Source organism: Macaca thibetana, chromosome 7 (assembly GCF_024542745.1).
Source record: "Macaca thibetana thibetana isolate TM-01 chromosome 7, ASM2454274v1, whole genome shotgun sequence".
In the NCBI taxonomy this organism is placed as follows: Eukaryota; Metazoa; Chordata; class Mammalia; order Primates; family Cercopithecidae; genus Macaca; species Macaca thibetana.
In genome coordinates this window covers 163,712,074-163,851,154 of record NC_065584.1, presented here as the reverse complement: position 1 = coordinate 163,851,154, position 139,081 = coordinate 163,712,074, and the positions used below count along the sequence as shown (strand labels likewise).

At 51.5% G+C, this 139,081-nt stretch overlaps 2 protein-coding genes and 1 pseudogene across 2 annotated transcripts; 2 read left to right on the top strand and 1 right to left on the bottom strand.

Moving 5' to 3' along the window:
* The first annotated feature begins 47,537 nt into the window (after positions 1 to 47,537).
* ADAMTS7 (ADAM metallopeptidase with thrombospondin type 1 motif 7) lies at positions 47,538 to 101,410 on the top strand. The gene is made up of 24 exons (XM_050800037.1): positions 47,538 to 47,849; positions 58,984 to 59,339; positions 61,408 to 61,573; positions 62,712 to 62,908; positions 69,186 to 69,269; positions 69,615 to 69,739; positions 70,587 to 70,736; positions 72,052 to 72,195; positions 83,231 to 83,375; positions 83,968 to 84,060; positions 84,473 to 84,618; positions 85,996 to 86,165; positions 86,489 to 86,622; positions 87,540 to 87,660; positions 88,899 to 89,143; positions 89,425 to 89,566; positions 92,418 to 92,544; positions 93,070 to 93,283; positions 93,574 to 94,995; positions 95,934 to 96,086; positions 96,534 to 96,707; positions 96,788 to 96,934; positions 98,095 to 98,257; positions 101,037 to 101,410. Exons 1-24 carry the CDS (start codon positions 47,750 to 47,752, stop codon positions 101,192 to 101,194), a joined length of 5,076 nt encoding a protein of 1,691 aa, XP_050655994.1. The 5' UTR covers positions 47,538 to 47,749; the 3' UTR covers positions 101,195 to 101,410.
* A 10,149-nt stretch (positions 101,411 to 111,559) lies between these two features.
* LOC126960075 (golgin subfamily A member 6C-like) lies at positions 111,560 to 125,943 on the bottom strand. Its single transcript, XM_050800038.1, is given in 19 exon segments — positions 111,560 to 114,445; positions 114,532 to 114,687; positions 114,771 to 114,872; positions 114,956 to 115,058; positions 115,620 to 115,711; positions 116,141 to 116,216; positions 117,536 to 117,579; positions 117,582 to 117,603; positions 117,880 to 118,388; positions 118,775 to 118,862; positions 119,055 to 119,162; positions 119,270 to 119,356; positions 120,400 to 120,506; positions 120,603 to 120,684; positions 120,785 to 120,835; positions 121,100 to 121,138; positions 121,996 to 122,076; positions 124,042 to 124,161; positions 125,769 to 125,943. Coding segments are annotated over 19 exon segments (2,166 nt in total). The 5' UTR covers positions 125,853 to 125,943; the 3' UTR covers positions 111,560 to 114,230.
* Positions 125,944 to 131,617: 5,674 nt separating this feature from the next.
* LOC126960073 (MKI67 FHA domain-interacting nucleolar phosphoprotein-like) lies at positions 131,618 to 132,377 on the top strand (annotated as a pseudogene).
* Positions 132,378 to 139,081: the final 6,704 nt, after the last annotated feature.

The window sequence follows — 139,081 nt, the reverse complement described above, 5'->3', positions numbered from 1 at the left end:
TCTCAGCCTCCCGAGTAGCTGAGATTACAGGTGTGCACCACCACGCCAGGCTAATTTTTGTATTTGTAGTAGAGATGTAGTTTCACCATGTTGGCCAGACTGGCCTCAAACTCCTGACCTCAGGTGATCCACCCGCCTTGGCCTCCCAAAATGCTGGGATTACAGGAGTGAGCCACCACACCCAGCAGTGGCAAATCCTTTTAAACAAGGGTTATCAATTGTGGCCAAACCATTATGTTAATTTTATATGTTAATAGTTGGTGGAGAACTGGATATTTACAGGGTCAAAGTAACACCACACAGGTTAATAGATGCAAGGACAATCTCATTGTATGATGGTGGGTTCAGGTTGTTATTACCTTAATCCAGAAATTAATCTGAGTTTTGCTAGTGCTTTACTAATCCTCAACGAGATAGTGTATCTTTAGCAGTGATACAACACAAAATCAATGGTAATTATTTATTCTAGTCAAAAAATGTTTTTGATTAATTAGTATCTAAATGTCAATAGGCCTTTAGATATTAATTCCAGTGTACAGGAAATACAAAGGAAAGAGGAACAAGATGAATGACACCATAAGGAACCAATAACACAAAGTCAGAGGGTGGGAAATTCTCCAGGACAATTAACCTTCAACAAGTATATATATATTTTTAACGACTTTTGCTAGTTTTTCTTTTTTTTTTTTTTTTTTTTTTCTGAGACGGAGTTTTGCTCTTGTGGCCCAGGCTAGAGTGCAGTTGTACAATCTCGGCTCACTGCAACCTCTGCCTCCTGGGTTCAAGTGATTCTCCTGCCTCAGCCTCTTGAGTAGCTGCCATTACAGGTGTGTGCCACCACACCCAGCTACTTTTTGTATTTTTAGTGGAGATAGGATTTCACCGTGTTGGGCAGGGTTTCACCATGTTTGCCAGGCTGCTCTCGAACTCCTGACCTCAGGTGATCCACCTGCCTTAGCCTCCTAAAGTACTGGGATTACATGTTTGAGCCACCAAACCTGGCCAACTTTTGCTAGATTAAAAGAGACAAAAGGGCCATAATAATCAGATGCAACAGGTGATCCTAGATTGGATACTGTTCTGGAAAAACTAGTTACAAAGAGATTTTGGAGTCAACTGGAGAAACTTGAATATAGTTTAAATATTGGATGAGATGAAAATTTACTGTAATGGAAAGTGGAGATGTTTCGCTGAAAAAAGCAAGTTACAGAATAAATGTAATCACTCATTTTGGTAAAAAGAAGGCCATTTACTAATATATTAATAATTGTTATTTGGGTAGTGGGAATCTGAACATTTTACTTTTTAAATTTTTTGCTTGTCTTTGTTTTCAACTTTTCTAAAATGCATATGTATACTTCTGTAATATTAAAAGGGTTATTTCTTAAAAGTACATGAGAAAGAAGAAATAAAGTAAAGCAAAGATAAAACTTTAAAATGTGGCCAACAATTAGTCTTACTCTGTCACCCAGACTGGAGTGCAGTGGTGTGATCTTGGCTTACTGCAGTCTCCGCCTCCTAGGTTCAAGCAATTCTCCTGTCTTAGCCTCCTGAGTAGCTGGGACTAGAGGCACCCGCCAGCATGCCCAGCTAACTTTTGTATGTTTTTAGTAGAGACGGAGTTTCACCATATTGGCCAGGCTGGTCTCGAACTCCTGACCTTCTAATCCTCCCCCCTCAGCCTCCCAAAGTGCTGGGATTACAGGCATGAGCCACCAAGCCCAGTCTCTTTTTTTTTCCTTTTATTGTGGCAAAATATACATTACATAAAATTTACCATCTTAACCATTTTTAAGTGCAAAGTTCAATGGCATTAGGTACATTCACATTATTATGTGACCATCACCACCATCCATCACTAGAACTGTTTCATCACCCCAAACTGAAACTCCATGCTTAGCAAACTGTAACTTTACACTGCCCTCTCCCCTCATCAGCTCCTGCAACCACCATTTTTTTTTTTTTTTTTGAGATGTACTGTTGCCCAAGCTGGAGCCCAGTGGCGCAATCTCGGCTCACTGCAAGCTCCGCCTCCCGGAATCATGCCATTCTCCTGCCCCAGCCTCCCAAGTACCTGGGACTACAGGCACCTGCCACCACGCCTGACTAATTTTTTTGCATTTTTAGTACAGACAGGGTTTCACTGTGTTAGCCAGGAAGGTCTCGATCTCCTGACCTCATGATCCGCCTCCCTCGGCCTCCCAAAGTGCTGGGATTACAGGTGTGAGCCACCGCGCCTGGCCGACGCCCTGCTAATTTTTGTATTTAACCACCATTCTACTGTCTCTATGAATTTGAGTATTCTAGGTACTTATATAAATGGACTCATATAATTTTTGTTTTTTTGTGTCAGGCTTATTTCACATAGTGTCTTCAAGGTCCATCCGTATGGTAGCATGTATCAGAGTTTCATTTCTTATGCTGAATAACATTCCCTTATATGTATATACCAGGGAATTTTTGTTTACCCATTCATCGGTTGATGAACATTTGGGTTGCTTCCACCTTTTGGCTATTGTGACTAATGTTGTTATGAACATTGGTATGGGGAATATCCGTTTGAGCTCGTGCTTTCAATTCTTTCGGGTATATACTCAGAAGTGGAATTGTTGAATCATGTAATTCTATTTATAATTTTTTGAGCGTTCCTCTGGAATTTTTTTTTTTTTTTTTTTTCCGAGATGGAGTCTTGCTCTGCTACCCAGGCTGGAGTACAGTGGTGCGATCTTGGCTCACCGCAGCCTCCGCCTCCTGGGTTCAAGCAATTCTTCTGCCTCAGCCTCCTGAGTAGCTGGGATTACAGACACACACCACCATGCCTGGCTATTTCTTCTTCTTCTTTTTTTTTTTTTTAGTAGAGTTGGGGTTTAACCATGTTGGCCAGGCTGGTCTCAAACTCCTGACCTCAAGCGATCTGCCTGCCTCAGCCTTACAAAGTGCTGGGATTACAGGCGGGAGCCACCGCGCCTGGCCTCTTTGGAATTTTAACCTTTATGAAAGTCGCTTCCATAATGCAGGCCTCTGTTTCTTCATCTACAAATAAAAAGGCGGAGTAAGAGACAGAGGGAGGGCTAAGTAAGGGAGGGCTTTAGGAGATATCTAAAGAGCCTCCCAGCCTTACAGCTCATGAATTGATGATCACTCAGAACCCTGGACAAAAGTGCTGGTCCCCTATTTAGAGCCTGTGTGAGTAAGTACAAGAAGAAAGGCTCTTCTTCCCGAGAGGCACAACTTGATTTTTACTTGGTGCTGGTTCTGGAGGGGCCTGGGGCTGGAGAACGGAGGATGGGTGGCCAAGGTTGCACAGGCTGGTGGCACTACGGGGCCCCTCTGCTTCTCCCCATCTCATCCCAGTATTTCTTTCCCCATCCCCTCACTTACTCAGTTTGCCTCTGTGTGTCAGAGAGAAGGGGGTGAAGCCAAGGTCTAGTCCAGCATGAAACAAAACACTTGAAATTTCAGCAAGGAAATTTCATCAGAAGGAACTGTACCATCTTCCAGTGTCACCATGGAGACGGCTGAGATGAGACTCACGAAAACCCTTGGACTCCAGTCTCCTTCCCTTCTCCCCCTGTATATCAACCGCAGCTAAACCAGACTCCTCAGTGATTTGTGGAGACCTCTGTAGCCAGCACAATCATTCTGATATTTCCCTAAAACTCTGCAAAATTACCCACTGCTTCAGGATGAAGTCCAAAGTCCAAACTCCTGAACAAGGCCTACCACATCTTGCTTATGGTCTAGCTTCAGCTTACCTCTTGGGCCTAATTGATTGGCAACCCATACCGGATGTTCCAGCCATGCAGAGCTGCTGGAAAGGGCAAAGCCAGGCACTTTCTTTTCTTTTTTTTGAGACGGAGTCATGCTTTGTTGTCCAGGCTGGAGTGCAATGGCACGATCTTGGCTCACTGCAACAACCTCTGCCTCCCAGCTTCATTCGATTCTCCCAGCCTTCCAAGTAGCTGGGATTACCGGCCTTCACCACCATGCCCGACTAATTTTTTTGTATTTTTAGTAGAGATGGGGTTTCACCATATTGACCAGGTTGGTCTGGAACTCTTGACCTTGTGATCCGCCCGCCTCAGCCTCCCAAAGTGCTGGGATTACAGGCGTGAGACACTGCAACAGCCCTTTTTTTTTTTTTAATTAATTAAAAAAATTTGTCCGGGAGCAGTGGCTCACGCCTGTAAGCCCAGCACTTTGGGAGGCTGAGGCAGGCGGATCACGAGTCCAAGAGATCAAGACCATCTTGGCCAACATGGTGAAACCCAGTCTCTACTAAAAATACAAAATTAGCTGGGCGTGTTGGCGCACGTCTGTAGTCCCAGCTACTCAGAAGGCTGAGGCAGCAGAATCGCTTGAACCCAGGAGGCGGAGGTTGCAGTGAGCGGAGATCACAACACTGCACTCCAGCCTGGCAACAGAGCGAGACTCTGTCTAAAAAAAAAAATTTGGCTGGGCGCGGTTGCTCACATCTGTAATCTTAGCACTTTCGGAGGCCAACCAAGGTGGGCGGATCACTTGAGGTCAGGAGTTCGAGACCAGCCTGGCCAAAATGGAGAAACCTTGTCTCTACTAAAAATACAAAAATTAGCCGTGCGTGGTGGCACATGTCTGTAGTGCCAGCTACTTGGGAGGCTGAGGCACAAGAATTGCTTGAACCAGAGGTGGACGCTGCAGTGAGCCAAGATCGCACCACTGCATTCCAGCCTGGGTGACAGAGTGAGACTCTGTCTCCTCCTGCCAAAAAAAAAAAAAAAAAATTATAGAGAAGGGGTCTTGCTATGCTGCCCAGGCTGGTCTCAAACTCCTGGCCTCAAGCCATCCTCCCACCTCAGGTTCCCAAAGTGCTAGAATTACAGACATGAGCCACTGTGCCTGGCCAAGTCATGCACTTTCAAGCTTCCAGGATGCCAAGTGCACTCCTCCCTTACCTTGGAATACTTGCTCCCCACTCTCCTTTCTCAACTCTATCCTGGAAGACCTGTATCAGGAAGCACCTCCTCCAGGAAGGCCTTACAGCTTACCAGGAAGGCAAATGTGCTCTCTCGTACACCCACACTTGACTGTACTCCCTTTTGACTCAACAAAGTCCCTCTGCCATGGCTAGTGCGGAGAGGAAGCACCCAGTGATACCACCTAGGTTCAAATCCTGACCAGGCCACTCATAAAACCACAGGACATTAAAAATTGCCTACCTACTTCTTAGGAGCATTGTGAGGACTGCGTGAATGAATATGTGTGGTACGTGCTGCCTGGCACATAGAACACTTGGCTTCCTCCTAGCAATCTGTGAACTCAGCTGCACTTGTGTTCTACCCTTAATGGGTGCCCTTTTTTTCTTTCTTTCATTTATTTATTTATTTTTATTTTAGTGGCAGCGTCTCACTCTATCACCCAGGTTGGAGTGCAGTAGCGCAATAATAGCTCACTGAAGCCTTGAACTCCTGGGCTCAAGAGATCCTTCCTCCTCAGCCTCCCTAGTAGCTGGAATTACAAAGTGACTGGGGCTACAGGCCCCCACCACCACACCTGGCTAATTCTTATTTTTTATTTACTTGTTTATTTCAGTAGAGATGGGGTCTCCCTATGTTGTCCAAGCTGGTCTGGAACTCTTGGTCTCAAGAGATCCTTCTGCCTTGGTCTCCCAAAGTCCTGGGATTACAGGCATGAGCCACTGTGCCTGGGATGCCGGTTAAATTAGGGGCTTGGTGTCATGAGCTCTCCAGTTGTCTCATTTACATCGAGGAGATGGTATTGTAGATCACGTAAGGTTGGATTGTAAGGGAGGGGGCAACCAAGGCAGATTCAGGGGCATTGTGGGGATGACAAGGGAGCAGCCTGAAAGTCAAGGAAAGGCCACACTGCTGCCAAGCTGCTAGCATGAAAAAGACAGATCATAACGAGTGTTGGAGAGATGGGGAGAAATTGGAACCTTCATACATTGTTGGTAGGAATGTTAAACGGTGCAGTTGGCAAATTGTATGGCAGTTCCTTAAAAGGTTATGCATAGAGTTACCATATGACCCAGCAACTCCACTCCTAGGTAGAGATTCAAGAGAAATGAAAACGTGTCCACACTAAAACCTGTACACAAATGTTCATAGGAGCATTACTCAAAATTGCCAAAAAGTGAAAACAAACCATATGTCCATCAATTGATGAATAGAGACATAAAATCTTCTGTAATATTATATTCTATATAATGGAATGTTATTCAACCACAAAGTAAATGAAGTACTAATACATGCTACAGCATGGCTGAACCTTGAAAACATTCTACTCTGTGAAGAAAAGCCAATCACGAAAGACTACATATTGTATGATTCCATGTAGGAGGCAGATCCACAGAGACAGAAAGTAGATTAATGGTTGCCAGGGGCTGGGAGGAAGGATAAAGAAAATGGTATAAAATTAGATAATGATGATGATTGCACACATATATACACTAAAAACCATTGAATTGTACAATTTAACAGGGTGAACTTTGTGGTATGTAAATTATATCTTAATAAGCTGTTATTTTAAAAGGAAGGGAAAACATGACAAAACAAGATGATCAGGGTTTAGGTATTTTCTAAATATTTATTTAAGTTGCAAGATAAATGTTTTGCTGCATCTTGTCAGTGTGTTTAATGATAGAATAGACAACTCCATAAGGAGAAAAGGTCAAATGTCTGGAGTCAAAATGTCTCAAATGTCCTCTGGGAAGGTATGGCCTGGAGCAGTGGGGCCCCCTGCTGCCCCCCATGTGAGGCTCTGTTTCCAGCACCAAGTCCGCTGCTGATTTGCCCTGTGGTGCCAGGCAAGTCTCCATCCCACTGGAGTTCCAGGCTCTCCATTTACATAACAAGGAGACTACTGCACAGGATCCTGCAGGCTGTCCCTCCTCTGGCATCCTGCACAACTTTGACCCTCCCTGAAGTCGGCTGGTGGAATTCTGTATGGGCCCCCATGCATTCCCACCCAGGCCCCAAATGGCATCCCTTCAGGTTGAAAGGACAGAAAGGAAATTGTGAGCCCTGTGAGCTCACAATGGTGCCATTGTGCCCAGCAAAGCCTCTTTGTTCTTTTCAGCCCTCTTTCAGATCAGTATCCAGTCCCCAGCTCTGGAAGGGGTGGGAAGCAGGGCTACTGAACGCTACGGAATGAAGCCAAGAGGTTAGCAGGCACTTAATGAACATAGTAGCCATCTGTGGAGTCGCCACTCTGGGGAGGCCCTTCAAGTACTAAAAGGACCTCAGCAAGGCTAAATGACTTGTCCAATACCGCACAGCTAACTAGTGGCAGTGCTGGGCTTCACACACACTCCTGGACACCTTCAAAGCCTCCAGTTACCAATGCCACGGTCAACTTCCTTCTGTAACTCTTCTCATTTTGCATGTCCCAGAGACTTTCCTAAGACTTCATGTATGTTAACTCGTGTAAGTCTCATAACAATCCTGGAAGGAGGGAGTGTTGTCATCATCACAAGGATAAGGAAACTGAGGCACAGAGTGGTTAGGTAACTTGCTCAAGGTCACACAGCTAATAAATGGCAGAGCTTGAACTTGGATAAAGCTGTCAGGCTCCAAGGTCCACGCTCTTACCATTATGTACCAGACAGTTGAATGTGACCTTTCACTTTGATAGACTTATGAAGAATTTCTTGATTGGCTGAATAGAGGTTCAAGTATAGTTGTAAGAGCTCTGGTGCCCAGGTCTGCCATTGACTGGATGAGTGAAGGGCCAGAGGTGCCTGTGAGACTGGTTTTTTTAAATGTCTGATCTAAAGGGGCAGCCACTGCTGGACGTGCAGGCCCAAGATCACTGGTTCTGCTGACTTGATTTAGAAAGGAACCGGTATCTGGATTTTAAGTGAAAATTTCTGAATTTTTTTTTCTTTTCAGTTGGAGTTTCACTCTTGTTCCCCAGGCTGGAGTGCAATTGCGCGATCTCTGCCCACTGCAACCTCCGCCTCCTGGGTTCAAGCGATTCTCCTGCCTCAGCCTCCCAAGTAGCTGGGAGTACAAGCATGTACCACCACGCCCGGGGAATTTTGTATTTTTAGTAGAGATGGGGTTTCTTCATGTTGGTCAGGCTGGTCTTGAACTCCTAACCTTAGGTGATCCACCAGCCTCAGCCTCCCAAAGTGCTGGGATTACAGGCATGAGCCACCATGCCCGGCTAACTCCTGATTTTTAAATGTTGGCAACTAACTTTTTTTTGGGTGGGATGGGGGATAGGGTCTCACTCTTTTGCCCAGGCTAGAGTACAGTGGTGTGATCTCAGCTTACTGCAATCTCTGCCTCCCAGGTTCAAGCGATCCTCCCAATGTCAGCCTCCTGAGTAGTTGGGACTACAGGTGCGCACCACCACACCCAGCTAATTTTTCGTAATTTTTATAGAGACAGGGTTTCCCCATGTTGTCAAGGCTGATCTCGAACTCCTGGACTCAAGCGATCCACCTGCCAAGATCATACCACTGCACTCCAGCTTGGGTGACAAAGCGAGACCCTGTCTTAAAAAAAAAAAAAAAAGGCCAGGCACGGTGGCTTATGCCTGTAATTCCAGCACTTTGGGAGGCCAAGACAGTGTCGAGGATTAGATTCAATAAATTGTTTGGCCGGGCGCGGTGGCTCAAGCCTGTAATCCCAGCACTTTGGGAGGCCGAGACGGGTGGATCACGAGGTCAGGAGATCAAGACCATCCTGGCTAACACAGTGAAACCCCGTCTCTACTAAAAAATACAAAAAACTAGCCGGGCGACGTGGCGGGCGCCTGTAGTCCCAGCTACTTGGGAGGCTGAGGCAGGAGAATGGCGTAAACCCAGGAGGTGGAGCTTGCAGTGAGCTGAGATCCGGCCACTGCACTCCAGCCTGGGCAGCAGAGCGAGACTCCGTCTCAAAATAAATAAATAAATAAATTGTTTAATTAAATTGTACAATTCAATGGTTTTTCATGTGTGTGTGTGTGTGTGTGTGTGTGTGTGTGTAATTATCACCACTATCTAATTTTATACCATTTTCTTCATCCTTCCTCCCAACCCCTGGCAACCAGGGCAAAAAAGTCTCCTGTTGAGAATTCATAACTATAGTGTGGCTTTGGCTTATAGTTTTAGGGCCTAAAGCATATACTTCATGTGCTAAGATGTGGTCCAAAACAATACAAGCTGTTTTTGGGGTTTTTTTTTTTTTGAGACAGAGTCTCGTTCTGTCATCCAGACTGGAGTGCAATGGCATGATCTTGGCCCCCTGCAACCTCTGCCTCCCAGGTTCAAGCAATTCTCCTGCCTCGGCCTCCTGAGTAGCTGGGACTGCAGGTGCCCACCACCACGCCTGGCTAATTTTTGTATTTTTAATAGAGACAGTGTTTCATTCACCATGTTGGGCAGGCTGGTCTTGAACTCTTTTTTTGTTTTTTTTTGAGATGGAGTCTTGCTCTGTCACCCAGGCTGGAGTGCAGTGGCCGCATCTCAGCTCACTGCAAGCTCCGCCTCCCGGGTTCACACCATTCTCCTGCCTCAGCCTCCCGAGTAGCTGGGACTACAGGCGCGCGCCACCTCGCCCGACTCGTTTTTTGTATTTTTTTAGTAGAGATGGGGTTTAACTGTGTTAGCCAGGATGGTCTCGATCTCGTGACCTCGTGATCCGCCCGTCTCGGCCTCCCAAAGTGCTGGGATTACAGGCTTGAGCCACCGCGCCTGGCTTGAACTCTTGACCTCAAGTAATCTGCCCGCCTCTGCCTTCCAAAGTGCTAGGATTACAGGCGTGAGTCACTGTGCCCTGCCCAAGCTGTATCTTAATTAAAAGTGGCAGAAGCAAATGCAAATCTCTCCGGTGAAGACTGCCCTCAATCCAGATGGCAAAGAATTCCTAGATATAAAGTGTATGTAAACATGACCTCACAATCAGAAGTGACATCAACAGACATGATTGACAGCATAATTATGCCCATAAAAACTTAAGCTACTATGATTAGACTATAATAACATTTAGTTTAAAGAAATAAAAGATCTACTTGAAAACATAAGTAAGAAACAAAAGGCTAACAAAAATGGGAAGGAGCCAGGTGCTGTGGCTCACACTTGCAATCCCAGTACTTTGGGAGGTCAAGGCAAGAGGAGTGCTTGAGCCCAGAAGTTCAAGGCCAACATAAGCAACAAAGCAAGGCTCTGTTTCTATAAAATAAAATAAATACAATAAAATAAATTAGCCAGATGAGGTTGTGTGCACTCATAGTCCCAGCTCTTCGAGAGGCTAAAATGAGAGGATCACTTCAGCTCAGGAGTTCGAAGCTGCAGTGAGCTATGATCTATGATTGGGCCACGGTACTCCGCTTGGATGACAGAGCAAGACCATGTCTCTTAAAAAACAAACAAACAAACAAAAACTTAAAGCAGCCAGAGGGAAAAGACAGATTACTTAAAATCAATCAACAATTAAATCAGCTGGGCGCGGTGGCTCACGCCTGTAATCCCAGCACTTTGGGAGGCCAAGGTGGGTGGATCACCTGAGGTCAGGAGTTTGAGACCAGCCTGACCAACCTGGTGAAACCCCGTCTCTACTAAAAATACAAAAATTAGCCAGGCATGGTGGCGTATGCCTGTTATCCCAGCTACTTGGGAGGCTGAGACAGAACTGCTTGAACCCGGTGGAGCGTGCAGTGAGTGGAGACCATACCATTACATTCCAGCCTGAGCAACAAGAGTGAAACGCTGTCTCAAAACAAAACAAAACAAAACAAAACAAAACAAAACAATTAAATTGATAGCAGACTTCTCAAAAGCAAGGATGGAAAACCAGAAGACAGTAGAATAATGTCTTCAAAGAGCTGGAATAAAAAGAACAATCAACTTACAATTAAACTAATGAAGCTATATTTCAAGAATGATAAGAAAATCAGATCATTTTCAGACAAAGGAAAATTAAGTTTATCAACAAACCTTCACTAAAGGAATGTTTAAAGGAAATAGTTCAGAAAAAGAGAAAATGAGCCTCAGATAAGCTTGAGATACAAGAACAAATGTTGAACATTATAGGATAGTTATTAAAAGACTAAATGTAGAGTATACTACTCTCCAACTACTAGAGGGAAAAAAAGGAATGAGAAAAATAATTAAATCCAAATGAAAAGAGAGGAAATTAAAACATAGAAAAACAAAGATAATGATAAAGTATCAAATACGATAGAAACATATCTAGCCACTACAGTAAAAACCATAATAAATGTGAATGAACTAAATTAGGAAGGCAAAAAAATTGTCAGGCTGGATTAAAAGTAAAACAAAACCAAGTTTATAAGAGAAACACCTAAAATAGACGCAGATAAAAATATGCCTCATAACAACTAACTAAAATAAAGCGGGCTGGTTAGCTTGGGCAACATAATGAGACCCAGCATCTACAAAAAAAATTAAAATAAAAAAATTAAATACAAAATTAGCCAGGCATGGTGGTGTGCACCTGTAATCCCAGTTACTCAGGAGGCTGAGGCAGGAGAATCTCTTGAATCCGGAAGGTGAGAAGTTGCAGTGAGCCAAGACTGTGATTGTGCCATTGCACTCCTGCCTGGGCAACAGAGCAAGACTCCATCTCAGAAAAAAAAAAAAAAAAAAAAAAGCCGGGTGCGGTGGCTCATTCCTGTAATCCCAGGACTTTGGAACGCCAAGGAGGGTGGATCACAAGATCAGGAGTTCAAGAACAGCCTGAACAATGTGGTGAAACTCCCTGTCTACTAAAAATACAAAAATTAGCCAGGCGTGGTGGTGGGCACCTGTAATCCCAGCTACTTGGGAGGCTGAGGCAGGAGAATTGCTTGAACCCAGGAGGCGGAGCTTGCAGTGAGTTGAGATCTCGCTATTGCACTCCAGCCTAGGTGACAGAGTGAGATCGTGTCTCAAAAAAAAAAAAAAAAAAAAAAAAAAAAAAGAAAAGAAAAGAAAAGAAAATTATCTGGGTATGGTGGCATGTACCTGTAGTCCCAGCTACTGGGAAGGCTGGGGTGGGAGGATTGTTTTGAGCCCAGGAGTTTGAGGCGCCTATGATCACACCACTGCAGCCTGAGCAACAGAGCAAGACCTGGTCTCAAAAAAAAAAAAAAAAAAAAAAAAAGAAAAGAAAACTGGTGAGACTATATTAATTCAAAAAAGGGGAAAAAAGAGATTATAAGAAATGAAAAGATGACCAGATATTAGGGATAGACTGATGAAAAAGACAAGGCATCGCCCCATAAGCGTTAACTGTAGTAGGGGAAACTTGGAATAGGCATACATAAACAAAAAAAGAAACACCAATGCCAGTGAGTATTATTTTGGAAAAGAACAGAGAACTCAAACAAAAACTGTGGTAGAGACACCTATTTTAGATTAGAGGTCAGCGAAGACCTTTTTGAAGAAGTGCCATTTCAGCTGAGCCCCGAGGGCTGTCACCTGAGGCAGGAGATGAGGGGCAGAATGTCCTGGAGAGATAGAACCAATTTCAAGAGTGAAAGCCCCAAATGGGGAAGAACTGCTCATAACAGGAGAAAGAGAAAGAAGACTGGCTGTGGCCAGTGAATGAGGATGGATAATCCCTTTTCTTCCCAATGGAAACACTGATGGCCATCATCTAACTTTTGCTGTATAAATTGAGAGCCTCGCCTTTTGATTTGGAACAGTTGCAAAGAGTTTAAGTGCAGTGAGTTTAGGTGAGAGCTCCCACAGGGAAGCCTGAGCTGGAAAGCGAGCCCACCCCATCTGTTCTAAGAACAGCAGAGCTCCTGAACTGCTCTTTTGTCAAGGTCATTCTTGCCATCAGGGCCCTGAGCATCCTGGGCTAACCAGAGTCACTCTTGCAGGTACCCTAGAAATCAGGTAGGGCAGCCTTGGTCTACAGGCCAGTTTATTTGAATAAAAGGAGTTGAGGTTTCTTGGTTGCTTTCCAGAGGAGCTCAGTTGGAAGAGAGGTTTCCTCCCCTGGAAGGAGAAAGTCAGGGTTGGGACCCCAGGGAGGGGAGACAGATATCCCGGCCCTCAACACTTCTCTTCAGGACCGTGCTGCCAGGGATGGATAGCAAATAAGTGCATACGGCAGGGCATGGTGGCTCACGCCTATAATCCCAACACTTTGGGAGGCCAAGGCAGGCGGATCATCTGAGGTCAGGAGTTCGGGACCAGCCTGGCCAACATGATGAAACCCTGTCTCTACTAAAAAATACAAAAATTAGCTGGGCGTGGTGATGGGCACCTATAATACCAGCTACTAGGGAGGCTGAGGCAGGAGAATCACTGGAACCCAGGACGTGGGGGTTGTAGTGAGCCAAGATTGCTCCACTGCATTCCAGCCTGGGTGACAGAGTAAGAATCTGTCTCAAAAAAAAAAAAAAAAAAAAAAAAAAAAAAAAAAAAGTGAATGTCACACCAGGGCCAGACCCTTCCCATGGAAGAGAAAGGGAAGGGTCAAAGTCCCCATGAGTGTTAGCAACGTCCCCTGCCCCATATATCAATTCATTAAACAATCATTAGATGTCATCTTTATCAATGCCTACTGTGTATGTAGCACAGGGCTGGATATAGGAGCCTAGAGTCAAAGAATCAAGACCTAGATAGGGCCTTGGAGATCACTGACTCTGACCTACTTATCTCACAGAGGGGAAGCAGAGACCCAGAGAGGAAAGGGCTTTGCTTACATCTCTCACATGTGGGGTGGACTTGGGACAAGCCCTGCCTCCTGGTGCCCAGACCAGTGTCCTGCCCCACAGCCCTGCTCTCCTCCATTGACTCCACCTCCACCTGCCCACGTCCAGTCTCCCTTACTGTTGGATTACGGCAGCTCTGTATACAGAAGACATGAGCCTCCTTCAGAATCCAGCTCTGTTCTGAGAATTTAAGAAGAAAAGAAGCTCTGGTGAAAAGCCTATTAGTTTCCTCTGCATGGAAACTAATACATATTTAACAGCGGAGTTAAGTTCTGAACCTGCAGGAGCCAGGAGGAGAAATCTGAAATTTCCATCCACAGAGGATCCCAGTGCTTTCACTAAGCCCTGGCTGACTCCTCCAAACCTCAGAGGTAGGGACCAACTGGACCTAGAGCCACCAGGGAGTCGAGATAAGAACAACTACATTTTGGCCAGATGTAGTGGCTCATGCCTACAATCCCAGCACTTTGGGAGGCCGAGGTGGGCAGATCACTTGAGGACAGGAGTTCAAGACCAGCCTGGCCAACATGGTGAAACCCTGTCTCTACAAAAAATACAAAAATTAGCTGAGTGTGATGAGATCCACCTGTAATCCCAACTACTCGAGAAGCTGAGGCAGGAGAATCACTTGAACCCAGGAGGCGGAGATTGCCGTGAATAGAGATCACACCACTGCACTCCAGTCTGGACATCAAAGCAAGACTCAAAAAACCAAAAAAGTCTCAAAAAAACAAAAACAAAAACAAAAAAAAACACTACCTTTTACTGAGTGCTTACTAGGTGCCAGGCAATTTGCAATTGTTTCTTCTTTACTTCTCAGAGCAACTCAACAAGGTAGATACTAGCACTTCTCACTTCATACATGGGGAAACCAAGACTCAGAGAGATGTGGGATTTACTCAGGGTCACACAGAGAGCAAGGAACAGAGCTAGCTGGATTTCCCTAAATTGCAGAACATCAGAAAGACTTGCCAGCACATTGCTAAACAGAGCCTCTCAAAATACATACCATGTGGATGTACATTTATTGAAAGAAATGTTTACAGAGATCAAAGTTAAATAGCCCAAGAGAGATTTTAAAAATCATGTCTTTTGTACAGATAGAGCACAACAGTCAAAGACAGGCAGAGCTGGAGGCCCAGGGGGAAGTGCCCAGCAAGGCAGACACTGGGACTTTAGAGCCTCAGCCACCTTAGGCCTGGCGGCCCACCTCACTGCGAGCTGGACCATTGGTCCTGCTGGGTCCAAGTGACAGACTGGGCCTCAGATACCTCTGCTTTTTCACTCTTTTCTAGAACTTGTCTGGAAGGCTGTACAGCCAGAGAAAGAAACCATGACCCATGACCCATAGGGGTAGGATGACCACCACTGGTGTTTGCCTGAGGCTGTATCAGTGTTAGCAATGCCACGTGCCAGGAATTCCCTCAGTCCCAAGCAAACCGGATGCTTGGTCACCCTGTCTGGGGTGGCCTGGCTTCCTCCTGGGACTCTGTCAGACTTAGAGAGGCAGGCTGTGACATCTCTTCCTGGTGTATCCTCAGACAGCAGCCTCCCTCCCTGGACCTCAATTTCCCCATCTCTAAAATAGGGGTATTTAGGCCGGGCATGGTGGCTCATGCCTGTAACCCCAGCACTGCCAAGGCAGGCGGATTGCCTGGGCATGGTGGCTCATGCCTGTAACCCCAGCACTGCCAAGGCAGGCGGATTGCCTGAGGTCAGGAGTTCGAGACCAGCCTAGCCAACATGGTGAAACCTCATCTCTAAAAATACAAAAATTAGCTGGGCATGGTGGTACACACCTGTAGTTCCAGCTACTCGGGATGCTGAGGCAGGAGAATCATTTGAACTGGGAGGCAGAGGTTGCAGTGAGCCGAGATCGCACCACTGCACTCCAGCCTGGGTGACAGAACAAGACTCCATTTCAAAAAAACAAACAAACAAAAAGTTGGGGGGACATTCAATAGCACCTCTGAGGATGCTTCTAGCTTACATGTTCCACAGTTTCTGAACCAATGTTTTGTTGATTAATGGCATGTTTTGGTCCCTTGCCTAAATTGCCAACTCCCCTGGGGCAGTGCTGAAAAAACAGTGACTACTAGATCCCTGCAGGGGTGGCCTCCTCCACTCCCTGCACACAGAGTCTTACTTTTTCCATTCTCTAAGCGTGTCATTTAAGAGATGATTATTCATGCCAGCCACAGCAAAAGGGCATTTAAAATGGAGCCCTGTTCCACTCCCCATGGAATTAAAAATGGGTTTACAGATCCCTGCTTACTTGACATTTTAATCAAGGAGTTAAGAGCAGAGAAACTTAAAGGGGAAAGGTCAAGAGCCAGGGTCACACACATTTCCATTTCAGCAAGGAATATTCCACTGCCCACTCCAGGCCAGAGGCTGTTGTGGGGGAGACACACACAGACAGGAGAAGCATGGTCCCAGCTTCCAGAAGCTCCTGCTCAGCCCAGGAAGGGGGTGCCATGCCCACAATGGATGGAACCAGAAGCACCCTGTGGCAGGTGCTCTTCAGGGCCCCCAGGAACCAGAGGAAACCTGAACAAGTGCATGACTTATCAAACAAACCTGCCATATCTGGCGGTCTAAAACATTATTTCCGCCATATCTGGGGATCTAAAACATTATTTCCATCAGGCCCAAACCACTGTCTGTGGAACCTGAGTGCTTTAAAAGAGGTGGTAGCCGGGCGCGGTGGCTCAAGCCTGTAATCCCAGCACTTTGGGAGGCCGAGACGGGCGGATCACGAGGTCGGGAGATCGAGACCATCCTGGTTAACACGGTGAAACCCCGTCTCTACTAAAAAATACAAAAAACTAGCCGGGCGAGGTGGCGGGCGCCTGTAGTCCCAGCTACTCGGGAGGCTGAGGCAGGAGAATGGCGTGAACCCGGGAGGTGGAGTTTGCAGTGAGCTGAGATCCGGCCACTGCACTCCAGCCTGGGCAACAGAGTGAGACTCCGTCTCAAAAAAAAAAAAAAAAAAAAAAAAAAAAAAAAAAAAGAGGTGGTAAAAAATGCTTTGAGAGGCAAGAAGGCCAAAAAGGGAAGTGGGTTCTGACTCAGGGTGCTGAGTCTAGGGATCAGCAGCCGGGACAACAGAGCACCACAGTACCAGATACACAAGGGACTTTGGGAACAAAAGAAAACCTCCCACCCAGCAGGGCAGGGCAAGACTGGCATTCCAGGCAGAAGGAACAGCGGGAAGTGGATTTGCTCAGGGCACAGGCATGAGGGGTGTGGCCAGAGAAGACTGGAGAGGGAGTCTGGGCCATGCCAAGGCCATGGGGGAGACAAAGGATTCTGGGCTTTACCTTGCTTCTCAAAGTTCATGCTTCTCAGAATGGGGCTCTCCACAGTACTACTCAGGATATAGCTGGAATATCTTCCAAGAGCATCAGTCACTCGAGGATGGGGGAAGGGGATCATTCTTTTTTATTGTAAAATAAACTTGTGAACAGTAGGCAGCAGACAACCAACTAGACTACTTTTGAAGACAAAACTCAAGATTTTGCCTGGGCATGATGGCGCATGCCTGTAATCCCAGCATGCTGGGAGGCCAAGGTGGGCGGATCACTTGAGATCAGGAGTTCAAGACCAGTCTGGCCAACATGGTGAAATCCCACACCTACTAAAACTATAAAAATTAGCTGGGCGTGGTGGTGCTCACCCATAATCCCACCTACTCAGGAGGCTGAGGCAGGAGAATCGCTTGAGCCCGGAAGGCAGAGGTTGCAGTGAGCTGAGATTGTGCCATTGCACCCCAGTCTGGGCAACAGACCAAGACTCCGTCTCAAAAAAAAGGAAAAAAAAATTTTTTTAAGGCATGCTTCACTCACAACCGAAGGCACAGCCCAGAAGTGACTGTGCTCATGCTTTCTCCTCTGTGCCACACTACCTCTACTGCAACCAGAGCCACTTTCACCTTCACGCTGTCTGTCCTTCCCACTCAACTAGCCTCCATGAGCCCAAAACCTCTGCTGTGGCTCCCTGTTAGACCATGTGGGGCCACTCCCATACTTCTAATCTTGGGCTGGACTTCAATATATTTTTTTGGAGGTGGGGGGACACAATTCAATGCACAATAGCATCTTCTTTCAAATATGGTTGTCAATCTTGGGGTTCATGTTATCTACAACTACCTCCCCAGCCCCCTTAATAACTCTAGGTATTCTCATCCCTCGTAAGTGCTCACTCTTCCATGGTTTCTTCTCTCTTCTGTCTTCAGCCTCTTCTGTTCTACTGGCTCATTCCCACAAGTACCTAAAGAGCCACCTGCTTCTCTTACAACCCTACGGCAACTTCCCATTGTCTCTCTCTATCCCAGGTCATGTTGAAAGGGCTGTCTGCATTTGCAGTCCCAGCTCCTCGGCTCCCATGTGCGGACATTGCAGACTCCTCTCCTCACCTCCCACCTATTCCGCCAGCTGCTGTGATCTGGTTTTCCCTGCCCTGCCTCTCCCATCCTGTCCTGGGAGGTTGGAATTCAGCCAGGAGTGGCCTTATATCAGTCAGTGGTCAAGACTCCGTTTCTCAGAGAGTATCTTGAAGCTTTTGCTGCAAACCCAAGTCCACCCTCCTCAAGCAACCCCCACAAATCCAAAAGTCTCTAGGACAACCTCTATTAAGATAAAACAACTGTTGACCGGACATGGTGGCTCACACCTGTAATCTTAGCACTTAGGGAGGCTGAGGCACGTGGATCTCCTGAAATCAGGAGTTTAAGACCAGCCTGGCCAACATGGTGAAACCCCATCTATACTAAAAATACAAAAATTAGCCAAGTGTGCCTGTAGTCCCAGCTACTCGGGAGGCAGGAGAATCGCTTGAGCCCAGGAGGCGGAGGTTGCAGTGAGCCAAGATAGCACCACTGCTCTCCAGCCTGGGTGACAGAGTGAGACTCCATCTCAAAAATAAATAAATAAATAAATAAAATAAAACAACTATAGAAAGTAGCAAGCCATCAGTAATCTCCACATTTACTTGAATCATTTCTGTCTTGATTAACTCCAGTCTGACAACTCTTATTAAAGGCAAAGCAGGGTGGGAGACCTGGGATTGTCTCTCAGCTCTGTTGTTGATTGACTGTATGCCACTCCTCTGCTTGAAGCCTCAGTTTGCTCCTGCAGGAGGTGGGAACAATAATGAGATCCAGCTCCCAAAGATGCTATGAGGAGAACTGAGGTGATGATATAAAGGGGAATGTGGCAGGCTAAACAAATGTGAGTGCCAGAGAAGACTCAGGCCAGCTGGCCCATTCCTCAAGAGCTTGGATTTTAGGAGCAACCTTCTGGAATCTAGGCGAGGCTTTGGCAGACCCTGCTCAGGCTAAGGGAATGAGGAAAGAGACCGAAGACAGCATCATACACAGGCGAACTGGAGAATGAGAATGTACCTTGCAGAGTGCACTCACATATTGGTTATTTATTGAGAACCTACTGTATAAGCAATTCAAGCAAAAGTCAGACACACGTTGACAGTTCATAATTGAAGAGAAGACATGAAAACATACTTAGCATTCAGGTTGCTATACCTCACAGGCAAAGCACTGTGCTGGGGGAGCCAGGTAGGCCAGAGGAAGTGCAGGGTCCCCGGGAGTGGAGAGTGAGAGCCACAAACAGACAGAGAAAGGGCACAGGGCACACGGGAGTAGAGCAGTGGGCACAAAGTGGGAATACAAGGGCCCCCAAGAGAGTAGGCTGGGGCTAAGGAAAGGACTAGAACATTTTTTTCTTTTCTTCTTTTTGAGACAGAGTCTCTCCCCGTCGCCCAGGCTGGAGTGCCGATCTCAGCTCACTGCAGCCTCCACCTCCTGGGTTCAAGTGATTCTCGTATCTCAGCCTCCGGTGTATCTGGGGTTACAGGCACCTGCCACCATTCTCAGCTAATTTTTATATTTTTAGTAGAGATGGGGTTTCACCATGTTGGCCAGGTTGGTCTCGAATTCCTGACCTCAGGTGATCCACCTGCCTTGGCCTCCCAAAGTGCTGGGATTACAGGCGTGAGCCACCGCGCCTGGCCAGGACTAGAACATTTCATCCTGAGGTTCCAACACCTGGAAGAGTCCACGGAGGGGGAGGAGTGAGGTGGAATAGAAGAAAAAGAAAGGCTCAGCGGCTGTCCTGTCTGAAGGGCAAAAGACAAAGGTGGTCAGAGTCAGGAGGGGCTCTGCGCTAGCGAGGCTGTGTGACTTAGGGTGGGGAGCTCAGAGAAGCAGCCTGCCCTCTTTGGGAGAGAATTCAGCACAGAAAGCTTGACAGGGCCTAGCCTGCAGAAGCCTGGCTGCTGTGAGAGGTGGGGGACACCTTTGTGAGCTGAAGATGCTCTTTCAGATACCCACCCACCTTTGCCCTCCTGGAGGGGCTGCAGGAGTCCGAGGGCTGCCCCTCACACCCCTCCCCCATTTGCCACTGAGGGGACTGGGATGTGCTGGGATGAATGACAATATCAGACACGCTTACGATTTACTCAGGACATCGCTTCTCACCCTCCTTCCCTCCTCTGCAGCATCTGACACCAACACCAACCCAGCTGCCATTCATTCATTCACCCAGAGCATCTATTCTTTTCCCAGGTGCCTGGCTCCTTTGTGGCCTCTGTGCACCAGGATATAAGTTCTTATTTGGCCTTTTAGAGCACTTTGCTCCCCTTCTTGGCACTTGGCAGATGAGCCATTAGTGATGATGAGTTTGGAGCCAGGCACAGTGGCTCATACCTGTAATCTAAACACTTTTTGAGGCCAAGGTGGGAGGATTGCTCGAGCCCAGAAGTTCAAGACAAGTCTGGGCACCATAGTGAGACTCTGTCTAAATACAAAATAAAATAAAATAAGGTAAAATAAGGCAGGAGGCAGTGGCTCACCCCTGTAATCTCAGCACTTTGGGAGACCGAGGAGGATGGATCACCTGAGGTCAGGAGTTCAAGACCAGCCTGACTAACATGGTGAAACCTTGTCTCTACCAAAAATACAAAATTAGTTGGACGTGGTGGTGCATGCCTGTAATCCCAGCTACTAGGGAGGCTGAGGCAAGGGAATCACTTGAACCTGGGAGACAGAGGTTGCCGTGAGCCAATATCACACTGTTGCATTCCAGCCTGGGCAACAAGAGTGAAATTCTGTCTCAAAAATAAATAAATAAAATACAAATAAAGAAAATAAAAGCTGGGCATGGTGTTGTGTGCCTGTGGTCCCAGCTACTAGGGAAGCTGAGGTGGAAGGATCACTTGAGCCCGGAAGGTCTAGGTTGCAGTGAGTTGTCATTGTGCCACTATATCCAATCTGGGCAACAGAGACCCTGCCTCAAGGATGAAAGCAAAAACAAAACAAAACAAATGAAAAACTCCAAGAGTTTGGACTTCAGAATCAGGGAGCTGTGAATTGAAACACTTGCTATGCCATCTTATAAGCTGTGTGACCATGGGCAATTTCATAACCTCTCTGAGTCTCAGTTTCTTCCATACAGCATAAATAATATGATGCACTAAAAACACTTGTGAAGATTAAACATACATGAAGTGCTGCACCTGCCTCATTGTCAAGTGCTCAATAAATGCCAGCCCATGGCTCTTTTACAAACTTTGGGGGGTTTTTTTTGTTTTTTTTTTTTTTGAGACAGAGTCTCACTCTGTTGCCCAGGCTGGAGTGCAGTGGCATGATCTTGGCTCACTATAAGCTCTGCCTCCCGGGTTCACACCATTCTCCTGCCTCAGCCTCCCAACTAGCTGGGACTACAGATGCCTGCCACCACGCCCGGCTAATTTTTTTTTTTGTATTTTTAGTAGGGACGGAGTTTCACTGTGTTAGCCAGGATGGTCTCTATCTCCTGACCTCGTGATCTGCCTGCCTTGGCCTCCCAAAGTGTTGAGATTACAGATGTGAGCCACTGTGCCCGGCCCTGGGGTTTGTTCTTTCCTTCAGAAACCTCATGTACTCTGCATTTTTCTGCATGCATTTCCTTTGTGTCTCTCTTCTCTGTATTCATTGACTACTCACTCTTCCAGCCACCCTATCCAGACCATCTTCTCCGTGTAACCCTATGCCTTCCTTTAGAGGCACACCAGAGACCCATGTCCACACTGTAGAACAGTTCCCAGAGGACTCAAGAGCACCAGCTCAGAGCTGGGCGCACAGTCCAGTACTAGCAATATGTGTATTTATTTGATCTTCCCCTCTTAAGAGCCAGTCCTCTTCTGGGTGAACAACCTGATGCTTTTATAACAAAAGCCAGTAAAATTTCACCCTGGCCTTGATAATAGAAAACATTCAGAAACTAAAAGTTCAATATTTTCTAGGATCTCAACTTTGTGGCAAGAAATGACCCAAAAACAATTTGTGCGTAAAGAGTAATTAGAAAAGAATACAGAGTGGGTAAAAACCACTGATCTGAAAAATGCACAAGGAACTCAACTTTTCTCATTTTATAGATGAGGAAACTGGGGCTCAGAGAGGCAAAGTTACCTGCTTAAGGTCACAGGACAAGGCAGAGCAGGGGCTTCTGACCAGGCTGACTCCAAGTTGAATGCCTTTGCCTCCAGACCCTGCTGTCCACTATATGGTGTTTATGGAGTAACTGGTGTAGCTTTCTGCAATATACTTCAAAGAGAATGGTTTTAGAAGTGACTGTTGGCCGGGATCAGTGGCTCACCCTGTAATCCCAGCACTTTGGGAGGCTGAGGTGGGTGGATTACTTGAGGTCAGGAGTTTGAGACCAGCCTGGGCAACATGGTAAAACCCCATGCCTACTAAAAATACAAAAATTAGCTGGGCGTAGGCCAGGAGCAGTGGCTCACGCCTGTAATCCCAGCACTTTGGGAGGCCGAGACGGGCAGTTCACGAGGTCAGGAGATCAAGACCATCCTGGCTAACATGGTGAAACCTTGTCTCTACTAAAAATACAAAAATTAGCCAGTCGTAGTGGTAGGCGCTTGTAGTCCCAGCCACTTGGGAGGCTGAGGCAGGAGAATTGCTTGAACCCGGGAGGCGGACGGAGGTTGCGGTGAGCCAAGATTTCGACCCTGCATTCCAACCTGGCGACAGAGCAAGGCTCCATCAAAAAAAAAAAAAAAAAAAAAAAAAATAGCTGGATGTGGCGGGCACTTGCAATCCCAGCTACTCACTCAGGAGGCTGAGGCAGGAGAATCGCTTGAACCTGGGAGGTGGAGGTTGCAGATTGTGCCATTGCACCCCTGCTTGGGAAATAAGAGTGAAACTCCTTCTCAAAAAAAAAAAAAAAAAAAAAGTGACTTTTGCCCTGGGCTTCTATTTAATAAGGTATTCTTTCTTTCTTTTTTGGGGGGTGGGGGACAGCTTATCACTTTGTCACCCAGCCTGGAATGCAGTGACATGATCTTGGCTCACTAAAACCTCTGCTCCCAGGTTCAAGTGATTCTCCTGCCTCAGCCTCCCTAGTAGCTGGCATTACAGGCAGGTGCTGCCATGCCTGGCTAAGTTTTGTAATTTTTTTTTTTTTTTTTTCAGTAGAGATGGAGTTTCACCATGTTGGCCAGGCTGATCTGGAACTTCTGGCCTCAAGTGATCGGCTCGCCTTGGCCTCCCAAAGTGCTGGGATTACAGGCAGTGAGCCACCGCGCCTGGCCTCCACCCTTTTAATTCTTTTTTTTTTTTTTTTTTGAGTCTCGCTCTGTCTCTTAGGCTAGAGTGCAGTGGCAGGATCTTGGCTCACTGCAACCTCTGACTCCCGGGTTCAAGCGATTCTCCTGCCTCAGCACTCTTTTCATTCTTTGGACTGGTTCTAACTCAGCAGATGGGCTGCAGGAAGATAGGAGAAAGCATTAGTAGGGGACTCTTCTCCCTTCTATTGCTCCCACGAAACACGTGCCTCTGCACTTGAGGGAGAAATGAGCTACAAATGACTCACTTCCTTTTTTTTTTTTTTTTTTGAGACAGAGTTTTGCTCTTGTTGCCCAGGCTGGAGTGCAATGGTGCGATCTTGGCTCACTGCAACCTCCACCTCCTGTGTTCAAGCAATTCTCTTGCCTCAGCCTCCCGAAGAGCTGGGATTACAGGCATGCACCACCATGCCCGGCTAATTTTTGTATTTTTAGTAGAAACGGGATTTCACCATGTTGGCCAGGCTGGTCTTGAACTCCTGACCTCAGGTGATCCACAGGCCTTGGTCTCCCAAACGGCTGGAATTACAGGTGTGAGCCACCGTGCCCGGCCATGACTCACTTTAAAAAGAACACCAAGAAAGGCCAGGCATGGTGGCTCAGACGCCTGTAATCCCAGCACTTTGGGAGGCCGAGGCTGGTGGATCATGAGGTCAAGAGATCGAGACTATCCTAGCCAACATGGTGAAACCTGTCTCTACTAAAAATACAAAAATTAGCTGGGCATGGTGGCATGCACCTGTAGTATAGTCCCAGCTACTCAGGAGGCTGAGGCAGGAGAATTGCTTCAATCCAGGAGGTGGAGGTTGCGGTAAGCCGAGATTGTGCCACTGCACTCCAGCCTGGCAACAAAGTGAGACTCAGTCTCAGAAAAAAAAAAAAAACACCAAGAAAAATAATCAAGGTTTAGAGCTACCTGTGAACCACTGCATTCTCTTCTTTCTTTATCTTTTAAATGTTTCCTGACTCCTAGAACTGACACTGTGTTTTATTCTTTCCAAAAATGTAACTTTCCTTTTAAGTAGACAACCACTATGATAGGAGCTAAGATTCTTCAGTCTGGAGTACTTTGAAGGAATAATAGTATCGCCCACACCAAGCGGTTCAGGCACTCTTATTCCATCAGGCACTAGCTATGGGTATTGCCCCCAATTCAGGCTGCTCTGGGATGATACATCTGTAGACATTTGGGTTGACACAAGGTCTCCTGTACAGGCTCTTTGCTTGGACAGCAGGCATTGTGAAATGTGTTTTTCTCTCTATGTTCCAGCATCAAATCTTTCTCATTCAACGCAACAGGCATGAAATTTATGAGCAGGTCTTTTTGCAAGCATCCAGATATAAAATCTGACCTCTGGCCATCTAATCTCAAGTGATGTGTATTGAGAATGCTGCTTTATGGTGGCTTTGCATCAATATGAGACTCAAGTGTTGCCTACCAGAGAAAGGATCTAACTTGGCTGTCTTTAGATTAACCTTCAGGTGATTTTGGGGAGCAGGGGAAGAGAGGATGCTGACTGCTAAGGCTTACAGCATGCAAACGCTGAAGTTATACTCCTACCTGGTCCCATATCAGGTACAGGGTCACCAGGCTAAAAGGAATTGCAGAAATCATCTAGTCACTCCACAGCCTCACTAGATGCATCAATTCTGTCTCCAACATTCTTTGTAAGTGATCAGCTAGTCTCTGCTGGAATACCTCCAAAGACAGGGAGCTCATGAGGCTCAGTTGCTCAAAAATGGAAAAAGTCTGTCATAATTAGGATTGAAATCTGCTTCCTATGACTTTTCTACCACTGGTCCTAGTTCTGCCCTCTGTGGTCACCCAGGCCACTGCTGGTTCACCCAGCCTGGGGGTGGGAGAGGGTGACTACCCTGTCCCCTTCTCCAAACTGCACAGCTTCAGCCCTCTGGCTGCTTCTTGCAGCCCTTTTTCATGCAACATCTAACATTCTCAGAGTCAGCATACTACTGAATCAGTGCTGCTTGGGGTCAGCCAAGTCCCCAGGATCTTAAGAGGACATGTAACAGGAAGGTCTTAAAGATGAAAGCTCAGAAATCTTCAGTCATTGAGGGCTGTCTTTGAGCCTGATGTTCCTCCATTGTAGGTTTCCAAAAACGGCTCAGACCTCGCCCTGGGAGCTCCCTCCTAAAAATAGAAAGGAAACAAAACAGAAGCCAGGACAGTTAAGTCCCTTAAAGTGCAATGAATGGAGCTCATACCTTTTGCGGAGGCTGTGCTAGGAGGATCAAAGTGCTGGACCTGGCAGAGTCCCCAGGATTCATCTCATCCCCAAACTTTCCGAATGGGGAAACTGAAGCCAGGGAAGATGGGGCTCACCTTAGGACACGCAGGTTAATGATGACTTTCAGTCTTAAGTAATCTCCATCAATGGACCAACGCTGACCTTCTGAGAGACCCCAGAATAGCGGCCTAGACTTCAGACCCTGCTTCTTGATGTCATCGCCCTAACCCCAAATGAGCCAATTTACCCCATGCCTTTGGTACTGAGGCAGAGACAAGCGGCCCTCATTGGGAGAGAGCAGACGCTGGGGCGCTGTCGGAGCTGGGAGGGGCACCGGGCGCTGGGCTTAGCTACACAGCTCTGGAAGGCCCTGTCGGAAGTGGGCCACAGCTGGCAGTAAAGCAGTGGGCTGAGGCAGTTGTTGCAGTGCGCCAGGCAGATGGAGACCGGGAAGAGGTAGGCCTAAGCCAGGAAGTAAGAGCGGTCCAAGGGCATGGCGTTCAGTTTGATCAGCATCCCTCAGAGTGTGAACGCTTGGTTGGGCAGCCAACAGAGCACTAAGCCCAGCAGCACGCAGGCCAGCGAGCAGGTGACTCAGGAAAGCAGTCGGCGCCTGACTCTCCACGGCCAGCGTGCGCGCCACAATTGCAGGAAGCGCAGCAGCAGCAGCGAGCAAGTGCCCAGCGTGGCCAGCGTCAGCATGAAGGCCACCGCGATCTTCTCTGCAGGTGGTAGAGCGTTTGCCAGTTGGGGCCGCCGTCGGGGAAGCGCAGCAGGCACGAGTGCTTTCCCCCACCCTAGCTGCCGTGGTGAACAGGGCGGTGGGTGCTGTAGCCAGGACGGCCATAGCCCACAGCAGGCAGCACACACAGCTGGCCCGGCTCGGAGGCAGCGTGCCAGTCACGGTGCAATAGCGTGCCACGCTCATGGCGCTGAGGAAGAAGCTGCTGACATACATGTTGAGCACGGTGAGCATCAGCACCACCTTGCAGATGGCACCCCCGAAGGGCCAGCTGAAGTCGCGCACCGTGTCCCCGGCCCAAAAAGGCAGCGTTAGCACAAACTGCAGGTCAGTGGCTGCCAGGTTGAGGAGGAAGCAATTGAGCAGCCAGTGGCGGCGCCGCTGCCGGGACCAGGACTAGCACCAGCACGTTGCTCACCAGGCCTACAGCGCACAGGGCCCAGTAGGCGCCCGCAATCAGTGCCCGCAGCGCCGGCGCCGGGACTGCCCCCGCCACCCAGTCCAGGCCGTCCAGGCTGCGGGGACTCTGGTCCGGGCGAGTGCTCTCCAATCTGTTGCCCAGAGAGCTGTTAGGGCGCAGCCCTGACGACGCCTCTTGCAGCCAGCTGAAGAGAAGCACGGCCCAGAGAGCTCGGGCGATTCGACCCTGCCGCTGGCGGACGCCATCGCCGTAGATGGCGATGCAGGGATCCGCTCAGATACACTCCAACACCGGCAGTTGCTGAGAGAGAATTAGGGGTCTGCGGTACCTCGCCGCAGCACCTTTTAAAAACTGGGGACCGCTCGCTAGCCTGTGATCGGCCAGCTGCACCCGTGGTCCCACCCCAAAGGCCTCCGTGCTGTATTTCCATTAGCTGCTTCTGCACCCTTGAATTCGCGTTGAACCGGGGACCCTTTGCGGGTGAACTGAGACGCAGAGGCCGGAAGCCGGAACCAGAGGAAACAGCGTCTGCCATTCACCCAAAGCGTGGGGCCACAGCTGCTGGTTCCCGCCCGACGTCGCAGCTCCAGCTTCCCAGTGCCTCCCAGAGGGACTCTGATACTCGGGGGACAGAGAAGGGAGGTCATACAAATTCTTCCTGTGGAGGCAGTGCGCCCCTCCACCTCCAGTGTGGGCCCCGAGATAGCCAACTGAAGACCAAGGAGGGTTGCCCAAGTCCGACCAGTGGGGCCTGGCAGCCCACTGCCCGCCAACCCTGCTTCCTTGAACCCCCCGCTCCTGATAAAGGCATTTCTCCTCCCCTGCTTTAGCCATGGGTACCCTTCATCTCCACCTTCACTGTGGTCTGCTCTGTAAGTATCTGTGACCTTCTTCCCAAGGTCAGCCTGAGAAGCAACTAATCTAGGAGCAGTCAGAGAAAGAGACACGCAAACAGGGTTTAAAAGACCAGTGTTGGGCCAGGTGCGAGGGCTCACACCTGTAATCCCAGCATTTTGGGTGGCCAAGGCCGGCGGATCACCTGAGATCAGGAGTTTGAGACCAGCCTGGACAACATGGTAAAACCCTGTCTCTACCTAAAATACAAAAATTAGCTGGGCTTGATGGTGTGTGCCTGTAATCCCAGCTACTTGGGAGGCTGAGGCAGGAGAATTGCTTGAATCTGGGAGGTGGAGGTTGCAGAGAGTGGAGATGGCAGGCCATTGCACTCCAGCCTGTGCCACAGAGCAAGATTCCATCTAAAAAAAAAAAAAAGGTCCAGTGTTGAGAGACCAAGACTGGGTCAGCACTCATGCTCAGCATGCACAGAGGAGGGTCCTAAAGCCTGGGGAATCCTGAAGGGCTTCTTGGAGGAGGTGATTTTTGAGCTGATCCCAATATTGCCTTGGCTTCCAATTCCAGTGAGTTCCTCCTATAGTTAGAATGAAATCCAGATTTCCTGCTTTGGACTACAAGGCCTCATGACAGAGGCACTCAACTATAGCTTTTCTTTTCTTTTTTTTTTTTTTTTTTTTTTGAGACGGAGTTTCACTCTGTTGCCCAGGCTGGAGTGCAGTGGTGTGATCTCGGCTCACTGCAACCTACGCCTCCTGGGTTCAAGTGATCCTTCTGCCTCAGCCTCCCGTGTAGCTGGGACTACAGGCATGCATCACCACACCCAACTAATTTTTATGTTTTTAGTAGAGATGGGGTTTCATTTTGTTGGCCAGGCTGGTCTTGAACTCCTGACCTCAGGTGATCCACCTCCCAAAGTGCTGGGATTACAGGTGTGAGCCACCATGCCCAACCAACTAAGGTTGAAAAAAAAAAAAAGCCGGGTGCAGTGGCTCACACCTGTAATCCCAGCACTTTGGGAGGCCCAGGCAGGCAGATCATGAGGTCAGGAGAACGAGACCATCCTGGCTAACGTGGTGAAATCCCTTCTCTACTAAAAATACAAAAAAGGTAGCCGGGGGTGGTAGCATGCGCCTGTAGTCCCAGCTGCTGGGGAGGCTGAGGCAGGAGAATGGCATGAACCCGGGAGGCAGAGCTTGCAGTGAGCCGAGATCATACCACTGCACTCCAGCCTGGGAGACAGAGCAAGACTTCATCTCAAACAAAAAACAAAACAAACAAAACAAAACAACAACAACAAATCAATGCATGGGTCCCATACTCCAGAGGTCTGGAGTAAGCTCGGTGTGTGTGTGTTTTTTTTTCTTTAGACAGAGTCTCGTTCTGTTGCCCAGGTTGGAGTGCAGTGGAGCGATCTTGGCTGACTACAACCTCCGCCTCCCAGGTTCAAGTGATTCTCCTGCCTCAGCCTCCTGAGGAGCTGGGACTACAGACGCAAGCCACCATGCCTGGCTAATTTTTGTATTTTTAGTAGAGACAGGTTTCACCATGTTGGCCAGGCTGGTCTCAAACTCCTGACCTTGTGATTTGCCCGCCTCGGCCTCCCAAAGTGCTGGGATTACAGGCGTGAGCCACCGTTCCCGGCCAGCCCTGGTATTTTTAAAGGTGCCTAGGCAATACCACTGTATGCCAGGGTTGACAAGTCCTCTGTTTGTGATCTCTCTGCCCATGTCCTAGACCTTGTCACCTACCACTCTGAGCCTTGCTCACTTCACTCCAGACACAGTGGTCCTTCCCCAGGTACACCACTCTGGCCTGCCTCAGGCCTTTGCCTTTGCTGTTCCATCTGCCAAGAATGCCCTTCAACCGGATTACCATGTGGCTGCTCCTTCTCAGCACTCAGGCCTCAGCCCAAATATCACTTCCTCAGAGGAGACTTTCGTCTGCCACCACTCTGTTTACTTCCAAAAACATTCATTGCGTGCCCACTATGTGCCAAGCACCTTGCTAAGCACCCAGGATGCAGCCTGGTGCATGTGTGTCTTCTACTAGGGGATAAAGACAAACAAGTAAATGAGATGAATTTATGGGGGAAAGAGTGACAATGAAACAAAGCAGGGTAACAAGATAGAGAGTGAGGGGCAGGGCAGCAGGCTGAAGGAAGGGGTATGAGTTTAGGGATGGGAGGGCTCCCAGGGGAGGAGGAGACCATGGTCCCCTTTATGCCACTTACCAGGTATATGTCTAGGGGTTAACCAGTTTTTATTTTTCATTTTTTATTTTATTTTATTTTATTTTCGAGATGGAGTCTCGCTGTGTCACCCAGGATGAAGTGCAGTGGTGCGATCTTGGCTCACTGCAATCTCCGCCTCCCGGGTTCAAGCAATTCTCGTGCTTCAGCCTCCTGGGTAGCTGAGATTACAGGTGCCTGCTACCACACCCGGCAAATTTTTGTACTTCTTAGTAGAAATGGGGTTTTGCCATGTTGGCCAGGCTAGTCTTGAATTCCCAACCTCAGGTGATCCACCCACCTCAGCCTCCCAAAATGCTGGGATTACAGGTGTGAGCCACCACCTCCAGCCAGAGGTTAACCAATTAATCTTGCCCATCTGTAAAGGAAGATGCTGATAACCCCTTGTTAGGGTCATAGGACAATTAACCAACCTCATGAGAGAAAGCCTTCAGCTCTGTGCCCGGTACGAAACTCTTCTTCTTGTGATTATTATTGAGAGGCTAGAGTGACCTCCCGTTTTGCTGAAGGCCCTCTCTGGAACTTCTTGGCCAACTTTAGTCTGGAGCTCCCACTGTATGTCAACCCTGGCATACCGTGCACTTGCCTTTTCCTTCTTTCCTACCTCCATCTAGAACACAGGCACAACATGCCACCAGGAGCTGGGAGGTGGTTCCCAGACGGCAGATCTCCTTCATGTCTCCTGCCCTCAATCAATCACCACTGCCAGAGCCTCCCCATCACTCCCAGGCCTCTGCCTTTCTTGCCCAGGAGACAGGGAATCTGCAGTAAGTGACATTCTCTGCCCAGCAGTTAGGAAAGGGGAGATTAGCCTACTTACCGAGACATAGACTAGGCCAGAACCTGGATGAACTGGGAATCTGATCGAAAGTTTCCAAAATTAGATCATGCTTTCCCAGGGTTTCCTTCCAGCAGGGTCTGATGCCTGGGACTTTTTCTTCCTTCAGTGGAAGTTGTCACTGAATGTCAAGTGGCCTGGGTTCTAGTCTCTGTGCCCGAGGGCTCTGTGTAAAATCAAGTGACTTTTCCCATTCTGGTCTGTTTTCTCATTTGTAAAATAAGACACCTTCTGATTCGAAGAGTGTTTTTAGAGACAAGGTCTTGCTGTGTCACCCAGGCTGGAGTGCAAGGCCTGATCATAGCTCACTGCAGCTTCTTCGCATTGGCTGAGCATCTACTATGTGCCAGGTCCAGTGCCAGGTGTTTTACAAGGATCATCTCCTCCTGTCCCCATGACTGCTCTGTGAGACAGGGAATGTGACCTGGACTTACACAGGAGGAAGCAGGCTCCGAGAGAGGACTTGCCTAAAGGCCCACCCAGCAGGTGAACAGAAGCCTCCCTCTGAAGAGCTTGTCCAGTTTTCCCTGAGGTGCTCTGCTGACAGCACTCCTAAAATCTGCACACCAGGGGAGTCTCCCAAGAGAAACAGTTATTGGTGAGAGAGGGTCACAAGTTGGGGATATATTTCTTTTTCTTATTTATTTATTTATGAGACAGAGCCTTGCTCTGTTGCCCAGGCTGGAGTGCAGTGGCTCCAGCTTGGCTCACTACAACCTCTACTTCCCAGGTTCAAGCAGTTCTCCTGCCTCAGCCTCCCGATTAACTGGGACCACAGCTGTGTGCCACCACACCTGGCTAATTTTTGTATTTTCAGTAGAGATAGGGTTTCGTCATATTGGCCAGGATGATCTCGAACTCCTGACCTCAAGTGATCTGCCCATCTTGGCCTCCCAAAGTGCTGGGATTACAGGTGTGAGCCACTGCACCTGGCCGGATGCATTTATTTTTCTTTTAAAAAAGTATCTTTATGTTCGGGCACAGTGGCTCACACCTGTAATTTTAGTACCTTGGGAGGCCAAGGCAAGAGGAACACTTGAGCTCAGGAGTTCAAGACCAGCCTGGGCAACATAGTGAGACCCTTTCTCTATCAAAAAAAAAAAAAAATTAGCTGGGTGTGGTGGTATGTGCCTGAGGTCCTAGCTACTCAGGAGGCTGAGGTAAGAGGATCGCCTGAGTCCAAGAGTTGGAGGCTGCAGTGAGCCATGCTTGTGCCACTGCACTCCATCTGTGGCAACAGAGGAGATCCTGTTTCAAAAAAAAAAAAAAATCCCTTTATGGCCAGGTGCAGTGGCTCATCCCTGTAATCCCAACACTTTGGGAGGCCAAGGTAGGAGGATCACTTGAGCAGAGGAGGTTGGGGGGCAGTGGGCCATGTTCCTGCCACTGTACTCCAGCCTGGGTGACAGAGAAAGACCCTGTCTCGAAAAAACAAACAAACAAAAAAACCCTAAAACACAAAACTCTTTATATTATTACTGCAGTGAAAATACAGCATTTCCACATGTAGTTTTGTACAAATTATGTGGCCAGTATTGATTTTTCCCTTGAGAAAATTTCCCCACCATGAGATTATAGGTGACTGTGTCAAGTTTTGGTGTCTTGCTGCATAATCCCTTTGATTCCCCATTCCCATCTCCACAATAGGCCACTCGGCCCCTTGCTTTGCTGCACTGGGAAGATCACAGAAACATCAGGGCAGTATTCCCAGAGTCCCTGGAGAGCCCAGAGGAAGTGGGGAGGTCCGGAAGCAACAGACAGTAGGTCAAGGCCATGATAGGGAGACAGGCCTGGCCTGGCTCAGGGGCCTTCCCCTCCTCCCACTGCATGAGTGGGGTGTGTGTGTGTGTGTGTGTGTGTGTGTGTGTGTGTGTGTGTGTGTGTGTGTTTGATGGGCTAGGACAGAGTGGGCTGGTTTTCAGCTTGTATTTCTGTAATACAACTTGACTCTTTTAAACCATGAACATATATTACTTGGAAGTAAAGTAAATTAAAAAGCACAAAAGCACAAAAACCTTTGCAAATTTGATAGGTGGCAAATGCTCCACAGTTGCTTGGATTTGCATTCCTTTAATTTCTGGCAAGGCTGTACATTTCTCAAATGTTTCTGCACCATCTGTATTTTCTCTACACTTTTGGCATTTCCCGTCAGGGAATAGGGTAATGGCTGTGGGCCTGGTACCTGGAGGCAGACAGATCTACCTACAAGTCTTGGCTCTGCCTGTTACTGGCAAGGGACTTAATCTCCATTTTTTTTCTTGTCTGCACATTGGAGATAAAGGTTGGGTTTCCCTTATTCAAAATGCTTGAGATCAGAAGTGTTTTAGATTTTGGATTTTTTTGGATTTTGGAATATTTGCATATGTATAACGCAAATCTTGGGGATGGGGCCTACGTGTAAACATGGAATGCATTTATGTTTCATATACACCTTATACACATAGCATGAAGGTAATTTTATGCATTGTTTCATTTTATTTATTTATTTTTTTATTTTGAGATGGAGTCTCCCTCTGTCGCCCAGGCTGGAGTGCAGTGGTACGATCTCGACACATTGCAACCTCCGCCTCCTGGGTTCAAGCAATTCTCCTGCCTCAGCCTCCTGAGTAGCTGGGACTATAGATGGGCACCACCATGCCTGGCTAATTTGTGTATTTTTAGTAGAGACAGAGTTTCACCATGTTGGCCAGGCTGGTCTCAAACTCCTGACCTCAGGTGATCTGCCTGCCTCGGCCTCCCAAAATGCTGGGATTACGGGTGTGAGCCACCATGCCCAGCCTATACATTATTTTAAATAATTTTGTGTATGCACACATCCATTCCCAGACCTCTTGAAATCTGCCCTGGGCTCCCTCATCCCACCTCCATCCAGAGTTGCCTAAGTTGCAGGTCCAGCAGAGGCAGGATTGCTTGGTGGTGAGAAGGTTAGGTCTGGCTCAGACCGAATAAGAAGAGATAAAATTTGCCTAAAACTGGCAGTGGCTTTGCTGCACGGCCTGAAAACACCCGTTCCCGCCCTCTCGACTGAAATTTCCTTGTGACACAGAGAAGGGCAAAGGTCTGAGCCCAGAGTTGATGGAGGGAGTATTTCAGGGTTCAATTCTGGGACTCCTAAAACGATGAGGGTGTTAGGGAGACAGGCCCAGAGTGGGGACTGTGAATTTAAGGAGAGCTGGGGACAGATCCCTTAGGTTCAGGATGCTTCTGTGCAAGTAGTGAGAATGGCTGGGGCTATGGGGCTGCTCCACCCGCCACGCTAGCTGTGAGTTGAGCAAAGCCCTGGTCTCATGGCGCACCAAAAGCCTGCGGCTTTAATCCTAGGCCTGCACAACACATTCAAAAGGATCGTTTTGTTTTGTTTTTAAAGAAAGATGAGATTGGCTTGATTCTCCATGGGCACATTTTATATAGCTCTTTTTCTTTTTTTCCTTCTCATTTCGTTTTGGGGAAGAAATCTGTACTGTATTGAGATTGTGAAGAACATCTCTGCACTCAAACAGTTTACAGAAATAAATTTAAAAAAAAATTTTGTGCATGAAACTAAGTCTAGGTACATTGAACCATAGAAAGCAAAGGTGTTGGGTATGGAATTTTCACTTGCGGCATGTCAGTGCTCAAAAGGAGCATTTCAGATTTTGGATTTTTGCATTAGGGGTGCTCAACCTGTAGTAAGTTTACCTCATAGGGTTGTTCAACTTTTAACTAGAAAATTAACATAATGCAACATGGTGAAACCCTGTCTCTAAATTAAAAAATTAGCCAGTCTCAAAAATTAAAAAATTAGCCAGTCTCATAACTTGGTATCAAAAAAAAGTAAATAAAAATTGAAAAATAAAATAATGTTTTTAAATGCTGTATTTTGTTTTATTTTATTTTGAGATAGGATCTTGCTTTGTCACCCAGGCTGGAGTGTAGTGGCCCGATCTTGGCTCACTGCAACCTCTGCCTCCCAGGCTCAAGCTATCTCCACTTGCCTCTCCCTGATACCCTGGCTCATTTTTGTATTTTTTGAAGTGATGGGATTTTGCCATGTTGCCAAGGTTGGTCTCAAACTCCTGAGCTCAAGCGATCCGCCCGCCTTGGCCTTCCAAAATGCTAGGACTACAGGCGTGAGCCACCGCGCCTGGCCTGTATTCTATTAATTTTCCTTCCTCCCTTCAGAAAGACATAATATATCTGTTGTTTGTTTGTTTGTATGTTTGTTTTTTTGAGACAGTGTCACACTCTGTCATGTAGGCTGGAGTGCAGTGGCACAATCACAGCTCACTGTAACCTCCAGCTCCCAGGTTCAAGTGATCCTCCTGCCTCAGCCTCTCAAGTAGCTGGGACTACAGGCATGCACCACCACACCTGGCTAATTTTTGATTTTGTGTAGAGACAGGGTCTTGCTCTGTTGCCCAGGCTGGTCTTGAACTCCTGGTCTCAAGCAATCCTCTGGCCTCAGCCTCCCAAAGTGCTGGAATTACAGGAATGAGCCACCATACCCAGCCAGATGCTGTATTTCTTTTCTTTTCTTTTTCTTTTTTTTTTGAGATAGAGTCTCACTTTGTCACCTAGGCTGGAGTGCAGTGGCATGATCTCAGCTCACTGCATCCTCTGCCTCTTGAGTTCAAGCAATTCTTCTGCCTCAGCCTCCCGAGTAGCTGGGACTAAAGGCGCGTGCCACCCCGGCTAATTTTTGTATTTTTAGTAGCGACAGGGTTTCACCATATTGGCCAGGCTGGTCTCGAACTCCTGACCTCATGATCCGCCCGCCTCAGCCTCCCAAAGTGCTGGGATTACAGGTGTGAGCCACTGCGCCTGGCCCAGATGCTATATTTCTAACAAACTCCTAGGTGATGCTCTGCTGTTGGTCCAAAGGGCCACATTTAATGTAGGGAAGGAAACTATATTCTACTAGTAGCAATGGGCTAATGGCTGGGCATTAGTCTCTATGTTTTACTGGGAGATTGGTGGTGGTGTAGTGAGCTAGGTTGGCAGAGGTTACTAAGGAACTTCCACTGTGACTAACACTAGTTTACAAAGTACTTTCACATATATCATTTCATTTGAGGCATTATTTTAATGCCATAGGGAGTTATTGTAATCATTATTATACCATGGGCCGTTATTTTAATCCCCTGCCCTTTTTTTTTTGAGTTGAGGTCTAGCTCTGCTGCCCAGGCTGTAATGGTGTGATCATAGCTCACTGCAGCCTTGAACTCCTGGGCTCAAGTGATCCTCCTGCCTTGGCCTCTCAAAATGCTGGGATTACAGGCATGAGCCCCTGGACCCAGCCACCAATTCTTTTTTTACACTAAGGATTTAAGACTCAGAAGGATTGGTTGGGTGCAGTAGCTCACACCTGTAATCCCAGCACTTTGGGAGGCCAAAGCAGGTGGATTGCTTGAGACCAGGAGTTTGAGACCAGCCTGGCCAACATGGTGAAACCCTGTCTCTACTAAGAATACAAAGATTAGCTGGGTATGGTGGTGCAAGCTTGTAATCCCAGCTACTCAGGGGTCTGAGGCAGGAGAATCGCTTGAACCTGGGAGGTGGAGGTTGCAGTGAGCCGAGATGACGCCACTGTACTCCAGCCTGGGCAACAGAGCAAGACCCTGTCTTTTTTTTTTAAAAAAAAAAAAAAAAAAAAAGACCAGGCATAGTACTCATGCCTGTAATCCCAGCACTTTGGGAGGCTGAGATGGGTGAATCATGAGGTCAGGAGATCGAGACCATCCTGGCCAACATGGTAGAACCCCCTCTGTATTAAAAATACAAAAATTAGCTGGGCGTTATGGCACGTGCCTGTAGTCCCAGTTACTCAGGAGGCTGAGGCAAGAGAATTGCTTGAATCCAGGAGGCAGAGGTTGCAGTGAGCTGAGATTGTGCCACTGCACTCCAGCCTGGTGAGAGAGTGAGACTCCATCTCAAAAACAAACAAACAAAAAACACGTAGCAGAGCTGGGATTTGAACCCAACCATATTTAGCTCCAGAGCCTGCCACCATTACTACGTGGCGCTCACCTTGAGAACATCCAGATCCTGAATCTAGTCTGGAGGGAGGCAGCTGAGTTGAGCCAGGCCTGCGGGTCTTATCTCTACCAGGAGGTGTTACAATTGGTCATTCAGATGGTTTGCAATTAAGCCTTTGTGGGTTCCTGTAGATAGAGCCAATAATCTCTATTTCTTTGGATTTTGTTCCTTTCTTGTGAAGCCTCCCTCCTGGGTCTCTGCCTTCCTGTTCATGTCTAGACTGGTGTCTCTTCTGGCCTGCTAACCAGCTGTGATCCTGGAATCTACCTTTACTATTATTCTGGAGGCTCCCTTCACCTTACGTTTGTGTTGGATCTGTTCCTTAGGGCCTCAGTCTTTCTCTTTCTTGGCTTACTTCTTCATTTTGGTAGAGCACAATCTTTAGTAACTTTTGGAAAAAGGGTGCATAGAAGGCAAATATTTTGAGTCCGGTGCAGTGGCTCACGCCTGTAATCCCAGCACTTTGGGAGGCTGAGGCAGGCAGATCACCTGAGGTCAGGAGTTTGAGACCAGCCTGGTCAACATGGCAAAAACCTGCCTCTACTAAAAATACAAAAATTAGCCTGGCGTGGTGGCAGGTGCCTGTAGTCCCAGCCACTTGGGAGGCTGAGGTAGGAGGACTGCTTGAACCTGGGAGGTGGAGGTTGCAGTGAGCTGAGATCACACCACTGCACTCCAGCCTGGGTGACAGAGCAAGACTCTGATCAGCACCCCCCCCAAAAAAAGTTTGACCTTGTATGTCTTAAAATGTTCTTATTCCACTTTCTTACACTTGATCAAGAGTCTGGGAGTTGAATCCTATGTTGGAAACCATTCTCCCTAGAATTTTGAAGGCATTGCTCTGTTGACCTCTAATCTGTAGCATTGCTGGAGAGAATTCTGTTGCCACCCCAATTACAGAGTCTTTGGACCATTTTTATTCCTTCTCTGGAAAATCTGGAAACAATTTTCTCTAATATCCCAAAGTTATGGTACGTCAAGATGTCATGTCTTGGTGTGGGTCTTTTTGTGTGTGTGCTGGAAGCCAGTAAACCCATCTAGAAATTCATGTGCTTCAGTTCTGAGAAAACTCTTGTATTATTTATTTGATAGTCTTCCCTCTGTTTCCTCTGATCTTGCTAGGTCTCCTATTTTTTGGATGTTGGATTTATGAAGTTTTAAGATATGGACAAGTTTTTACTTTTCATACAGGCATATCCATAAACTGTTTTCCTACAGATTTTGCTGTTGATTTCATCTTTAAAATATCCTTCCCAACGCCAAAATTACATAACCAACTTCACTTTTCATGTTGGCAATAGCAGTTTCAAAATAAGGTTCATGCTGTTTCTCTTGTCTAAGCTCTACTGCAGGCAGCAGAAGTGACTATTTGTTGGATAAATAAAACAGTGAAATGATTTATTGATTTAAAAAAAAAGAAAAATGATCCATGTAATTCATTTTGTCCAGCATCTTTTTTTTTTTTTTTTTTTGAGACGGAGTCTTGCTCTCTCGCCCAGGCTGGAGTGCACTGGCGCGATCTCAGCTCACTGCAAGCTCTGCCTCCTGGGTTCACGCCATTCTCCTGCCTCAGCCTCCCGAGTAGCTGGGACTACAGGCGCCCGCCACCTCGCCTGGCTAGTTTTTTTGTATTTTTTAGTAGAGACGGGGTTTCACCGTGTTAGCCAGGATGGTGTCGATCTCCTGACCTCGTGATACGCCAGTCTCGGCCTCCCAAAGTGCTGGGATTACAGGCTTGGGCCACCGCGCCTGGCCTTTATCCAGCATCTTATTGCCAGCAGGGATTCTGATTTTTATTTTTTATTTTTTAAATTTATTTTTTATTGTTTATTTTTGAGACAGAGTCTCATTTGTCACCTAGGCTGGAGTGCAGTGGCGCAATCTTGGCTCACTGCAACCTCAGCCTTCCGGGTTCAAGCAATTCTCCTGCCTCAGCCTCCTGAGTAGCTGGGATTACAGGCGCCCACCACCACACCTGGCTAATTTTTGTATTTTTAGTAGAGACAGAGTTTACCATGTTGGCAAGGCTGGTCTCAAACTCCTGACCTCTGGTGATCCACCTGCCTTGGCTTCCCAAAGTGCTGGGATTACAAGTGTGAGCCACCATGCCCAGCTGGGATTCTAATTTTTAAATGTGAAAACAAATATTTTCTTTACAAAAGTTAGTAAAATGCATGAAAAAACAAAAGATAAATAATGAGCAGAAAGAGCTCCTAAATATTCAGTAAACACAATAGAAAAGCAATAAAAGTTTTCAGATTATTTCCAGACACAAAAAATATGGAACATCCATTGCTGAAACAATGGTGTGAAAAAAGAAGAAAAACACAATTTTAAAAAGAAGAAGAGGCTAGGCATGGTGGCTCACACCTGTAATCCCAGCACTTTGGGAGGCTGAGGCGGGCGGATCACTTGAGGTCAGGAGTTGAAGAACAACCTGGCCAACATGGTGAAACCCTGTCTCTAGTAAAAATACATAAATTAACCGGGTGTGGTGGCGGGCGCCTGTAATCCCAGCTACTCGGCAGTCTGAGGCAGGAGAATCGCTTGAACCTGGGAGGCAGAGGTTGCAGTGAGCCGAGATCACGCCACCGCACTCTAGCCTGGGCGATAAGAGTGAGACTCATTCTAAAAAAAAAAAAAAAAAAAAAAAAAAAAAAAAAAAAAAAAAAAAAAAGAAGAAAACAGCCAAGGCAATAAGTAAGCTATAGCATCAAGGTGGTAAAGAAACCCAAAGATGGTTGGGTTTGTGCCAGGACAAGGCTGGGTCCAGTAGCGTGCACGGCTCACACTTCCAGCACTGGTTAGACTCTCAAACAACAGTCTTCTGAGATCCTACTAAGCACCAGCCCATCAGACATGGCCCGTGCCCTTTCAGTGTTCATGAGCTAGAAGTGAAGATAAGATTTGACTGCAGGAAAGAACGTGATAGCTATCATTAAGAGCCCCTTTGCAAATCAGCATGGCTCTTGGCAATTAGCACTTAGTATATGTTCATCAGTGAGTCTCTGGTGAAGGGGATCTGGCAGCCTCCCACATATCCAGCTGTCTGACAGACTTAGAAACAACTCTAAAAGGAGGAGTCCCGAAGAAACAGATCCTTTAATGATAGAAGCCAAAATTGGTAATTTGGAGAGGCAGTGATATGGAGTGGTTAGGAATCCAGGTGCTGGAATTAGGCCAGTCCTGGCCCTGACACCTCCAAATGTGGGATGTTGGGCAAGTTACTTAACCATTCCATGCCCCAGTTTCTCCACTCCTAAAATGAGGAAAACAATATCTGCTTCATGTTGGAAAGATTACGTGAGACATTGTGTGTAAGGCACAGTGCCAGAAAATAGGATACAGCACTCCTTCACTATCTCAATTTGCCTCCATCAAATCATCATTCTCACTGCCCAAGTGGCAACTCAAAGGCAGTAGAAGCCAGTCATGAGCCTTTTTCCCATCAGCTAAGTGATGGCTCCAAAATCTCAATGTGGATAATTCTCATGACTCTTCCTGTGGCATTTCTCCCCTACGGTGAGGGGGCAGGACACACTCCCAAGCTGCAGAGGCAGCTGTGGCTATGGCGTTGGCAGGTGAAGGCTGCAGTGCTCCAGAGAATGGGGATAGATTGAAAACACCCATGTCTCCAGGGCTTCCAGAACAATGACTAATCAGGCCCACAGTGGCAGCTCAGCATCCCTTTCCAAGTCAATCATCCCATACATTTTCAAGGCCAGCTCATACTCTGCCCAGTTCTGTCTAACGAGGGGGCTTTTTTGGGCATCCTTGTTTAGAAATCTGCAACCTAAACTGGCATTTTCAATTATTTTGCAATGCTTGAAATTTACTGGGGTGGAAGGGACCCACCAAAAATAATGTCTTTAATTTGGCAATACCTGTCTATCAAAGTCACAAATGCGGCCGGGCGCGGTGGCTCAAGCCTGTTATCCCAGCACTTTGGGAGGCCGAGACGGGCGGATCACGAGGTCAGGAGATCGAGACCATCCTGGCTAACCCGGTGAAACCCCGTCTCTACTAAAAAATACAAAAAACTAGCCGGGCGAGGTGGTGGGCGCCTGTAGTCCCAGCTACTCAGGAAGGCTGAGGCAGGAGAATGGCGTAGACCAGGGAGGCGGAGCTTGCAGTGAGCTGAGATCCGGCCACTGCACTCCAGCCTGGGCGACAGAGCGAGACTCCGTCTCCAAAAAAAAAAAAAAACAAAGTCACAAATGCACACATCTCTTACAGCAATCCAGCAATCTCAGTTCAAGGACTTTATTCTACAGATGTACTCACACAGGTGCATCGTGAACATGGCCAGAAAGAGATTGGAAACAATCTAAATATCCTTCAGTAGAAGATGAGGATAATGGCATATGCACACAATGGAATATCAATTTTGTAACATTTATTTAAATATTGAAAATAACTATCGAACACATACTATACGCCAGCCACTGTTCAAAGTAGTTAGGACACATTAGAGAGCAAAATAAAGATTGCCTGCTCTCACAGAGCTCATATTGTGGCTTATGTGCCACAAGCTCCACAACCAAGGATATGAAGCCATCTCCAAGTTTACATACATATGTATGTGTGTATATATATATACGTGTGCGTGTGTGTGTGTGTGTGTATTGTTTTTGAGATAGAGTCTTGCTCTATCACCCAGGCTGGAGTGCAGTGGTGCGATCTTGGCTCACTGCAAGCTCTGCTTCCCAGGTTCACTCCATTCTCCTGCCTCAGCCTCCCGAGTAGCTGGGACTACAGGCACCTGCCACCATGCCCGGCTACTTTTTGTATTTTTAGTAGAGATGGGGTTTCACCATGTTGGCCAGGATGGTCTCGATCTCTTGACCTCGCGATCTGCCTGCCTCAGCCTCCCAAAGTGCTGGGATTACAGGAGTGAGCCACCATGCCCGGCCTATATATATATATATATATTTTTAGACAGAGTCTTGCTCTGTTGCCCAGGCTGGAGTACAGTGGCATGATCATAGCTAACCATAGCCTCTCCAGCTAATTTTTTAATTTTTGTACTCTCACTGTGTGGCCCAGGCTAGTCTTGAACTCCTGGGCTTCAGCAATCCTCCCACCTTACCCTCTCAAAGTGCTGGGATTACAGGTATGAACTAGGGCACCCAGCCTCCAAGTTATAGTGTTAAATTTTTTTAAAAAGCCAGGTAAAGATAGAGAGTATATATGCTAGCATGTGTGTAAAATATATCTTTGTGTTTGCAATGCATTTTTCTGGAAGGATTCATGAGAAACTGAAATAAGTCATGACCCCTGAGAAGGAGCACTAAGGGACCAGGGGTCAGGTTTGGAAGGGAATAATTACTTTTCAATGTTTGTAAAGTTTACATTTTTAATTCTGTGCTGTCTTACTACAAAATACAAAATAAAACATAAAGGCCTTTACTTTTGCCAAATGCCTCAAATCCTTTCTTTACTCCTCTAGACCAGGGTTTCTCAACCTTGGTACTATTGACACTTGGGGCTGAAGAATTCTTTGTTGCAGGGGGTTGTCATTTAGCCACACCCCTGGCCTCTACCCATTAGATGCCAGTAGCACCCTCTCCCTGGTTGTGACAACCAAAAATGTCTCCAAACATTGCAAATTCCATGGAGGCAGAATCACCCCCACTTAAGAAACACTGCTCTAGATAACATATGAAATAGGGGTGTAGGAGTCTCTATCTCCACTAGATAGATAAGAAAGTTGAGGCCTAAAGAGGTTTTATTTTGTTTTTAAGAATTGTGTGCCTTGTCCAGGTGCTGTGGCTTATGCCTGTAATCCTAGCACTTTGGGAGACTGAGGAGGGCAGATCGCTTAAGTCCAGGAGTTTGAGACCAGCCTGGGAAACAGAACTAAATCTCATCTTTACAAAAAATACAAAAATTAGTTGGGCATGAAGCACATGCCCGTATTCCCAGCTACTCGAGAGGCTGAGGTGGGAGGACCACCTGAGCCTGGGGAGTTTGAGGCTGCAGTGAGTCCTGAGCATGCCACTGCACTCCAGCCTTGGTGACAAAGCAAGACCGTGTCTCAAAAAGAAAAAAAAATGTGTGGCTCATTTTCTTTGTTATTTATTCATTTATAATTTTAAATGGATGATGTTCTGCTATACTTTCCTACTTTTTATTTATTATTATTTATTTATTATTTTGAGACAGGGTCTCACTCTTCCTCAGGCTAGAGTGTAGTGGCACAATCATGGCTCACTACAGCCTGGACCACCGGGCTCAAGCAATCCTCCCACTTCAGCCTCCTGATTAGCTGGGACTACAGGTGTGTGCCACAACACTTGGCTAAATTTTTGTAGAGACAAGATTTTGCCGTGTTGCTCAGGCTGGTCTCCAACTCCTGGACTCAAGCAATCCTCCTGCGTCAACCTCCCAAGAGCCACCACACACAGCCCTTTCCTACTTTTTAAGCAATCTATCAATATATAAGTGGTTATATAGAAGTAGAACAAATATAGTTTCTTTTTAAATTTTGATCAGTTTCTGGTAATGTTTTAGCTATGTTAAAACTTACTGGAGATGTTGGGTCATATAGCATGATAATCATTTAAACAATAAATGAAATAATTTATATCAAGATACGGGGGAGAAGCTCACTGACTGGATACTCGACACTCTGAACAACGACATAAAATATGTGTTGAAATATCAAATCTCTTGCTTTGTTCAAAATGTACACTTTGGGCTGGGCACAGTGGCTCACACCTATAATCCCAGCACTTTGAGAGGCCAAGGTGGGCCGATCACTTGAGGTCAGGAGTTTGAGGCCAGCCTGGCCAATATGCCGAAACCTTGTCGCTACTAAAAGCACAAAAATTAGCCAGGTGAGGTGGCGAACGCCTGTAGTCCCAGCTACTCAGGAGGCCGAGGCAGGAGAATTGCTTGAACCCAGGAGGCAGAGGCTGTAGTGAGCCAAGATCGTGCCACTACACTCTGGCCTGGGCAATAGAACGAGACTCCGTCTCAAACAACAACAACAACAACAACAAAAGCAAAACCCCAAAAAAAACAAAAACAAAATGTACACTTTACTCCTCAAAATTTGGAGTTGGCTGGTCCTGTATTTCCAGTTGAATTATTATTTGCATCATGATGGCATGACTAAGGCTTATCATTTTTTGTATCTTTTTTTTGTATCCCATGGTTTCCAAGGAGGTTTAAAATGAAGGCATCCAGCAGAGTGTGGATGGAGTAAAGACCAGGACCTGGGACACTGGAGGAAGCAGGCAGGGACTGTTGTCAGCTGCGGGATTTGAAAACACAAACTCCAAGGCTGCATTTCAGAAAAGCCTCCAATCTACTGTTGGGCCTTGGCAGCATGGAGGCAGTTCGTGGCATTGGCCAGGGAGGGCTGTGTGTCCCCTCCCAAGATCCTCCTGATCTCTAGGGTTTGCTGTGCTGGTGGCAGGGATCACAAAGACTAAGACATGACCTTAGCATCTCACAGTGTGTCAGGGTTGACAGACCCATAATCAGATACTAGCAGTCTAGTGTGCTGTCAACGAGAATAGCAAAGGGTGCTCCAGGGAACCTAAGAGGTCAGGGAGGGCATTCTGGAAGGGGTGACGTATAGCCTAGGTCTGAAAGGACAAGTCTCAGGGACATCAAGTTTATGCCCATCTTTTATTTATTTTTCATTTTTTGAGACTGAGTCTCGCTCTGTTGCTGGCTGGAGTGCAGTGGCATGATCTCGGCTCACTGCAACCTCTGCCTCCCAGGTTCAAGCAATTCTCCTGCCTCAGCCTCCTGAGTAGCTGGGATTACGCGCATCTGTCCACCACCATGCCCAGCTAATTATTTTGTATTTTTATTAGAGAAGGGATTTCACCATGTTGGCCAGACTGGTCTCAAACTCCTGACCTCAAGTGATCCGCCCTCTTCAGCCTCCCAAAGTGCTGGGATTACAGGTGTGAGACACTGCACCTGGCCAGTGTCCAGCTTTTTACCATTTATTTTTATTTCTAGAGACAGGATCTCATTCTCTCACCTAGGTTGGAGTGCAGTAGTGCGTTCAGAGCTCACTGCAGCCTCAATCTCCTGGGCTCAAGGGATCCTCCTTCCACACTCTCCTGAGCAGGTAGGACAACAGGCATGCATCCCGTGCCTGGCTCACATCTTCTCCCTTTCACCTTCACATGACTGGCTCCTTCTTGTCATTCTGGTATCACAGCTTAAATGTCACCTTTTCAGGAAGGCCTTCCCTGACCACCCCATGGAAAGTAGACTCTAGTCACTTCTGGTTTTATTTTCTTCAAAGCACCTCTCTGTAGCTGGTCTTGTTTATATGGTGGTCTGAATTGTTTATCCATCTGTCTATTTGCTTGCTGTCCGTGGCCTCCTCCAGAGTAGGAGCTCCAGGGAACAGAGACCTTATCCATCTGTTCACAGCTGTGTCCCCAGTGCCCTGGGTCTGCAGTGCATACTTGATATTTATGGAGTGAAGAAGATATGTGCCAGGTGATAAGGGCAGAGTGGAGGCGTGCGAATGGGGAGGGCATCTCTAGAATGCACTGCGCAGGTCAAGATGGAGAAGGAATTTGGCTTTGACACCAAGATGGGGATGGACAAGAGGCTTAGCCTGAGGTACAAACGGGAAAAGGGGGAATCTAGACAACCTTGAGGGAGAAGTTTGACTCAGACAAGGAGCAGGTATGTGGGGTGGGAACTAGAAGGGACATCCAGTCCATGGAAGGGTATTATCAGTACTTTTTTTTTCTTTTCTTTTCTTTTTTTTTCTTTTTTGAGACAGGGCCTCACTTCGTTGCACAGGCTGGAATGCAGTGGTGTGATCTTGGCTACTGCTCACAGGCGGGGCTGGGCCCGGCCCAGCCTCAATCTCCTGAACTCAAGTGATCCTCCCACCTCAGCCCCGCAAGTAGCTGGGACCACAGGCATACGCCACCATGCTGGGCTAATTTTTAATTTTTTTGTAGAGACGGTGTTTCACTATGTTGCCCAGGCTGGTCCCAAACTCGGGGCTCAAGTGACCCTCCCACCTTGGCCTCCCAAAGTGTTGAGATTGTAGATGTGAGGCACCTTGCCTGTTTTTTGTTTGTTTGTTTTTCCCTAGAGACAATGTCTCAGTATGTCTCCCAGCCTGGCCTGGAACTTCTGGGTTCAAGTGATCCTCCCTCCTCAGACTCCTGAGTGTCACTGGGACTATAGGCCTGTGCCACTGTGCCCAGCTATTATCGGTATCTTTAATAGGAGGAAGACAAGAATGTTTTTAGACTGACGATCACCAGCCCAAGGAGACCGAGGAAAGTGGGGGACACCTGGAGCAGGACCCTTGAGGAGACAGGAGGGGAGGGAGCCACAGAGCCCTGGTGGAAGCATTGTCTCTGACTGCTGGAGGGCACCTGTTTCACTGTGTCCAGATGGAGGGAGAAGCGAGTGGGTGCCAGCTACAAAGTCTCATTGCATGCAGTGCAATGGATGTGGTGGTCTGAATTGTTCCTGTCACTGAGCAGCAAGACCAGCTGGTGTAAGCGGTGGGGAAGAAATGGAAGGTGGTTGGGCAGGGGCCAGGAGTCAAGCAGTGGATATAGCTAGGGAGGGAAGTAGGTGAAGCCAGGAGGGGCTGGTAGATGGGGCAAAGAGGAAGGTATCAAGGGACTGGAGGAAGAGCAATACATAGTGGGATTGTAAAGGTGGAAAGGATAGCAGGGTTGGGTCTGAGAGGAGGGCACCTGGTCTTCGGATTTCCGAGATGGAGCAGTTCTGAGGGATGACACAGCCCAGGCTGTGACCCTGAGACCTGATGGCTGAGGTGGAGTGGAAGGTCATTGGAGATGTGGTGGAGGACGTAGGTGACCCTGTGCTACATGAATTCCCTAGAGGACAGAAGGGTTGAGGGTGGAGAGGAAGTCAGAAGTGAGCTTGCAGGAATTGAAGGAAAGCACCCAGGAGATTGGACAATGAGGAGGTGTGCGGGTCTCAGAGGGCAGGGGGCACACAAAGGCTAAACAAAAGGAGGAAGTTGACCGTAACCTCCCTGAGGACAAGACTGGCATTCTCGGGGCAGGGCCATGTTTAGTGACGGCAGAAGGGAGAGAGGAAGCTCCTGGGAGCACAGGGGGAAGGGGAGCCTGAAGCCAGAGCCAAGGCTGGGGCTGCGAAGGACAGATGGCCGGTGTTAGGGGCGGAGACTGGCCTGGGATGTGAGATTGGGGTTGGCCGGGCTCCAGGCTCCCCGGGGGCCCCTGTTGAAAGTCTGTGGGCGCTGGCCTGGGCGAAGCCGCGGTCCCCTGCCTGTGGACTCAACTCTGCGCTCTGCTTCAAGCAAACACACTAGGAGAGGAGTCAGGAGACGAGGAACTGCGGGGCCCCACCTAGCGCGGGCAACTGCTGTCCATCCAGGGAGGGCCCAGGCCTCTCTCCGCAGCTAGCTTTGAAGCAGGGCCCCCGCTGCCCCTCTGTGTGACCCTGGACCCTCGGGAGGCCTCCCGTGTCCCCTTTTGAGAGGCTGCCCTACTTGGCCCGGAGAACACAGCGAAGGGCACCTCCTGGAGCCCAGTTTAGGGACAACACAGAAATTCTGGAAATTCCAGATTCTTTGTGGGGAGCCTCAACGGGTCGGGGTCGGGAAGGCCTGGCCGGGCTCCGCCGGCAGGGGGCGCTGGGGACAGGGGGGCGAGGGGCGCGGACATCCGTCGTGGGGCGCTGCCTGCGCCGGGCCCTGCCAGCCCTTGAGGGGAGCGCGGCCTGCGGGGCCGAAGAGGCCAGGGCCGGTGGGGGCGGGACGGGGCGGGGCCGGGGGCGGGGGAAGGAGCCCGAGGGGCGGGGCGGGGGCCGGCAGCCGCCCTCCCTCACCCACCCTCCCTTTCTTTCTTTCTTTCTTTCTCTCCTTCTCGCTCTCTTGTCTTTTCTTTGCCTCTGCAGCCGGCCAAGGGGGCGGGCCCTGCAGCCTTTGTTGCCCGCGGACCGAGCACAGCCGACCGGAGTCTGGGCCGGGTAGTCGGGAGCTGCACGCGGGCCGTGCATGTCCTGAGCCGGACCTGGGACCAGGCAGCGACCGGACGGGACGGACGAGAGCGTGCGCGCGGGGTCACCCGGTGGCCGCCCGGTCCCTGCCATGCCCGGGGGCCCGAGTCCCCGCAGCCCCGCGCCGTTGCTGCGCCCCCTCCTCCTGCTCCTCTGCGCTCTGGTTCCCGGCGCCCCCGGACCCGCACCAGGTGGGTGTCCGCCCCTCCCCGGCCAGCCAGCCCTGCCACCCCTTCCCGCTCCCCAAGTCTCGGTTTAGTCCCTCCTCAGCTTTGTGGTACCCGCGCCGGCCCCGCTCTGCCTGGCGGTGGTCGTGTCTTCTGCTCCCAGGGTATTAGGGGACAGGGGTGGGGTCGGGCCGGCGGGGGAGTGAAGCGGCGCCTCTGGGGAAATTTCCTCAGCCCTTGATCAGCTACTGACACTGTCTGTTGCCTGCAATAAGCCCCTTCCGCTCTTCGGGCTCCGGTTTCCCCACCTCGGGTGCAGCAACGCGCCTCGCTCCTGGGAGAACTCTCGTCCGAGTGGGCTGGATGGAGCGCAGTTTACCCACTGAGGATTTGGTTTCTCACACTCCTTAGTGGGGCTTTCCTGGAAAGCGGGCTGTCCGGGACACCGCCGGCGAGGGCGCCAGGTCGCAGGTCTCCGCGGGTCCCCGCCGCCCCTCCCCCCCGCCCCCCGCCTGCTCCCGCCTACCGCATCTGGGCTGCTGGCGCGGTCCCTGGCGGCCTGGGGGACCGGGTCTTGCGCGGTCCTTGCACTTCCTGCCTCTCCCTCCCCCAAGTGTGAAGACGCCGGGAGTGGAACCGGGAGCAGGAGCTTCTTTTCCCGGCCATGGGTTAAACTCTCCCCGCCCAGCCGGGCCGGCCTCCGATGAGCCTCTGGCCTGCGTCCAGACTCTTGTTTGGCGGAGACCTGCCGGGCGGCAGCGCTGCTGGCGCGTCCAACGCAGCGCAGCGGGCCTGGGAATTCAGTAACCGAGTATGTAGGAGACCCCAGGCCCAGTGCTCAGGGAGCTCCCAGTTAGGGGAGGCGGTGGATAGTTGGGAGAGCCCTGCAATAGAGGCGATCGGCAGGCTTTGTAGGAGAGGAGGGGCATGAGGTTGGAGAGACTGGAAGGATGGATGGATTCTGGATGGGCTGTAAGGGCGTGGAGGGAGTGGGGGCCTCCCCTGGGGAGCATCAGTCGGGGGACTGGAGTAGGGTTACTTGCTGGGACGGAGTCGACCTACCTCCCCACTGGAGGGATTGTGACTAGAAAGTAGTCTGACATTTACTCTTGGTCTCAGAGGTTTGGGAAGTCAATGAGGGGAGCTGCTGATGAAAGCAGTGTTTTGGGAAGATTTGGTCTAGCAGCCATGTGCAGAGTGCAGAGGGAGCGAACATTTAATGAGCACCTACTGTGTGCCAGCCTTACGGGTTATTTCTCATAATCTCCACAACAACCCTGCAAAGCAAGTGATGGAAAGGTCTTTTATGGACCGGCAGACAGGCTCAGAGTAGAGCGACCTGTGGGTTTGGACTCCTGAGCTTCCTGAATGAGGCCTGTATTTTCCACTGTCCAGAACTGGGGGCTGAGGAGGATGAACCGGGCTATGGGAATGAGAGAGCAGGAAAATGCTTCCTTCAGGACTTGGGTCCAGGCCCCCTGGCAACTGTGCGAAGAGCTGGGTACGGTCAACCTGGTGGTATTCTTATGAGGATTAAATGAGATACTGAATATGTCAGTTGCTCAGTACAGGACACAGTGACTACAATGTAGTGGTCATTATTTTTATTAATCTGCCAGGCCAACCCAGGACTCCCCAGATGACCTGGACCTGCTATTTGCGGGTGGAGGCAGGCCAGGCACTCTCCTCTACCTAATCTGGGCACAAACACTCCAAGGGTGGAGTCTGTCTCTAGTGTTCCCATAGATATAGAGCATGGGGTCCTCCCCGTTCTGCACTCCCTTGGGATTGGTGACTCTGAGGCTGCTGGCCTGTTTGTCATTTTCTTTGGAGCCCAGGACCTAAGCCTGGGGCTCCTCCTCCTACTGAATGTTACCTTCTTTGAGACCAAAGGGCTCATCCTGGGCTCACTTTTAGGAAAACATATCCTTTTTCCCCACTTGTGACTAACCCAGGGACCTGCTAGGGTTTCTGAGGCTGGAGCCCAGCCATGTCTCCTCCTCATGCTGTATGGCACATGTGAACCCTGTGTGCATGTGTTTCTGTGCGTATTAGGACTCACAGAGGAGGGCATTCACATACCACCCCCCACCCTGCTGGGTATTTTTCCTTCTTGGCATGAGCTGTGGGTCATTTGAAGGGCTGGATTGTAACTCAGGTTCTTGATAGGGAGGTGAGGGTAAACACCATCTTGGCATTTCTTTGATAGAAACTCCAAAGTGACAGTTCTGTCACCCAGGGGAGATATTAAAAGTTTTTAACACCCAATGTGGCAGGAGCTTGGTCCAATCAGAACAGACCTCCTGACTTGGCAGAATAGATTTGGCCATGAATCTCTGGCAGTCCTCCTGAATGGCGCCTGTTGCCATTCCACTGTCACTTGAGCTCTGCAGGCTCAGTTCTGATGCAAGCACATGACCATTTGAGACTGGAACCTGCAATTACTGCTTGCTGGCACTGGGTGGTGCTAGTTTCAGCCACCAACATCTCTACTGTGGTCAACTGTAGGCTACAGTGAAAGTTACTTATTTTTAAACTTACCCCTGCACTCTTTGAAAATATTTTAATGGAAAAACAATACAAGTTAACTATAAAAAAAATTAATGCTGGTGGGGTGCAGTGGCTTATGCCTGTAATCCCAGCACTTTGGGAGGCTGAGGCTGGCAGATCTCTTGAGGCCAGGAGTTCAAAATCAGCCTGGCCAGCATGGTGAAACTCTGTCTCTATTAAAATACAAAAATTAGCTGGGTATGCTGGTGCATGCCTGTCATCCCAGCGACTCAGAAGGCTGAGGCATGAGAATCACTTGAACCCAGGAGGCAGAGGTTGCAGTGAGCCGAGATTGCACGACTGCATACCAGCCTGGGTGACACAGGGAGACTCTGTCTCAAAACAAAACAAAACAAAATAAAAAACCAACCAACAAACCAAACAAACAAAAACTAAACAAAACAAGAAAAAAATTATTGCAATAAAAGTGGCAACATCCTGTAAGTCTGTTCTTTTCTTGTTGATTGAAAAAGATGTTTCAGACCGGGCACAGTGATGCACACCTGTAATTCCAGCACTTTGGGAGGCTGAGGTAGGCAGATCATTTGAGCCCAGGAATTCAAGACTAGCTTGGGCAGCATAATGAGACCCCATCTCTACAAAAAAATTAAAAAATTATCCAGGCCTGGTGGTCCACGCCTGTGGTCCCAGCTACTTGGGAGGCTGAGGTGGGAGGATTGCATGAGCCCAGGAGGTCAAGGCTGCAGTAAACCATGATTGCATCACTGCACTCCAGCCTGGGTGACAGGGTGAGACCCTGTCTCAAAAAAAAAAAAAAAAAAAAAAAAAAAGAAAGAGAGAAAGAGAGAGAGAGAAAGAGAGAAAGAGAAAGAAAGAAAAAGAAATAAAGAAAAGAAAAAAAACCTGTTTTGGTTTGGTTTGGTTTGTTTGTTTTTAAGCCATTAGGCAAACAGATAAAACAACACGTTTTTAAAAGAAAAAGCTAAGTATACGTTAGAAGTTCTCTTGCTAATTTTCAGTTATAACTTAGCTCACATTTGTTATGTGCCAGCTATTGTTGTAAGCACTTACATGCTAACTTATTTAATTCTTACACAACCAAAGAGAGCAGCTGTAATTATTATCATCCCCATTTTACAGATGGAGAAACTGAGATTCTGAGTGGTTGAGTAATTTACCCATGGTCTCACAGATATGGGTAGCAGAGCTGGGATTCAAACCCAGCCTGTCTGGCTCTAGAGCTCACTAATCCGAATGCTTTTTACCTGCAGCATAGCTCTACTTAGCCCTGTCCACATTTTTGAACTTAATAGGATGCTTCTTTGTAACTCATCTGGAATTTCTGTCTTGCAATATTTGCCTAGGATCTAGAGCAGGTATTCTCAACAGGACTGTACATCCCTTGGGGCATGGGTCCTTCCCCAGAGATACTTTATTTTTTTAAAGCTTTTGGGGCCTTTCTCCCCAGTGGTTGATTCCTCAGTTACATACCTGCTTCCATCCCCCAACCACATGCATTTGAGGACAAAACTTGCCTAAAAGAGTGTCATGGAGCTCCTCCAGTTGAGAACTTTAGAGCTAGTTGGCATCAGTGCCCCCTGACCTTCAGCTCATCTTTAGCTGCCTTGGCTGGGATTGTCCTTGCCCTGGGAACCAATGTTAATACTCACTTAAAACAAATCTTGGAGGGTGGGCATAGTGGCTCATGCCTGTAATCCCAGTACTTTGGGAGGCCGAGGCGGGTGGACCACCTGAGGTCAGGAGTTTGAGACCAGCCTGGCCAGCATGGCGAAACCCCATCTCTACTAAAAATACAAAAAATTAGCTGGGCGTGGTGGCTAGCACCTGTAATTACAGCTACTTGGGAGGCTGAGGCAGGAGAGCTGAACCTGAGAGCTGGAAGTTGCAGTGAGCCAAGATTATGGCATTGTACTCCAGCCTGGGGGACAAGAACAAAACTCTCTCTCAAAAAAACAACAAAACAAAACAAAACAAAACGAGCCTTGGAATTGTAGTCTCCGCGAATTGTGAACCTTGGGAAAGTTAGGAAATCCCCCACTGGAAATGAACCTGGGAAGCAGTTCTTCCCTATCTCTGTCATTTTCGTCTCCTTGACCTGGGCTCCCCTCCTCATGTTTTTCTGGCCTGGATTTTCCAAGCAGATGAGGAAACAAACCCAGAGACATGCAGTGACTCAGATTATACAACTATTAAGTGGCCCACTTGGGCCTGCCCGGGGTCTTGTTACTTTCAAAGCCCATGCTCTATAATGCATTATTTTGTCCCTCCATTGCCTTCCATTTTACAAAACACATGCCTGGGCCAAGATTAAACTTCTTGTTGCCCATTCTTCTGGCTTTTCCCCCACTTCTCTGAGGGTTTACCACACAGTGCCCCTACCACCAAGAGGCCCTCCTTGTCTTCACTGTTAAATTAACATATGTTAAGGGCCATCTCAAATGCATCCTCCTTGATGAAACTTTTCTTCATTCTGATGCATTCATAAGGTGTCATCCCCTCCCCTTGCTTGGACCTTGTCAGCACTGTGCCAGAGTGGGGGTCTTGGATCTACCACACCCATTTTTCTGTTTTTTTTTTTTTTTTTTTTTTTTTTTGTGTGTGTGTGTGTGTGTGTGTGTGTGTGTGTGTGTTTGGGGGGAGTCAGAGTCTTGCTCTGTCATCCAGGCTGGAGTACAGTGGTGCAGTCTCTGCTCACTGCAATCTCCGCCTCCCAGGCTCAAGTGATCCTCCCACCTTAGCCTCCGGAGTAGCTGAGACTACAGGCATACAACACCACGCCTGGCTAATTTTTGTATTTTTTGTAGAGATAGGATTTCACCATGTTGCCTAGTCTGGTCTCCAACTCTTGAGCTCAAGCAGTCTGCCCTCCTCGGTCTTCCAAAATACTGCGATTACAGGTGTGAGCCACTGCATCCAGCCATTTCTCCATTTGAAGGCAAGGATGGTGTCTTATCCACTTTCCTGGACTTTGGAGCACCTAGTGCACCCTCACAGTTAGTAGCCAAGGGTCACATACCAAATGCCATGGACTAGGCAGGTAATGTAAATGAGCAAACGAGGTGGGCAGGGAGACAGATTTTTCCTGAAACGTGGGGCCTCTTGGCCCATCTCTTGTTTTCCCACTTTTGTTAGAGACTCAGTTCTTTACTGAGTGAAAGGAAACACAAGCATGATGGGAAAGGGAGCCTACTTGCAGCCACAGTACTGGGAATGAATAGGGAGTGGTGGGGACTGAGGACTGGGGAGCATAGGCCCTTCCTAAAGGGAACTCACTGCTCCACCCTGGCCACTTCTGCCAGGCAGAAATTTAAGCCTGACATGGATGGATGATAAGACTTTTCAAGAAAAGCTGAAAATTGAGATTTTTGTACAAGATCATGTGATTTTTTTTTTTTTTTTTTTTTTTTTTGAGACGGAGTCTCACTCTATAGCCCAGGCTGGAGTGCAGTGGCGCCATCTCAGCTCACTACAAGCTCCGCCTCCCGGGTTCACGCCATTCTCCTGCCTCAGCCTCCCGAGTAGCTGGGACTATAGGCACCCGCCACCATGCCCAGCTAATTTTTTTGTATTTTTAGTGGAGATGGGGTTTCACCATGTTAGCCAGGATGGTCTCGATCTCCTGACCTCGTGATCTGCCTGCCTCGGCCTCCCAAAGTGCTGGGATTACAGGCGTAAAGCCACTGTGCCCAGCCCCAAGATCATGTGATTCTTAAACATTGGCAGTTGACTAAAACGTTTTTCAGTATTTGTGTCAGCCAAAACAAACCAAAAAATCAATAACTGATCAACACAAGCAAATCTGCACGCTGTGATTAAGGAGTTGTAGTCCCATATGCCCTTATTAGGATGTCAGAGCAAGAAGTCTCCTTAAATCTTCCAGTCCGGTGGCTTCTGAATGCCAGCCTCTGAATTGGCTAGATCAGAATCCCTGGGAAGGTCTAGAAAAATACAGAAAACACACATTCTAGGCCCCCAGAGCCCTGGATCTGTGGAACCAGAATCTCTGGGCTGGGTCCTGGCATCTGCAGTTTTTCAGAGCTCTCCAGGTACTGTGATGACCAGTCAGGTTCACTCCCAGTGGGGGATTTCCTAACTTTCCTGAGGATCACAGTTCCTGGAGGCTCTTGGTAAAAACATAGCTTCCCAGTCCCTAGTCCTAGTTTCCTGGAAATGCTGATTTAGTGAGTCTGGGATGGGACCTGGGACTCTTTTTTAAGAAACTTATCTGTGAGGTCTGGAAAATCCTTGCACTAGTGGCCCGCTGAAGCTCAATGACAGGGAAGATTAGCTCAGAGCCACACAGCACGTTGCCCCAGCCTACCCAGTCTCTTGACTCTCAGAGAAGGCTCTTTGAGGCTGGCACTGCTGGGGCGGTTGGGAGCAGAGGGAGATGCTCTCAGCAGGGGCACAGCACTGGCATGTGCAGGGCACTCTACATGCAGTTTGGCAGAGGACAGACTGGAGGGCGGGTTTGGTTTCTGTAGCCTGCTGGGATGGAGCTTTGGACTGCGCAGCAGCAGAAGGAACCCTGGTGGGATGTCAGCAGGGCACTCAGGCATTCATGCGAGCCTGAAGAGTCTATTGTCGTGAACAGCCAGGATCCTGGGAGCTGGGTATAAATCCAATCAAGAAACTCCTGATTGCCAAGTTTCCTAACTGTGCTCTTTAGAGCCTGGGAACTGCAGAGAGGGAAAAGGCCGGGGAGGAAAGCATGGGTGCCCGGCTCTCCCAAACTCCAGCACATGAGATTTCTTTTGAGACTAGACCTGGTGGCCAAAGAGACTTGAGAAACGTGATCTAATTCAACTTTTTCACATTAACAATGGGGAAACTGAGGCCCAGCAAGGGCTGGAGTATTGAGAATATAGAGCAATGTTACTGAAGAGACTGAAATCATTTGGGGGACTTGAGTTCCAGTCTCAGCACTGTCATTCTTACTGTCACTGTGTGGCTCTAGGCCAGCCTGTCTACCTCTCTGAGCCTCCCTTTGCTCTCTCACCTAGGAAGCAGTCTGGACACCTTACTGCAGGTGTCCTAACCTGGGCTTCACAGCCTAAGGGACTGTGAACTCAGGGGATCCATGAACTTGAATGGGAAAATATTACGTATTTACTTTTTGTAACCTCTCAAAGAAATTTAGCATTTCCCTCAATTATGAATATCATTAGCAAATCCCAACAGCACCTGTGGTTTTGTTACCAATAGAACAAACCAAATATTTTTCTATCTCATTACGATTGTTGCACATATCTTGAAATAAGGTTTACGTTCATCACTACTTCAACATTTCCATAGTTGCCCGGCATAGTGGCTCATGCCTGTAATCCCAGCACTTTTGGAGGCTGAGGTAAGTGGATCACTCAAGGTCAGGAGTTCAAGACCAGCCTTGCCAACATGGCAAAACCCTGTCTCTACTAAAAATAAAAAAACTTGCTAGGTGTAATGGCATGTACCTATAGTCCCAGCTACTTGAAAGGCTAAGGGACAAGTATTGCTTGAACCTAGGAGGCAGAGGTTGTGTTGAGCCAAGATTGAGCTACTGCACTACAGCCTGGGTGACAGAGAGAGACTTTGTCACACACACAAAAAAACAAAAACAAAACCATAGTTGTTAAATATGCCACAAAATCTTGTTTAATTCCACACCCTACTTTTTAAATTATTTTTTGTTTTGTTATGTTTTGTTTTTTAGATAATGTCTCACTCTGTCACCCAGGCTGGAGTACAATGGTACCATCATGGCTCACTGCAGCCTTGACCTCCTGGGCTCAAGAGAGCCTCCCACCTCAGCATTCCAAGTAGCTGGGACTACAGGTGTGCACCACCTTGCCTGGCTAATATATATATATATTTTTTTGTAGCAACAAGGTCCCATTATGTTGCCCAGTTGGTCTTGAACTCCTAGGCTCAAGTGATCCTCCCACCTCATTCTCCCAAAGTTCTGGGATTACAGGTATGAACAACCATGCCTGGCCTTAAATTATTTGGATAACTATATTTCAGGATAATCAATTTCCTTGGTACTTCTGTGTATTTTATTTTATTTATTTATTTTTTGTGGCAGGGTCTCACTCTGTCACCCAGGCTGGAGTGCAGTGATGCGATCTCGGCTCACTACAACCTTCACCTCCCAGGTTCAAGCAATTCTCCTGTCTCAGTCTCCTGAGTAGCTGGGATTACAGGCATGCGCCACCAAGCCTGGCTAATTTTTGCATTTTTAGTAGAGACGGGGTTTCACTATGTTGGCCAGGCTGGTCTCAAACTCCTGACCTCAAGTGATTCGCCTGCCTCGGCCTCCCAAAGTACTAGGATTACAGGCGTGAGCCACTGTGCCCAACCACTCCTGTGTATTTTATTTACTGCATTTCAAAACATTGTTCTGAGGAGAAGGAGTTTGTGGCAAAAAGGGATAAGAATCCAGGCCTTACTGGGAAATCCAAGAGGACAGAGCAACAGAGAGGGGTTTTTAAACGGCAAGGGCCTGAGCAGAGGTCTGCCAATTTTTTCCATCCCTGGAAGCTTTCTTTAAATGAATTCTTGTATATAAAAGAAAGAAACCAGAGCTACTCTGTAAGTGGCAGTTAGGGGCCAGGGAGCCCCACTGGGGTGGTCTTTCTCTGTCTCCCCATTCCAGGAGGCCTGGAGACATTTGCAGAATGCTCACGCACCTGAGAGCACATTTTTCAATCCATCAGGCTAATAATAATCATAACAATCATAATTGCCATCATATTCCACCAGTGGCTCAGGCACTGCTAAATGTGGAGTAGCTCACCAGGTTTAATCCTCACAACAGCATCGAGAGTGTAAGTGCTGTGGTTATCTGCATTCTACAGAGTAGAATTTTGGTATTCAACAAATACCAAAAAAGGACTAAGTTCTGGACACTTCCTCTGACACTTAAATCTTCAACAAAGAATATAAAGGGCCAAGTGTGGTGGCTCACACCTGTAATCCCAACAATTTAGGAGGCTGAGGTGGGAGGATCAGTTGAGGCCTGGAGTTTGAGACCAGCCTGGGCAACATAGCAAAACTCCCATCTCTACCAAAAAAAAAAAAAAAAAAAAAAATTAATCAGGGCCAGCCTTGATGCCTCACACCTGTAATCCCAGCACTATGGGAGGCTGAGGTAGAAGGATTGCTTGAGCCCAGGAGTTTGTCTGAGACCAGCCTGGGCAACATAGTGAGATCCCATCTCTATTAAAAAAATTAAAAATAAAAAAAAATTAGCCAAGTGTGGTGGCACCCACCTGTAGTCCCAGTCCCTTGCTACTTGGGAGGCTGAGATGGGAGGATGGCTCAAGATCAGGAGTTGGAGGCTGCAGTGAGTTATGATTGCACACCTGCACTCCTGTCTGGGTGACAGAGCAAGACCCTATTTCAAAAAAAAAAAAAAAAAAGTGCAAAGAATATAGATTCTTGCCTTCCTAGACTACATTGGGAGGGGTGCGAGAAAACAAATAAATAGAAAAAATACTGAAAATGCTAAGTGATATGGTATGTCAGAAGTGCTATGGGGAAAAACAAAGCAAGGAAGGGGGATAGGGAGAGCCAGGGAGTTGCAATTTTAAAATAAAGTCATTAGAGGAGGCCTCATTGAGAAGGAGACATTTGAGCAAGAACTCAAAAGTGAGTGCTTTAGCCACGTGGAAAACAGAGAGAAGAGTGTTCCAGGTGTAGGGAACATCAATGCAAAATCCTGAAGCAGGAGCATGTCTGGCCTGTGGAGGAACTGCAAGGAGGCCAGTGGGCGGAGTGGAGGGAACTAAGGCGGTGTAGCTGGAAATGAGACTGGAGAGGTTACCTTGCCTAGGGCCTCGTATAGGCCAGAACTTTGTCTTTTGCTCCATGAGATGGGCACCATTGCAGGATTTTGAGCAGAGTAAGACCATGATTGCGCTGGTTTTGAATGAATCTTTCTGGCTTCTATATTGAAAACACGAGGGGAGGGGCACCTGGGGTAGGCAATAGTTGAAACAGAGAGACCTGTTAAGCTTGCAGTGAGCTGAGATCCGGCCACTGCACTCCAGCCTGGGCGGCAGAGCGAGACTCCGTCTCAAAAAAAAAAAAAAAAAAAAAAGAAGTTACCGCAGCAATCCAGGCCGGGCGCGCAGTAGCTCGCGCCTGTAATTCCAGCACTTTGGGAGGCCGAAGAGAGCGTATCGCCTGAGTTCAGGAGCTTGAGACCAGCCTGGTCAACATGGTGAAATCCTGTGTCTACTAAAAATACAAAAAATAGCTGGGCGTGGTCGCGTGTGACTGTAGTCCCAGCTACTCCTGAGGCAGGAGAATCGCTTGAACCCAGGAGGCGGAGGTTGCAGTGAGCCGAGATCGCACCACGCACTCCAGCCCCGGCGACAGAGCGAGATTGTCTCAAAACAAACAAACAAACAAAAAACCCCAAACACAAACAACAACAACAAAATAAGTTACTGCAACGATCCAGATGGAGAAACTGAGGCACGGAAAGATGAAATGGCAAAGTTAGTAGATAGCCCAGGGAGGATTTGAATCCAGATACTCTGACTCCAGCAGCCCCCTCTTGGCCGCTTCCTTCTTGTCTCTGGCCACCAGCAAGAACCCGGGTCTGCCCTGGGCTTAGGCGTTTGTGGTTCTCTCCCTGCAGGACGTGCAACTGAGGGCCGGGCGGCACTGGACATCGTGCACCCGGTTCGCGTTGACGCGGGGGGCTCCTTCCTGTCCTACGAGCTGTGGCCCCGCGCACTGCGCAAGCGGGATGTGTCTGTGCGCCGAGACGCGCCCGCCTTCTACCAGCTGCAATACCGCGGGCGCGAGCTGCGCTTCAACCTGACCGCCAATCAGCACCTGCTGGCGCCCGGCTTTGTGAGCGAGACGCGGCGGCGCGGAGGCCTGGGTCGTGCGCACATCCAGGCCCACACCCCCGCCTGCCACCTGCTTGGCGAGGTGCAGGACCCCGAGCTCGAGGGTGGCCTGGCGGCCATCAGCGCCTGCGACGGCCTGGTGAGTGCGCTGGGACATGTATACTTGGGGCAGTCTCGGGTGGTGGGATGTGGAGATTGGCTCCAGTCTTGCCATGCACTTGTCTGGTGGCTTTGCCCAGGGCACTTTTCCTCTGCCAGCCTCGGTATTCACGCCTGTAAAGGGGGAGTGACAACGCAGGCCTCGTTGATCTCTGGGACAGCACTTCTCAAAGTTTAATGTGAAGCCGGGTGGTGGTGCACCTGTAGTCCCAGCTACTTGGGAGGCTGAGGCGAAAGGATCACTTGAGCCCAGGAGTTCAAGGATGTAGGGTGTGATGATAGAGCTTAGCTGGTGATACAGCCAGACCCTAGGCACTAAAAAAGAAGAAGAAGAAGAAGAAAAAAAAAAAGATTTACTATAAGCTCAAATCACCTGCAGGCCCTGTTTAAACAGAATGTTTGCAGGGTAGGTCTGGGGTGGCGCCCAAACACTTGGATTTCTGAAACCGTCTCAGGTAATATTGAAGATGCAGGTCCAGAGATCCCACTTTGAGAAACTCTCTTTGACTGGACTAAGTAACCGAAAAAGCAATTGGCTTCTCTTCCCTGGGGCATCAGTTATGACTGTTCCTTCACAGGTCCCTTTAGGCTGCTCTTCTCCAGGAAAGCCACCCCTCACCCTGTAGCCATTCTGCAGGGTGTGGTGAGGAACCGCTTTCAGCCCCTCTGCCCCGATCAGCGTTCCGGGAAAAGCAGGCCTCAGCTTCCTGGCTTCGTCTGGCTGAAGGGTGGTGCTGGCTACTGCCTGCAGCCCTAATGGCTCCCTGACTGGGGCTGATTAGAGCAGCTTCCACTCCAGGCGGGGCAGGGCCCCTTTCTGTTCGTGTTCAGGTGACCAGCCCCATTCTCCCAGCTCTGGAGGGTGGGGGTTTGGGAGGAGTAGGGGATGTGTGCACACTCTCAGCGACCACTGTTCCCAGGAGGCCCTCAGCTTAGATTGCTCAGGCAAAAACCATGGGCTGTGGCTGCACAGGGCCTAATGACAGGGCAGCCCACAACATAAGCTGCACAACAACTGGACCTTTGAAGGCCCATCTGCCCTGCACAGTATTCTCATTTATGGAGCCTGTGCCTGTCCCTTAATGTACAGTTGATGTTGTTGAGCCTGAGCAGCAGCTGTGCACACGGAGCGTCATTCCCATTTCACAGATGAGGAAACAGGCTCAGAGGGGAACTTGCCCAGGGTCACCTAGTCATTCAGTGAGTGGTGGGTGGGAGGGGGGGACTCCGGATTCATACCCAGGTCTCCAGACCCAAGAGCTGATGCACTCTCCAGCCCTCCCTCCAGGCTCCCTGGTCCTGTGTGACCCAAGGGGCAGAATTGGTGCCTACGAGGGGAACTCCGAGGCACGTAAGACCTTCTTCCCTGTTGGAGCCCTGAGCTTCCTCAGGAGGTAGTGGGCATCAAAGATGCTTCCCAGGGCCCCTCCCCTCTGTGGATTCTGAATGCTGGCGGACATGTCCAAGACACTCCTGCCAGCTTCCCTTCTCTGGGCGGCCCTGGGCCCAGAGAACAGGGTGTCCTGGTGGCCATGGGCATCTCCTCTGCTCGGGTGTGGGTGTAGATGCTTTGGAGTGATTCATTGCCTTAGGGAGATAGAGGGAAGGTCAGAAGCCCTGGCCAGCTGGGAGGGAGCACAGTGCTGGAAATGGCTGGCATGCAGAGGAGATGGAGAATAGCCTGGAGGCCTGGACACAAGCTGCCCTGCTCAGGATAGCTGTCTGAGACTCTGGAAGACACCATTTTGTCAGATTGGGATGCAGACCCATTTCCCTCTCCTAATGGGGTGGGTGTATGGGGCAGCATCCCCAGGGGCGGAGGCTTCTGAGCTTCACTTTGAAGGTTTGGCTGTGTGTGAAATGGGCTTTCCAGGTGGAGGCTACAGAGTGTGCAAAGGCCCAGTGGGATGAAAGTGCAGAGTGTCCGTGGGCAGTCACAGGTGGTATGGGCAGTGGGGGCTCAGCTGGACAGGACGGGTCTCTGGGACATGCAGGAAGAACAGCTGAGGGCCAGCCCTCCCTGTGTGACCCTAGTGCTTCTTCCCCAGAAAGGTGTGTTCCAGCTCTCCAATGAGGACTACTTCATTGAGCCCCTGGATGGTGCCCCGGCCCGGCCTGGCCACGCCCAGCCCCATGTGGTGTACAAGCGTCAGGTCCCGGAGAGGTTGGCACAATGGGGTGATTCCAGTGCTCCAAGCACCTGTGGGGTGCAAGGTATGCTCTTCTGCTCCCAATTCTTGGGTGGGTGCTGGGCCTGGGGACATGAAGGGGCCTTTCTAGAAGCCCCTCTTAACATCCCCATGCCCAGTGCCCCTTAGACCAGGGGACACAGATAGACGGATACATCACCATAGCCTGTGCCCTTAATTGTGCCACAAGACTGTGTCCTCTGCCTTTCAGGCCTGCCCCAGTCAGTCCCCCAGACTGATCTCTTTCGCTCCGTCTCACCTCCTTCTCCCACCTTGGGGCTCAACCTCCCTCTGCTCCCTCCCCGCCACAGCCTATGGCACCTGGCTCTGCCAGCCATTCTTCCTCCAGTGCCCAATTCCAACAGGGCCACTAGTCAGGAACCTCCCTCCCTCCGCCACCCTGCTCCCACCCTAGAATAACTACCTCTATTACTGGGACCTGGAGTGTGGTACCCAGTGCCTCCTCTGCAGAGCAGCAGCAGTGCTGGCCAGTCCAGGTGAGGAGCTGCCTGCTAAGGGTTGCTAGGGTTTGGGGAATGTTTGGCTGGCATGCCAATCTCAAGTTGCCCACAGCTCTGGTCCTCTATTTGCTGGAGCACATATCCAGGGAAGCATGCTTCTTGGCCTCAGTTTCCCCAGCTTCATAGATGTGCTTCCTCTTCTGATCTGGAGCAGCCTGGGTCAGGGGAGCAGGCCCAGTAGGGCCAGCTGGGCTGGATCTTGGCCAGCTTCCTCAGGCTGGGGTTTAGAGGGTGAGGTCAGCCTGTGTTGGGATGTACTAACCCCCTAAGAGGGGAGGAAGTGACACAGGGAGATAGGGGCTCAGTTGCCAGCTTTGTCAGGCCCAGGAGTTCCCCTCCCATGGACACAGTAATTTACTGTGTTTATATCCACCATTTCATTTGCCCTTTGAGGTCCCCCTGTGAGGCAGATCAACTTATTCCTATTTTTAGTTAGGGAATCTCAAGATGAGAGAAGGAAGGTGACCAGGCAGAGCCACACAGCACAGATCTGGGGCAGAGCCAGGAGGAGAATTCAGGCCCCTGGCCTCTGATCTCAGTGTGGTTCCCAGTGCCCCAGAGAGAGCTCTGAGGAGAGTCCCTGGAGACATGTGCCCTGGGCCAGTCTGCTGGCAGCTAACCCCACCCCATCTGGACCTCCAGTGTCCCCGGAGCTGGAGCCTCGACGGGAGCGTTGGGAGCAGCGGCAGCAGTGGCAGCGGCCACGGCTAAGGCGTCTACACCAGCGGTCGGTCAGCAAAGAGAAGTGGGTGGAGACCCTGGTGGTAGCTGATGCCAAAATGGTGGAGTACCACGGACAGCCGCAGGTTGAGAGCTATGTGCTGACCATCATGAACATGGTGAGTCTGTGTGGGCCAGGAGTGGGTGGAGGGGATAGTGTTGGGGGATGGGGGTGCAAAGAGTGGGTGCAGGGCAGGAAGGCTGGCAGGCTGGACCCAAGACCCAGGTCCAGGCCCCGAGCAGGAAGAAGGGTATCCAAGCTCCTGAGGCAGGAAGGGGTGGGGGTCTTGGCAGCAAGTCACCATGAGAGAGCCTGGACAGAGGGCTGCTGTGGGGACACCACAGGGTGTCACGCCACCGGGAGGGGGAGCGGGAGCGGGAGACTGAGGCAGCCACAATTCTGTGCCTGCCTCGGGGCTCATAGACTAGTTGGTTCATTCATGCTTCCCTGCACAGATACCTCCTTCCTTTGTGTCAGGACCTGTGCTAGATGCTGGAAACACAGAAATGCCTGATCAGACCACACTCTGCCTGAGGCCCTGCCTGAGATATCAGCACACATTACAGTTGGAAGGATCTGTGCAGTTCTGTGGTCACTAGCTGGCAGCCTTGGGCAAATCACTTGCCCTGTCTGAGTCTCAGCCTGCTCATCTGTGAACTGGGCATGACGACAGTACCTTGTGGGGTTGGCAAACTGCTCTTGACCCCATATGATGGATGAGGTATCAGAGGCCTTGAGAGGACAAGTGACTTGCCCAGGTCACACAACGAGGCAGGGTAGAGCCAGATGGGAGCCCAGGTGTCCTAAGTCCCACCGGGGGAACTGTGGCTGATTGCAGCTGGTGATTCCTGGAGCCGACTACTGCAGAGCCGCCACTCCCTGCTCCTGCCCTGTGGGTGCAGGTGGGAGGCCTCAGGCTTCAAGCTGCTTCCTGCAGCCCCTGGGAGGAAAGATCTCTGCTCCTGGCATTCTTAGCAGCCACCTGGTGGGCAGGCCACCATATAACCGTGTTTCTCTCCTGGGCTGGGTGGTTGGGGGCAAGGTAAGGGTGTGTGCTGTGAACAGGATGACATCTAAAGGAGCCCTGGGGCCAGGATCCTATGCTGCTGCTTCCCCCTGCCAGCCCCACACCTCCTGCAACCCTAAAGGAAGTACCCTCTGAGATCATCCAGTGTCTGGCCCCCTAGTTTATCACTGTGAAACCTGAGGCTCAGAGAGAGGAAGGGACTGCGTCCAGGGCTGTTCTCTCTATGTGCTGACCACCACATCCCCACTACTTGAGTTCTCATCAGCAAATGCAGCTCTGGGCCAGTTCTTCCCTGACTGGGACACCCTCATTGGCTCCCTGTTCCATATGGAATAAAAGTCACAGCCTTCTGCCTGGCATTTGAGGCCTTGAAGGCCCAGATCAAGCCTCATCTGCCTAGGGAGGGAAGCCACTAACAGCCAGGGTTCAGCAGGGCTATTGCTGGACAGCAGGGCCTGGCCCCTGGGCTATAGGGGTGGAGCAAGGGGCAAGGCCAAGTTCTCAGGCCTTGAGGTTCCCTCCTTCTCATTCTCAGCACTTTGGGGGCTCAGCCTGAAAGACCCAGGAGGCTGGCTGGAGCCACTGATGATTAACTGGGTTCATTTCACACCCGCTTTTCTGAGTGTTCCCTGTGCTCCAGATTCTGGGCAAAGTAAGACCCACCTGAGCGGGTGTTGTGGTTCACGGCTATAATCCCAGCACCTTGGGAGGCTGAGGTGGGCAGATCACTTGAGGTCAGGAGTTGGAGACCAGCCTGGCCAACATGGTGAAACCCCATTTCTACCAAAATACAAAAAATAGTTGGGTGTGGTGGTGCACACCTGTAGTCCTAGCCACTTGGGAGGCTGAGGTGAGAGGATCTTGAGCCTGGGAGGCAGAGGTTGCAGTGAGCTGAGATCGCGCCACTGCACTCCTGCCTGGGTGACAGAGCGAGACTCCATCTCAAAAAAAAAAGACCCACCCAGCCCAACAGGTGCCCCATAACTTAACCTGGGTGACAGGATTCAGGTGTTTTTGCCCCCCAGGGCCTGGCCCCTTCCTGGCTGCCTTGCCCTGGCTCATAGGACCCACGCATTCACTTGGTGAGCCCCATCCCTGGGGAGAGGGTGGGCCTGGTTCTCACACTCACCTGCTCTGACAATATCAAGCTTTTCTGAGCTGGTGAGCCCAGCATTGGTCAGATATTCACAAGGCTCCAGCCCTAACCCACCAGGGGTTGGGGGCACCTTTGAGCCTGACAGTGCTGGACCCCCTAGGAGGCTGCAGGGATGGCAGGGACATGGGAACCCATGTGGCCAGCCTCTGAGGACGGCTGTATTGTGGGCTGAGGCCCTGGTGGGTTAGGGCTGGAGCCTTGTGCATATCTGTCTACCTTTTGTCCAATGTTCAACACCCAACACCTCACCTAAGCCTCACCCCCATTTTATTTATTTATTTATTTATTTAATTTATTTATTTTGAGATGGAATTTCACTCTTGTCGCCCAGGCTGGAGTGCAATGGCATGATCTCAGCTCACTGCAAGTTCCTCCTCCTGGGTTCAAGTGATTCTCCTGCCTCAGTCTCCCGAGTAGCTGGGATTACAAGCGTGCCCCACTATGCCTTGCTAATTTTTGTGTTTTTAGTAGAGAGGGAGTTTCACCACATTGGCCAGGCTGTTCTCCCTGGCTCATCCTCCCAAAGTGCTGGGATTACAGGCATGAGCCACTGTACCCGGCCCTCATCCCCATTTTCGAGTTGAGGGAACAAAGATTCAGAGAGGTCAAGGGGCTTGCTCAAGGTCACACAGCTAGTAAGTGGTAGAGCTGGGACTGGAACTCAGGTCTGTCTGCCTCCAAAGCCCCATTCTGTCTCCTGTGCCCCTTAATCTGCCCTGGAGAGGGGCAGACAGGGTGGGCCAGAAGGATGGGGAACAGATGTTCCCTCGGGATCAGATGTTTATTTAAGACTGACTTGTTGAGAGCCATCGCTCTACCCGGGATAAAGTGATGGATGTGGAAGAGCACGATCCTGCACTTGGGGACTCTGTCTCATTGTAGCATTTCCCAAGGAATATTTCAGGGAATGTGTTCCAAAGAATGCCAGTAGTGTACTGTGAAAAAAGATGCTGCTGTTGAGTAAGTTTGGCCACACAGGGTTAAAAAAAGTAAAACAGGCCAGGCATGATGGTGCACGCCTGTAGTCCCAGGTACTTGAGGGGCTGAGGTGGGAGGATTGCTTGAGCCCAGGAGGTCGAGGCTGCAGCTGGGCTGCAGTGAGCCGAGATCATGCAACTGCACTCCATCTTGGGTGACAAAGTGAGACCCCGTCTCAAAAGGGAAAAAAAGGTAAAACAGACTTCTTTACTACAGGACTTCTCAGAGCCCTCAAAATAAATATGCATTGAGAATCCCCAACAGAATAGGCAGGCAGCATTCCCCAAATTTAGGAAATAAGCAGGGGCTTTGAAGCAGCGAAACCTGGGTTCTGAGCCCAGCTTCACCCTCTCTTTGAGCTTCAGCTACTTCATTTGTAAAATGAGGATAATTGTGCCTACCTTAGAAGTAAGAAGATTAAATGAGATAATGCATGCTAAGCCCCCAGCACAGGGACTGTACATGTTAGGCTCATTCAAGGTTGGCTGTGGCTATTTTTTTGGCTGCTGCAGTATTTGACCCACAGCCACCTTCAGGACAGCCACACCTTTCTTTACCAACACTACCTACAGAGCCCAATTTATCAGTGTTCTCCCTGTGCTAGATTCAGACCTGAGTCCTAGAGCTTGGGTGGGTCTGTCCCAAGGATAGCAAGACAGGTCCCTTTTCACCCCATTTTCTTTCTTTTTTCTTTCTCTCTCTCTTTCTCTCTCCCCTTCCTTCCTTCCTTCCTTCCTTCCTTCCTTCCTTTCTTTTTTTTTTTTTTTTTTTTTTTTTGTGAGACGGAGTCTCGCTCTGTCGCCCGGGCTGGAGTGCAGTGGCCGGATCTCAGCTCACTGCAAGCTCCGCCTCCCGGGTTCACGCCATTCTCCTGCCTCAGCCTCCCGAGTAGCTGGGACTACAGGCGCCCGCCACCTCGCCCGGCTAGTTTTTTGTATTTTTTAGTAGAGACGGGGTTTCACCGTGTTAGCCAGGATGGTCTCGATCTCCTGACCTCGTGATCCGCCCGTCTCGGCCTCCCAAAGTGCTGGGATTACAGGCTTGAGCCACCGCGCCCGGCCCTTCCTTCCTTTCTTCCTTTTCTTTCTTTTGGAGATGGAGTCCTGCTCTGTCACCCAGGTCGGAGTGCAGTGGTGAAATCGCAGCTTACTGCAGCCTTTGCCTTCCTGGGTTCCAGCGATTCTCCTGCCTCAGCCTCCCAGGTAGCCGGGATTACAGGCATGCGCTACTACGCCGAGCTAATTTTTGTATTTTTAGTAGAGATGGGTTTCACCATTTGGCCAGGCTGGTCTCGAACTCCTGACCTCAGGTGATGCACCTGCCTTGGCCTCCCAAAGTATGGGGTTACAGGCATGAGCCACCACACCCAACCTCCACTGTTTATTTTTAATGAGATAATACATTGGAGATATTGAGCAAGTACCCAAGGTACGTTCATTCATTCAACAAATATGTCTTGAGTACCCATCATGTTCCAGGTACAAGACGTGTCACTGGGGCTCTAAGAGGAAGTTTACATATACCTGGCCGTGTCCTCATGGAGCTTGTGGTCTCTTGAGGGAGACAGACATTAGTTAATGAAACCATTACCTTGTTGACGATGAAGGAGCAATGGAGGGAGGTGCTAGGAAGGACAAATTCATAGTGCTTTGGGAGTGTTAGATCAAATAAAAGCTCCCCAAAGGACATGACAAGGGGTTGAGGGCAGGAGAGAGGATAGGCGGTAACTTGGGGAAGACAGGTGGGAAGATGTTCCAGGCTGAGGCCATAGCATCTGCAAAGACCTTGTGTTAGGAAGAATGATGGGATTCTAAGAGAAAGACAGAGTGGTTGGAGCCAGAGAGTGAGAGGGAGGCAAGGGGGGGGTCAGAGAGGAAGGCAGAGACCAGATCCAAGAGGCCTGTTGGCTAGGCTGGGGACTTCCATCCTTTTCCTGGACAGTGAAGAGCCACTTACTGCTTTAGGCAAGGGCGTGTCATGATTGGGTTTGCATTTCAAAGACCGATGGTGGAGCCACTAGGCTGCAGGTGGCCTGGAAGGGCTGCAGAATATGGGTACACTCGTAGGAGACCTCAACAACTGAGCAGACGAGATGATGATGGCAACTTGGACGAGGCAGTGGTGTTGGAGATGGAGAGAAGAGACAGAGTCAGGCAAAACTTGGGAGGCAAAATTAGTTGGCTGTATTGGAGAAAGATGGTTCAGGGCTCCCGGGCTCCCAGCCTGTGTGTGAAGGCGACGGTGGTCCATGATATTGCTGTTTATCTTCCCCATTTCTGACCTTGGGTTCTGAGAGTGTCATTCATCCCCATAATCAGGGGCTTTGGTGCCCTCTTAACAGTGTTTGTTTGGTCCCTTCCTATTTTAATATTATTTTTGTTGATGCATTGCTAGACGCCAACTCACAACTGGCCTGTTCTGCCATCTCTGCCCTCTGGGAACCGGCCAGCTATCCCCAGTCATGGGCTGGCCTCTTTTTTGTTCTGAGGGAATTTTAATTTTAAAAGAGCAGATGGCTTTCCCCACCCATTTCCCCTCACCTTGGCTTATCTTCCATCTTTTGGGGATAGCCCCGTCTCCTGGGGCTCAGTAGGGAGCCCCATGTAGCCATGGGGACTCTGATAGATGTGCATACCTGCCTCCTTGGCCCCATGGCTGCCAGTCCTGGGGAGATGGAATAGCAGAGCAGTGGGGAGGCTCCATAGCCCTGTGCCTACCCTCACTCTACTCTCTGGGCCCTGCCCAGGTCTACGCTTCATTGGAGGGCGCACTCCTGAGATGCTGGTCCTGGCATCCCCAGGTCAGGAGGGCACTGCTGTCATAGACCAGGGGCAGTTGGAGGACTAGGGCCCTGAGACAGGCCAAGAAACCAGCATTTAGAGGTCTTAACTGCCGTTGCCTGTGCTGGGTGGGCATGGAGTTGGTACTTGGAAGCAGATCCCAAACTGGTGCTCAAGAGAGGCTGCAACTCTGGGAAGGGGCCTCGGAGGCCTCTTGTCCTCTCCAGGTTCTGCTGCTGCCGGGTTGGGGCAGTGTGTGTGAGGTGTGGGGACACTCATGTATTCGTATACGTGCATCACCTGTCCGCTGTGCAGCCTGTGTGTACCCGTGTCAGCGTCCCTGTGTGTGAGCATGGGTGTGCGTTGCCCTGGGTGGGTGGGTGGGTTGGGGTGAGCATTGGCTGCTTGTATCCTTCATCCTGGTGACAGCCTGACCCCCCCATCTCTTGGGCAGGTGGCTGGCCTGTTTCATGACCCCAGCATTGGGAACCCCATCCACATCACCATTGTGCGCCTGGTCCTTCTGGAAGATGAAGAGGTGAGCGTTCATGTGGTCCCACGATGCCCGGCAATGGCTTCCGCTGCCAGAGCCCTCCTGCACCATGACCTGTGCTGCTCTGTAAGGAAGGGCACAGTGAAGGCCTCCTTGGCCTGGACTGTGTCCCCTGCCATCCCCTGGTTCCTGACTGACCCTCTCTCAGGTCCCAGGTCCTCTGCAGGAGGTTCCTACAGGAGGGGTGGTCAGGCCAGAAGCTGGACTGGTGCCTGCTGGCCTCCCACTGCCCTGCTGGGTCTCTGTCTCCTGCCTTTATATGGAGGAGAATTGGGCCTGACCCTCTCAGAACTCAGAGGAGGCATGAGCGGTCATTCTCTCTGCCCCCAGGAGGACCTAAAGATCACACACCATGCAGACAACACCCTGAAGAGCTTTTGCAAGTGGCAGAAAAGCATCAACATGAAGGGGGACACCCACCCCCTGCACCATGACACCGCCATCCTGCTCACCAGGTACTGCCAGCTGCAGGAGGGTGGGAGCCTGCATCGCAGGGAGGTGCTTCCCGGCCCTGCAGGAGAAGCCCTGGTGGACGAGGGGGCCGTGCTCTCAGGGATCCCCATTTTTAGGAGAGTTTCCGCACCTTTGGCCCAAGGCTGGATTCTGTCTGCACTTGGGGAGGTCTTTTTATTTTGAAATAATTGTGAATTTTCATGCTGTTGTCAAAAATAATAGAGAGAGGGCCTCTATAGCCTTCATCCATCTCTCCCAGTGGTAAGTAACATCTTGCATGACTAGAGCACAGTATCCCAACCACGAAACTGACACTGATACCATCCGCAGACTTCCTCAGATATCATTAGTTCCACACATACTGCCCTTTGTGTGAATGTGTATGTATTCAGTTCTGTGCAGTTTCATCACTGTGGGTTCACCTACCCACCCCCACAGTCTAGATACAGATCTGTCTCATCAGAAGGATGTCTCGTACTACCAGTTTATAGTCACAGCCACCTTCCTCCCTCCTCCCCTAACCTCTGGCAACTGCTGATCTATCCAGAGGCAGTTATTTTCCCTCTGCTGGACTCTGGCAGCTTCTGTCAGCACCCCTGCTGGATAGTAAGCAAAATTGTTCTGTGCGGGTCTGTGCTCCCAAGGGCCAAAGAGATGCCCAGCGGATCGTGTGTGAATGAGAGCACCTGCTTCCCACGTGGCCACTGTGCTGGCCTCATGCCACAGAACGGTGGGAGGGACATCCTTTCCGCTTGGAATCAGTTCGGGGGGACCCTTCCCTGGCCTTCGCTCAGGTGGGCCTGGCACTGGGCCAGGTTAACCTGAAGGCCGCTTCTCTGCCTTGTGCAGGAAGGACCTGTGTGCAGCCATGAACCGGCCCTGTGAGACCCTGGGCCTGTCCCACGTGGCGGGCATGTGCCAGCCACACCGCAGCTGCAGCATCAACGAGGACACAGGCCTGCCACTGGCCTTCACTGTAGCCCACGAGCTCGGGCACAGGTACTGTGCCTGTCCCCATTGCTACACGGAGAGCTGAGCTTCACCCTCCCAGCTGGGGGCACCGGGTATCCAGCCTGTGGGTCACAAAGTACAGGGGAAAGGAAGCTCTCTGGAGAAGGAGCCCCGACTGTGGCCATGTGCTGTCCCTGCACTGTCCCCTCCCCACAACCGGGCTGCTTCCCTGTAAAGCAGGAGAGAGGCCTGCCTGGGCATCTCTGGGACTGGCCTGGAGGGAGTCTTATTTAAAGGGGAGTTGTGATGGGCCAGAAAGTCATCGTAGGTCTTTGGCTGTGCCTCCCCATTTCCCTCAGTGCTGTATTTTTTACTCTCGATCCCTGTCCCTGTTCCTGTTTGCTCTGTGGCCTGGGCCAGTGCCTGCCCTCTCTAGGCCTCTGTGTGCTTCCCATAGATTGAGGGGTTTGGATTCAGTGACGTCCAAGGCTCCCTCCATCTGACACCGCTGCCTGAGGCTCCTGCCTTCACAGGCCTCCAGCCACTTGTGCCCGGGCTGTTGAGCTGGCGAATATGGCAGCATCTTAGATTGTCCAGCAAGCTTTCAAAGGCAGGATCCCAGAGGGTTCTATCGTCAAAGCTGTTGGGGCCATCCATTCAGATGTCCGGGTTTCGTGGGTGATGGCCGTGCCTGCAGGACCTTAAAGCTGCCTATATGGCTGCAGAAAGAACAGCCTGCCGCAGTACTGCAATTTCCTGGCTGTGTTACCCTGGCTAGTTCCTTAGACTCTCTGAGCCTCCCTGGGGGTAATAATGAGAACTGAGTGAGACTGTGTTTCTGAAAGTGCTTAGCATGGCCCCTGGCACATAGTAGATGCTCAGGAAATAATTTTTCTCGTGTCCTTCCCAAGGATGGTCTCTGGAGACCTTTCTGTGACACAGCAGCTCAGATCCCCTAACTCAAGTGCACAGCCTTGGGACAAGGACCTGTGAGTGGGAACCTCTGTCAGACTGTTCTTGAGGCCAGTGAGCTTGCAGGGGCCATCACGGGCCCCCATCTGTGCCACCTGGTTTGCCATTGCTGGCCAGCCCCCAGGCAGGGGCAGGGCTGCTCTGGGTCCCTGGCCCTCATTTCAGGCTGGAGCAGGAGCCCTTGGGGTCCTAGCTGTCATACCCTCATTTTACATTAAGGAAACTGAGGCTCAGAGAGGGGAATGTGACTTTCTGCAGCCATTGGGTGTGGCCATTGGGTGGCAGAACCAGCCCTGGAATTAGGGCTGTGCCCCTTGTGGGTCTCCAGGGGAGGGCAGGCTGGCAGCCTCCCGCCAGCTCACCCGCCCCTGGGGCCTGTGCTCTCACACAGTTTTGGCATTCAGCATGACGGAAGCGGCAATGACTGTGAACCCGTTGGGAAACGGCCTTTCATCATGTCTCCACAGCTCCTGTACGACGCCGCTCCTCTCACCTGGTCCCGCTGCAGCCGCCAGTACATCACCAGGTTCCTTGAGTAAGTCCTCCAGCACCGGGCCCCTGCGCCTTAATCCATGAGGTCAAGGTCTACTGGGAGAGCTGCAGACAGTCACATTGGAGGGGTAGAGGGAAGCAGAGGGACAAGGTCTTGATCTGTGAGGTCAAGGTCTAATGGGGGAGATGCAGACAGTCATACTGCAGAGCCGGGGTAGAGGGAAGCAGAGGGGCACCTGGCAAAGATGTGGTGCTGGCGTCCCAAATGTCCTCCTCGAAGGGACACCTGAGCTTGAACTTGGAGGAGGAGCGAGAATTCACACATGTGCAGAAGGGAGAAGAATGGCGTTCCTGGTAGAGGAAGCCTGAGAAAGGCCTGCAGCCGTGAAGGAGCGGGAGAGCTTTTCAGGGAATGGCAGAACCCTGAGCGAGGCTATGGGAGCCAAGGCTGCGTAGAAAATGAGGCTGGAGGAAGCGAGGGTCGGCCACAAGGTCCAGTGAGAGGCAGGAAGAAGGGGCCACTAAGGGAACTGAAATGTGAAGCTTTCTCCTTTTTTTCATGTTCTCTTCATTTGTTCTGGTGTTTTTGTTGTTGTTGTTTGTTTATTTTTTGAGACGGAGTTTCGCTCTGTCTCCCAGGCTGGAGTGCGATGGTGTGATCTTGGCTCACTGCAACCTCTGCCTCCCAAGTTCAAGAGATTCTCCTGCCTCAGCCTCCTGGGTAGCTGGGACTACAAGTGTGCACCACAATGGCTGACTAATTTTTGTATTTTTAGTAGAGATAAGGTTTTGCCACGTTGGCCAGACTGGTCTTGAACTCCTGACCTCAGATGATCCACCCACCTTGGCCTCCTAGAGTGCTGGAATTGCAGGCATGAGCCACCATGCCTAGCCTATTCTGGTGTTTTTTTTTTTTTTTTAATTTGCGATTTAATGTTGTTCTAAGTAAGAAAAAGTTTTAAATTTAAATTATTGGCATAAATTGTACCATTCATCTTTATTTTGTTCAGTGCCAGTTTTAAATGCAAATATAAGAGTATAGCTGACCCTTGAACAACTTGGGGGTCGGGGTGCTGACCGCTGTGCAGTTGGAAATCCATGTATAGCTTTCAACTTGCCCAAAACTACTAATAGCCTACTGTTGACTGGAAGCCTTACTGATAACATAAACAGCTAATACATATTTTGTATGTTATATATAATATATACTGTGTTCTTACAATAAAGTAAGCTAGAGAAAAGCAAATGTTATTGGAATCATAAGGAAGAGAAAATATGTTCACTGCTCATTAAGTGGAAGTGGATCATCATAAGGGTCTCCCTCATCCTCTTCATGTTGAGTAGCCTGAAGAGGAAGGAGAAAGGCAGGGGATGATCTCAGGGGTGGCAGAGGTGGGAAAAAATCCACATATAAGTGGACCTGTGCAGTTCAAATCCATGTTGTTCAAAGGTCAGTTGTATTAACATGTATGCAGAGTCACCAAAATTACACAGTTCATCTTTTGTAGCTGATATTTACCAGATGATGAGATAGAATAAAACTATCTCAACTGGTTTCATCTCACTCCTTGATATGGGCACAATTTACCCAGGCTCTCTACCTTTTGTTACCAATGAGGAAGGAAAGACTGAAAGGAGAAGGAACTATGGGGTTCTCTTTCCTCCCATGTCTTCATTTTCTGCATAGCGATTGGCTAATACAGGGGTGTTAACATGAGTAAGAAAGGACGGTGGGGCTCCTTGGTCATTGTCTTCTTTCTGCATTTGAAGTAAGTCTGGTTCAAATGGAAAATGCAGCCTCTGGGCCTGTCACTGCCCCCCATCCCTTACTCAGTTGTTGACATAACATGTTTATCATCTGATAGTTTTGAGTCTCACTGAACTCCTACACATTATCGATTCTGAGCTCATGGACCAAAGTAAATGTTAGATGCAAGTAGGGCAGCAAGGAATGCTGGACACAGACATTACCTTTCTCTCCTCTGCTCAGACATAGGCTCCTTTGTCCCATAAGACCTTGCTTACTGGCCGGGCGTGGTGGCTCACGCCTGTAATCCCAGCACTTTGGGAGTCCAGGCAGGTGGATCACTTGAGGTCAGGAGTTTGAGACCAGCCTGGCCAACATGGTGAAACCCCTTCTCTACTGAAAATACAAAAAATTAGCTGGGCATGGGGGCAGATGCCTGTAATCCCATCTGTTCAGGAGCCTGAGGTAGGAGAATTACTTGAACCCGGGAGGCGGAGGCTGCAGTGAGCCAAGATTGCACCACTGCACTCCAGCCTGGAGAACAAGAGCGAAAAAACTCTGCCTCCAAAAAAAAAAAAAAACAAGATTGCAACAGCAGAGCATCGTACACCTGCCCCACTTCTCCCCACCCTCCATTGCTTTTTTCTAGGCAACCACCTTGAAACTTAACTCTTTTAGCTTTTTCTTGTATTTACTTTTCTATTTCCAAAAAGCATTGCTAGACTCTCATTTGTTGATTTTCCAGTTTAGATATTATCTGGAAGGTTGGGATTTAGCACCCTTGCATCACTTTCTGTACATACATTTGTCCCCTCACCTTTCATCCCAATTTAGTGTTAACATATTTGGATTAAGTCCATATTCCGCATTTTCATTATTACAGCTATAAATCTTGATGGCTGAACTAAGTGTTGTAATAAGACGGCATTTCTTTCTTTCTTTCTTTCTTTCTTTCTTTCTTTCTTTCTTTCTTTCTTTCTTTCTTTCTTTCTTTCTTTCTTTCTTCTCTCTCTTTCTTCTCTCTCCTTTCTCCCTCCCTCTCTCTCTCTCTCTCTCTCCTTCCTTTCTTTTCTTTCTTTCTTCCTTTCTTTCTTTCTTTTCTTTCTTTCTTTCTTTCTTTCCGAGAGAGACTCACTCTGTTGCCCTGGCTGGAGTACAGTGGTGCAATCTCGGCTCACTGCAGTCTCTGCCTCCCAGGTTCAAGCAATTCTCATGCCTCAGCCTCCCGAGTAGCTGGGATTACAGGCACCTGCCACCCCCACCCAGCTAATGTTTGTATTTTTAGTAGAGACGGGGTTTCCATGTTGGCCAGGTTGGTCTCGAACTCCTGACCTCAAGTGATTCGCCACCTTGGATTCCCAAAGTGCTGGGATTACAGGCATGAGCCACCACGCCCCATCTAGATGGCATTTCTTTTTAAGAACAAGTTTTTTAATTGCTTGGTTTTTGTTGCTTTTCCAGGCCTTCCAGCTCCTTTAACAGTTTTGTAAGATGTCTCTTATTCCAGTTTTCCCAAAGGTAATCCCTACCAGATAATCCAGAAGTTCCTTTCTTTCTTGGACCCTCCTCCCAACTTCCCTCTGTCCTCCAATTTAGACTGGATACTTTCTAGGCCTGCCCCAAAATATTAATGGAGGGTCATCATGTTTCTTAGATCCCATGCTACTTTTTTTATGGGGAGGTACCTTTTTTTAAAATTTGTTTTGGTGGAGCACATCCTCAAGCAGCTTTCTGAGAAAGAGTGCATGGAGGTAAATGGTTTGCCCGTCTCAAAGTGTCTTTATTCTTCCCTCACATCTGATTGATATTTTGATTTGATATCAACTTTTGGGTTGGAAGTGACTCTTCTTCAGAATGTTGGAGGCATTTTTCTGTTGTCTTCTAGTTTCCAACATTGCTCTGAAGAGGTCCCATCCCATTCTGATTTGAATGTGACCTTTTAAAAAATCTGGAAGCTTTTAGGACTCTCTCTCTTTCTCTTTCTCTTTTTGGTGATTTTAAATTTTACAATATATGCCTTTGTCTATTTTAATTGGAGGGAGCACTCATTGGAGTGTTTTAATCTAGAAACTTGTGACCTTCAGTTCTTGAACTGTTGTTGTATCATTCATTTGATAACTTTCTTACATTTTCTCTTTCTGGAACCCTGCAGCTATTCTCTTGCTTTCCTATTTTTAAACATTTTACACTTTTTCATCTCTTTCTATTTTCTTTTCCTTTCTATCATCCCTCCTCTCTCTCTCTCTCTCTCTCTCTCTCTCTTTCAGTCTTGCTTTGTTGCCCAGGCTGCAGTGCAGTGCCACAATCATGGCTCACTGCAGCCTCGAGCTCCCAGGCACAAATGATCCTCCTGCCTCAGCATTCCGAGTAGCTGTGCCACCACACCCAGCTAATTTTTTAATTTTTACTTTTTTCTAGAGATGGGGTTTTGCCATGTTGCTCAGGCTGGGCTTGAACTCCTGGACTCCTCCCTCAGCCTCCTAAAGTTCTGGGATTACAGGCGTGAGCCAGCGTGCCTGGCCGTCTCTTTCTTGTTTTCTAGGAGGCATCTGATTTATCTTTACTTTATAATCTTTCTATTAAATTTTTCATATTTTTCATTGTACTTTTAATTTCTTAAACTTTCTCATTCACTAAATACACATTGTGTGTCTCATATCTGAAATACTTGGGACCAGAAGTGTTTTAGATTTTGGATTTTTTTTTTTTTAAATTTTGGAGTATTTGCCTTATATTTAGCAGTTCAGAATCCCCAGTCTGAAAGTCCAAAATCTGAAGTGCTCCAAAGAGCATTTCCTCTGAGCATCATGTTAGTGCTCAAAAGTTTTGGATTTTGGAGCATTTGGATTTTGGGATTAGACGTGCTCAACCTGTGCACCTTTTGATCCTATTCTTGTTTCATGGGTACAGTAGGTTCTCTTATCTCTGTGAGGTTATTACTTACATGGATTTGACTTTTTTCTTCTGTTCCCTGAAATGTTTTTCTTTCCTTTGGGTTATTTTTTAAAAAATATTTGTTTCTGGCCGGGCGCGGTGGCTCAAGCCTGTAATCCCAGCACTTTGGGAGGCCGAGACGGGCGGATCACGAGGTCAGGAGATCAAGACCATCCTGGCTAACACGGCGAAACCCCGTCTCTACTAAAAATACAAAAAACTAGCCGGGCGAGGTGGCGGCGAGTGCCTGTAGTCCCAGCTACTCGGGAGGCTGAGGCAGGAGAATGGCGTGAACCCGGGAGGCGGAGCTTGCAGTGAGCCGAGATGGTGCCACTGCACTCCAGCCCGGGCGACAGAGCGAGACTCCGTCTCAAAAAAAAAAAAAAAAAAAAAAAAAAAAAAAAAAAAAAAATTTGTTTCATGTTAACAGTTTTCTTGGCCAGGCACAGTGGCTCACGCCTGTAATTCCAGCACTTTGGGAGGCTGAGGCAGGCAGATCTCTTGAGGTCAGGAGTTTGAGACCAGCCTGGCCAACATGGTGAAACCCTGTCTCTACTAAAAAAAATATAAAAAATTAGCTGGGCACGGTGGCTGGTGCCTGTAATCGCAGCTACTCAGGAGGCTGAGGCAGGAGAATCGCTTGAACCCGGGAGACGGAGGCTGCAGTGAACTGAGATTGCACCACTGTACTCCAGCCTTGGCAACAGAGAGAGACTCTCTCAAAAAAAGTTTTCTTAAAATGCATTGTCTGTATTTAATATATAGCAAGGAGATGCAGAGATACTAATTGTTCAGTTTGTGGACTTGGGCAGGACTTTTCCAAGTCACTACTGAAGGACTGGTTCGGATAGGGCTGTTTTGGGGAGATCCTCTAATGTCAGTATCTGAGGTCATTTTTCTGAGTGATTCAGTTTCCCCAGAGAAGAATCCTCTAGACTTTTCCTGGGAGAGTGTACGTCTGGCTGCAGCATTCCGGCATCCAAGTGAGGAAGGGGCTTGGCGTGTTTCTTACCCTTCGATGTGTAGACTTTTGCTTGTTCTCTTTTCTCTGTAGGTCCTTCTGCCTTGGGCCTTCATCTATGCCCAGTTTGCTGGGCCAGAGCCTCTTGGTTCACCCTTGCCAGGGAGTGATCCCCGGCCCTCTGCTGGGTGGCAGGTGACAGTCACTTGGCTACTCAGGGTTTAGGAGGGGATCTAGGGTCTGATCAGTTCTTACAGACTTTCAGCCCTACTGTCTTCAGCCCTCCTGGCCCTAAGTCCCTGAGGGGTCCCTGGCAACTCAATTCCTCAGCCTTTCTGGGCTTCTGCTTCTGAGTGGTTCCTCCCTGCAGGCATTTGGCTCTCAGTTTTCATCACTCTACCAAGTCAGCTACTGCCCGGCCATCTGCTTCCCAGCTTCCAGAATCTTGTTAACATCCCTCATTACCCATCAGCACCTCTTATGGATTTATGCTGTGGTCATTTCCTCTACTGTCATCAGAGTGGAGTTTTGGAAGGGAGCATCGATAAATCTGTCTGCTCAATGTGCCATGTTTTTCTAGAAGTCCACTTACTGTGGGGTTTAAGCAGGGATGTGACCAGGTCCATTAGGGATGTAAGAGCAAGGATGCTGGCCTCCAGTGGAGGAGGGATTACTGGGGTGGGGATTGGGATTGGAAGCAGAGAAGAGTTTTGTTTGGTGGTTAAGGACCTAGACTGGCTGGGCACGGTGGCTCACACCTGTAATCCCAGCACTTTGGGAGACTGAGGCAGGCGGATCCCTTGAGGTCAGGAGTTTGAGACCAGCCTGGCCAACATGGCAAAACCCCATCTCTACTAAAAATACAAAAATCAGCTGGGTGTGGTGGTGCACGCCTATAATCCCAGCTACTCGGGAGGCTGAGGCAGGAGAATTGCTTGAACCTGGGAGGTGGAGATTGCAGTGAGCTGAGATCACGCCACGGCAGTTCAGCTTGGGTGACAGAGTAAGACTCTGTCTTGTGCGGGGAAATAAAAGAACCTAGACTGCGGCCCAGGCTTCTACCTGTGTTGGCAGACAAGTTATATTATCCCTTAAGCCTCAAAAAATGGACATCATGATGGGACTGCCTTGTGCATGTGATATGAGGAATAAGTGAGAAAACACGTGCAGTGCTGAGCACCGCGCCTGCCACGCAGTAAGCATTTCACACACACTCACTACTATTCCTTCCACAGTTACCAAGTGATAGATGGGACTTGAACCAGGCAAGTGGCCTGAAGGTGGAGAGGAGGGTGTGTCTCCGTCCCCAGAGAGAGGCAGAGAATGAGAGAATGGCTTCAGAAAATCAGAATAGTAGCTGCCGCCACAGCACCCCCAGGGCTTGTTCCCAGCTGCCCCCACCCAGGGTGCCGCCCAACACCCTGGCTCTAGGACAGACAGACAGACAGACAGACAAGTCTCTGTCCTCATTCAGCTGCTGGCATGCTGGAGGGACTTGGCTCAGGACCTGGGGTGAGGAGGGGAGGACAGGGTGAGAGTCAGAGCCAGCCGTGGCCTCCCAGAGCCTTGGCACTGGGGTGAGCCAGACAGAAGCAGAGCAATCCATGCCTCACCAGTGGAGGGTGTTTGGGAGGAAGAAGAACCCCATCTTCCCAAGGTCCTTTCACACTTTTACCTTTGCATCCTGGGAGTCAGGCAGCAGGGCCCTCCCAAGGCCCAGGAGGTGGAAGGAAGAGGGTGTGCGGAGGCGGGGAGGGTGGCAGCAGCCTGTCTCCCAGCCTGCAGGCTTTGGTCTCCTTGCTGGGGGTGGGACAGGAGAGAGAGGATGGGCCCCACCCAAGCCGGTTAGGGGACAGAATGAGTGAGATTCACCGAAGTGCCAAATGGTCAGGCAGTGTTTCCAGGACTTGGGGGGTGCCTCAGAGGCACTCACAGACAACCCCCTCATCCTGGCTGGTCCTGAAGCCCCTTGGCTTCCTGCGCGTAGATGCTTATCCAGCCAGGTAGACCCACAGGGCTGAATCCAGACTCGTTCTTGCTGTGTCCACAGACTCCGTGTCCATCAGGACCTGTGTGTGGGGACCGTGGTAAAGGAGACAGACCTCCAGGTGCCTGTCCTGCAGGTCCTCACACCAGGGGGAGACGGACAGATGACAGTTGGGGATGATTGGCACCAAGGCACGCAGTCCTCATGGGCTGTAGGACTGGGGAGAGGGGCACCAAGCCCTCCTGGGGTCAGGAACAGTGACTCGGAGAAGGAGCCTGCCCTCTAAAAGCTGACTTCCACCCCGAGGAAGAAGGGTGCTAAGTGGAGGGCAGGCTGGACAGAGGCCGGGGCCACGCGAGTGTAGGGTGGGGCAGAATCAGGAGGTGGCAGGGAGGGGGTGCTGGAGGGTAACATCTGGAGCTTGTCCAAGAGGGTTGACCTGAAGAACTCTAAGATCCTTTCCAGGCTGACAGGTGCTTTAAGGGACCCTGGGGAGAGGTCACAGCATTTCATTGGTGTCAACTTGGTCTTGGGTGGGAGAAGGGGAGGCCCTGGTCCCTGCTTTCCTTGAAGCCAGCATTTCTACAGGGAGAGAGACAGGCTCGGTCACATGTGGGATCTTTCACTTCACCCCATGGACCCCCCCATTCAGTGACTCCATGACCAGATCCCAGGGGTGGCCAGGGGAACGGGCCCACAGGTGTCTCCTGTCAGTGATGGGCAGCTCTTTGCAGTCTCGAGGTGAGAGTGAGGTTTCTGACCAGAGTCACCTACTGTCTGCTCTGACCTCTTGTGGGACTGCCCAGCCGCACTATAATTAGCCTAAGGAGGGGCGTGGAGGGGAAGGGCTGACGGGTTTGGGGATCCGGGTGTGTCGGCAGTGCAGAGGAGTTGGCAGTGAGCCTGCCAGAGGAAGGAAGGGCTGGCTGCCGGCCGCCTGTGTGATTTTTCCCAAGAAGACATTGCTATTTATACCCCTGTAGCTTGGGATCAGCTTCTTGCAGATGAGGACGTGAAGGCCCAAGGCCACACAGCAACTACAGCCAGGCAAAGAGTAGAACTTGGGTTTCTGACTCCCAAGACAGCACCTGGGCCTGATTCTGGCAGTGGATTCTGTGAGGGTCGCCTCATGCTCCCGACTTCTCCCACACACCCAGGGTGGGCTGAGAGGTTGTTGTGGCTTCAGCTGCCCAGCAGCAGGCCCACAGGAGCCACACGAGCAACGAGTCAGCACTGGGGCAGCCAGGAAACAGAAGGGCTGGGCTGTAGCCCAGGGACTGTTGGTGCTGGGATGAGGCGCATGGGACCCCTCAGCCACAGGATCAGAGGACCCCCTGGCTGGGATGGGTGAGCCCCCAGTCTACCTCCTGGAGCCACAGAATGCTAGCGGGAAGGAGGGAGCCCAGGGCCAGCTAAGCCCACCACCCGCTGCTGACACTCTGCCCCGGGTGCAGGCCCAGGGAGGCTCAGGGAGCCCCAAGCTGCAGGAGCACTTGGGACACTCCTTTCTCCCCGCCAGGCCTTGGCTGCCATGGTTTTGAACTTGTATTTGGGGTGAAGTATTTGAGGCCAGGCTCGCGGCTGAATGGGAGGAGCCCTGCACTGGGGGCAGCTTAGTGAGTAGACACAGCCTGGTGCAGGCAGCCTGGGCCTGGCTTCAGATCCTGGCCATCACGTCCCTCTTGTGTGACCCAGGGCAAGTGACGTATGGGCCCTGAGCGTGCGAGGAGAGATGATGGTAGAGTCTGCCCGGGATGTTGTGAGGAGCAAATGAGAGGGTATGCCCCCAGTACCCGGGGCCAGCCTGGCACGTGGTCATCTTGGGCACTAGAACTGCATCCAGCAGCTGCTCATCTGCCAACGCCTGTGTTCGAGGGTCTGTTTCTAGCCAGCATGGGCAGTCTGGGTGATTCCAGGAGGATTCCAGGGTTCTCAGTAGAAGTCTGGTCACCTTGGCTTTCTTCTCTGCAGCTCTGGGCAAAGCCAGGGGCTTGTCACTGGCCAGGGGACTTAGGAGACCACACAGACCACCCACCCCACCCTGGGTCTCCCAGCTGCCAGGCCCGCTCCTCTGAAATCTGGGTTTTGGGATTCCATGGTCTGATCTACCCTCCCAGCCTCTCTCCACACCTGCCTTCAGCGGTCTTGGCCCTGTTTCCAGACCCTTTCATGTTCTCCCAGCCTCTCCACATCTCGGAGTGTCTTTCTCTCCCTGCTGGACTCCAGCATCCATCACCTTTGCCCTTCTTCCCTGTGCAAACCCCCGCCTGTCCCAGTCAGGACTGTATGCTCATCCTGGCCCTCTGGCCTGGCACCACCTGCCCTGAGGCCACCCAGACTATAGAACTGGAGGGTTTGTGCCTCCCCATGTCCCCTGCCTGGCTAGAGGCCCCAGGTCCCACGGGTCCTGCCTCCCTCCATTGCTTCTGCCCAAGTCGTGGCTGCCTGGGTCATCCTCAGCCCTGCATGTCTGCATGGCTCAATTCTCCCCAGCCACTGCTGCCCCCAGAAGGCCCCAAACGCTCCCCCAGGACAGCAGTGAGCCATAGGTGGGGTGGTCAGCGGGTTAGGGCACTCCTGCTGCTAAGCCATAGTGGTGCCCGCCTAAGTTCCAGCAGGGGCAGCAGGCTGGTCACCGATCCCAGAAACAATAGCATGGCCAAGGGCTGTACAGAGTGAGGCAGAGGCAGAAGTGAGTGCCAGCCGGGCCTGGGCTGCTCTCCCCAGGGCCCCCACCTCTGTGCTCCCTGCCTCGTGGTGTTGTGTCTGGGCAGCCTTGTCCTCACCAGACTGCAGCAGCAGGAGTGTGTGGTGGACACAGATGGCTCCTGCTCGTGTCTGCCAGTTTCCCTGCCACCACTGCCAGGGAATGCTGGCTGGAGGAAGACAGGAGTGGAGGCCGGAGGCCAGCCCTGTCGGTGGGTGGGGGAAATGGACAGGCACGGCTGCCCTGGGCTCTCTCCCGGGGGTGGCTGCTTTCCAGACCTCGCCCTTCCACAGATGACCCGAGGTCTCTGCCTGGGTGGGGCCATCGGAGGCTCTGTCGTGTCAACTGTGATGTGATGTTCTCTGGATCCTTGTTGGGCCTGGCTCCAGGGTCTGGGCTCAGGGACGGAGGCTGCAGGGTCAGAGGGCAGCGCCACATGAGGGCTTGGCGGTCCAGGAGGCCTTCTGAGGGAAGGCCCTGGCAGCGTGTGCAGAGGGCTGGGATTGGGGTTGGGATTGTTTAGCCAGCTGGAGTGCCCAGGAGATGAGATGAGAGAGGCCGGGAGGGCCTGTGCTGCTGGCTGTGGTTGGAGGATCAGCTGAACCGAGCGGGGAGGCTGGAGTTTCCTATAGCTGTAGGGCTCTGTGCCCCCTCCCACCTCTCCTCCTCTCCCGGCCCCACTGAGGCTTCTCTGATGGGTCTCACAGGCTGCGCCCCCTCCATCCTCCCGTCCCATCTCTAGCCGTGGGTGGGGCCTGTGCCTGGACGACCCTCCTGCCAAGGACATCATCGACTTCCCCTCGGTGCCACCTGGCGTCCTCTATGATGTGAGCCACCAGTGCCGCCTCCAGTACGGGGCCTACTCTGCCTTCTGTGAGGACATGGATGTGAGTGGGGCCGGTGTGGGTGTGGGGGTATGGGGACCCGGCAGGAGGGCTCAGGCGACAGCTCTCACCAGCCCGTGGATGCCAGCCTGGGAGTAACCTCGCCTGGTCTGGGCTGCGCCCCCGAGTGATACTGTGAGATGTCAAGTGGCCTGTGGGAGAGGCCAGGGATGGGCGGCCACAGACCCAGCTCTGATTCTGGGTCAACCATGGACCAACTGTGACACTTCGGGCAAGTCCCTTAGCCTCTCTGGAGCTGGCTCATGAGAGGGAAAAGGGACCCCAGTGGGGAGGGTCTATTTATCCTGGAGAAGATCACCTGAAGTGATCTTCTAACGGGAGTGTTTCCAGAGGAGGGGCTGGGCCCGGAGAGGTGGGGACAGCTGGGGACGGCTCTGAGGAGCACAGCCCTGGGCGCCCCACACCACCACATGGTCCGGGGAGGAAGGTGGGAGCAGGCACACAAGAAGGGACCTCTGGGGGTCTGTAGGCCCCTGCCATGTGGAGGGGTGCCCAGGGGACCCTTGGGGACAGGGAGGGGGCAGGGTGGGTGGCGGCACTGGGAGGGGGTGAGGGTATGGCCTCCTCCTTGCAGAATGTCTGCCACACACTCTGGTGCTCTGTGGGGACCACCTGTCACTCCAAGCTGGATGCAGCCGTGGACGGCACCCGGTGTGGGGAGAATAAGGTAGGGGATGTCCCCAGTCCCGGCGGTGGGTGTTGGAGAGGCCAGACCTGCTGTGACCGGGCCCTGGGGTCAGCCCCGGCTCACAGTCTTGCTTGTGCTCCTAGCAGAGCCCCACACTCTCTGCCCCCCAAGGCCCCATCTGCAAAGCGGAGGCACTGGGGCCAGGGCTTGATTCCATGATTCCCCAGGGTGTCTTCAGCTGAGTCAGCACGTGGGCTGTTTTACTCCCTGCTCAGCTCCTCCCTGTGGCCTGGGTCACAGATGATTGTGATGATTGTGAGGGGGTCTCTCTCACCTTCCATCCTTCCCCTCTGTGCCTTTCGCAGCCTTTCCACCCACCTTGTTCTCACTAGGGTGAGGATGACTGATAGGCTGGGGGGTGGGGTGGCTCTACCTCCATCTGTCACAGTAGTGGTGTCTCAATGGGGAGTGCGTACCCGTGGGCTTCCGGCCCGAGGCGGTGGATGGTGGCTGGTCCGGCTGGAGCGCCTGGTCCATCTGCTCGCGGAGCTGTGGTGTGGGTGTACAGAGCGCCGAGCGGCAGTGCACGCAGCCTACGTGAGTGTGGGGCCCAGGGTGCCCTGGGTAATGGGACAGAGGGACCCAAGCAGTCAGCCGATTGCAGGAGCTTGGCTCTGTCCCAGCCCCTGGCTCTTAGAAGCGTCCTCATAATGGTCAGTCCGAGTGTCCAGGGCACCCTGAGTCACTTTCAAGCAGTGTTCTGGGGGCTGACAGGGTCCCCACTGCTGACCCCTTTCCAGAGAGCGGGACACTGCGGCCCAGAGACTAGAGAGACTCATCAGAGGCCACATGGCAAAGCAGCTGCTGGTTGGAAGGAGGCAGGAGAGGGCAGTGGCGAAGAGCATGGGCCCTGGACCTTAGATGGCTCTGAGTTCGAATCCTCTGTTCACCCCTTCTCTGGGCCTCCGTTTCCCCGTCTATATAACAGCAGTGCCCATCCAGTAAAGTTGTAGTCGGGGACAAATGCAGTTTACACAGGCCAGGCCCTCAGTTTTGCAGCTCGTCTGTAGTGGGCACTCAGTGGGAGGGGCTTGGTGGCCTCAGAGGCACAACAAAGGTCTGAGATGAGACAGGGCAGCTTGGAGGAGATGACAGCATTCAAGGGGTGGCCTGAGGTGAGTGACTTCACCTCTCTGGGCCTCTGTTTCCCCGTCTAAACAGTGGGGTGTGAAGATCTGGTGAGATGCAGAGGCCAGTGGTACTGTAGACCTGAGACACTACCCGGCTAATCTTCACTTCCGGAGGCCACCTGGGGCAGGCATGGGGTTCACAGTCAGCCCCACCCAGGGCCCTGTGCTTACCCAAGATTGGCCTGTGGCCCTCCTGCCTCCTGGCCTCCAGGTCTGAGCTGGGTGGTGGTCAGCGACCCTGGCTTAGATGCAGAGGGTTTCAGGAGCTGTGCTCGGTCAGACCTCTCAGCTGGCTGGGGCCCTGGGAGCTTCCTTTAGGCCCGGGCTGGGGTACTGCCACCAGGAGGGAGGCTGAGGACTCAAGGGCTCGTTAGGATGCTGGTGTCATGGGTCGGAGACTTGGAGCAGTCCCTCCAGCCAGTGCCAGTCATGCCTATAGCTTGTCCCAGCTTCTCAACAGCCCTCTGCAGAGGCAGCCCCAACCTCACTTTATACTGGAGGAAACTGAGGCCCAGAGGGTGGCTCAAGACTTGCCCCCGATCACACAGCAGGTTGGGGGCAGAGCTCAGGCTTCCTGCTGCCACCTCCCCACAGGTCCTTACAAACAGGGAGGGTGTGTCTGGGCCACAGGGTGGGCAGCCCAAGGGAGGAGAGCAGCATGCACAAAGCTGGGCGGCAGGCATCTCGGGGTGTGGGTGCAGGAGGAAGCCGCTCGCTCTGGGCTGTGGCCATGCAGTAGTATTCACCAGTCCCTCACTGGGGCGCACCCCGGTCCTCCCCACAGGCCCAAATACAAAGGCAGATACTGTGTGGGTGAGCGGAAGCGCTTCCGCCTCTGCAACCTACAGGCCTGCCCCGCTGGCCGCCCCTCCTTCCGCCACATCCAGTGCAGCCACTTTGACGCTATGCTCTACAAGGGCCAGCTGCACACATGGGTGCCCGTGGTCAATGATGGTGAGTGCTGCCTCCCATGGAGACACTGAGGCTCAGAGGGCTGGGGGTGTGTGTGCCCAAGGTTACCCTGTGATGCAAGCAGGAGGCCCAGTCTCCACCCCAAGCCTGGGCCTCTCCCAATGTCCCCTGGGGCTGCTGCTCACCCCTAGCTCTCCAGTCTGCAGCCTTGCAGATAGCTACCAGCCCAGCCGGAGCCTCCAGCATGTTGGTGCTGCTTGGGAGCCTCTAGCCTGCTATGGATGTGTGTCACAGAGGGGTCTTCTTGGTGGCCTTCACACTCCTGCCCCAGCTGTTGCTGATGGCTCTTCTACTTGGGCCCCCAGTGAACCCCTGCGAGCTGCACTGCCGGCCCTCGAATGAGTACTTTGCCGAGAAGCTGCGCGATGCCGTGGTCGATGGCACCCCCTGCTACCAGGTCCGGGCCAGCAGGGACCTCTGCATCAACGGCATCTGCAAGGTGTGCCTGGTTAGAAGAGGCTCTCCCAGCACCGGCTGCCCCCAGCCCCACTGGTGGGCCTCAGGCTCTCTCCTGGGTCCCTCCTGGTCCTCCTCAGGCCACCCTCCCTATGCTCTACCTTTGGGCTTCCCAGCCCCTACCCTAAGGCAAAGCCCTCTAAGGCAAAGCCCCTACTATGCCTCCTGGCACTGGGGACCCCTACCAGTCAGGCCTCGCCCCCTGCATCTCCTTGGATGCCTGCACCAGCATCGCCCCAACCAGGAAACCAAAGCCCAGAAAGTGACTTGACCTCTTGCTGGCTGGCTGACCCCAGGCAGTGGTTTGCTCCCTGACAGAAGGGGTTAAATGAGGTGGCACAGGTGACATGAAGGGCTCTGAGCCCCGAAGAATAGTGCTTAGTATTTGGTAACAAAATCTATTCTTATTTTTAATAACAACGATGGCCTCTCCTCTTTGCCTATGTCCCCAGCCACCTACTTGTCCCTGCTTCTTGCCCTCTAAGCCTCTGGGGTATCAAAGCCTGGGCTCTGAGGAGGACCAGCAGGGAGGTGCCAACCCCCAGTGCCTTTGACGTTGAAATTCCCTGCACGCGCTGGTCAGGAGCCCGTGGCGCGTCAGATCCCCTGCCTGCCCGTGGCCTTTGCAGAACTTTTTCCTTCTCTTGTCTCATGTGATGCTCATGACATGCCTTTAAGCGAGGGATGGGTCTCCCCATCTCACATCTGAGGAAACTGAGGCTCAGGGAGGTAGAGAAGTTCACCTGGGTCAGAGGCACAGCTGGGGTGGGGCAGGGCCAGAGAGAGGCCTCCTGACCCCCACTCCCAGCTTTCTCCTCCTGAGCCTGGCTGACCCCCGGGGCTGGGGCCACAGAGGGCTGGCTGCCAGCACCAGGAGCCTCCCCTCCTTGTGTGTTGCAGAACGTGGGCTGTGACTTTGAGATTGACTCCGGTGCTATGGAGGATCGCTGTGGTGTGTGCCACGGCAACGGCTCCACCTGCCACACCGTGAGCGGGACCTTCGAGGAGGCCGAGGGCCTGGGTATGGGGTGGGACTGCTGTGGGGGAGGGGTGTGCTCTTCACCTGGTGACCCCTTCCCCATCTCCCCTGGGCCCCTGTCCTTGGCCTCGTGGTCCCCACCCAGCCTGGAGATGGCTAAGCAGGGAAGCCTTGCTAGGGTGGAATTCTTGCAGGAGTCAGGGGACCCCTGGCCCATGTGCAGAGACCTGTCCCCATGGGGAGTCCTCCTGTCCCAGAGACCCCAGGCAGGGCCAACCCGGCTTGTGTGTGGCCCCTGGGCCTTTCAAAGAATGGTAGTCTCCTCCTGAAACTTCTGAGACCCCCAGCTCTGTGCCCTCACCTCCGATCTGTTTTGCACGCATTGCTCAAATACGGACTGTGTGCTAGGTGATGGGGACATGCAGGCGAAGCGCTCAGTCCTGCAGGGGGCAGAAGCTTCTGGTGTGACCAGTGCAGTGGAGGGAGGCCCAGAGGGCTATGGGAGCACCGAGGAAGAAGGTCCTGGCGTGGGGAAGTCAGGGAAGGTTTCCTGTAGGAGGTGGAAGTTGAGCTGAATCATAAAACTCAGAAGTGATGGAAGGGGCCTTCCAAATGGAGGAAAGTGCTTGTGCCAGAGCCTGGAGGCAAGAAGAGAAGGCAGGACCGGCTATGGGGCCTTGAATGCCAGGCTGAGAAGCTTAGATTTCATCCCAGTGCAATGTGGTGGATAAAGCACTGGCCCTGGAGGCTGCTCATATCCCAGCAGGACGCTCATGCACGTTACCATCCCTGTCTGCCTCTCTGCTCATCTGTAAAATGGGGATAACAATAGTACCTAGGCTATAGGGCCGTTACCCATGAGCTTACACAAGTGCTGAGAGTAGTGCCTGGTATGTGATGGGTGTGACAGAAGTGAATTGAATAAAAGCAGGCTGTGTGGGGATGAGGAGGGTGTCCCAGGAGAAAGGCCTGGGCACTTTGTTTTTTTTAGAAAGAGAATTAGTGTAGGGGATGGATCCAGCCTTATGATGAGACCAGTTTAGGTCCTCAAGAGAGGGGTGACGGGGCATGGCCACGGGGTCAGGATTTGTGGCACCTCTGTGGGGTTTTGGTGACCCACGACACATCTGAGCAATTTTGGGAGCTCAGACTTTAAAGCTAATGGCGAAATCTTTGGCATCAGCAGGCGGAGGCAAGTGGGGAGAGATGTGAGGGAAGCGGGTGGGGATAAGCAACCTTCTCACCCTGGGCGCAACCTACGCACAACCCTTGGCTGACAGGTTATGTGGACGTGGGGCTGATCCCAGCCGGCGCACGCGAGATCCGCATCCAGGAGGTGGCCGAGGCTGCCAACTTCCTGGCACTGCGGAGCGAGGACCCGGAGAAGTACTTCCTCAATGGTGGCTGGACCATCCAGTGGAACGGGGACTACCAGGTGGCCGGGACCACCTTCACATACGCACGCAGGGGCAACTGGGAGAACCTCACGTCCCCGGGTCCCACCAACGAGCCTGTCTGGATCCAGGTGCCTGCCTCCCGAGGCCCAGGGTGGGGGAGCGGAGGCGCAGTCCCCAGGCTCAGCACCCCTCATGGCAGGTCTCGTCCTGGAGGAGTGAGCCCTGGGTCAGTCACAGAGCCTGGCTCTGAGCCAGGCCCTCCTGCTGTGGCCTCTACCTTGGTTTCCCTATCTTTAAAATGGCCCAATGGTGTAGCTGCAGTTCACAGAGGTGGCTGGGGTTGGCTCCTTTAGGACTGGGTGGATGGAGAAGACACCTCGTGCTCACGGGCTCCTGCCTGCCCACCCAGCTGCTGTTCCAGGAGAGCAACCCCGGGGTGCGCTACGAGTACACCATCCACAGGGAGGCAGGCGGCCATGGCGAGGTCCCGCCACCCGAGTTCTCCTGGCACTATGGGCCCTGGACCAAGTGCACAGTCACCTGCGGCAGAGGTGAGAAGTGGGGCAGGCACAGCCCCGCCAGCAGGGGCTTCGTCTGTGGACAGGGACGCTGGCTTCAGCTTCCAGCTCACTGCTGGGCCACCACGGGTTTGGAAGTTGGCTTCTCTGAGCCTCAGTTCCCCATCTGTGAGATGAGGCTGGCAACCGCCCCATGTCCCAGGCGCACTGGGAGGGTAAATGGATGAGGCAGGTGGGTGCTGGCTCGTGGCGCGTGCTCAGTGTGCTCCAGCTCTTGGCGTTCTCCCTCCAGCGGACACAGCTCCCTCTCGATTGTGTCCTTGCTCAGCTCCGGCAGGTCTTGTGCCTGCATTTCTGCTGCGTCCTGGAGACTAGTCCAGTGGCCCCTCACCATGCTGACTTATTTCCCTGAACTATTTGTAAAAAGTAGGGCAATTTCTTTAACTCCGACTCTTCCTCCCCATATTTCTCTCAGTCTCCCCCCATGCTCCTCAGTTCCTCCTCTCTGTCTCTTTGTCTCCTCCCCACTGCTCCTCGATCTCCCCTCTGCCCCTCCGTGTCCTCCCCACTGCCCCTCCGTGTCCTCCCCACTGCTCCTCGGCCTCCCCTCTGCCCCTCCGTCTCCTCCCATACTTCTCAGTCTCCCCCAATGCCCCTCAATCTCCCCCCATGCCCCTCGGTCTCCCTCCTGTCCTCCAGTCCCACCCATGCCCCTCAGTCTTCCTCTCCCCACTCGGTCTTCCCCGCGGTTCCTTGGTCTCCCCACACCTCAGTCTCCCGCTTTGTCCCTTAGTCCTCCCTTTTTCCCTCAGTCTTCCCATCGTTGACACTCAGTGTCCTCAGGGTCTCAGAATCGGGAATCTGAGATACAGACATTTGAGCGTTCCTTAAAATGCTATTATGATGACAAAACGAAAATGGAGAACTGGGCAGATACCTTCCAAAGCTAGGAAACCCATGTTATCTAATACAGCTGTCTTTATTTATTTTATTTTATTTGAGATGGAGTCTCACCCTGTCGCCCAGACTGGAGCGCAATGGCATGATCTCGGCTCACGGCAGCCTCCACCTCCCAGGTTCCAGTGATTCTCCTGCCTCAGCCTCCTGAGTAGCTGAGATTAACAGGAATGCGCCACCATGCCTGGCTAATTTATATTATTAGTAGAGATGGGGTTTCACCATGTTGGCCAGACTGGTCTTGAACTCCTGACCTCAGGTGATTCGCCCGCCTCGGCCTCCCATAGTGCTGGAATTACAGGCGTGAACCACCGCGCCTGGCCTAACACAGGTGTCTTTAATTGGACAAACGTGGAAACCAATACATACATTTGCAGCACTAGACATTTGGGGAATTGTCTTTCAGCAAATTGGCTGCTTCGCAGGTGGACCACTTGGGAGTGTCTGCAGAGGCAAGTGCCCCGTGGTGGCTAGAACAGACAGGGGTTCTTTGTCTCAGGCAGGAAGTTCCAGGTGCACAGTCCAAGCTGGCGGGATCTGAAGCTGACTGGCCCTCAGCCACACTGTCCTTGCCACAGCAGCCTCCCCTACACTCCTGCTTGTCACAGATGGTGTCCTCCCTTCCAGGGCTCTTACCGTGTACCGGGCAGGAAGAAGGAGAGGGGAAAGGGCTGACTCCCAGCAAGGGACTTGTGCCTTTTTCTCCCCAGCCAGGACTGTGTCCCAGACCCCTTAGTTGCAAGGGAGCGGCAGTGGGGTGTGTTTTCAGCAGGTCCCATTGCTGCCTTGAACAAAATCAGAATCTGTTGGTGAGGAAAGAGGGGGATGGGTGTGGGACCGGCAGCTCAGGGGAGGGACAACTTACTCTCAGGACCACGGGGCAGGGGGTGGAGCAGAGAAGACAGAGCCACCTGCAGAGGGGGTCTTGCGGCTGGGCCTCAACCGGCAGTATGGAAGTGAGTGTCTAAGGTGAGGAGCGTGGCCGTGCAAAGGCCCCAGGGTGGGCAGTGGCAGATGGTGTGAAGGACAGGAGCAGTGCCAAGGCTAGTACAGGGGTAGAGAGCAGGGGCTGCCCCTTGATGCCCAATTTCTTGTCCAGATGTTCTCTGAGCCATTGGGAAGGGTGTGGATGGTGGGATGGTGTGTCGGTGGCCCCTGTACACACTGGGCCCTGAAGGCTCAGGCAGCTGCTCCTCCAGCCACGAGTTCTTCAATGAGGCTGACTTCATCCCAGGCCACCTGGCCCCACGCCTTTCACCCACCTCATCACCCAAGCCAGCCCCGGGAAGGAGCAGAGGGAGCTGGGCTTTCATTCTCTTCTCAAGGCTGAAGCCCCAGCCCCTGGTCACCCCTCACCCCAGCCTGGGCCAGCGTGGACACCTGTGGTCCTCCTCTTTGGGCCCCTGGATGTGGAAATAGGCCTCAGGGCAGGCTCAGTTTCCTTGAGAGGAGGGTGGCAGGAGCCATGGCTGGGTTTGCATGCTAGCAGCAGCTGGCACGGATCGAGCTCTTAGGATGTGCTGGGCGTGGGCCGAGCCTGCACATGCAAGCACACACGCAATCCTCCCTTCAGGGCTTGGAGGAGGCAGGATTGTTGCTCCCACTTCCCAGAGGAGGACGCTGAGGTTCAGAGAGGCCAAATGAGTTGTCCAGGGTTTCAGCTAGGATGCAGAGGGTCGGGGCACCAAAAACCTGTTAATCCTCCACACTCTGCCACCCCTCCAGGGGCAGCCAGAGGGGAAACTACATAAGAGAGAGGGGGTGAGTGAGAACCGGGATAGCGAGGAGGTGGAGGTGGAGGTCTGCCTTCATCCTGACATGGGCAGTAAGGCGCTGTTCTGGGAGGGTTCTGGCAGAAAGGGTGTCTTTGGGTCTTGGGCGGTGGCCACCTGGGTGCCAGTCCCAGGCTAAACCCCATGGCCCCCAGGTGTGCAGAGGCAGAGTGTGTACTGTTCGGAGCGGCAGACAGGGCCCGTGGACGAGGAGCACTGTGACCCCCTGGGCCGGCCCGATGACCGCCAGAGGAAGTGCAGCGAGCAGCCCTGCCCTGCCAGGTGAGCCCACCCCACTCCCCCGCCAACTCCCCACCCCTAGGTGTCCTGAGTCTGCCACAGGCCCCTACATCTGGGTCCCCAGAGGCCCTGGGGAGGAGCAGAGGGAGCTAGGCTTTCATTCTCTTCTCAAGGCTGAAGCCCCAGCCCCCGGTCACCCCTCACCCCAGCCTGGGCCAGCCTGGACACCTGTGGTCTTCCTCTTTGGGTCCCTGGATGGGGAAATAGGCCTCAGATCAGTTTCCTGAGGGAAGTTTCCCTGAGGGGAGGGTGGCAGGAACAGAGAGGCTGTGCCGTGTCATCAGGCTCAGTTTCCCTGAGGGGAGGGTGGCAGGAATGGAGGAGCTGTGCCATGTCACCAGGCTTTGAGGGCAGGACACTTACCTGGGCTTGGAGCTCTGGAGAATCATCCACTGGCCTCAGTCCCAGCTCTGCCCAAACCCTGAGGGCCTGAAAGCCCAGCCTGGCGCTCCCTGCTGGTGCCATCCATCTGATGCCATGCTGATGCCACCTGTGTGCCCTCGCCAGGTGGTGGGCAGGTGAGTGGCAGCTGTGCTCCAGCTCCTGTGGGCCTTGGGGCCTCTCCCACCGGGCCGTGCTCTGCATCCGCAGCGTGGGGCTGGATGAACAGAGCGCCCTGGAGCCCCCAGCCTGTGAACACCTTCCCCGGCCCCCTACTGAAACCCCTTGCAACCGCCATGTGCCCTGTCCGGCCACCTGGGCTGTAGGGAACTGGTCTCAGGTGAGTGTAGGATGGGAGGGGGCCTGCCTCCAGCTCCACCCTTGGTCTTCGGCTACAGATAGGCAGACAGCCTTCCTGGAGCCTTCGTGGGTGGGAGGGAGCCTGGGCATTCCAGGGTCCAGCCCCTGACTCTAAAGCCTCAGGGATCAGGAAGCCCCTGGCAAGCATGTCCACAGCCATGGCCTTGAGCTGGGCAGGACCAGAGAGGGCTGGCTGGGGTCTCTGCCACTCTGACATCGGGCAGTGGACAGGTTACCCAGCCATGCCCCTCACCCTGGCTTCCCCTGCAGTGCTCAGTGACATGTGGGGAGGGCACTCAGCACCGAAATGTCCTCTGCACCAATGACACTGGTGTCCCCTGTGACGAGGCCCAGCAGCCAGCCAGCGAAGTCACCTGCTCTCTGCCACCCTGTCGGTGGCCCCTGGACACACTGGGCCCTGAAGGCTCAGGTAGCGGCTCCTCCAGCCACGAGCTCTTCAATGAGGCTGACTTCATCCCACGCCACCTGGCCCCACGCCCTTCACCAGTCTCATCACCCAAGCCAGCCACCATGGGCAACGCCATTGAGGAGGAGGCCCTAGAGCTGGACCTGCCGGGGCCCGTGTTTGTGGATGACTTCTACTACGACTACAATTTCATCAACTTCCATGAGGATCTGTCCTATGGGCCCTCTGAGGGGCCTGATCTAGACCTGGTGGAGACAGGGGATCAGACGCCCCCACCACACAGTGGTCCTGCTGTGCCCTCCACAGGTAGCCCCGTGCCTGCCACAGAGCCTCCTGCAGCCAAGGAGGAGGGGGCACCGGGACCTTGGTCCCCCAGCCCTTGGCCCAGCCAGGCCGGCCACTCCCCACCCCCACCCTCAGAGCAGACCCCTGGGAACCCTTTGATCAATTTCCTGCCTGAGGAAGACGCCCCCAGAGGGGCCCCAGATCTTGGGCTCCCCAGCCTGCCCTGGCCCAGGGTTTCCATTGATGGCCTGCAGACGCCTGCCGCCCCTGAGAGCCAAAATGACTTCCCAGTTGGCAAGGACAGCCAGAGCCAGCTGCCCCCTCCATGGAGGGACAGGACCAATGAGGTTTTCAAGGATGATGAGGAACCAGAGGGCCGCGGAGCACCCCACCCGCCTCTGAGACCCAGCCCCACGCTGCCCCCTTTGTCCCTGCCCCCTTTGTCCCCTGTCGGCAGTACCCACTCCTCTCCTAGTCCTGATGTGACAGAGCTATGGACAGGAGGGACTGTGGCCTGGGAGCCAACTCTGGAGGGTGGCCTGGGGCCTGTGGACAGTGAACTGTGGCCCACTGTTGGGGTGGCTCCTCCCCCTCCTCCCCCCATAGCCCATCTGCCAGAGATGAAGGGCAGGGACAGCCCCCTGGAGCCAAGGACTCCCACCTTCCCAACCCCAGGACCAGGCTTATGGGACGTGCAGACTGTGGCAGTGTGGGGGACCTTCCTCCCCACAACCCTGACTGGCCTCGGGCACATGCCTGAGCCTGCCCTGAACCCAGGACCCAAGGGCCAGCCTGAGTCCCTCAGCCCTGAGGTGCCCCTGAGCTCTAGGCTACTGTCCACGCCCGCTTGGGACAGCCCCGCCAACAGCCACAGAACCCCTGAGACCCAGCCGCTGGCTCCCAGCCTGGCTGAAGCCGTCTCCACCGCGGACACGTTGGCTGTCAGGAACGCTAGCTGGCAAGCGGGAAACTGGAGCCAGGCAAGTGGTGCGGGCTGGGTGGGCTGGGAGTTTGCGCGGGACCTTGGTGACTGTTTCCTCATCTGAAAATGAGCAGAGTGGGACACAGGCGCCATCTGTCTCGCCTCTCTTGGGGCAGGAGTTCCCAGGATTAAGGGAATGAGGGGACCCTGGGGCCCATTTCTGGGCAGCACAGGGGGCCTCAGGGAAGGCAGGGGCAGGCACGCTCTGGCAGCACAGCCCACCCCAGGATGCAACTGGCTCAGACAGCTGTGTAATGGGGAGGGTCCCCGCATGGCTGCCAGGCCCAGTCCTGCCTAGCAGGCAGCAGCTTCCCTGAGGCTCGGCCTGGCTCCTCCAGGCTGGGCTCAGCCCACTGCCACCTGGCTCTGCCCTAAGTGACTTCACCCGCCTTTGACAGTGACCTGCAGGCATCTGAGCTGCATGAAAGAAGCTGGCCAGGGCCCCCTCCCTGGGTCCCCAGATGGTCACTGCAGGAGAAGCAAGCTTCTGTTCAGATCCCTAATTTGGGGGTGGGAAGGGGCAGGCTGAGGCCCATAGGACTTGTTTTGCACATCGATCGCCAGCGATTTGGCTGCTTGTCCCAGGACCCAGCCTTCCTTCCCTGGTGCCTCTGGGAAGCGACGAGGCTGGTCAGGACAGCTGGTCAGGGGTGCCCACAGGGTCCCCTCCCCCACCTCTGCACCAATGACACTGGAACACAGGCCCTTTGTCCCATGTGAGCAGGGACGGTTGGTTGCTGGGGGGATTTGACTTTTCATTCTCACGGTCTTCCTGGGAGGTGGGTGGAGGAGCCTATCTTGCAAATAAGGAAACTGAGGCCCAGAAGAGGGCCCCTGTCTTGCTGAGGTCTCGCTAGGCTAGGTGGGTAGTTTCCTGGCTGTAGAGGCCTGGCGGGGATGGGATCTGCCTGGCTTTCACGGGTCTGTGCCCCGCAGTGCTCCACCACCTGTGGCCTGGGTGCCGTCTGGAGGTCGGTGCGCTGTAGCTCTGGCCGGGATGAGGACTGCGCCCCCGCTGGCCGGCCCCAGCCTGCCCGCCGCTGCCACCTGCGGCCCTGTGCCACCTGGCACTCAGGCAACTGGAGTAAGGTGCGTGAGGATGGAGCTAGGACAGGCATTCCCAGGGCATGGGTTGGAGCCCTGGTTCCCCGCGGCCTGTGTTCCAAAAGCAGCAGGACAGGGGAGGGCTCCAGGCTGCACGTCTGTGTGCCCGATCACACCGGATTCCGAATCTCTTGGGAGTCTGTGTCTGGCTTGGCCTGTTTCCTTTCCTCTGTATTTTTGACCCCATCTGGACTTGTCTTTTACCAGCTTGCCTTTGTTCCTCCCTTTCTCTGTCTGTCCCAGCCCCTGGCAGCCCCTGGCCATGCCACCTTTTGCCTGGGGCGGGCCAGCCTTGGCCTCTCGCTGGGGCTTTTCAGGGATTTGCCCCGGGCTGGGGCGTGGGCCTGATGCCTTTCCCGCCACACGCCTCACGGGGTCACACCTGTGGGCCTGCACCTGGGGATGTGTCCCCACACGTCTCTCGGTCCCCAGTGCTCCCGCAGCTGCGGCGGAGGTTCCTCAGTGCGGGATGTGCAGTGTGTGGACACACGGGACCTCCGGCTGCTGCGGCCCTTCCACTGTCAGCCCGGGCCTGCCAAGCCACCTGCGCACAGGCCCTGCGGGGCCCAGCCCTGCCTCAGCTGGTACACCTCTTCCTGGAGGGAGGTGAGGCCTGGGGGTTCAGTTGGGGGGAGGGGACGCCCTCAGATGCTGGCTGTGCCCTGACTGCTTCCCTGCCCACCCAGTGCTCCGAGGCCTGTGGCGGTGGTGAGCAGCAGCGTCTGGTGACCTGTCCAGAGCCAGGCCTCTGCGAGGAGGCGCTGAGACCCAACACCACACGGCCCTGCAACACCCACCCCTGCACACAGTGGGTGGTGGGGCCCTGGGGCCAGGTGAGCCGGGCTGAGTGGAGGAGCAGGGAGCAAGTGCGTGATGGCACCTGGTCGGTCCTGGGTTGGGTGAAGGATCTTTTGAGTGTGTGCTGTGAGCCAGGCTCTCTGTGGCCCCTGCGCATGCAGCAGTGACTGGACGAGGCCCCGCCCACTGGTGTTCACACCTGCCAGGGAGAAACAGACAAGGAAAGGGCACGTGTGCTGTGATGTCAGGGAAGGCCTTCCAAGGAGGGGTCTGGGGTTGAGACCCGAGGGAGGAGTCAGTGATGCCAAGGACAGGGATCAAGGGGATAGCAGGTGTGAAGTCTGAGGCAGGAATGACGAGCTTGGGGGTATCAGGGAGCCCAGCAAAGGCCAGTGGCAGAAGGGGGCGGAAGAGGGCCCTCAGATGGGCAGGACACCTTCTGCCAGGCCTGTTTGGAACTCAGGGGTTCAGGCGTCTCAGATTTGGGCCCTGAACTGGGTCCTGGAGTCAGCTGGGCCAGCGTTGAGTCTTTGTCCCACTGGCTGCTGAGTGACTCTGGGCAGGTTGCTTTGCTTTGCTAGGTCACTGTTTTTTCATCTGTAAAATTGGGACAGCTTGGGAGAGGAGGGTTGGGAAGATTAAATGAACGAACACAACAAAGCACAGGGCTGGGCACAGCACGACACTGGCACAGACTCAGCGCATGTTTAGGGCTTTCAGACCCACACCTGATAACAACGAAGCCTGGTGGGCTGGGCCCCGGCTGTGAAACCTGTCTCCTCCCTTCCTGCCCATGGGCTGCGGCAGGTCCTCTGCCCTGTTCCTCGGGCACAGTGGTGTCTCGCCCACATCTCTGCCCACCGCTGCATCAGGGCTCCATCCCGGGGCCCCTGCCCAGGCCTCTCAGGCATGTCCCTGGTGAGGGGCTCACTGCCCAGGAACCCCGAGGGCTGTCCCACTGTTCTCATGCCCCTCCCCTCTGCAGGAGCCGATCCCACAAGTGAGAGTGGGGTTCCAGCACCAAGTGGGCTCTAGGAGTGGGACCAGGTCCTCCAGGAGGCACTCAGGGGGCGGCTGGGAGCAAGGGCAGGCCTGTCAGGCACAGGGCGCAGGGATGGCTTCCCAGAGGAGGTGTCACTGTCCCCATTGTTAGGACTGGCCCCGGAGAAACTCATTCCTCCCCCACTCCCCCCAGTGCTCAGCCCCCTGTGGTGGTGGCGTCCAGCGGCGCCTGGTCAAGTGTGTCAACACCCAGACGGGGCTGCCAGAGGAAGACAGCGACCAGTGTGGTCACGAGGCCTGGCCTGAGAGCTCCCGGCCGTGTGGCACCGAGGATTGTGAACCCATCGAGCTTCCCCGTGAGTCCCCTGACCCCAGGATCTCTACTGAAGTGAGGTGGGGCGGGGAGGGCGATGGGGAAATTGGGTCGTCAAACCATTGCGTCTGGGCTCAGGAGCCATGTGGCCACTGAAAATCCTGATGCCACAGGATGCCATGCTGGAGGCTGGGCTGTGCTGGGAGTCAGTCAAGGGGAGTCCCAGTCATACAACATCCCGCAGGCAGCTGTCTGACCTCGGGGGAGTAGAGGGAGTGGCCCTGGCCCCTGATTTGCTGTGTGAACCTGGGTAAGCTCTTTCCCCTCTGGGTCTCAGTCTTCACAGTGAGACCAGGGATGTCCCTGAGGCTGTATGAAAACTGGGCCTGGGTGAGTCCCTGTCCCTAGCCCTGGCCTGTCCATTCCCTGGCCAGAGGACTGCCTAGAGTGAGCAATGGAGCCGCAGGAAGGGCCTCCCTTTCAGGGCCCTGCTGATGAGGTAATGGGGTTTGAGGCAGGAAGGGCCTCCCTTCCAGGGTTCTGCTAATCCCAGTGGTGGGGGGTTTCCTGGCCAGCTGGGTCCTGGAGGAAGGGCCTGAGCTAGAGGTGGTTCTCCACAACCCCGCTGCTGCCACACACACACACACACACACACACACACACACACACACACACACACACACTGATACACTTCCTTCCTGCAGCCCCAGCTGCTCTCAGCAGTGCTGAGGGCAGAAAATGGGGTGGCCCTGGAGTGTCACCTAGGCTCCCCTCGCCAGCTGTGTGGCCTTGGGCTCCATTTCCCTCTCAGGCCTTCATGTGCTGAATAAAGGGGCTGCCAAGCCCCATCCTTGCATAAATGAAGTCTGGGCATGAAGGGCCCAGCACTGCGTGGGCATCGAGGGGATACTCAGGCAAAGCGGCTTCTTCCCCTCTGCCAAAGCCACTGTCATCCCCAATTGCAAGGTCAGGGAGAGGGCCTGGGGCCAATCCTGCCAGTCTAAGGAATCCAGAAGCTGTGGCGTGAGGAGTTGTGGCCCCTGTGCTATTGGCTGTCTGCTCCCTACCCCTAGGACAGAGTCCTCAGCCAGGGCCCTCAAGCTGGCATTCGGGGCCCCCTGCAATCTCCCCGGTCTGCCTTCTCCCCTTGTCCAATACAGCCTTCTCTATCTGCACTGGCTCCTGGGCAGCCCTCATTCAGGCTCAGAGTGGCCCCTGCCATGCCTCGTTACCCTGCCTCTGGCAGGAGTGGCCTTCCTGCCTCAAACCTCAAGGCCCAGTGGCAGTGCCCCCACCCTGTCCTGCCTGCCCTCAGCATGCACCTAGCCAGCATCTCAGAGTGCTCCTGTGTGTCGCCTAAGCTGGGTGCTGGCACCATGTCTCTCACCTTCAGGGTTAGGGCTGGCCAGAGGGAGCAGGGTGGTTATGACCCCCGGGGATGAGGACCAGATGGGGCAGAGAACAGGAACTGAGGCGCCTGGCAGCCTAGAACCAAGGACGGATGGCCCAGGAGGCTCTGGGCTTGCAAGGTCTCCCAGGGGCGGGTGTGAGTGGGCTGCAGGGAGTGGGCTATGGGGGCTGGTTAGGTGGCTGAACTAGAAGCTGTCCTAAGTGAGGAGTTTTCTGCCACCAGTGAACAGTGGAGGGGCGGCTGGGAAGGTATCTTGGACTTCCAGACCTGGAATTCCCAGGATGTTTTGCTGGTCTGTGGGACAGTTGGCGGGACATGTGGAAAGCCGGGAAACTGGTGTGTGTGTGGTCACTGCAATGACACAGCATGGCCACATCCGTTTGCTGTGGAGGTGGGGTTGACAGAGGAGGGAACCAAGGCCCAAGAGGTGAATCAGGGTATCTGAGGTCACCCCGGGGTGACCAGGATGCATGCCTGCAGATGTACACTTTGGAGCTCTGCCTGGAGTTGGGGTGGAGGAGCCTGCCTGCTGCCTTGTGCCCTCTGCCGGGCCTGGGGGATGTCCCAGGGGCTGCTGCCCTCCTGCTCCTCTTCCCTAGGGAGGTCTGCTGGAATAAGCAGGGCCCAGGCAGCAGTTGGGGGCTGTCAGCAGTGGCAGTGGCATCAGGAGCAAGGCCAGGAGGCTGGGAACAAGCCACTTCCCAAAATAGCTCTGATAACTTGGGGCAGGAGGGCCCAGCCAAGCCTCAGCCCTGATGAGCACAGCCTGGAGCTGACCTCCCTCCCCAGTGGGCCTGGGCTCAGTCCCTGGTTTCGGCTGACAGCCTGTAAGGCCCACTCACTCTAGGCTTCGTGGCCCACCTGAGAAGTGGGAGGCTGGTCTAGGAGATGGGACCCTGTGACCCAGAACCCGAGGCTGAGTACAGCCCCCGTGGCTGGAGGTGGTCACAGAGGCCTGGCAGGACAGATGTACTGGGGCAGGGGGTGGTGGTGGGAGTCGGGGACAGAGGCCACTGCAGGCTGGCAGGAGGCCCCGGGACTGCAGTTCTGTGGCAGGATCTGTTGGGGAACACCAGGGGTGAGCAAGGATGGAGATGGGGTGGCAGGGAGTCGCCCTGGGCAGGCTCTTTCACGGGCATGTGAGGGCATCAGGGTGGGGTCTCAGGACCTTTCCTCCAGAAACCTCAGCCCAGGAGCACCCGTTCTCGAGTCCTGGGGTTGGTCATGAGTAGGTGGGACAGAAACAGCAACAGCTGGAGACCTGCAACTCCGGTTCGCGAGCCACTCCAAAAACCGAGGCTCTCTACTTGGTGGGGAGCTGCTGGAGCCTCCTTAAGGTGGTTGGGGTGGGGAGCCAGGTTCTGGGTACCCTAAACCACTGATTCTGATGCCTCTCTGCCCCCCACTCCAGGCTGTGAGCGGGACCGCCTGTCCTTCGGGTTCTGTGAGAGGCTGCGCCTACTGGGCCGCTGCCAGCTGCCGACCATCCGCATGCAGTGCTGCCGCTCGTGCTCTCCGCCCAGCCACAGCGTCCCCTCCCGAGGCCATCAGCGGGTTGCCCGCCGCTGACTGTGCCAGGATGCACAGACTGACCGACAGACCTCAGTGCCCACCACGGGCTGTGGCGGAGCTCCCGCCCCCTGCGCCCTAATGGTGCTAACCCTCTCCCTACCCAGCGGCAGGCTGGGGACCTCCTCCCCATCAAAAAAGGTATTTTTTTATTCTAACAGTTCGTGTAACATTTATTACGATTTTACATAAATGAGCATCTACCATTCCAAAGCACAGTGTGATTTCATCCTGGATTTGGAGAATCTTAAAAGTCAGAAACTCTTCCCCCAGCCCCTCTGCCCAAAACTCCACCACGGCAGCACCTTGGCAGGCGCGGCTTTTCACGTGCTCCTCTGGGGCACATCTGCAGTGGGCAGAGCAGCAGTCGGGTCCATGAGAGCATGGCGTCTGGTGAGGCACAGAAGGCCTTGGAAGCCGGGGGCTGCTGCCCAGGGAGGCCTGTGTGCAGAGGGTGGGGTTCTGGGGGCAGGAAGGTCTTCTGGGCAGGGGCACAGCTTGGCCCTTACTTGCTGCCTGCCTCCAGCTCAGGCTCCCAGCGTCCGCTGGGGCCCCACTCTGTGGTCCTCAGAGACCTGTTCCACAGGGATTGGGCCCATCTTGTCACTTGCAGGGACTGCCCCCTGGAGTGATGGGGTCTGGGGCCCCCGGGGGCACCTCCCTGGCCCTGTCTGTTCTATCTGTTGACTCTTCTACAAAAAGCAGGCAGAGAGGGGAAGAGCAGGCTGGCCAGCTGTGCCCTACTGTGTCCCCATGTGTCCCTTCATCTCTGTGCCCAGAGATAGGGCTGGGCTAATTGCCACTGCCTCGGGGTGGCCCCTTTCCCACCACCAGCCCCAGCAACAGGTTCCTACCGTGCTGATCGATGGTCCAGCACCTGGCACCTGCCTACCCACAGCCCCTTCCCCTCCCATAAAATCTAGTCCCATGGAGCCAGACAGTGGTGCCCACAGCAGGGAACAGATGAGCATGAATGTGTTTTGAAAAGGGTCCTGTCCTGGCCAGGGGCAGGAGGCTGGGGAAGGGGCAGACACTGTTCTCCCAGGCCCAGGCCCAGCCCTGGAGCTGACCCTACCCTCTGTCTATGAGCCTTGGACTCAGTTGTTGACAATTTCCTCCTCAGCCCTCCCCCTGGAAGGTGTTATGCCCCTTCTCCAGGTGGGGACACTAAGGTTCAGAGAGGTCACCCTGCAGCCTACAGGGGTTACCTCTCACATTCTATCTCCAGCATATGACATCCCTGGACGAAAGGCGAGTGTGGCCCTGGAGCCTGCATGTGGCAGCCACGGCCACTCAGGGCTGGGTGTATGCTGGGGATGGAGGAGACACCACTGAAAATCACTCCTGGCTGGGTGCAGTGGCTCACGCTTGTAATCCCAGTGCTTTGGGAGGCTAGGTGGGCGGATCACCTGAGGTCAGGAGTTTGAAACCAGCCTGGCCAATGTGGCAAAACCCTGTCTCTGCTAGAAATACAAAAATTAGCCGGGTGCGGTGGTGGGCACCTGCAATCCCAGCTACTCAGGAGGCTGAGGAAGGAGAATCACTTGAACCCAGGAGGCGGAGGTTGCAGAGAGCTGAGATCGCGCCTTTACACTCCATCCTGGGCAACAGAGTGAGACTCCATCTCAAAAAAAAAAAAAAAAAAAAAAAAAAAAAAAAAGACTCCTTAGGGACTAAGACCAAGAAACAGTATCAGAGGCTGAATCTTTTGCGATGAGTGTCTGTCCAAGGACTTGGAAGGGAGGGAGGGAGCGTGACCAGGGTGGCTGCCTGCAGGTGCGTGTCCTGCTGCTCCCCAATTCAACATGCTCACCTCGTTTCACACCAACACACCCCATCCTCAGAGGAGGAGCCCAAGGCTCTGAGAGGAAGTAATTGGCCCAAGGGCACATGCCCTGCTGACACAGGCCCATCCTAGGCTCCAACTGCCCACCTCCAAGCTCCAGGCCACCCTGAGCAGGTGGAAGAGGGAGAGGGCCCTGAGCAGGCCCCAGCGGCGGCTTTGCACAAAGCGGGCAGCCTGCCAGAGTTCACGCAGGAAAGCAAGTTGCTGGGCAAGCTAGCGTGAGTCCAGCCCCGCTGCGCTGCCCGCGGGTGGAGGAGCGTCAGGAGTGTTTCCTGTCTGTCTACAGCAGCCCGGCTGGCCCAAAGAGACCCTGGGGACCCATGCTCTGAGTCATGGCTTCCCAGGCCTTAGTCAGAACTGCCCCTGGTGGCAGCCCCTTCCAAGGGGTGGGGAGCAGAGCCTGTCGACTTGCTCCTGACCCACACACTGAGCCAGTCCCTGTCCCAGCTCTGCCGCCGCTGCTGTGCTGTGTGACTTCAGGAACCCCCAGCCTCGCTGAATCCATGTCCCCAGAAGGGAAAAGCCTGCCAGGCCTTGCCTTGCCCTGTCTGGGAATCCTTGCGGGAGCCACCCCTGAAACACCCCTATGGGAACCCCTTTGGTCTTCATCATTCTTGGGTGTTTTCCACTGACAGCTGGGGGTGTCTCCGGTGGCAGCTGGGCCTGAGCTGTCAGCCCAGGCAGGAGACAAACAAGCCTGTGACTCAGGCAGGGCATGGCACAGCTGGCGGAAGGAAGCGTGCCTGTTCTTTGTGGCTGGGTGGGGGGTTATCTGGACACAGGGAGTCTCCAGCTCCTAGCTTCCCACCTTGGTGCCCCCAGCCCACACCTGCAGCTTGGCCATGGTTCTTGGGGACTCCAAAGGCTGCCACTGCTGGGAAAGGCATCCTGACGCACCCGCCCCAGGGTGAGCCAAGGGCAGGGACACCCAGAAACACCAGGCTGGAAGGTCAGAGAGCCCCTCCTCACCCCCCAACACCAATAAGCCCTGGTCCACCCTCCAAGCCCTTGGGGTGAGCCTCATCACTAGTGACTATAACGGAATTTCAGTGCAGAATATCATACAAATTAGTTTATTTCTTCCTTAGTATTACAGTTCCAAAATGTAACTTGAAGGTCAGCACAGGAGCTGCTATGATATAAAAGGAGAGTCACCTGGCGCCCCCTGCAGTCCTCCAGTTGCCCAGCAGCGGTGGGACACTCAGTGGCACACACTAGGTCTCTGTATGGCCTCCCACCTGCAAGGACTTCCCCGGGCAGGCCCAGCTGCCCAGAAGTCCCGGAACACACAGGAAGACAAAACTATAGGATGGTGGGTGGGGATCTGTGCCATACAAACTTGTAGTTAGAAAACCCAACCGAGCATCTGTCTAGAATACTTCCTATATCAATATACCGTAGTTGGAACCAGAACCGTCTCCAGCCATCAGCAGTCTTGGCGGCTACTGTACAGCTGTCAGCATGAATACAGGCAGCGCCCGGGGCTACCTGGGGTAAGAAGTGGGCCCACACATCACAACAGTGAGTCGCTGAGAGTCAGGGCCAGAGGGAAGAGCAACTCGGAGGCTCAGGCTGGCACAGATACAAGGGAGTCACACACATAACGTAAGAACTTGTTATATAAAATAGATATGTAGAATCTAGAAACACCTTGAGAAAATAGCCTATAAAAATGTAAACTGTAGTGAAAGCATACAAAAGTATTAACAGAGGTTCAACTGCTTTCTGGCAGGACACAGGGGAGAGACAAGAGAATCAGCAGCGCTCACGTGAGTGCTCACACACAGCCCTCACAGGCACAGCAGGTGGCCTGGGGCTGGGTGGGAAGAGCACTGGCCAGGCTGGGGGTCTGACGTAGGGAATGAGGCCTATCTTCTGCAGAGAGGTGACAAGAAACAATGGCCCAGCCAGGGGCAGGTTCAGAATGACAGCCTGGACTCCAGCTCTGCCACATGCTTGCTGTGTGACTGAAGTCACCCCCTTTTCTGGCCTCTGATTCCTCATCTGCACACTGGGGATGACAGTAGTGCCACCTCCTAGTGTGTGGGATTACTCGAGTTCCCACACATAAGCACCGAGAAGAGTGCCCGGCACTTGCATGGTGATGACAGGTGCGGATGTGTCTGCATCCTCAGGTAGGCATGAGGCCTGGCACCGGGCTTGAGTCCGGGACGTCTGTGTCCCAGGACTGATTGACTGGGGGAATGAACACAGGCCCAGGCAGTCCTGGCGATGACTGTCAGAGCCACTCGGCAATGTGACAAGTGTCCAGATGCAGTCTACAGAGAAACGTGCAGCTCGTGGGTTTCACATTATCCCCAGGTCAAGGCTCCAATTTACAATAAAAATGTTAAGGTTGTGATCACTTGCTCCTAACCACTGGTCAGTGGCTTAATAAAAATAAAACCAAAAGCTGTCCTGAGGCCTGGCTATGGATTTCTAGCACTAAGGAGTCAGCCACGCTGGTCTCTGGGGATCACAAAATAAGCCAGTTCCTCCAACACGGGGCCACCATCTTCCCCTCTCTGGATTCTGCCAGGCCCCAGATGCTCTGCATCCAGCAACAGGGGCTCGTTCCTTTCCTGTCAACCGAAGGCCCAACAGACTCACCAGCCCCAGGAAAAGCTGTGATGAAACAGAAATGCCCCGAAGGACTTCCTGCCCGTCCCTAGTGGAGCAGGCCATTTGCTCCTGCTGCCGTCAGCCGCCTGGGTTCCTGTCAACACACGGCGCACACGAGGGCGCAGCCTTCTGTGTTTCCAAACCCCGCTGCCTGGACATGCTTAACTCTCGTCCAGAGGCTCAAGGTCAGAAAGGCCAGCTTTATTTAAATTCCGAATTCCCCAGCGTGTGTTCTAGAACATGGGAGCACCAGAGAACAGGGAAGACCCGAGCACAGGGGTCCCCGCTTGTGGATTTCTCAGGTTCCACCTCCTGCCTGGCTCTGCGGACCAGGCTGCCAGCCCCACCAGGCGGGAGGAGGCTTCATGTGAACGGGGCACAGGGTCCCCACTCACCAGCACTTTCTCCCCCATAGCTGTCAGCCCACAGCCCCCACAAACCCCAAACCTAAGGCGCCCACCCCTCCTGTGCTGCAGAACGTGAGCCCGAAGTGTAATTCTTCATTTGCTCCTCAGTCAGGAGCTGACAGAGGCCTCTGAGCCCAGGCTGGCACCTGGGAAGCCAGACCCCACCTCTGCCTCAGGCCTGGAAGATTCCTCTGGGAGATGAGAAGGCGCCCCGTGGTCAGCTAAATTTGGGAGACGATGCTCAGCACCTTGAAAGGCTCCCAGAAGTTCTGCTGCAGAGCCTGGTTCAATCCTGTTTAATCCCCATCTCCTGAATGCAGCTGACCACACAACTCCCTCCCTGTGTTTCTGAAGGCCACTCACTGTGCTGCAGGACTGGCCTCCTTGCAACCTCTAGTCTGGGGAGCTCATTAAAACACTGAGGCTGCAGCCCACAGGCGGGTTATGGGCCCCTGCAGTCTTGATAACATCAGGGAGCCTGCTGCCATGCCTCAGCACTCTTTAAAACACCTGTCAGTCTGGCGACCCTGCTTTCTAAAGCAAGCTGCAGGGGAGACCGTACCATGAGCCATTCACAAGGAGGTGCTGCAGGACCATGCAAGGCCCAGCAGTGTGGGAGGGGCCAGGTCGACCTGCGGTGCCAGGGAAGGGGTGGGCACTCGCCAGAGCCATGCCCACTCGCCTCTGCTCCTCCTGGGAGCACCTGGAACCCAGTACAGAACTGAGGGCAGCGGCGCTCCCAACACAGCCCTAGCTGTCGGCATGGGTGAGCTCATTCCGTGTCACTCTCAGGAATCCTGACCCAACACGAGATGAACAGAAACTCTCCAGGCTCACCCCAGGACTCAGAATCACTTTCCCCAGCAAATATGATTCTCATATCCTTCCTCATTTGGCAGAAATCAGGACACTGTTGTGGGTGCTATTAGTAAGCCTGAAACTGTTACAAAGCCACTCCCCAATAAAAGACCCTAAAAATAGTGACGACCTCCTGGAAGCCTGGCATGGCCTCAGCCAGCACCTCAGCTCCCAGTGTCCAAATCGGCTGTCAGCGTCAGAGCAGCCAACAGCTGTGGTCAAGGGGACGAGGGTGGCCCAGAACAGGCAATGACTGTGTGGCCAGGGAGGGTTCCTGAACACTTGGCTGCCCAGGCCATAAACCCAGGGCTCTTCCAAGTCAAGGATTGCTTGAGCCCAGGAGTTCGAGACAAGTCTGGGCAACATAGTGAGACTTGGTCTCTATGCAAAAATTTTAAAACTAGCTGGGCTTGGTGGTGGCATGTGCATGTAGTCCTAGCTACTTGACAGGCTGATGTTGGAGGATCACTTTGAGCCCAGGAGTTTGAGGCTGCAGTGAGTGGTGATATCGCCCACTGTACTCCAGCCTGGCGATGGAACAATATCCTATCTCCAAAAACAATTTTTAAAAACTGAGTAGACAGGTGTCCTGGTGGCATGATAGGTCCTGGGTGCCCTTCCAGATCTGTGATATTGGACAGGTGACTTTTCCTCTGGACCTCAGTGTCCCCATCTGAGTGGGAAAAGGTGGTTGGGAGGCAGATCTTCGAGTTGAAGCAGTGTAGAAGCCAAGTCTGAAAAGCCATACTTGGGGCTCCAAGTCCAGCACACAGTCCTAGCAGGGCCCGGTGGGGCGGCCAGGGTGGCACAGGCGTCAGGTTCTAACCTCCTTCCCTCTTTGCCCACTCTCAGACCAACGAGTTCATCTTCTCAGAACTGCTGGCCAACCTGTACTAGCATGGGGATGAGAACACGCTGATGGAGGAGTCAGCAGAGCAGGCACAGCCGGGCGACAAGATGCTGCACATGTACCACATGCTGATGGAGGCACCCAGCATCATCGGTGACATCAACACGACCACTGTTAGCACACCCACAGGGGCTGGTGGATGACTCCTGGTTGTAGGTGCAGAGCGTCCCGGCCAGATGCAGGTACCAGCCTCCATGACTGAGCCTGGGGGCTCTTGAAACAGGTTCCATTCCCAAGCTGGCAGGTGTGGGTGCTCTCTGGAGCCATCAGAGAGGGCAGAGAGCTCGTGGTTCATGGTGTAGGGGCTGGGAGCTTGGAGGGGGTTGAGTGTGGGGATGGACTCTGAGGTGGCCAGAGGTCTAGGAACATCATCCTGGGCACACCGTACCTGTCGTGCAGTCTGAGTCATGCTGCCAGGGCAGGGCATCCAGCTCCCAGCCTGGGAGTGCCGAGAGCCGAATCCACTGCAGAGCAGGGGTGATAGTCAGGGTCCCACCTCTTCTATCTGTCGGCAATCCAGTGGCGATCTAGGTGAGAGTCCCACACACACGGTCATCCCACAACACACTCCACAGGCCAGGCAGGGACACACAGCCACCCCTTTCCCTCCCTCCCAAGTGCCATCATAGCTGCTATTGTGTGACCAAAGGCAGGGTCCCTGGCCCCCACTGAAGCACTACCACTGGCCAGCGGGCTCACGCGCCTTGGCCTGTTGTTCCTAGAGGTTGTCTGTGCTATTCAGCCAATGGGACCACAGTGCCAGCTGAGCTCCGCCTAGCGAGCCCACCTGCCTTTCCTGCCACGGACTCTCCCTCTTCTGCTTTTCCCAGTCGGAAGGGCCCAGCTTCACCTATGCAACCTGCAGCCCCCCATCAACCAGTTGAGGCTCCCCTCGTAGATTTATAAGTCTATGGCCAGTGGCATCCGGCTACCTGCCCTCCCTGCCTTCCCCAGGCTCCCTTCAGAGGGCCCTGGTCTTGCTGACCACCCAGAGGGGCCTCTGGCACTCACTCCAGCCATCCATCCCTTATAGCTTCACTATTTTGGTTCAAGCAGTGTTCCTTATCAGGCCAGTTGGCTGTTGGGTGGGGCTCCCCAAGCAAGAGGTGGCCCTGGGCCAGTGAGTTGGAAGACAGGGTGACCAGAGAAGAGGGAAGCCCAAGGGGGCTGAGCATTGGTTTGAACTATGGGTGCACTTCCTGGGTCCCGTGAGAGAGGCCAGCGTGTGTGGGCTGCAGAGGGCAGCCACATCCCCCAGGCACCACCTGTGAAGCTCTGGCTCCTCCCTCTATCTTCCTCCCCTTTCCCTTCCAGCCCCTCTTTTCTAGGAACCTTGCCACACCCACACCTGTGCCCTCCCCTCCCCAGCCCTCCCACAGCTGCTGTGGCTCGCCCATGCTCTGCACTTGCCTCACCAGCTCTGGCTTTTCTTTTCTTTTCTTTTTTTTTTTTTTTTGAGACGGAGTCTTTGCTCTGTCGCCCAGGCTGGAGTGCAGTGGCGCCAACTCGGCTCACTACAAGCTCCGGCTCTGGCTTTTCTTTAACCCATTTTCTCTGCTTTCCTCCAACTGCCAGCTGAATGGATCAGGCAAGTCCATCCCATCCTGAGAGCCCCAGGTCCCCCTTCAACCTCTAAACAGATCCTCCTCTTCTGGGAGGCCTCCCTTTCCAAGCCTGCCTGGGCGGGTGTCCTGTGACTTGACAGTGGCTCCCCAGCCCAAAGCCAGCCCCCTTCATCTGTGACTTAGTCTGTTGTAGTGCTGAGCTGACACATCCAGGTGTGACCATTGTTGAAAACTTGTGCCCCTCTGTGGTATGCCCTGCCCTGTTCTATAAATAGCTCTAAATACTCATATATATATACACATCTACACGTGGCCGACCGCCTCACCTCTAGCACTGGGAATCAGTCACCGTGCTGTCCTTGTGGAGTCTTGTGGCCCAACAAGAGAAAGCTGTCCCTTGACATTGCCCTTCCAAAGAACGCCACCTCCAGTGAGCCTCCCTGTCATGCCTGGCCTGTGGACAGCCAGCCTCCACCATCCCTCCCACCCCCCACCAAGCATGGGGGTGCTGTGCAGGCAGCTGTGTGGGCTGACAGTGTCTACCAGTTCTGCTGTCCCTCAGCTGAGAATCAGATCCATTTCTGGATGACAGGGAATGTGTCCTCTGCTGGCTGTTCTCTGTGGAGCTCAGGGAGGGAAAAGGCCAAGCCATTTCTAGGGTGCTGTTGGGAGTGGTGAAAAGGCCACACCCTTTCCAAGGGACACTTCCTGGAAGGCCCCTGGAGCTTAGCTGGCTCTTATCCTTTGAAGCTGGCTGTGGCCACTAGGGGGCAGGGCCATGAACTCAGCCTGGAGGAGCCTGCGGGGCACCTGTCACTCTGGAGGGACAGACAGAACAGGCCACCCAGTGCAGATAGGCCAGAGAGGCAGGGAGGCCGAAGGGAAGATGCCTGGGGTGGATGGAAGTCAGTGTCCTTGGGTGCTGGTATCTGCCTTCCTGGCCACCGCTAGATCAGGCTTCTGAGCCTGTTGGCTGTCAGGGCCTCACTGTGCCCCATAGGTGCCATGGCAGCCCCCATGAAATCCATCAGGTGTCACCAGGCAGCATACAGGTAACAGGCCTGGAAGGTTCCCAACAGCTGAGCTGGACATGCTCAGACAATCTGGGGCTCCTCGTTCAGTGGCACAAACTCCAGCACCCAGTGAGGGAAACGGGAACCCACCAGGCTGAGCAGTATGGCTAAATCCATTTATTCCATAATGAAAAGCAAAATAAACAGGAGTCGCATCACCAGGGAGCCACAACCCATCCCCACCTCCTTCCTCTGTCCTGTGCTATCAATAAATAAGTTTCCCAGCCATGAATAATGATTAGAACCTCCTCCTCATATGCCAGCTCCAACCTCCACTAGGTACGATACAGGGGGCAGCCCTACCCCCCGGAATATACAAAATGTTACACAGATACTATATGTACACTGGGGAAGGGGGGTCACCCCAGCAGCCCGTGCCCTCGCCTGCTCTACAGTTAGCCCCACTGTCCCGCCTCAGCTGCCTCTCTGAATAAGAAGATGCGAGGCCCCCTGAGGGAAAAGTTGCTTTGGTGAGAGTAGGGAGGTCATCAGGCCTCCAAACAAACCAGCTCCACCAGCCTCTGGCTCTTCAATAACAAACATCACCGTCCAGAAATTTAAGGACTCGGCCCTGGTCAAGATGGCAAAGGGTCTGTTTGTCTCCCTCCATTAGACGGGGTCTTGTCTTGCTACCCTAATGGTAAAGGGGTGACTGGGAAGGGGTGGTTGGTACATGGTGGGGGGCGAAGACTCCAGCCTCACTTCTCCAGGCTTATGCTGACAGGGGCTTGCTTTTATTTATTTTTATTTTTATCCCATGACTTTTTAAAAAATCTCATAACTTCTTATAACTTAAAAAAAACTTTTCATAAAACTTTTTCTACTTTTTTGGCCGCTTTTCCACAGCATTTTTTATCCCATAACTGTTTCATCCCACAACTGTCTTAAATTCCCATAACTTCTTTTTAGTTTCTGTTCTTTTAATAAACACACTTGCATAGTTACAATTTTGTAAAAACAAAAGCCGATTATCTCATGCCAAGCGTGCCCAGCATTTGCACAGTCTCAATACATTTAATACCATAGTTTTGAAGACACACAAAATTTACGGCAAAAACAGCACTTTGCAACAATTTCCTAATTTATTACATTACAGTAGCATCACAGTAGCCGTCAATAATTCCAGTTTACACAAAAGTTTTTCAGTATTTCCATTATACATTCTGTTGACAGGAATTCATAAATTGGTAAAAGTCATTCTAAGAAAACTCAGCAAATAAAGCTTGGCATTGGAATTGGCATTTCTTTCTCTACTTTTCCTTCCCCCAGGTTCTTTGCTTTAAACTACAGTATTCATATTTTAAGATGTTTTAACTTATTTTAAAACATTAACATAGCAGTTACATTTTTGAATAGTTATATCATCTTAAAGTGACTCTGTAAGATAAAGTTTTAGAGAAAATATTACGGATAGGGCTGATTTACATTTTCACATTTTCTAAAAATCAGCTTTAGTTTTTGAACTGATTTTTTTTTCATTTCTGGAAAACCTATCAGGTTTAATCAGATACTTTAAAAATAATGACCATATATTGCAATCTTTAAATAGGTATTTTGATTCTTTACTTCCTACAGAAATTTGATTTTATTCAGTTGAACTCACATTTTAAAATTCTGTATTTCTGATGAACTCTAACCTTCTAATGTTGCCTTCTAAGCAGATTGAAAGCTGCCTTATACCGAATGAGGAAGAGACCAAATACTTGGCTGAATGAGGTATTGCAAAGACTGCATGCTTTGAAGAAACACTTAAGTTATTGTCATAGGATTTCCATTCTTTTTAGCTTTTTCTGAAACATAGGACAAAATCCCTACACAAAGAGCGGTATTTAGAAACTGTACCACTGCTAATTACCCACACTATTTGGTCTGACAGTTTTTATCATTCTGAAACTGGGTTTATCCAATACATTGATAAATTCATACAATTTGAAAGAGTCAGTTGAAGGACCAATGTTTGTACTCTTTCAGTGAATGCAGGCAAATCTGTTATTTCATCTGTAAAATCATATTATTGCTCTCCTATTAATGTCATATTTATAAAAGTATCATGAGGATGCCAAATGCTAAAAATGGAGATGGTCTAGTAACTAGAATTGCACACCCCAGGGAGCGCACATACATCTCTCCCTACATCCTAATACTGTGACGTATTTTGGAACACAGACATTAGAACTTCATGAAGTTTTAACTGTTGATTCTTTCCCAAGCATCATGAAGTTATGATTTAGGCAACATATGACTGAAATAATTCATTCATCCTGTATAGGCACATAACATAAATATGGCACAAAATATGCCTCTAACTGAAACCGAGAGCTATAAAAACATATTTCACCCTTCGTAAAGAACTTTGTGAGGAAATATAACTCTGTGATTGTATAGATACCTTTACTCGTAATACTTTGACATTCACAAACAGTAGATTGCATTGCAGTTTGTAAATATTTTAAGTTGCATAAACTTCTCCTTGATTTTCAAATGTAGTATAACACTGTCCACTAAAACTGCTTTTTGTTTCAACGAATACTCTCACATGTATTAGTTTATTAAAATGGTTGTTATTATTTTTAAAGTGTTTTCCATTCAAGGAAAAGAAGTAAATTCCTATATCAGATTAACCAATGTGGCTGAAAAATAGGTATTAGCCAGAGAGGTCTAGATGGTAAAATCAGTCTTCTAGCCTCAAAGAAGCTCCGTGAACATAGAGGAATGCCAGGTGTCACACAGCTTTCCTTCACTCGAATTCATTCTTGACTAGAGCCTGTATGCCTGTTCCAGGGACATTTAAACTCTGAAAGGGTTTCTTATGATCTTCACTAAATACACTAAGAAGAATGCCAAGCAGTGCCCTTTTGTGTACTGGGACATGTAGTCATGTGATTAAAACAGGTAACATGAACTCTGACTTTAAAATGTATTGTAGATATAAATGCTCTAGGCTGGGAAAGGTTTTCCGCATCCACAGTCAATGACGGGAGCCTTTCATTCCTCAGGAAGAATCCCTTTTTAGGTCATTGAGAAAGAGTCCAACTGCTGCAGCTCATGCTGCGATATCTTCATGAGCCCAGAGCACATACAAATCCTCAGGGAACTACCATAGTACCGCGCTCATTCCTGGCACCAGAACAAATGACACACACTCTATCCTGCACACACCTGCCAGAGCAGGCCACTTTCCTCTTCTGTGAGATTTAAAAAGTTCCCCAAAATGTTATCACTCCCATCCCCAATACACAGAAAATAGGGGAAAGGCTGTTTCCACTTCTTGGCCTTTAAACAACTCTAAATGTCAGTACTCACAGGGGCATATTACAAAGTAAGAAACAGTGCGCACTTGAGGGCAAACCACATACTGAGCTAATGAAGAGCTCACTGTGATTAGGAATCGATCAAACATAATAGCAGAACATAAGCAAATTTTATCTGAATTCTGTAATGAATATACATGCTGCAATAACATTTAAAAAGCAGGGCAGCCTATTCCAAACCAGTAAGAATAGTTTTGTGCAAATAGTGGGTTTTGTGTGTTTGAACTCCCACCATGTAAGGGCAAACTCGATATGTGAGCTAATGACCTACAATTATCAAATTAAAAACAAAAATACTAAAGGTAACTTTCTACAAACAAATTTAAACTGTAAATTAGAAACATAAATAAACATGAGGGGCTCTAACATTCCAATGAAGTAGATGAATTGTGTAGGGGATTAACCCCATAATTTTTTTTTTTTTTTTAATTTCTTGACCAGCTCTTAGGTGATGATGATGTTTATCTCTCTGTTCTCGGCTGCCCGGTAAAAGAATGGCACGCAGGGTTTGCTGGCCAAGCCTGGGTGCTCCTGGGTGTGCTGCGTTACAGGAAGCAGCTGTACAACCTTCTGTGCAGTGGGGTTGTCATGGGGAGAACCCTGCCTGGCCTGTCCCGGTGCAGGCTCCACGCTGTCGGCCAGGCTCACCTCATAGAAACCTTCGGAGAGAGGGAGGCAGGGGTCTGAGCACAGTGCGAGCCTCCCCTGCCCCTGCCTGTCCACCCCGCCTGAGGGCTCTACTCACCACCCTGCTCATGGGCAGCCCCAAGTTCCTGGGGGGCTGGGGCCCCTGGAGCGGGCTCATCAGCAGGGTTCTGGGCAGTGGGGAGGAATTTGTCATGCCCCTCGTGGTCACCCACAAGTGGCAACACCAGCTCCTGCAGCTCCAGCAGCTTCACCTGAAGGGAGGAGTGCTCAGCTACCACATCAGAGCCTGTGCTCACACCCACCCCCACCCCTGCAGAAATGTTTCATGCCCTATGTTCATCTCCTCCTCATTCTGGGCCAGACTGCTGACGTCCTCCTCCTCCTGGTGCCGCGTGTTTGGGACTGCCCCTTGGCTCCCATATACGGTGAAGTACTCTCCTGCAAGAGGACAGGGCTCAGACGCTGGGGCCCCTACAATGGCCCTGCAGCTGCCCGTGCCCATGCTGTGGCCTCCCGCTCACTCATGCCGTCTGTTGCTCCAGAGAGCTGGATGAATCCAAGCTCTAGGTTCTCCACCTGCTCCTTCCCACCCACCTTCTGCTTTGGGAGGTCCATAAAGCCACTCTGGAGCCAAAATAATGGGGTCATATCTTGGGAGTGACCTCTCCTGCCCTGCCCCCACTTTTCTTGACCCATGCCAGGACTCACTCACCTTCACCTTCTCCATGGCCTCCTTCAGGGCCCGGTAGCTCTCCCCACACACAAACTTACCCCCAGTGCCTAGGGCTGGGGCCTCTGCCTCTGGCTCCTTCCAGGCCGAGGCCACCAGGTGAGCCAGGTGCAGGCAGCACAGCCTTCACACCTTCCGCTGCCCACATAGCCGTGCCTGCTCCTCCTGGGAACTGGCTCCAGCGGAGTTGAAAATGCCACTTGAAGGCAAGAGCTGAGTATTCTTGTAGGGGCATACACAGAACAAATGGGGCAGGGAGGTGGAGCACAGCCCCTTCCCTTGGGGCCTCAGAGAGTGCACCTGTTGGTCACAGGTGAAGTGGTGTCTGACCACTGGCTCCCGGAAGGGGTGAATGTCCAGAGAAATCAGAAGGCGGGGAAAGCAAGAGCATAAGGGGGTCTGGGAGGGACCACGGAGGAAGGTGGCAAAATGGGGGCAGGGAAAGTCAGACTCACTGTGGCCTCCTGGCTCTCCAGGTCCTCTGGGACACTCGGCATAGGCCGAGGCACCCCCTCCTCCTCAGTGTCCAGATGTCCTCCTCCATCTCCTGTAGGGAGGTGGCCAGAGGGGTCCTCAGAAAACCCAAGGGACGTACTATGGGCCCACCTCTGTCCCCACCCTCACTGTGTAACCCTGAGCCAGCCCCTCCCCAGAGGGGAATGAGCTGCTGTTCTTTATTTTTCCTTTTAAGAACCAAGATCTTGCTATATTGCCCAGGCACAGTCCTGCTACCTGTCGGTGTGGGAGTTCTGACCTGCTCCCTTTCTGATCTGGGCCAGTTCACTCATCCTTAGGCAACCTGGTGGCCCCCTGCTCCCAGGAGGTCATTATATTGATGCCGAACTTAGTGCAGACACCCGGTTGGCATAACAACCAGCTGTTCTAAAGGTCTCTTCCAACCCCTCAATCCTATGCTGCTAACAGTCCCCCCTTCCTCCTGGGGCCCTCTCCTCTTCCTCTGAGTGGTCTCCTGTACCTTGTCCAGGGAGAGCCATGAGACTCAACTGGGTCTCTAGCTGTTGGTTCTCCTGGTTGGCAGCTTCTAGGTGCTCCTAACAGGATGGGAAACAGAGTGAGAAGGCACAGAGGTTGCCAGGTCATCCCCTCGGGGCCCTGTCCTCAGCAACTCCCTCCCCTGGGTCTCCTGCAACTTTTGGCAGGCCATCTCAGCCACCGCTTTGCCCTGAGCTTCCTGCTGCTGCAGCTGGTCCATGAGCTGGGTCTGCAGCAGTAACTGCCTGTGCAACACCTCCTTCTCAGAGGTCAGATGCTAATAGGTGGCCGCGTACTGCTGCAGGTGACCCCGGTACTAGTCTCACTGCTGCTGCTGCAGATTGTGAGATTCTTGGCTCTTCAGCTCCACCTGCAGGAAGACCCTGGGCATGAGGGCATGTGGTTGGCTTCCAGATTCTGGGCCCATTAATAGGGTAGCAAGGGCACAATGGGGCTCTGTTACCTGCCCAGGCCCCTGGCCCCTTGCTCCTGGCCTAAGAGACTTCCTCCCTTGCCTAGAACCACATGTTTCCTTCCCCAGCCTCAAATCTCATGTCCTTCTTCCCACTATTTAAACTGTAGGCCACAGACTGGTGGAAAAGCTGAGGGAGGCAACCACCATCAGCTAAGTGTGCTACATGTCTAATGCTTTCCATGTGTTCTCTCATTTAATCCCCAGCACCTCCATAAGAAAAATGTTAACTTCCTTTTGAAGCTAAAGAAACAGAGATGAAAAGTAGTTGAATGGTGACCAGTGGAATCGAGGTAGGAATCCAGTTTGAATCTAAGGAGGCTTTTTTGTTTTATTTGGAGACAGAATGTCACCTTGTGGCCCAGGCTGGAGTGCAGTGGTGCAATCTCGGCTCACTGCAACCTCCACCTCCCAGGCTCAAGCGATTCTCGTGCCTCAGCCTCCTGAGTAGCTGAGATTACAAGCATGCGCCACCGTGCCTGGCTAATTTGTTGTTGTTGTTATTTTAGTAGAGATGAGGTTTTGCAATTTTGGCCAGGTTGGTCTCAAACTCCTGACCTCAAGTAATTCTCCTGCCTCAGCCTCCCAAAGTGCTGGGATTACAGGCAGGAGCCACTGTGCCCGGCATAAGGAGCCTCTTGTTCAGCTGTCTCTTCCCCTATGGTTGGGGTAATCTATGCCTTTAGCTGGGATGATAATGTCCAGACCTGGGAGGAGCCCAGGGCTACCCACCTGTAAAAGTCAGAGGGCAGGAAGCAAGAAACAGTCATGGAGCTGCCCTGGAGGTTGCTGCCATCACCTGCCCCCCAGCTGGAGCTGCCTTTGGCCTGGCACCTCCCCTCCCCAGAGGCTGGTGCCTGCCTCCCAGCCCTTCTTGGATGGGGCAGAGGTTACCATCTCCTTCACCTCGCTCAGCTTCTCCTGCAGCTGCTTTACTTGCTGCTCCAATGCAGTGCGCTTTTGTTCTCATTGTTCTGGACAGAGAGAAGCAATCAGTGGCCAGCCACTGCAGCTGGAGACCCCAGAACTTGGTGTCTGCCTCCCATGTCACCGGGAAGGGTGGAGGCAAGTTAGAAAAATCATCCCCTCTCCCTCACAGCCATCAGAGCAGGGCCTGATGAGCTCTGGCTCACAGATGCCTTTAGAAGTACCATGTCATGTGAGGACTACACTGCCTCATTTTACAGGTGGGGAAACAAAGGCCTGGAGGGCTAGGGATGAGGGCAGGCTCCCCAGGTGGGGCAACCCACCAGATCCTCCAAGCTGCACTAAAGCTTGGCCAGTTGCTTGTTGAACTTGTGGTTCTGGGAGAGCCCGAGCCTCTCCTCCTGCATTCGCAGCCTCTTCTCCTGTTTTTGTAGCCTCTCCTCCTTCTCCCACAGCCTCTCCTCCTCCTTTTGCAGCCTCTCCTCCTGCTTTTGTAGCCTCTTCTCCTGCTTTTGTAGCCTGTCCTCCTGCTTTCGCAGCCTCTTACCCTGCTCCCCCAGCCTCTTCTGCTGCTCCCAAAGCCTCTCCTTTTGCTCACATAGTCTCTCCTGCTCCCGCAGCCTCCTCTCCTTCTGCTCTTGGAGCCTCCCTTCCTGCTCCTGGAGTCTCTCCTTTTGTTCCTTGCTCAGGAGACTCAAGGCCTGATTGTTTTCCACCTGGGATTGGAGCTTTCTCTCCAGACTTTCCACCTCCTTCCTCAGGTGTTTGGCCTCATCTTGTAGCTGATCCACCTCAGAGGTCCCTACTGGGGGTGCCGAGGATGGGGGCTCAGCTGAGAAATGAAACAGACAATAAGGGCCTGTGGATTCCCTCCAATCCCCCACCCCCACCCCGAAAAAGCCCTCCTCTTGATGCAGCTCCTCTCAGGCTTCAGAAACTTGGCCTCACTGCTAATGATTTGTCACACCCGATGGTAGCCAATTTCCCAGCCATGTCAGATAGAGAGCACTGTGGGTGGCTGGCAATGGGCACTCCTCTCTCTTTGCTGATGGGGACCCTGAGGCTCATGGAGATGACAAGGCTTGCTGGCTGCTGACACAGACCACTTTCCCTCTGCCTCAAAGCCCTTCCATCCACCCACTTCCCTGGGGCATTCTAAGCCACCCCACAGCCCTCTGATGCCAGTCCTGCTGCCAGGTCACACCAGCCCCATCTTACCCATCTGGTTTTTGAGTTCAGACAAGCTCCTCTCCAGCTCCTGTATCTGATGTATGTCACACTTCTTCTCCTCCTTCAATGTGCGAGCCTGCCCAAAGCACAGGGGGAAAGGGCCCTGGAGAAAGGAGCTGGTGGCTGGACAAGCTACCGTCTCCCTCTCTGCCCCCACCTCCACAAACCCAGATCCATGACCACCTCTGGCTGTACTATTCCCATTTTACAGATGCCCAGAAAGATCCAGTGACGCATCAAAGGTGGGGGCTGAAGGGTCAGGTCTCACCTCCATCGACATTTTCCGCATCCTCTCCTGCCACCGGGCCCTCTCTCCTTTTATATGTTGAGCATATTCGTCTCTCTCCAGCTGGACTTGTTTAAGTGACTCTGTCACCTGCAAGAATGGCCACAGAAGTGAGGAAGGGCTGTCACTGGTCGTCACCTGCTCCTGGTCAGCTGGGATCATCTTCCCTCCACATCCCTCCCTCTGCAAAGCCTCACCTGTGTCACGTGTGCGTTCAGCAGCGCCCGCTCCTTTCTGGTCTGATGTAACTGCCGCTGGAGGACGGCTTCACTGCGGCTCGAGGACTGGATGGTGAAGAGTGAGAAGTTTTGATGTGGGGAGCCCGGGCAGTGCCCCTTAAAAGGGCTAGGGATAGGCTCAATATACAATTCGGTCAGTAAAGATCAAGACATTTCCAAGCCCGTGACCTGGTTTTTAAAAGAACCCAGTAAAGTTGGAAGGGACAGGGAAAGAGATCGAACTTACAGCTGGCTAACAGAGGCCCAGAGAGATCAGATAACATTGCTGTTGTTATTACTGTTATTAATACCACTGTTTGAACCTTTATGGAGTGCTTCACCAGGTACCATACTAGCAATCCCATGTCATCCTCACAACCACCATATGAGACAGTTACTAGGATAACCTCTACTGTGTAGATGAAAAACATCAAGTGTTCGAGGTTAAGGGCTTGCCTAAAATCACTCAGACCAAGCTGGGATTTGAACACCCAGGTCTATCCAATTATCTAAGCCCATTTTTCTTGCTGAGGGTGGGGGCACAGATAGCAAGGGGGAAATTAATCTTTTGTTCACTTTTTGAAAGGATGATACATTCGCATAGTCCAAAACTCAGAAGGCACAGAAGGGAAGTGTCTCCCAGCCACCCTGTTACTCTCTTCTGAATTTTTTACAAACCCTTGCAAACATGTTTTATGTATATTATCATAGTATGTACACACACAGACACACACACTCACACGCACACCCACACGCCTTTCCTCTCTCTACAGAAATGGTAACGTACTAAAGATACTCTTCTGTACCTTCACAGTACAAGTACCCAATATCCCACCTAGGACTTGGCCAAGGCCACAGCCAGGTAAGGGCAGGGCAGGCACTTGGCCTCTGAGCTCTGCGTCCAGTGCTTGCTCCCCACAGTGCCCCCAACTCACCCACAGCAGCTGACTCAGCCCCAGGCTGCCTCTAACAACCACACACAAAAGCAGCAAGAAATGAGCATGCTGCCTTCTGGGCAGGACACTGCATCCTGCAGAAGGGACCTTTATACTCTCTCCTCCATCTGGGAAGCCGGGCTGCCAGGGGATGGGGCAGCTGGTTGGACTCACCCTGTCCTCTTCCTGCTGCTGTGTAGACACAGCAGAGAGAGCCCGCTCCAATTCTTGAATATGCTGTAAAGAGTATTGCAGGCGGCCGGCCAGATCCTTGGACTCTTCTGTAATGACAGAGGTTGAGATGGGGCCCAAAGGACTCCCCCTAAAGACCTGTCAAAGTGCCAGGTTGAAGGATAACGGGGTGCCCAGATTCCCACCTTCAAAGCATCTGGCGGCACGTTTAGTATGGTAAAGGGTGGTCTTCAAGTCTGCCTTTTCCAGCGTGAGGATGTTGATTGTCTGAAATGGAGTGTTTGGGAGAAAAGCCAAGCAAGTGCTGAAAGAGATGGAAAGAAACATTCTCCGGAGGACAGGAGAAAACTCCCCACCCTCCACTCACCTCTAACTGCTCCGTCTGTGCTTTGTGTATGTCATTGTTTGCTTTCTTTTCCTATAGGAAGAGGAAGACAGAGCTCTTACCCGGGGGAGGCAGAGATGGCACAGCAAGAGACATGCCCCCAGCATGCCACCAATGCCCCAGCACAGGCCCACCCATGGGACCAGGTTATCAGGGACCCTGTGGGGATGCGGTGGAATCTGAGGAGTGAGCCTTCTTCCCCAGGCTGGGAGTGGGTGAGATGAGTCTGGTGCCTCTACATCTGATGCCCCCCAAACCCAGCAGTCATGTTGTGAGCAAGCAAAGAAATCGCATTACTTCTTCCAGCTGACGTTCCACTTGTTTCTTCTGTTGTTTCTGTGGGGACAGTCAAATTCAGGTGACTGAGGGGGGCCCCCTCAACTCTATTCCCCAGACCAGGAAGCGGTAGGCAGGGGCCAGGAATGGATTTTAAAGGCAACGTTCTCAGACCCAATGGCAACATGAACGGGTCAACCCTCCTCAAGCTCGCAAGGACAGAGGATTTGGGTCTTTGTTGGTTTTTGCCCACAGCCACGGAACTCAAAGTCTGAATCTGGATTCTCTCCAAAGGACAGTAACAAAAACCTCTAGAGACGGAGTCTGAGAAAGGCCCACCCTTCTGCCAGCTTGTGATTGAGAAAGGTGCGTTCATTCAACAAACATTTACTGAGCACGTACAAGCCAGGTACAGTTCTTCACAGCAGATATAGAATGGAAAAGGACAGACAGGAGCCCTTGGCCCTCAGGTTTCCATTCTAAGGGCCTTTAAATCTCAGACTTTCAGAGCTAACAGAGATTTTGATGCTCTACCTCCTCTGGAAACAGGAGCCCAAGGAGGAAAGGTGGCTTGTCCAGACTCAAAGAGCAAATTAGGGACTGAGTCATGGCAGAAATACAGGACCCTTGACAAACCATCAGGCTAGTGCTTCCCTGAGAGGAGAAAACCCCAGGGCGTGTGTGGCAAGGACTGGAGCAGGGGTGTCTGGAGAAGAGAGAGTCGGCAAAGAGGGCAGTGACAGAAGAGCCATGCTGCATGCTCCTTGCTCTGGGGTCCCTCTGGGTGAGGCCTGGGTGCTCCAGCTCCCCATTTGCCCTTGGCACCAGAGGCCCCAGCCCCTTTCTTCAGAGCCCCAATGGGAAACTAAAGCCCAGGATTGGCAGCGTGGAATCACAGGACCCCACTGGACTCTTACCAGTGATTCTATGTTTTCACTGAGTTGATTGATTGTTGCGGAACTTGAGTCCAGGGCTACTTCCAGTTCTTGGTTCCGGCTCTGAGGCGCATGCAGAGAGGAGGAGTTGGAGGAGGATTGTGGGAAGAGGTAGAGAGAACAATCATTAGGGCTGGGGTGTGTGTGTGGGCTGTCTCAGCTGGCAGAGGGGCACCCAGCCCCCACTGTGAGAGGAGGTTGGAGGGCTGGCCTGCAGGGTCACTGCACGTCAGCCCAGGGCCTCTTACTTCCAGATCCTTCAGGGTAGCAGATGATGCAGGAGTAATAAAAATTAGAAATTAAAAAAAAAAAAACCAAACAAACCAAAAACTGACATGGGAAACAATTATGGATATAGACAAAATATATAAACAGCAAGGCACCAGGCACGGTGGCTCACACATGTAATCTCAGCACTTTGGGAGGTTGAGGCTGGTGGATCACTTGAGGTCAAGAGTTCAAGACCAGCCTGGCTGACATGGTGAAACCCCATCTCTACTAAAAATACAAAGATTAGCTGCACGTGGTGGCAGGTGCATTTAATACCAGCTACTCAGGAGGCTAAGACAAGAGAATCACTTGAACCCAGGAGGCAGAGGTTGCAGTAAGCCGAGATTGCACCATTCCACTCCACTCCAGTCTGGGTGACAGAGTGAGACTCTGTCACAAAAACAAAACAAAACAAAACAAAACAAAACAAAAAAGGCCCCAAATCCCACATGCCTGCTCCATACTTTATTCCCAAGTTACTTTTAAACTTTAAGGTCTCACCATTTCCAAGATGATAAAAGATGCGGGGAAGGAAAAAACCCAATCAATCAAGCAAGTGAAGAAGCAGACATAAACAGAATGAAGGTTAATGGCAGCAACATAAAACAAGGCAGAGGCAAAGTATCTCCCAAACCAGAGAAGCCTCAGGGGCATGAGGAGCTTGCACAGCTGGAGAGAGCAAGCCAGAGAGGGGTCCTGGCACTGCCTCACCTTCCACTTGTGCAATGGGGGAGCGCTACCCACTGGAATGGTTAAGGTTGGACACCAGCACCTTCGGAATATCCTGAATCTACAGGAGGTGACAAGGGAAAAACAAGGGCATGGGGAGAAAGACAGAAGTGGCTTAGAGAGAAACAAAAAAGTCAGGGTAGGAGGAAGATGTGGGTTGAGGAAAACAAAACGCAAAGAAGGGCAGAGGAGATTGAAACCATGGCCTGTGCCATTCTCCCAAATGGCCACCTGCTGCCTTGCCAGGGGCAGGAAAAAATAGATGGAAAAGTTCCCTGAGTGATGCAGCCACAGAGTGGAGCAACCTGACCAATGCAGCTCTTAATATGCTCACTGGACCCCTCTCCTCAAGCCCAGGATGTGGACGATGAATCTGGTAGAGCTCCAGACCTCCACCTCTATTAAAAAAACCAGACTCCTGAGTAAGGGTTCACTTGAACTAAGGGGGCTCCAGCTGAAAAACAAGTTTGAAAGGTACTAATCTTGTCCAGTATCGTCTTACAGAGGAAGAAACTGAGGCCAGGGGAAGAAGTGATTTTTCTGTGGTCACCCAGCAAGCTGGTGGCAAGTTAGATCCTCTCTTACTCCTAGTGCCTGGGACTGTCCTCACCACACACTGGCCCTCCTTCTGTAACTCCTAAAGGGACAGTCTGATGGCAAGTGGCTGTACACATTGTCCCAGCTTCCCCTTGAGAATGGAGATCAGGAAAATCAAATAGCAATGACCATTTCATGGGCATCCTGAGTGTTTACAGCAGACCATGTACTGGGGATTAACATAAAAACAACAACAATAAGGAATTTCATTTAAACTTCACAAATGGAAGTCAAACAATGCTACCTCTGTTTTACAGATGTGAAAACAGAGGCCCAAAATGCTCAAGCAATTTGCCGTAAATCAGAAGCCTACTCGATGGAGAGGCAGGATTCAATCCCAGAATCCTTAACCAGTACCCAGCAATCTCAACAATTATCCCCTACTGCCCCTTGGGCCCCCTGTCCCCAGGAGCCTGGCCAGCCAAGACTCACATCCCCAGGTGAGTGGCAACCACCAGAAGTGGTTGTCTCAGGGCTACCGCCAGTTTTCTTCTTTTTTGTCTTCATTCCTGCCGGAACACCAGAGCTGTTCCTCTGCTGATATTCTTTTAGCTGTGGGAAAGAAGAGCAGTAATACTCATGAGAACTACCAGCCCCTACAGCTACATCCCCCTTTACAGTTTTTCAAAATACTCTTATACACCATCTGACTTAATGCCACCAACAACTGTACAAGGCGTTGTCACAGTCACTTAGTGACTGAGAGGAATGTATATTATGGCTTAAAAAAAGTAGTGGGGAGGCAATAATGGAACTTAAACTCAGTCTTCTGACTCCAAGCTCTGGGGTTTTGCCATGAATCAGCAGCTGCCAGAGACCAAAACCAGAGGCAGAGGTAGAAAAGTAAACATTAAGTAGGCAGGAACTGCACACTGTGAGGTTTGGAGTCACACATCCTCACACGTCTGTTAGTGTGAGGAAGTGCACCAGGACCTCTCAAACTTTTATATCAATGTGTCCTCATGGCAGAAGGCAGGTTTTTGGTAAATCTGTGAATTTCTTCCCTAAGTACATTAATGTTTTTTCTCTCTCAAGAGAATCAAGGGAAACTGATGCTTCAGAAAGATCTCCCACATTTATCCTGAGACACTCAAAGTACCAGGTTGAGATAATATGAGGAAGATTCAAGCTATCAAGTTCAGTTTTCCAAGATCTATTCCACAGAAGATAAGCAAATCTCACTTCAGAGACCACTGACTGAAGTGCAGTCTGGTCCCAGAACCATGGAGAATTAGAATATGAGGTGGAGAACTCAGAAAAACATGTTAAAGTCTCTCTGGAGAGTAGAAGGCTGGGAGAAAACCAAACCAAACCCATTCTCCCATTGCCACCCAGAGATACTGTCAACGTTTGATCTCACAGGGGAAGTGTAGGCTTTTCACAAAGTCAATGTCTATCCGAAGGGAGTAAGGCAACCTGAAACCTGTTGCTCCTAAGTCCCATTGTCCCCATTACCCACCCAGCTGGAAATTTGTGCTGCGGCCAGAGGAACCAGAAATGGGGCGAGGATGCTTAGGGGACTGAGTTATAAGATCAAAGGCTGGTCTTGCAGCAGTAATGACAGTTCCTTGGGGGACTGTGACATCACTACATTCCACTCCTCCTGGGGGAGGGGGGAACCACATCAGTGCAAAGGTTGAGTTGCTGATCCATGATAGGGGAGGGGGATATAGGGCTGGGACCCAGGCCTTTGGAGGTGCCAGTCCAAAACGCCCAGGAAGGTCAGGCTCGGGTCAGCAGGAGGGGAGAGCAGAGTCTGCAGCAGGGAACCGTAGGAGTCAGCAGCCCAAAGTCACCCAGGGATGACTGGTGATGGTGGGGTGCTGGGGCTGGGGGACCGAGGTCCTCGGACAGGTGAGCCCAAAGAATCCAGGGAGGTTGGGCTTGGGGCGGTAGGATGTGAGAACCAAGTATGGAGCAGGGAGCCCCAGGAGTCACCCATCAAAAGTCACCGTGGGGTGATTGGTGAGGGCAGAGGCTGGGCTGCTTGCTGAAGGGGTGGGGTTGACTGATGAGACTTTGGTGAGGGGAGCCCAGAGGCACCAGTGTAGGGGACTCAGCTTGGTGTGCCTGAGGACTGGTATGGATTCTGGCAGTAGACTTGTCATTGGAAGAGATCTCTGGCTAGGTTGGGGGGGCCATGACCTGGTGTGTCTTACCTTTTTCTTGGCTGCTGCCAATTTTTTCTGTCGAGTTTCTTCTAACATTGTGGGGTGGGAAGGGAGGCAGTGTTGGGGCCACATCAGTGAACTCCTCCAGTCACCTACCAGGCGGCTGTGCGACTGAGCCAGAGGCAGCGTAACCAGGGCCCCACTAGAACACAGAATAGGAGTGTGGCCTTAATGCTCCAAGCCCATTGGTCAATGAGAAAGATGAAAGGGAAAGGAGGCGTGGCCAGGGAGCAGTGTGTCCAGAGGAACCTGTGGCATCACAAGGAAAGCTGCCCATGCAACTGCTGTCCCGCCCACTTGGAGAGAGGGGTGGGGCCTGCCTACTCCGGGAGAGGAGAGGGGCTGGGTTTTGCTTTAAAACTTTAAAAATAATCTTTAAAAAATATATGTGTTTATACTTTATATATATGTGCGTCAGTGTGTGTGTGTCTACATGTTCCTCCAGAGCTGTCTTCATTATCTAGCTTCTATACATGGTCTATGATTTTGGCCTACATTTTTCATCTTCAGATGGAATACAAGAATTACCAGTATTACCTCAATTGAGACACAAATCCAATAAAAATGGAAAATCCATAGCACGTTTGATGATTAATGAAGTGGACTATATTATCCAACATTCCAATAAGGTAAAATAATCACAATGATTTCTCTTTTATGAAAGACATTTCTCTTATTCTCCTACATTATTTGGATTTTTTAAAGAACAAGAAACATGTTCAATATCTTTAAAAACACAAAGCATTTGGGCAGGGTGCGGTGGCTCACACCTGTAATCCCAGCACTCTGGGAGGCCTAGACGGGTGGATCACCTTAGGTCAGGAGTTCAAGACCAGCCTGGCCAACATGGTGAAACCCCATCTCTACTAAAAATACTAAAGCTAGCCAGGTGTGGTGGTGGGTACCTGTAATCTCAGCTACTCGGGAGGCTGAGGCAGTAGATCACTTGAATCAGGGAGGCAGAAGCTGCAGTGAGCCAAGGTCATGCCACTGCACTCCAGCCTGGGTGACAAAGTGAGACTCCATCTCAAAAGAAATAAAATAATAAAAAATAAATAAAAACACAAAGCTTTCAATTTAATAAGCACTCAAAGCTCTTTACTGGTTTAAAGCATTTATCTAGAATCACCTGACCTCTCTAAAACTTGCAAATGAAACTGAATTTCTCACTTGATACTTGGCTATGACTTACAACAATGAAAACCAAGAACTGTGCTATATCACTGTGTATTGCTTGTTACCTGAATTCCACACTAGACTGAGATCAAGGGTTGAATCTTTCATGATTTGCTCCATAACCTGTGAGCTTCTTTTCCCACACCAAACTAAGCTTTTTTTAGAGTTCTACAATTCACAGTTAGTAGACAAGAGTGGTTCTCAAAAATGTAGTCTCTGGACTAGCAGCACCAGCAGAACCTGAGAACTTTTTATAAGTGCAAATTCTCAGGCCCCACCCTGGACCTCGTGAAAGAGAAACTCTGGGGTAGGGCTCAGCAATCTGTGCTGCAGTAATCCCTCCAGATGTTCAAGAACCTCTGGCATACAGCAGGTAGAAAAATGTGTTTCCTTCTGTAGGTCCAAAGCCAGGGATACCATATGTTCTGTCTTGATACGAAACCATGACATGCAATTAAAACACATAAATCTCCTTCCTACTCCCACCCTCCACCCAATGTGTTTTATTTTTATGTGTTAAATAAGAAAACAAGTGGCGATCAGAGATTCAGTCTAAAAAGTATATTTACAAGCGTCAGTTCTCATTCAGCCTGATCTCATACAATTTACACCCTCTTACATCTCAAGTTTTTAAAAAAGTGTCTTCACAATGTAAGTCTCAGACACACTAGCAGTTCTATAATAAAATACCAAGTAGATGGGAATGTCCAAACTTACTAGAGAAGTGGAATCATTGGCTGTATTTTCAAATTGCATTCAACAGGAAATGTAAGTTTTGAATTCTTTTCACCTTCACACTTCCACGTTAATAGAATCAAATCAGAATACTTCATTATTTCAAAGCCTCTAGCCAGGCAAAGTTTTATTGTATTACTTCTTTCTTTCAATGGATATAAAGCTGAGTCCTGGTAGGTACATTTTTTATGTCTACAAACATGCAGAACTAAACAGTTCCATCTGTTCAATATTAAAACAAAAGTCCTGTAAACCTTGGATAGTGAGTATAATACTTCAGCACTAGCACCAAAGCCTCAAATATAAAAGGATACCAAGAACACCACTAGCAAACAAAATGAGTTCTCAGCCAGAAGCAGTAGTTCATGTCTGTAATCCCAGAACTTTGGCAAGCCAAGGTGGTAGGCTCACTTTAAGTCAGGAGTTCAAGACCAGCCTGGGCAGCATAGTGAATTCACATCTCTACAAAAAATTTTTAAGAATTAGCTGGGCATGGTGGCACACACCTCTAGTCCTAGCTACTTGGGAGGATGAGGTAGACAAAATTGCTTCAGCTCAGGAGTACGAGGCTGCAGCAACTATGATCATGCCACTGCACTCCAGCCTGGGTGACAGAGTAAGATCTAGATAATTACAATCTGTCCTGCTCCTGTTTATGTTAAAATCATTAAGTTAAAATGCTTTCAATCAGCAGGATAAAAACTAACTGAAATGTGACTTTGGAGGTTGGCTAGAAAATAGGCAATGGGGAAACAGGCAATTTCCACAAGAATAAAAATGCCCAATAAGCATATAAAAAAGATTCAAGGTTGGGTGCCATGGCTCACGCCTCTAATCCCAGCACTTCAGGAGGCCAAGGTAGGTGGAACACCTGAGGTCAGGAGGTTGAGACCGGCCTGACCAACATGGTGAAACCCCATCTCTACTAAAAAATACAAAAAATTAGCCAGGCATGGTGGTGGGCACCTGTAATACCAGCTACTCAGGAAGCTGAAGCAGGGGAATCGCTTGAACCCAGGACGCGGAGGTTGCAGTGAGCTGAGATTGCTCTGTTGCACTCCAGCCTGGGCGATAGAGCAAGACTCCATCTCAAAAAAAGAAAAAAAACTTCAAAAGCACTAAAAACCAAAGAAATGTAATGAAAACAATGAGATTTTCTGCTTAAATACCAGCAAAGAGGACAAATGGAAGGGGGACACTGGAACTCTGCCCCTGTTGGTGGGAGTATAAACTGAACCAATTTTTCTGCAGGATAATTTGAAAATTTCTATTAAAAATCTTAAGACTGTTTTATGTTATTTTCCTCCAGAAATTCTACTTCTATGAATTCAGCCCAAAAATGCTTGATTGAGTCCATTAAAATACATACATAAGAAAATTTACTTCTGGGGTGGCAAAGATTAATATTACATCGAGCTTTTACAAATGATGATGCCAAGGATATATTTACTGCCATAGAAATATGCCCCAAACATAGTGACAAAAGACTATATATTATGATTCTACTTTTTAAAATGCTTATATGCATAAAAAAGTATAAAAAGCAACAAACCAGAATGTTTTGAGTGGCAAAATTAAAGACTTCTTCATATTTTGTCTTCCAAATTATTACAGAAAGTGGTTTTCTTTGTAATCAGGCAGAAGTATTATTTTCATTTATTTATATCTAAATTTCTTTTCCTTATTTTTTCTCATGTATGTATCACATGTACTCTAGAGAGCTTGAATCCCTACCTCTTGAGGTAAATCAGACCATTTCTGTCTCTATCAACTTGCCTTTTTTGGACATTTCAAATCAATGGAATTATACAATATGTGGTCTCGTGTCTGGCTTTTTTACTTAGCTAATGTTTTTGACGTTGGTCTGTGACATATAACAGGTTTGGTAGTTTGATCATTACTGAGTCCATTGATGGATATACCACATTTTGTCAGCAGAGAGCCATTTAAACTTTGATTTCCATTTCCTGTGGTCTAAATGAAACCCTTGGAACACAGGACTTATAGGGAAAGCTGCTGTGCATGTCAAAATAACTACTTATCAGAACCAGCTTTGTCATCAGGAGCCTGAACTGTTGAAGACATTTTTATCATTTTGCAACTTTTTTTTTTGCAAGCAACTTTTGTGCTACTACACATCAGGACTTTTGAAGCATCTGATACATGCATCTAATAAGTATGAGCATGTGTCTCAGTGGACAAGTGAAACCATCTATGCTACACTGCATATTTTTTCCTCCCCCAGACTGGACCAGGGAATCTCTCAGCTTTCTAGAGTACCCTGTTTCTACTGACAAAGCTGAACAGTATTAAAGACACTGCTGCCTTCATTAGGCAGATTTGGAGGGGAGGCCCAGCAGCAAGGGTGGAGAGGAAAAAGAGAGGGGAGCTTGTGGAACAGGAAGCCCCCGGGGTCCACGCATGGCTCCCCACTGTTGAGGATGTTGTGGATGGGGAAGTGCTGATGGTGTCCCGAGGCAGCCTAGCACCTCCACTGGGCCCAGAAGGTCTTGACTTTGGACCCTTACCCACATTCCAGAAGTGTTTAAAAGCTGTTCTGGCTTTCGTTCTTTTCCTAAAAAATCATTACTTGGTAGTTAGTTATTAGTCTTTCTTTGGGAGAGGGACAGGGCTTTAAAATTGAAGAACGTAATTTTCATCAAAATATCAAAAATGGAAAAAAGTTACTTTGTAAACAATTTGCCATACAAACCAAATGGCAGCTGTTGAGGATCTCAATAAAATGTTAAATGCATATGCTGCTGTTAGAATAAAGAAATAAAAATTGAGAATAAAGAAAAAAATGCATTTGCTGTCAGTGGTACCATTTGCCTAAGGTTGGGTCGCTGTGTCATCATACTGTGGTGGGGGTATGTGTGGTGTATATGTGTGAAACTTTTCTTCTCAGGATGGATCATAATCCTAGCTGCAGTTTTCCTTCCAAATAAGATTACAAAGTAGTAAAACATGGGCTTGGAAGTGACAGACCTGAATGAATCAGCACAGTTTAAAGAAAAACCCAATAAAACTAACTTAACAATTCCGAGGTTGGTTTTTGAACCAATAGATACAATTATTTACTCTAAGCATCTGATTATGAATTTGAATCAGTAATACATACTGTCTTGACCCCCCCTTTTTTTTAACGGAAACAGATTTCACCCAGAAAACCCCAAAACAGTGACTTTTTTTTTTTTTTTTTTTTAAGACAGGGTGTCACTCTGTCATGCAGGCTGCAGTGGAGTGGTGGATCTCAGCTCACTGCAGCCTCCACCTCCCACCTTAGCCTCCCAAGTAGCTGGGACCACAGGCGCCACCGCGCCCGGCTATTTTATTTTATTTTGTATACAGATGGGGTTTTGCCATGTTGCCCAGGGTGGTCTCAAACTTCTAGGCTCAAGCAGTTCACCCACTTCAGCCTCCCAAAGTGCTGTGTCTACAGACATCAGCCACTGTGCCCAACCTGCAGTGACTTTTTAAAACATGAGTTCAAGCATCTCTTCTTAACTCCTTTAATTGGAGGTATCTCTTCTCTCATTCTCCTCATCTTTGGTGTTCCCCCAGAGTTCACTGTTGACTGGATGAACAACATATATTTCAAAGTCAAGGCTGGGCTGGGTGCAGTGGCTCATGCCTCTAATTGCAGCACCTTGGGAGTCCAAGGCAGGCAGATCGCTTGAATCCAGGAGTTCTACACCAGCCTGACCAACAGGGAGAAATCTTGTCTCTACTAAAAATACAAAAATTAGCTGGGTGTGGTGGTGCATGCCTTTAATCCCAGATACTCAGGAGACTGAGATAGGAGAATCACTTGAATCCAGGAGGTAGAGGTTGCAGTGAGTCAAGATCATGCCATCGCACTCCAGTCTGGGCAACAAGAGTGAAACTCCATCTCAAAAACAAACAAATGAAACAAAACACAAAAACAAGAACAACTTTCTTCTGGAGTAGTCTATGTGTGCCACCTACATAACCTACTGAACAAAACCCAGATCCTTTCCTATGTCTCCCAGTTACAAGGCACTGTTACAAGGTTCAGACTATTCAGAAATAAAAGCCCTGGAAATAGCAAAGGCTATGCATTTGTGGAGTTTAAGTCTAAGGATTTTGCCGAGATAGTTGCTGAAACAATGAACAACTACCTGTTTGGTGAAAGACTCTTGGAGAGTCATTTTATGTCACCTGAAAAAGTACAGAAAGAACTCTTTCAACACTGGAATATTCCATTTAAGCAGCCATCATATCCATCAGTGAAATGTATAATCAGAATTGGCACTTACACAAAAGCTATGGATGGAGGAGTGATTTAAAAGGAAAGGATTACTTGGGAAGAAATTAGCTTAAAAAGGAATTGATTATTATTTTCCTTCTTTGATTTTACAGAAAATGGAAGGTATTTCAAAAATGAATCATCAGATGTCTACAAAAGGCCAAGTTTTACATAAGAAGAAAAAGGTTTTAGGTACTCCTGACACTCCTGATAAGACAGTGGATACCTAGGGCCCCACACCGGTTTGTACATCAACATTTTTAAAAAGATGAAAATCTGAAGTGGCTGAAATGAATGATGATGATGAAAATAATGAAATAGTCTTCAAACAGCCCATATGCTGTGTAAAAGAATAAATACAAGAGACTCAAACACCTACACATTCACAGAAAAGATGAAGAAAAACCAATCAGTGATTTTCAATGTATTATATGTAAGATTTCTTCTGAAAAATATTTTTATGAGAAAAATACATAAAATTAGCTGGGCAAGTTGGCTCATGCCTGTAGTCCCAGCTACTCAGGAGGCAGAAGTGAATCACCTGAGCCCAGGAAGTTGAGGCTACAGTGAGCCGTGATTGTGCCACTGCACTCCAGCCAAGTCAAGTCATTACATTTATCTTGACCTATTCTAGGCTGGCTTAAGTGGGATTTGCATTAAGAATACAACAGGCAACCTCACAGACATTTAAGTACAAAACTCAAAATATGACCACACCATGGAAGGCCTGGGCTGGGAGGTGATTTTCCTCTCCTGCATGCCTTCACTCTGGACTTCTGCTCCATGCTTGTGCTCTGCTCTGTGGATGAACATTCGGCATGTGCTCCAGGCTCCTCCAGCCTCTGAGGCTTTGGCTTGCCCTGGCAGTACCCCTGGTCCCAGTGTTACTGGACCATATAGATGCTCCTCTGCAAAAAATCAATTGAAAACTCTCTGTGTCATTTCCAATGAGCAGGAGAGAGAATCTGATCTGCCTAGCAGTGAGGGTGGGAGTTCCCTAGTTGTCCCTGGATTTGTAGTGCTGCCCTTTCCAGAGACTCGAGGAGGGGCCAGATGTCCAAAAAGAGGGTGTGGGTGGGGCATCAGTAATACAGTCTACTTCAACAAGAAAGTAGAAAGTAGAGGTGGTGGCTCATGCCTATAATCCCAGCACTTTAGGAGGTCGAGGCAGGCAGATCTCTTGAGCTCAGGAGTTTGAGAGCAGACTGGGCAACATGGCAAAACCCCATCTCTACTAATAATACAAAAAGTTAGCTGGGCATGGTGGCACATACCTGTAGTCCCAGGTATTTAGGAGGCCGGGGTGGGAGCATTGCTTGAGCTCAGGAAGTAGAGGCTGCAGTGAGCCGCGATCATGATGCCACTGCACTCCAGCCTGGGCGACAGAGTGAGACCCTGTCTCAAAAAAAAAAAGAGAAAGACATAAAATGGAAGCATTCAAAATGTTCATTATTGAAGTCATACTTTCCATCTGTTTTTTCCACCTTCCCCTTTTCTCTCTAAAACACTGTATCTTAAGCTTTTCCCTACGTTATCAAGTACTCATAAGCATTATTTGAATGGTTGCATCAGAATCCATTATCTGGACTCATTGTCATTTAGTCATCTGCAGTTACTGGACATACTGCCCTTTCTTCCACACTCAGTCACCCTTCTGACCTTGCACTGTGTCCAGTTATCTACTAATACACATACTGGTCATTTAGGACTTAAAGTTAAGAATAGTCATCATGGTTTCCAATACTTCAAAAAGAACGTATCTTCCTAAAAATAGAATGGCTTGGTGGTTATACTTTTAAAGAGAAACAGACAAATAGATGTTGAAATTAATATGGTCTTTAGACCAATAGCGGTGGCTGACCCCTGGATGGAGCATTAGAGCGTGGGTGTGCGTCCCACTCCAGGGCTTCCAGAAGAGGGGGTGCAGGCTGATGCCACCTCCACCCCATCTCTCTAGGGGAGAAGGCAGAGCTGGTGCTGTTTGAAGTGTGGCTGCGGATCCTGGGCCAGCACTACACCAAGGCCTTGGAGGACAAAAGCAGCCCTGAGTTCTGGGCACCTCAGGGGCGGCTGACGAGATGGGTGAAGTGGCGGGATGAAGTGGGGGGTCGGGGAAGAGGCCTCGGGAAGATGGGGGATGACTGGACAAGACTTTGGTAGAGCTGTGACCCTCTTCATCCTCTCCTGACTCCCGAGCTGACCCTTGTTCTCAGACCTCTACAGAACTTTGACCAAGTGGTGGTGGAGGAATTCTGGTGGGTCCGGGGTGGTTCTGGGTGACCCAGGGCTCAGACCTGGGTTCTGGGGTTGAGGGCAGGAGGCTGGAAGAGATGACCTCCCTTAGGCCCCTCAGGCTGCCAAGATCCCTGAAGTGGGATAATCCTCCACCAGGCCATACTCACTGACCACCAGAGTGGGTGCCACCTTCTTCAGGGTGGTGCCAGCCCAGGTTCTCGTGTGGGACTGTGTGCAGCAGGGTCTGCCCACCCTGTGGGAGGCAGAGGGCCTCCTGGGAGAGATGGTCACCCCAGACATCAGTCAGTACCTCCTTCCCTCTGCAGGCCCCTCCCTCTGTCCATCTGCCTCCTCCCTCGGGCTCACTGCCTCCATATGCCCTGATCTGAAGCCTGCCTCCCCTCCTCATGGAGCCCTCCAAGGTGCTCATAGCCCCAGCTCTCTAGTCCCTCAGCACCTTCTGGGCCCAGATTCTATCTTCTCAGATGTCTGGGAGGCAGGGCCCCGCCTGGCCATAGGCTTCTTGGTCTGCTCTAGGCACTCCTAGCCCCGAAGCCTTCAGCCACTGGACATCTCCATCCCCAGCTTTGCTGTGGCTCTCCTCATTCTAGGCCTCCTGCTTGTCACATTCACCCTTGTCCTGGTGAGTGTCTGGCTGGGCCTGGGCTCCTTCCTGAGGGGCAAGTTGAGCCTTTGACGCCTTGAGCCTTTGAGCCAAGCTGAGCGGTGAGCAGGTCCCTTTACTCCCCTGATTCCCCCACCCAAGCCCAGCATCTCCTCACCCTCCAGCTGGGGCTGTGGGGTTTGTGGCCAGGGGGCTGGGCCTGATCCCAGTGACACTGCCCTTCTTGTCAAGGTGCTAAAGTGGAGGGCCTCCCACGGGGTGTTCAGCCTGGGAGCTTAGACACGCACAGTGCAACACAGAGGACCCTCTCCAGACAGGTAAGTGGAGGGCGGTTCTCTCTGACCCCACCCCAGGTGTTTGTTCTGGGTGGGGTCCAACCAACACCCCCCGCAGCCAAGGCCTTCTGCAAACTCTCCCTGGGGGCTGTTACTGGCAGCGCCTGGGTGGTGCAGTCAGTGTGCCAGAAAAGCTCCCCACTACTGTGGGCAGTGGCCCAGGCAGTCAAGCAGACTCCCCCAAGCAGGCCCCACCTACCCCTAACCTGCTCCCAGTTGCCTCCCACCAACCCTAGAAATGATGCTGGGGGCCGACAGAGACTGAAGTTAGGAGCACAGGAGGCCAGGAGACCTGGGACAGAGAACAGGGGAGGGAATCTTCCTTCCCCTACTTCCCACTGCATGAGGGCCAGACAGTGGCACTCCTCCAGGTGCCTGGAGCTTACCAGGCACCTCCAGGTCCTGGAAGGACATGTGTGGATCCAACTCACCTTCCCTGTTGTCTCATGGCCTTTCTTCTCTCTCCCCCAGGGCCAGGTGGATGTGGGAGGAGACACGGCACCATCCTGGGTGCAGTCAGACTCATTCCTCACTCCTGGCCTTCACTCCCTTTCCTCTACACACAGGTGACCCCTCACGCTGCTGATCCCTGTGCTGAAACCCAAACTCCAAGCCTCTCCTCTCCCCACCTTCATCTTGCCCCACAGCTTCCACAGACAGTGCCTCAACGCTGAGGAATGAATCCGGAGTTCCAACACCACCGACTTTCCCAGGAACTCAGAGCCAGAGAGGGCCAGGGTCTAGCCCGAGGCCACACAGCCAGGGGCTTCTTCCCTCCTAGACCCCCAAGGACTGGACTTGCAGGGCTGGGACAGAGGTAGGGTGGGGGAAAGCAATGCCTTGTCAACCCACACAGGGAGCCCCACTCCCATCCCCAAGGTGCATAAAGTCGAGGAACACCCCTGCTCCCACGTCCATGCTCATTCAGGGCCCTGCTCCAAGTGCTTGGCACTCACACCGGCCTCCCACCCTCCATGCCACAGGTATCGGTCTTATTTACAGAGGGGAAAATGGTGGCCAAGTGTCTCCCCCAGCATACACAGCTAGACCACACAGAGGACTTAGGCACAGCTGGGGGGCCCGCAGTCTCTGCTGCCCCTCTTGCCACCAAAGTGTGGTTGGTCCTGCTGCCAGGTGGCAGGAAGGGGATAGAAGTCCGCCCCAAAGAGGGCTGGGGCAAGGGCACCCTTATGCCTGCCTGGTCCAGACCAGTAGGACTGGAGAGACTGTCAGTCCTAAGAGAAACGCTGGCCCTTTGGGGGTATGGAAAAGTCAGGAAGCAATCCAAGGTCGGTATTTTAAGAACTGATTTCTAGATATTTAGACAGTCATCTGGTGTGAGGAGCTGGGAGGGCCCCAGGGTAGAGCCCACAAGAGGAGGGAGACTAAAAAGGGGTCAGAGTGGGAATGGGAGCTGCTGACGGCAAGGCCCACCCTCCTCCCTGACCCCTCAAACCCAGCCAGAGAGCCAGTCAGCCTCAGGCCAGAGGGTGTGAGCAACGGGGGCCCTGGCTGCTCTATGGTGAATCAGAGCCAGTGGGTGTGGGGGGTCTTCCAGGGCAGGTGTGGGGCTGCCGGGGCAAAGTTAGGCAGACTCTCAGGGCAGAGACTGAGGGTCACCCTTGCAGCTACCCCCTACCCCCTGCAGGAGGAACAACGGGATAGGCAAGGGTCTTAACCTAGAAAGCCCCAGCAGCTCCTGTGCCCATCAGGACACCGTTGAGGCTTGGTTGTGGTGGAACCCAGGAATGGTCTTTGAACCCATGACCTGGAAGGCGAAGCCAAGGACAGTCCTGGCCCATAGGCTCCCCTACCTGCAAGCAGCGGGCAGGCCCAGTGAGGGGACCCCAGGAGCCCACACCATGAGCTTACCTGGCCAAAGACAGCAGCCAGCACCAAGACATCAAAGAGGGCGGGTAGAAAGGTCATCACATCAGGGTTGACTGCAGCTGGCACCAGATTCCTCTGTACTTCTGGAACACACAGGCCTCTCCTTCCTATCCCTGAAGTGCCCCTGCCCCCACCCCAGCACCCCGAAGACCAGCCTAATAGATGCATTTGTCCTGAGTCAGTTCCACTGTCCAAGCAACTGCAATTTCTGACTAGAAAGCCAGGGCGGGGCAGGGTGTAGGAGGGGTCCCTGGAAGATGCTTCCCGGAATGCCCTGATGCCTAAAATGTTCCCCTTTGGGCCTTCTCAGGGAGGGAGGGTTATGGCAGCCTGTTCTCTCCAGCCACCTCCATCACCACAGGAGCCCTTACAGACGTCATGGGAGAGAATTGACCCACTGGAGCCAGGACCAGCATGGACGCAGCCCTGGGGCTCAGACTAAGTGGACTCTGGGAGACCGTCACTCTGTTTTCAAGCTTTGGTCTCCTGGCCCTCTACAAGCCAGGCTGTTTCAGGCTTTCCATGAGGCCTTGCACAGAGACAGAGTTCAAACACAGCTGGTGAACACAGCGGGCTTTAGGGAGGGGGCACATACCTAGTGGTGGGGGCTGGGTACCAGGGAAGGGAGGCCCTCAGACTAGTGTGGCCTGTGGCACAATGGGACCTGCACCACGTGAGGAGAGAGGGTCCACCTGGAAGAGTGGACCAGTCAGATGGTCACCAAGCGGGATGGCCACCGCCAGAGCCTGCAGGACAGCAGAGGGGGCTGGGAAGGGACAGAGGACAGCTGAGGGGCAGGGAACCGGGTTTCCTTCATACAGACACATGAGTCTTCCTGAAGTGGATCTTCCCCATGGGTGCGAGGGAGCATTCCAGACACACCTCCAGCCCACCTCAAACCATCTCAGGAGGCCACCACCAACTCACACAGGCCAGCTGCATTGTCACAGTGACCCCAGAACAGCACAGCCCTGTCCTTCAGATGAATAAACAGAGGGAGAGACACATCTCACAGCCTAAACCATGCTGCCTCCCAGATGTCATCCTTCAAATGTGAGGCCAGGCTGGGAGAGCCCCCAGCCCCCTCATCCCTCCCGCCCCAAGCCAGTTCCCATCCCTCACCAGAAGGAAAGGGGACTGTTCTATGGGGCACAGAGTGCCAGGTTCTCTATCACCTGGGGGAAGCGGCCAGGGGAGGGGGAGCTGCAGCTGGGTGAGAAAGAACCCAGGTCCCTACCTGAGAGGTGACCTCAGGTAAGCTGCTTTCTTTGCCTGTGGCCAAGGAGAGTCACAGGGGAGGGGCCAGGTTAAAAGAGCTCCACCGTGGAGCCCAGAGCTACCCAGAGAGAAGTCCCCCATCCTCCTGATTCTGCTCCCAGCTCTCGCTGCTGGGATAACATACTCACCATGAGAGAGGCTGTGGGAGGCAGAGGCTGACCCTGCTCCTTCAGGCACCTCAGCGGGTTTGGGTCTACATTCTTCATGATCAGGGAGGGGGTCCCTGGGATCACAAAGGTGAGGGGCAGCTTCTTGGGCTCCAGGTGCTCCAAGGCAGACCCTGCAGGGCACCAGAGCTAGAAGGACATTGGGGAGGCTGGGTGCAGTGGCTCACACCTGTAATTTCAGCACTTTGAAAGACTGAGGTGGGTAGATCACGAGGTCAGGAGATCAAGACCATCCTGGCTAACACGGTGAAACCCCACCTCTACTAAAACTACAAAAAATTAGCCAGGCATGGTGGCATGCACCTGTAGTCCCAGCCACTTGGGAGGCTGAGGCAGGAGAATCACTTGAACCCCGGGAGGTGGAGGTTGAACAAGGCTAGAACCTGAGCTCTGCCTGGCCATGGTGACTCTGAGCCAGGTAACCCTATGTTAGTCTCAGTCTGTCACTCTGTCTCATGGGGGATGTCAGCATTACCTTTTGAGTCAAAGTAGGTAAGCCAGGGTAACCAGAGTTCCCAGCAGGGACAAAGACCAAAGGACACAGGGGTCGGGCCTGTCCCAGAAGGTCAGGCTGGACAAGGGGGCTCTGT

What these genes read in the sequence shown, in the direction of transcription:
- ADAMTS7 (XM_050800037.1), top strand. Translation starts at nt 47,750, where the DNA reads ATGCCCGGGGGCCCGAGTCCCCGCAGCCCCGCGCCGTTGCTGCGCCCC. An exon ending in AAGCACCTGTGGGGTGCAAG is followed by an intron (nt 61,574 to 62,711) that starts GTATGCTCTTCT and finishes CTGGACCTCCAG; the next exon opens with TGTCCCCGGAGCTGGAGCCT. An exon ending in TGCTGACCATCATGAACATG is followed by an intron (nt 62,909 to 69,185) that starts GTGAGTCTGTGT and finishes TCTCTTGGGCAG; the next exon opens with GTGGCTGGCCTGTTTCATGA.